Source organism: Polypterus senegalus, chromosome 3 (genome assembly GCF_016835505.1).
Source record: "Polypterus senegalus isolate Bchr_013 chromosome 3, ASM1683550v1, whole genome shotgun sequence".
Taxonomy (NCBI): Eukaryota; Metazoa; Chordata; class Cladistia; order Polypteriformes; family Polypteridae; genus Polypterus; species Polypterus senegalus.
The window spans coordinates 79,805,841-79,928,655 of NC_053156.1; the positions used below are offsets into that span (position 1 = coordinate 79,805,841).

Consider the following 122,815-nt stretch of genomic DNA (forward strand, 5'->3'; position numbering starts at 1 on the left):
ATAAAATCATCACATTCAAATTTTAACAGTTCCCACACACCCAAGGACCGTCCTTCCTACATTTACAACACGTGTACTTGTTGCAGTGCACACAACTCTCTGTGCTATGTTTCCTATTACACTGAATGAGCACCTGACACTGTACTTTCTTCCCTGGTGGAAGGTCCCGCATCAGAGAATTTCCAGTTCCTGCATAAATTCACACCTGATCTGACGCTGTTCGTTTTCAAATAATATTGCATTAGTGCGATGATATTTTCACATATATTGTCTCTTTCTTTCAGGTGTGTAATAGAAACCACAGCATATAGAGAAGTGTGTACATTGCTTCTTACAGGAATAGGCGATGGAAAAAGTGCACTTGAATAAAAGTGCACTTTTGTTATACTTTTACACCAACATATGTTCCTGTGTTTGAACGACACGGGCAGATGGGGAGTGTCTGATGATTGCATATAGCGCGGTTACTGCTCTTTACCATTCTTTCCTCTGCATGTCCTGGAGTACAAAAGAAACAGCATACAGCAACATGCGGGGACTGGCAGGAACACTTAATAAAACTGAATAAAAAGAAAATCAAGTGACGGTGAGATATGAAGAAGGCAGCTTCGCCAGCATTTGTGTGTCAGAACCCATTGGGGGTTGTGGGGGGGCGTTAGTATGCATCGTGGTACACTGCAGAACTATAGCACGTCTTTAGTGAAAACAGCCGTGTCAGATGGGGTTGTATGGATTGATTCTGAACATGACTGAGAGAATGAAAAGTGAATTAAAAAAAAGCTAACCTTTACAAGGATCATAAATTGCACCGGCTGTTACAGACTGAAATCAAATGTATACTTTTATTCTAAAATAGTAAGACTAAGAGCAGTTTACTTCTTAAAACGGAGTGGTGCAGGATCAAACTCACGACCTTTTTATTCCAAGGCGAGAACTGATTCTATTGCACCACGGAGGCTGTTATAATAAACAGCTGTCAATGTCGCATGTTAAGGCGGCTTTTTGTTTCTGCAGTTATATTTTTGAATAAAAGTGCAATTGTGTTATATTTGTACCTTTTGTGAAAATGTTTCTTTGTTATTTGGACTTCAGGCTTCATACATTATATAGTTTATGCCTACATTTTGTCATCTACTACTAGAATATAAAAAACGTTTCTGTTTTAACAATGTGTTGACACAGATTACTGTAGAAACAGAACAGACATGAAATGCGTGTGTTCCAAGTAACGATCTATTATTTCCACTCTAAAACTCCACTAAACTCCCAGATACTCAATCAAGGCATGAGCTGAGAGAAGTTCGTGCACGTTCTAAATTGGTGGGGGGATGGAATAGCCGGCTGCTCCTAGCTTCTCTTTATCAGCACATTTAGAGGACAAAGGACGCTGGCGGAGAGGTGTGAAGGGATTTAAGAAGCAATTTAAGGTGGGATGGAATTACGAGTTTCTTCGTAGGCTCTGGTAATTCTAGTGTTAAGGAAGACTGAAATATCTTTATAGTACATGTTTAATTATTCTATTAATCTATCCTTCCAGTGTCACGCCAGCCTCAGCAAATATACAGTGCAAGGCAGGAACCATACGTGAACTTGCTAGCGCTGCGGCACCTGTCCTCACATGTTTAATTATTAACAATACAGATTATTTAAATGAAGTTAAAGTTTTATCTGTATAATATAATCAACATATTTTGCTGCATTTCATCTTAAAAATGATATTGTCATCATATGTAAATACGCGCTTTATAAAGTGGTGCAGGTTGTGCAGTATTATAACTGTAGTGCAAGTTTACAGTGAGGTAATTATACTTATAAGTACAAACAGTTCTACAAGGAGCAATTGATTGAGTACATTTATAGTTCTTGGGATGAAACTGTTTCTGAACCACGAGGTCCATACAGGAAAGACTTTGAAACGTTTTGCCGTGGCTGAGGAACCGTGGGCTTGATGCTGTATACTGATAATTCTCTTTCCGATCAGCTGCTGCTGTGATTCCCCACTCAGATACAGCCATATAAATACTCTGAGTGGTGCAGTGAGAGTAATATGAAAAAAGATGATCCGCTGTGGTAACCCTTAAAGGGAGCAGCTGAAAGAAGAAAAAGAAGAAGGTGCAGTGAGAGCAACAACGCTAAAGCAGTTATGGTATTTGGAATACTATGGCTATTCCCTGGACCATTATATTGTTACAAGTTAATTACAATCAGATGCATTACACTAATCAACAATATGTGGTTAGTTTCAGTGCATTTATAAAGCCGTCAGGAAAATAAAGAGTAACCACACAGGAATAGTAGCACTGCTTTGACACTGGGTGCCGCCAGTCTGCAAAACTGAGCGGAGAATTTGCGTACAACAGGGTATGAGGTACTGTGGAAAAGTGCGTGGCTTTATGCCAAGTGTAGGTTTAATACATCACGATTTGAACGTGGAAACATTCTTACGCAACTTTTCTGTGTGTACGCACCGTTTAAGCAGGTGTAATTGAAAAGACAGCAGGACAAAGCGAGGTCAGAAAGCAGAAAAAATCTTGCTGCATTCGCAACATTCAATACACAAAATGTAGATTTACACAATAATGGAATATACGCTATGAAAATCTGTGGACCCGCAACAGTTACAGCAACGACAAAAGTAAAAGTGAAAATAATGCATACGTAACAATTCCCAAGAAACTAACAATCTCTTTAAATTGTATATTGCCTGCCTAAGATAAAGTCATCCCTGATGGAGGATAGCAAGAATCGTGGGAAAGAGGGGTCCTTTCATCAGATTAGCGCTATTTCAGATGTGGAATGGCAAAATGGGGGAGGCAGCTTGATGAATGAGGTCTCCGACTTAAAACAAATCCAAATCATATTATGTGATATCATCTAATGTGAAATTCTACTCTGTACTTCTAGAATTTGTATTTTTATACTGTATTAAGGATTTATTCTCTTCTATGTATTGTACTGTATTGTATTGACCCCCTTCTTTTTGACACCTACTGCACACCCAACCTACCTGGAAAGGGGTCTCTCTTTGAACTGCCTTTCCCAAGGTTTCTTTGATTTTTTCCCTATAAGGGTTTTTTTGGGAGTTTTTTCTGGTCTTCTTAGAGGGTCAAGGCTGGGGGGCTGTCAGGAGGCAGGGCCTGTTAAAGCCCATTGCAGCACTTCTTGTGTGATTTTGGGCTATACAAAAAATAAATTGTATTGTATATCCGGTAAACCAAACACAGGGATGGGCGAGCGAAGCGAGCTGAGGGCAGAGCCCTAGTATAGAAATATATTTCTTTACAGTAAAATTTTCTTTCTTTATTTCATTACAAATGTAGCAAAAAAAATGATTTTAATGACTTAGGTTATATAAACAGAGTCACAGAATACAGTTTACATGTGTACTGTATGTTAACACTATTGTCACTAATATATATAGTATAGTAATAAGGTAATATATTCAGTTGTTATGATGTATTGCTGCATGTTATACAAGAGAATCAATAGACAGTTACATAGTGTCCAGTGTTAAATAGCCACAAATTTATAAAACATATTGCACATCATTATTGTTATAGAAAGTTGCCTTATCTCATTAGAATATAACATAAAAATTAAGATCTGAAAAGAATAATTTAAAGTTTAAAATTTGAAAAAATATATGACAACAATATATTGTTATATATAGTATATAATACATTTATTGTGGGTAAAGAGACACCAGGCGGCACGGTGGAGCAGTGGGTAGTGCTGCTGCCTTGCAGTAAGGAGACCTGGATTCACTTCTCAGGTCCTCCCTGTGTGGAGTTTGCATGTTCTCCCTGTGTCTGTGTTGGTTTCCTCCCACAGTCCAAAGACATGCGGGTTAGGTGCATTGGCGATTTTAAATTGTCCTTGGTGTGTGTGTGTGTGTGTATGCACCCTGCTTGGGATATGTTTCCTGCCTTGTGCCCTGTGTTGGCTGGGATTGGCTCCAGCAGACCCCCGTGACCATGTAGTGGGTTGGATGATGGATGGATAAAGAGACACCGACAAATACCTGTACTTATATGGTGCTCTGAAAACAAAACTGAATAAAGAACCTGTTCCAAAAGGTCCGCAAATTGTCCATCCTCTCTCAGAGTTTCAAAAACGTTCATCCAAACATGGCTTGGCTTTTCGATGTAAGCCACCATCTCTGAATACGATTGCTGGTACTGGGACCAAATGTCACACTCTGTTCTAACTGTCTAGCACAGAGAAACTGTTGAATATTTGCAATATAAATATTCTCTGTTCCTAGGTCTGTTCTTACTGTTTTTGGACAGCCCTCATATTCAACTACTGCCTTTAAAAGGTACCCTGGTATAAGTTTTGGATTATTGTTTTGTAAGCTTCAAGTTATTTGAAAAACCATCAATACAGCCATTTATTCCAAATCCACTTGGCTTCAGTTTATCATACTCATGAATGTGCCATACATAACTTGGACCTCTACTATTATATAGTGACATGCAGAGCCAATTTCTTGCTCTCAGGTCTATGCCTTCACCATCTAGGATTTGTAAGATAACACACACTGTCTTTCTGTCTGTAATAATTTCATTTATCCAACATTTCTATAGTCATGGGACTGCCCTAATGTTTGAAGCTGTTGTTGAAAGAATATTACATCTATCAGCCTCATCAGTTTTGTTCTTTTTCTAATTACTTTATCTCTACCCTAAACGAGACTGTTCAATATCATACCCTTGGTTTATTGTTATTGGTATTACTGCATTAAGACTTGTTATGCTTATTTTGGACACATCTTTAACACCATCACCCGGGTTTATTATCTGGGTGTATCATCTTAATGCACTAAAATTGCTGAAGACTATTTATATATTTTAAGTGCAAAATTCTTTTTTCTTTTTTTTTTTTTAAAGACTATATTGGTAACAGATATCTCTATCTTTTAACCCTAAAGCGCCGCTGCATTGGGGCTTGTTTTGCTTTGGACGTGCTCTGTCTCTGGGTATGTAAGAGGATTGGGACTGTGTGAAGTGGATTTTAGCCTCACTTGGGGAGGCAAAAAAGGAGGGTGGGGGGTTAAGGGGGGGAGAGAAAGAGAGCAGGCTTGATCTATACCTAATCTATCCTATTAATCTTAATAATTATAACTACCAACGTAATAATAAGCTGCATGGCAACAACTCTAGGGGAAATAGGAAATTAAGGCCGAAGCTGTCTCACTTCCAGTTAAGACTATAAAATGACATCAAAAACTCAGAATCAGTGTCTCCATGATGGGACAGTTAACTTCGTAAGCTGGAATGTTAAAGGCCTGAATCACGAATTAAAGAGAAAGAAAGTACTCTCTCACCTAACAGGTCTAAATGCTAAAATAGTATTTTTACAGGAGACCCACTTACTAAGCAAGGATCAGTTCCGCTGCAAAAGACTGGACTGGCCAAATGTTCCATTCTAGTTTTACAAAGAAAACTAGAGGGGTGGGAATTCTCATACATAGAACAGTACCATTTGTAGCATCAGATGTAGTATTGGATCCTGAAGGGAGATATGTAATGGTCATGGGAGACTTATCTAACTGTAAAATGATTTTGATAAATGTTTATGCACCTAATGTTGATGATAAGGAATTTATACAAAATTTATTTGCATCCATTCCCAATCTGAACACTCATAAAGTTATAATGGCTGGGGACTTTAATTGTGTTCTAAATCCACTTTTAGATAGGACTTCCTCCACAGGGGAACGCATCTAACACCACAAAGATAATTATAAAGTTTATAACTGATCACAACTTATCAGACCCTGGAGGTTTTAAACCCAAATTCAAGAACATATTCTTTCTACTCACCAGTACATCATTGCTACTCAAGGATTGATTACTTCTTTATAGACAATAACTTCTTGCCTATGATTAAATCTTGTAAATACGATGCTATTGTTATTTCTGACCATGCACCTATGATCTTGGAGCTAAAATTACTAAGCCCCATACACTCACCCCAGAGATGGCTCAACCCGCTTCTATTAGCTGACGAGAATTGTACTGAATTTATATCCAAACAAATCAAATTCTTTCTAGAGACAAATACATCCCCGAGATCTCTGCAGGAATACTCTGGGAAACTCTTAAGGCCTTCTTAAGAGGTCAGATTATCTCATATCTTTCCCACAGAAATAAATCCGAAGCCAAGAAAGTAGCAAAAATTACTAAAATAGATGAAGAACACGCCAGACTACCAAGCGAGACTCTACATAGGAGGAGGCAGGCTCTACATTCAGAATTAAACCTCTTGACAACTAAAGAAACTGAACAACTAATCTACAAATCCAGACATCATTATTATGAACATGGAGAGAAAGCTAATAAGCTTTTAGCTCAACAAATTCACAAGCAAGAAGTGCAACGCAATCTCGTAATCACCAACACGAACGGAGATAAAATCATCGAACACAAAAATATAATGCACACTTTCAGAGACTACTATAAATCCCTATATACTACTGAGTTTAAAGAAGACAATACACAATCTAATGCATTTCTGGATACATTACAGATACCACAAATAGACGCTTTTAGTGTGGAGGAACTTGATAAACCTCTGGCTTATCAGAATTACTAGATGCTATAAAGTCACTCCAAGGTGGAAAGCAGCAGGCCCTGATGGCTACCCTGCAGAATTTTACAAGAAATTCTCCGCTCAGCTAGCTCCCTCCTATTAGCAACATTTACAGAAGCCAGAGATAACCAATCTCTTCCACAAACCTTTCGCCAAGCACTAATCACTGTCTTTCCAAAACAAAATAAGGACTTATTACAATGTGCATCATACAGACCAATTTCACTTCTGAATAACGACGTTAAAATACTCTCTAAAATCATAGCCAGAAGGATGGAGAAAGTGCTCCCCTTGGTAATATCACAAGACCAAACTGGATTTATTAGGGGCCGCACTTATCTTCAAATCTTCGATGCCTGTTTAATGTAATATACTCACCAACTAAATCAAACACCCCAGAAATATTATTATCATTGGATGCAGAAAAGCATTCGACATGATTGAATGGAAATACCTTTTACTACATTGAGAAGTTTGGGTTTGGCCCAAACATTTGTGCATGGATTAAATTACTTTATACTAACCCAGAAGCTTCAGTTTGCATCAAAACCATTTGCTCAGACTACTTAAAACTAGAACGTGGCACTAGACAAGGATGCCCCTTGACCTTACAAAGACAAAAGGAAGAAGGCGGCATGGCTCTACCTAGCTTCCAGTTTTATTACTGGGCGGCAAATATACAGGCGATAAGAACCTGGACACAAATAGAACAACATACACAGACTTGGTCCGCAATAGAAGTAAAATCCTGCAGTACTTCTTTGTATTCCTTGCTCTGTGCTCCAATAAACACACGCTATCGGCAATATACTAATAACCCAATTGTGCTCCACTCACTTAGAATCTGGAACCAATGTAGAAAGCATTTTAAGACAGAGAAGCTTCTATCTGTGGCACCTCTGCAAGAGAACCACCTCTTTCAACCTTCACAAACATATGCAGTTTTAATATCTGGAAAAATTTGGAATTAACTTGCTTAGAGATCTTTATATAGACAACGTCTTTGCTTCCTATGAACAATTACATTCCAAATTTAACATTCCAGCTACACATTTCTTTCATTATCTTCAAATCAGGAACTTTGTTAAACAGAACCTTCCAGATTTTCCTCATCTTCCACCCTCATCCATGCTGGAAAAAATATTGCTCAATCTCAAGGACTTAGACTCTATACCTACAATATATAAAATCATTTTACAATCCCTCCCTTTCAAAGATCCAAGAGGACACTGGGAAAAAGATCTCTCAATTAATATATCAGAAAAGGAGTGGAAAGTAGCAATGCAGAGAATTCACTCGAGCTCCATATGCAAAAAGCATACAATTATACAACTTAAAATTATATATCGAGCACATCTGTCTCGACTAAAACTCTCCAAAATGTTTCCAGGGCATGATCCAACCTGCGAACGTTGCAACCAAGACCCAGCCTCACTGGGTCACATGTTCTGGGCCTGCACCAAATTAACATTATTCTGGACAAAAAATTTTATTACCTTTCAGATAGACTTGGACTCACAATCCCTCCTAACCCATTAACAGCTGTGTTTGGGGTTCTTCCAGAGGGCTTAAAGTGGAGAAAGACAAACTAATTGTGATTGCATTCACTACACTTTTGGCACGCAGAACATATTCTGATAAACTGGAAGAACCCAAACTCTCCTCTTTAAGTCAGTGGAAACCGATGTGTTATATTATTTGAAATTGGAAAAATCAAATACTCAGTTAGAGGATCCGTACAGACTTTTTTCAAAACATGGCAGGATCTAATCAGTAATATTTTAAAATAAGTTAATGAAGCATAGAGAATTTATTAATTTAGGTATGTTTAAAAGCTGTAAAATTTTATGCCGTTTGGCTTGCTCTCTCTCTCAAGGGTGGGATCGATCTGTTCTTGACTCTATTTTTCTTTTTGTAAAAACTTGATTGCTTTGTATGGAGTGCAATAAAATTAATTAAAAAAAATATATATTTTCACGGTAAGAACACTGTAGAATTTTATGGCTCTGCTTTTAATGAAGATTTATTTAATGACTTATTTATTTTAGGACATGCACTGTTTTGCATATTTGTGAATTTGCACTTTACTTTTGGTTAAAGACAATAAATATTACACTTTTGTACTCAAAAAAAAAAAAAAAAGTTTTGTTCTTGCATCTCTAAAGCTTATTTTTGCTTTAAATTCTCTCAAAACTATGTTGACTTATACTGTGCATACACCATGTAGATCACTAATAATTTTCTAAATCTCTGTGTTTTAAATCCAAGCCTGAAATATTCTTCAACTTCTCTGGATGTAATATCTGAGCAACTTGCTTTAAGATCATACCACAACTGGTATTCATCAGGACACCTGGAATACAACATATTCAATAATCATATATACTGTACGCACATAACTAAAGTTTATTTTATATTTACTTATACGCATGGAGGAAAAATATTGATTTGCAATATGATGCTCAAAATAGGATTCCCATTAATGGGTTGGTAAAATTAGATTTTTGTCTGGAGTTGAGACATTTGCAGCAAGCTAGTGAGTGTGTCCTTGAGATGGGCTGATACTCCACCCAAGGCTGATTACTGCCTTGTGTTCTGTATTTCCTGGATGACAAAAATGACAAAATTTCTAAGTTAAAATAATTTAATTGAAACACAATCAAAACCCTAAAGTCAACACCCTTTTTGATAAATGGTTCTTTCTAATTTTCCTCTTCCATCCAGGGGCGTTTCTAGGATTTATATCAGGATCTTTGTACCCTCTGAATTTCACATATGTTCTTAGACATACAGTATATAAAATTGAAGAGCGGTTCCACATTGGGGCAGAATGTCACAAGCATTTGTACACTGAGATAAAATTAATCAAGGATCAAATCAAATATGATTCATAAAAAGATTAGGGTCTTGGTCCAATAGATCAGACCTTGGCCTCTTTGGCCATCAGACCTTACTTTTATTCTTTATTAATCAGTATTGTATAATTTTATTTTTATATTATTTTCTTCTGTAAAGCACTTTGAGCTACATCATTTGCATGAAAACATGCTATATACAGTCATATGAAAATGTTTGGGAACCCCTTTTAGTTCATTGGATTTTTGTTTATTATTGGCTGAGCTTTCAAAGTAGCAACTTCCTTTTAATATATGACATGCCTTATGCAAACACTAGTTTTTCAGCAGTGACATTAAGTTTATTGGATTAACAGAAAATATGCAATATGCATCATAACAAAATTAGACAGGTGCATAAATTTGGGCACCCCAACAGAGATATTTCATCAATACTTAGTTGAGCCTCCTTTTGCAAATTTAACAGCCTCTAGACGCCTACTGTAGCCTTTGATGAGTGTCTGGATTCTGGATGGAGGTATTTTTGACCATTCTTCCATACAAAATCTCTCCGGTTCAGTTAAATTTGATGGCTGCCGAGCATGGACAGCCTGCTTCAAATCATCCCATAGATTTTCGATGATGTTCAAGTCAGAGGACTGTGACAGCCATTCCAGAACATTGTACTCCCTCTGCATGAATGCTTTTGTAGATTTCAAACTGTGTTTTGGGTCATTGTCTTGTTGGAATATCCAACCCCTTCATAACTTCAACTTTGTGACTTGATGCTTAAACAATATCTTGAAGAATTTGTTGATCTTGGGTTGAATTCAACCGACCCTAGACTTTAACAAAGGCCCCAGTCCCTGAACTAGCCACACAGCCCCACAGCATGATGGAACCTCCACCAAATGTGACAGTAGGTAGCAGGTGTTTTTCTTGGAATGCGGTGTTCTTCCTCCGCCATGCAAAGGAGCTTTTTGTTATGACCAGATAACTCAATTTTTGTCTCATCAATCCAAAGCACTTTGTTCCAAAATGAATCTGGCTGTCTAAATGAACATTTGCATACAACAAGCGACTCTGTTTGTGGTATGAGTGCAGAAAAGGCTTCTTTCTCATCACCCTACCATACAGATGTTCTTTTTGCAAATTGCGCTGAATTGTAGAACGATGTACAGATACACCATCTGCAGAATGATGTTATTGCAGGTCTTTGGAGGTGATCTATGGGTTGTCTGTAACCGTCCTCACAATCCTGCGCATATGCCGCTCCTGTATTTTTCTTGGACTGCCAGACCTGGGTTTAACTGAAACTATGCCTGTGACCTTCCATTTCCTGATTACATTCCTTACAGTTGAAACTGACAGTGTAAACCTCTGAGATAGCTTTTTGTAGCTTTCCCCTAAACCATGATACGGAACAATCTTTGTGTTCAGATCTTTTGAGAATTGCTTTGAGGACCCCATGCTGTCACTCTTCAGAAGAGAGTCAAAGTGAAGCACAACTTGCAATTGATCACCTTAAATACCTTTTCTCATCATTGGACACACCTGTCTATGAAGTTCAAGTCTTAACGAGCTAATCCAACCACTTTGGTGTTGCAAGTAACCAGTATTGAGCAGTTACATGCATTCAAATCAGCAAAATTACAAGGGTACCCAAATTTTTGTACAGCCAGTTTTTCACATTTGATTTAATTTCATAAAACTAAATACTGCTTCACTAAAAATCTTTGTTCAGAAAACACCCCAGTACTCAGATGTTCCTAGGAAATGAAACACATACCACTGTTATCTTTTTTGTTGAAAGTAGAGTCAATTTTTATGCAGGGTGAGAGGGGTTCCCAAACTTTTTCATATGACTATAAATAAATGTTGTTGTAAAACAAGTAGTGGATATATGAGCAATATACTTTACTCCATCTGGCATGTTTTTAGAATAGGACAGGAAATCTTAGTACTTGGAAAACCAAACACAGACTTTGGGAGAAGGTGCATGCTCCACTTAGACAGTTTAAAGATTGCACCCAGGTCTCTTGAGTTGTGACAAGTGAATATTAACCACATTACTAATATACAGTAAAATTTAAATCTCCTTTGTTTGAAATAACAGCATTAAACAGCTGAATATTGTACTGTTTTTCTGAAATTAACTGTTGACATTTGCGTTTTACTTACATATGATCAGACAGGCAGTATTGAAGTTTTGCTATTAAAAGCATAATATAGTTTTAAAATTTATATAATTGTTTGTCATCCATTTCAGATATAATGTATTGCATATTTGTGGTGAACATCTGCAAGATTTGCATACCTTTTCATCTTGTGGAAGGCACAATCCAGAGATTACTAAAAGAAAGGAAACACATCAATACTCTGAAAGTTCTCCTGAGTGTAATTAGTCTTCAGCAACCTCTGATAATGTTTTAATAATTCAGTATTTTCACCAGAACCACACATCTGATATATTGCACATTACGGCATTCGTACTGTACACTAAAGTACAAACTATGGCAAGTTGGTTTGTCTAGAAGAAATAACTATTCTTCTTTGAGAGATGTGAGATGTGCTATTTTGCATGAGCTACAAAATACCTTCTGACCCCTTAAGCTCCTGTGATATTCTCCTCCTCGACTGCCTGCTTTTGCTCTTCTATGAGGTTAATTTTACTGTTCTTTGTGTACTCTCCTAACTCTGTACTTTTATTCCTTACTTACAGTAAAAGATCTCACTGCTTGTATTACTTCGTATTAATTAACCGTTATGACTGACACATTTCAAGTAATGTGGTTTATTTTTAGCTCATCTTTAATAAGAGTGGACTTTATTTAAAGTTGCACATTTTTCAATGAGAAATACTAAGAATATTATAACTGAATAAAAATACTAAGTTTGGAAAACAGAATCTTGTTTTTTCCATACCCTGATTAACACTGTTAGTGTGAGTTTTACTTTTATCTTATTAAATTGGAAATTATGATTTGTATAATCGAGCTGTTTTAGTTTTATAGAAGTATGTACAAATTTGTACTTGCTTGCTCTATCAATAGGCAAATCCACATTTGGAAATACTTCTTCAATAGACTCTATTTCATTATCTTCAATAAAAATTGGCATATAAACATTTAAAAAGTTATAATTTTATAAAAAAGTAACTTTTAACAACATAATTAAAAATTATCTGCTGTACCCATAGTAGGTTTCTGGTTCTGTATATTTTGGGTCTGAGGGTGAACTCACTTTTTCTCTTGAATGTAAGCCAGCCAGATGTAAAAGTACAATATGTTGTAATTCTGATAATAAAAACATTTATAAAATATACAGAATAATTAAAATTTACTTTTTAAAATCGTGAAGAGGATATTCTGCTAGTAGAACATGTTTATCAAACAGCTTCTGCATTGCTTGCTTGGAATTTATAAGATGTAGGATTTACACGTCCGTACACTTAAGTAATTTCTTTATTCTTAGTTTTTAATTAAAGCTTAACTGTTATTTTTTTAAATTACATCCACTGAATAATTGACAAGTATATCATCCCTGTCCAAAATTAACTAAAATTGAATGAAAATGGCAGACAAATATATTATTAAATAATGAACAATGTACTTTAAACATTTTAGTCTGCAGAATTTAATTTTGTTCTTTGCAAAACAAAAAGTTAATACTAATTTAAAGCGCAATTCATTAAGCAAACAAGATTATCTCACCTCAGTTACTCCATATATAGTACATTGCAGTGCTGTAAATGTAAAAGAAAACACATCTGTTACATTATAATAAAATAATACATCCATTTTCTAGCCTGCTGAATCTGAACACAGGGTCACAGGGGTCTGGTGGAGCCAATCCCAGGGTACAAGGCAAGAACCAATCCTGGGCAGGGTACCAACCCACCGCAGGACACACACAAACAGGCCAATTTAGAATCACCAATCCACCTAACCGGCATGTCTTTGGACTGTGGGAGGAAACTGGAGCACCTGGAGGAAACCCACACAGACACGGGGAGAACATGCAAACTCTACGCAGGGAGGACCTGGGAAGTGAACCCAGGTCTCCTAACTGCGAGGCAGCAGCGCCACCATGCCACCCCTAAAATAATACAACATACAGTAATTTTGATTTTAATGAACATAAAATTTAGAAATTTAAACAAGTTGATATACTATACATTGTGAATATACTGTATGTTTGTATAGATTATGCACATGAAGTATATTATGAAAATACACCCATCTACATTACAAACTGCGTTAAACAGTGTCAAGATAGGTGTACTGTACATGAGTGTGCAATTCAAAGGCTTGTGCATTCCTATTCTCAGAATTTCTGGGAAAAGCAAAGGCTCCTTGCAACTCTGTACTGGAAAATTCAGGTTACAAAACGGACAAACAGATGGATTATATAGATAGTACTGAAACACACCTTTTTTCAGAGAATTGAAAAGCATTTTGTATATACTTTTCTTCACTCCTTTTCTACAGGAAATGGATGCACTTTCATGATGAGTTTTTTTGCAAATGGCTTATTTATTTTAAAGTACTTGTGTGGCTGATACCTTTATCCAAGGTGACTTAAAACACAGTTGGTCATTTTTCTTTTGACTTTCCAATTGGAGCAGGTCAAGTGAATTACTTATGGTCACATAGTGTCAGTGGTGGGATTTGAACCCACAACCACAGTACTTGAAGTCCAAAGCCTTAACCATTAAACCATATTATGTAATATTATTACATATATTATATTTATTATATACTATTTATTCCATATTGAATATATAACTGAAATATATGTATATATTGTTTCAGCCAAAGTGACTCAAGGTGTTTACTGACTCATCATTTTCTAGGGAGTTAGATACAGTATGTACACTTTAGATACTCATCTTTTTATGCAGTTTTTGCAAGCTCAAATGAAAGCATTATCCATTTCAGAAATTTAAATTACAGCACTTACCACCATTAAAATATTGTTCTAAACAAAGGAATGAAGTTGTATGTTGAAAACACTTCCCTATGTCTTCATTGTAGCCATTTGCCAAAAATGGCTTTTAAGTTCCTGGAATGGTAACACAACTTGTGCACCATCAGGATATAAAAGAACATAAGCCACTTCCTTCTGATCTTTCATTTTATCCTCAGCAGCCATCACTGCTTCACTTGCAGAGCGTATTATATCAAGAGTGACTGGGAGTGGGAGATTTTAGATCCCTAGGACCAAAAGTCATCAGACCAATATTAATCAATAAACAGAGAAATCCAGGTATCTGGTTAGAAAACATAACAACGGTCTATAACAAAATCTGATTTAATATCATTAGTGCAAATACTGATATCATAAATTATTTACATTTTTACAAATAAGTGAAAATTTGTCCTGAAGTAATCTTGTTTTTTCGTATTCTGTCTCATGTTCTTTTTGTGTGTGGAAAACTTCTTTTCTTTTGTCTTTGCTGTTGTGAACTTAAAAAACTACATAATGTTGGTTGATTACTGCAGCTTAACAACTTACATTATTATTTATTCAGTAACATGCCACACAAACAATAAATAAGAAAAAAACATTCACTTTAAAAATTTCACACTGAAATGTTTATTTGGTGTTGAGAGTTTCATCATTAAGAAACTTTCATTTTAATATTGCCATCAACTAGATGACTTTTCTTTAATGAGCAGAATGTCACTTAATTCCAAACTTCTTTGACCTTTTACAAAGTTTTAAAATTGCGTAACCTGTCACTGTTCACACGGTGGCAATACTTTAACAGCTATACTGTAAACACATGACATGTAAATTTCTTTGACTATATATCATCACCAAACAAGCAATCGTAACTTACAGTTTTACAACAAGACTGAATCAGAAGTTGACAAGCAATATTTGATATAGTGAGCCAGTTAATTAAATAAGCAGTAAATTGCTTGTTTTGTGTCAGTGTGAGTATTACTGCAGTTTAGAGATCATTAGAATCAGTTGTTACAAAAAACAATTTAGTGATTATTAGCAGACCGATGTCGCAATGCAGATACATCAAGCCTGGTTTATATTTGATGTATTTGTGTTGGGAGTGAGGGCCTCACAGTGACCATTGTGTCAGATTTGGTGGTGTTTTTAATATAAGCTGCGCATGGAAACTTTGTGGATACAGGGCTGTGTATTCAAAATGGTGAATTTCAAGGAGAGGATGGTTACATGGGTGCCAGAATGATGAATGAAGGGCTGAACATGATACAAGAGGTCATCAAAATGCAAGGAAGACATGCAAAAACATTTGCTGCTCATCATATAGGTCCCCCACTCACAAGAATATTATGCTCTGAATTCCTTCACTAATGGGTCTGACACTCACTCTTCTCCTTTTTTTCCTCGTAAGGTCAATAATGATCAACTTGCACAGCTCTTTTTCTCAAGGAGTCTCAAATCCTCTGCTGTGACATTGTTAGCGTTGTGACATTGATCAAACACTGCCACTTACAGTCTTTCAACACTGATCAAATGGGCTGCAACAAGTATAAATGAGTTTTGGTCACTCACCAAGTGTGCGCTTTGCATTGAGGTCTGTGTCCAGGCTCCAAGTGATAAGTATCAACTATTATTAAACAAACTCCTGAGGCAAGAGCAGAAAAGAATAATGAGAGCTCTGTAAGGGATACTTTAAAAGGTGAAAGAGCGAGAAGAGTGTGATGCAGATGGGAGGAGAGGTCTGGATCTGCTGATCAACTATTATGTTGTGTTGAAGGCATGAAGATGGCTGGTGAGGTTTAAGGAATGGTCTGGGGGAAGCAAGTAATGGTGGAGCTGTGTGCGAAGCTCAGAAAAGTTACTGCTGTATACAGGGGTTTGGGGCAATGGTGGCTGTGGTAGTTGTTGGGAACTGACCAGAAGTCTCAAGAGGGGCTGAACTGAGTGTGTATTTCTGGGTCAATGTCCATGCTTCTGGGGACATGAAGGGTTTCCTATGTTTTACTTTAACACACTGATTTTAATTGTGATTTTTTTTTAGTTTGTCTATTGTGATTTTATGAAGCACTGTGGGCTGTTTAATTCTTTGCTGTGGCTTATAAACACTTTGCACTTTGTTCCACCTTTAAATTCTAGTCTGTTGCCTAACTTGCTGCCGCTCTATCTTCAGTCTACAAACTACTAGATACCCCATCAATGGGCAATGTCATGGGCTACTGGCATGGGGCATCGCACAGTTGACAAGAGTTGGAGTTTTTAGCTATTTAAAGTGAGGCCTATTCTAGGCATGTTCAGGAGGCCTGGTCTGGCTTCTGGAGCATTTAGGAATCCTCACACCCTTATTTACCTGACTGCAAATCATGACAGTTATGAGTATGGCTTGTGTGACTCATATAACTCTGTGCTAGGACAATAGGGCATGACAGACGTATGCAGTTATTTATACTAACTGATATAAACTCCACAGATTGTGACTGCCAGACTAATCAGAAACCATCCTATATTATACAGAACAAATAGCTGCAGATAACCTTGCCTGTTAAAATTCATCAACATTATATTCTGATTTTCACAGTTGTGCTCTTTTCAGTGGCAAAGTTGGATAAAATGGAAGAATCTCTACAAACATATGGCCAACAGATTTTATATTTCTCTGCAATTTGTGTATTGTGGGAATTGTTTTTTACAAAGTCTATTTTCTAGGTTATTTACTCTGATGTATTCATTAAAGGTGTAGACATTGAATTTACTCAAGAGAAAAATGTACATGGGAAGGCAGTAGGAGTTGCTTTTGCTTTGTTTATTCCTTCATATATAGTCTTCATACAGGAGCAAAGCTCAGTGAGGAATGAATAGATAAACTCCAGTAGGAATTTAAAAGAATGGGATTAACCGAGGCAATACATATCCTTTGCACTGTGCCTCCAAATATAACATGTTCCAAAAAGTTCAAATCAGTTACAGCCAACGTAATACTGTACATGGCTTTTATGACTGGAATTCTTCTGGCAACGTGTGGAAATTTACTGGTGATTATAGCCATCTCACATTTCAAGCAACTTCACACACCAACAAACATTCTTACGCTCTCTTTAGCAGCTACTGACTTTATTATTGGAATTTTCATCATGCCACTTAGAACAGTAAAAACAATGGACACATGCTGGTATTTTGGAGACTTTATCTGCATGGCTGAAATTTTAGGCTTTTCTACACTGACTACTATTTCTGTTTTTCATCTTATTTTTCTAGCCATGGATCGATATTTTGTTGTTTGTTATCCTCTGCTGTATTCTACAAAATTCCCAATCAAGCGAGCTTTGGTATGTGTAGCAATATGCTGGTTATGTCCTCCTTTTTACATTGCTCTGTTTATGTATTTCTATTTTGGTTATATATATAGTAGTGGAGACTTTTGCAATGCATCTTGTCAGGTTCTTACCACATACCTGCTGGTAATAGTTGACTTCCTTCTTACTTTCCTTCTTCCATGCTGTTCAATGTTGGGTTTATATTGCAAAATCTTAATTGTTGCAATACAACATGCCAGGGCTATTCAAGCTATGAAGAGTAAAGTAAATTTTTCTCGAAAAAGCCAGGTCCGAAGATCTGATAAAGGCCAAAATAAAGCTACAATTACTATATCCATCGTAATACTTATTTTCATTGTGTGCCTTTTACCTTTTTACATGTGCCAGTTGTTATATGATGTTGTGGGTTATAACATTATAGTTCAAGTTATGGAATTCATAGCATTATTCAACTTTTCATTTAATCCTGTTATCTATGGATTGTTTTATCCTTGGTTTCGCAAAGCATTCATACTTATTGTAACTTGTAAAATATTCAAAAAAAGTTCATCTTTAATGAATGTCTGTTCAGTACATCATTAATTTTCTGATTTGGGAATGTTTTATTAATATTCATGGAATCTTAAGAAATAAGAAACCTTGTAAGTTAGACTGTAAAAGCAAAATAAACTTTTTCAAGCTCACAAAATAAGTAAAATTAGCCATAAAGTATAGACTAAATTAACATATTTTTGCAATGTCTCAAAAATAATGATTCTGTGGTAGTTATGACACAAATGAAAGGTGAAATGTTTAAAATCTCTTTTTGAGATTTCCTCATTACAAACCTGTGAATGTCAGCAAAAATAAAAATACAGAAAATGCTACTAACTATAATAAGATTTCTTAAGTTTCCAAAATCCAGCTACAGTTTTGCATTTAATTTATATTGCAATGCATTTTTTTCTTTTTACCATATATACTTTTGTTTGCTCTTTAAACAATTTTTGTGTGCCCTTTTTAAAGGGCTATTAAAATAAAGACTGATTGGCTAAATTAAAAAGTAGAACAGGTAAAATAATTTGTTCACCTTGTTCTTGTAAATCTGTAAGGGCACATGCTAAATGTTCTGCGTTCTAAAAGTTTGATATTTCACATTAGGTTTGGTTTCTCCATCTCTCATATGCATTTATTTACATGTAACAAGTAGGCACATCAATTTAAATGCATTCTCTCCAAATGTTTTGTTAACAGACAAATATATAAGCCTCATTCTTGTCGGGTTTTTAATAGTTAATATTTTGAATTGCATTAGCAAATTACACTTCTTCTGTTGTTTGCAACAGTTTTGTTTGGATCACATGAGCCACTGTCTTATTACATTAAGCATTTCCTTCCTACTACTTTTTTCCTCTCATTTTTATTTAGATTTGCAGTGCTAACACTTCCTAAGTCACAGTAAAAGACTCTTGCTTTGCTTGTGCAACAACCAGGCACTCCTAGGCTAGTTAAAATGCCCTCAGTATATTTAGAGTCAGTGCCTAGGTTTTCACCCAGTGGGCTGTGCCTACTACACCTCTGTCACCCACAGAACGAGCCCAACCCTATGCAAGAACATCATTTCAGATATTTGCACCTGCAAACTCTTTTTGTTTTGAAAGGTTACATTACACTGTAACAATTCTGCTCTGTATTTGCATGAAAAGTGGTAAAGACAACTATTAGTATTAAGACATGTTGATATAAGGGAAATGCAAGGATATAATATTTTGGTATTTCTTATAAGGGTGCCTGCGGTGGGTTGGCACCCTGCCCAGGATTGGTTCCTGCCTTGTGCCCTGTGTTGGCTGGGATTGGCTCCAGCAGGCCCCCGTGACCCTGTATTCGGATTCAGCGGGTTAGAAAATGGATGGATGGATAAGGGTGCTGTCATTTTTTTCTCAAGAAGTGCTATTCAATTCAATTCAACTTTATTGTCCCAACAGGGGAATTTGTTTTATCAGCAGGTTTTACAGAAAGACCAAACATAAAAATAAAAATACATAATAACCAACACAGCCATCAATTAGAAACTTAGTGAAAAAGAAGTAATGCATATAGCAGTGAACATGATACATATTGTATAATCATAGTTTATAGATACTACAAATAAAAAGTAAACCAACATTGAGACATGACAAATAACTGCTCATTGCATGGTTTAAGCGCCATTCATTCATTTGACATTGCTTATCCAAGACTGGGTGGCAGGGGCAACAGTATTGGCAGTGAAGCCCATATGTCCCTTTCCCCAGCCACACTTGCCAACTCATGCTGTGGGATTCCAAAGTAATCTTGGGTTATCTGGGAGATATAATCCTCCCAGTGAGGCCAGGATCTTCCCAGTTGATCATGCCTGTAAAATCTTTACAGGGAGCTATCTGGGAGACATCAGTATAAGATGCTCTAAACACCTCAAATGGCTCCTCTCTATGTGAAGGGTCAGCGACTGTACTCAGAGCCTCACCAGGATGTCTGTGCTTCACACCCCTTCACTAAAGGAGACCCCAGCCACCCTGTGGAAAAAGCTAATTTTAACTGCTTATTCCTGTGATCACGTCCTTTTGGTCTTTACCCAACTCATGACCATATGTGAGGGTAGGGACCGACTGTGCAAATCGAGAGTTTTGCCTTCTAGCTTGGCTCCTCCTTCACTACTACAGATCGGTGTAGCAAATGCGTGACTGCACTTACCGCCCCGATACATCTGCCAGTCTCGCCATCCCTTTCCCCTCACTTGTGAACACTTGCGATATTTATACTCCTCCATTTGAGGCAGTAACACACCTTCCACTTGGAGAGGACAATTCACTCCAAAGGACCATGCCCTCTGATTTGGAGGTGCTGATCCTCATCCTTGCCATTTCACACTTGGCTGTAAACCACCCCAATGCTTGCTGGAGTTCACAGCCTGATGAAGCTGGGACAATGTTGTCTGCAAAAAGCAGTGATCCAGTTCTAAGCACAGCCCTCACTCCCACACTCACATGGAATAGTGCTGATGTTTTTACAGTTATGCAGATACAGCTCTTACTGCAATTATACAGGGACCAAACAGCTCTAGAACTTTGTACTGACTCAGCACCCCCCACAGCATCCCTGAAGGAACATGGTTATATGCCTTCTCTAAATCCTAAAAACACATATAGACCTATTGGGCATACTCCCATACACCCTCCAGGATCCTCATGAGGGTAAAGATCTGATCCACTCTTCCATGGCCGGGATGGAATTCACATTGCTCCTTCTGGATCTGAGGTTCCATGACTGGGCGGAACCTCCTTTCCTATACCCTGGCATAAGCCTTACCTGGGAAGCTGGGAAAATTGATCCCCTGATAGTTGGAACACACCCACTGGTCTCCCTTTTTTACAACGGGACCACCACCCCAGTTGGCAACTCCAGAGGCAGGGCTCCCGATGAAGATGGAACATTGAAAAAATGTGTCAGCCATGACAGCGCAACAATGTCCATAGACTTCAGTATTTTTGGTTGGATCTTATCCATCCCTAGGGCCTTGCCACTGCAGAGTTGCATAACTACCTCAATGACCTCCCTGAGGGAAACTGGCATTGATACTCCATCAGGTCCTTACTCTGCCTACTCCACAGAGATCGTGCCTGTCAAATTCAGGAGCTCTTCAGATCGTTTCTTCCACTTTCAGACTGCATGCTCAGTCTGGGTCAGCAATTCTCCACCCTTGCTGACAACAGCATGGGTAAAGCTCTGCCTTCCCCTTCCAAGCCACCTGATGGTTTGCCAGAATCTCTTTGAGCTCAATTGATAGTCACTTTCCATGGTCTCTCTGAATTTTTCCAACACCCAGGTTTTTTCTTCCCTGACCACCATGGCTGCAGTCCTTTTAGCCTGTCTGCATCTCTCTGCTATTGATTGGGAGCCTCCTGTGCTAACTATGCACTGAAGGCCTCTTTCTTCAACCTGATGGCATCCTTGGTTGCAACTTTGAGAAGCACCTATGGCCTTTCAGGCCCCAGCTCTTAGAAGCTTCTTCCACAATGGAGTCTTTGAATAAGATCTATTCAAACTCTGTGTCCCCATCTTTCCCGGGTGGTAAAGGCTGTTTTGGAGATAGGAGTTGAAAGTCTTCTAAATAGGATCCACCCCCAGATGTTCCCAGTCCACCCTCACTACTTGCTTGAACTTTCCATGTCTGTCTTGATGTACCCCAACCTCCCAACTACCACCCGATCCAACTCACAGTCAGGTAATGATCAGTTGACAGCTCTGCCTCTCTCTTCAACTGAGTTATGACCGCTATAGCCTTAAATCTGATGCTATGATCATGAAATAGATCATGGATCTTTGGCCTAAGGTTCTCTGGTACCAAGTACACTTATGAGCCATCTTATGCTCAGACATGGTGTTTGTTATTGATAAACAATAGCTAGGACAGAAATCCAATAATAAAATGCCATACATGTTTAGATCAGAAAGGATTCTTCTCCTAATCACACCTCCCCAGAAGTATCCATTGTTACCCATGTGCGCTTTGAGGTCACCCAGAAAAAATTATGCAGTCCAAAGCTGTAACCCTTCTCCAGAAGACCTGGGACTCTAAGTTGCCATTTGGGGAATAGGTACACACGACAGTTCTCTCACTCTCCAGGGCCCACGTAGGGGATCAATAAGAGGCCTATGAATGTTTATTAAAATTGAACTTATACTGGTATTTAGAAGATTGATAGGAGTGGTGATAAAAAGTATTTACAATAAATAAGATTTTTTTTTCCTCAGAACTCTGCCCCTCAAATGATGATGTTGTGGGTGAGTCCTGTTTGAGAGTAAACCTGTGCTTTCTGTGATACATGTTTATTAAACAGGTCTGCCAGATAGGACTGTTGAGACCTTTTTATTTTACTGCTCCAATTTATAATTTGATTTATGTTGTTTTTGTTGTTGATGTTAGGGTTTCTAAACCAAATTAACAGAAGATAAGTAAAGACAGACTCAATACAGGATTTATAAAACAATGATATAATAGTGGAATTCACACTTCCTTAGACAGCAGGGGCACAGTCTGTCCCCTTTTTTGCAGATACCTTCTGTATTTTCATTTAAACATAGTTTTAAGGCTAGGATTGGTTCCCCAAATATTTAAAGCCATCAACAATCTTCATTGCTTGGTTTTAGTTAAGTTGTAGAATAGACTCATTCCACCAGTTAACAAAATCATCAACCACTGGAATACAGCTAGTTTCATTCAATTAAGTAGATTTACAATCCCAAACTCATCATTTAATATTAACCTATTTTCATATTTACTATGACAGCCATTCGTGTAGGGAATGTACAAAAGAGGTGAAAAAGCACAGCCATGATTGGACCCTGTGGATGAGGACTGCGCATCAGACAGACGTCTATTGACGTTCATTCTCTGAGTCCTGTCTGTTAAAAAGTCAATCAGCTCCCCTAAAAATTGAAGTCCACATTAAAATCGTTTAATCGTTTTTCTACAAAAAGATGGAGATGGATGGGGTTAAAAGCTGATAAGAAGTACAAGCAGAAGCACTGTGTGAGTCTGATGTTCTCCCAGTGTTTATACAAGCAAATTGATAATGAGGGTCTGAAATGGATTTAATACAGCTTAACCTTTCCATTGTCAGCTTTCTCTTTAAATGTTTTCAAATTATTTCATACCATAGTTGCCACTGGTGTGGAGTTATTTATGATTTTTTTTTGAGCTACTAGAATTACTGTGACTGAGGGAGTTGCAAGCTTGTTAACAGGACCCCCTTAGTTCTCTCCCCATTGACACCCATACACACAAATTCCAAAGATAACAGCTCCAATAACAGCTCTTATGCTCCTGAATTGTCAATTTTCTGGTAGGATATCATGTGTGGGCAAAGCATGGTGGTGATATATGGTGGACAATCATATGTGATATGTGGTGGAAATGTGAACTCACTGCCAAATAAAATTGACAAACTGGTTGTGCTGGTGAAAAATGTCAGGACCTACAGAGAATGCAATTTGTTATGTTTTTGTGAAACGTGGCTAACAACTAGCATCCCAGATGCTAACATGGAGCTACCTGGGTTTAGCACAGTTAGAGCGGACAGAGATGCAAATACCTATGGGAAGCGGAAAGGAGGATGACTCACCCTCTATTTGAACACAAGGTGGTGCAACCCTGGACATGTAAACGTCAAAATCTCCACTTGCTGCAGGGACATTGAACTGTTGGCCGTAACTCTGCGTCCCTACTACTTGGCCAGAGAGTTTGGACACGTCATTGTTGTAACTGTTTACATCCCCCCACGGCCGATTGTGGAGATAGTGCGTAACATCATTTACTCCGATGTTGCTAAACTACAAACACAGCACCCCATGTCGCTTGTGCTAATCTCTGGAGACTTTAACCATGTGATGCTGGACAAAACATTACCTGCCTTCTCCTAGTATGTGGATTGTAACACCCAGGGAAATAGGACTATTGACCTACTATATGCAAACATTAAAGACGCATGCAGCGCCACCCTGCCGCCCGCGCTTGGGAAAGCAGATCCCTGGTTCTGCTTCAGCCTCACTACAAACCAAGAGTGAGGGAGCTACCTACAACCACACGCTAATTCATGAAGTGGTCCACTGAGGCAGAGCAGGCTCTGAGAGACTGCTTTGGAACTACGGACTGGGATATCCTGCAGGGGTCACATAATGAGAACACTAAGGAGGTTGTAAACTGCACTACTAACTACATCAACTTCTGTATGGACATTGTAGTTCCAGTAAGAACAGTACACTGCTATGCTAACAACAAGCCATGGATTACAAGCAACATCAAGGGACTTTTGAACCAGAATAAAAAGGGCTTTTAAAGGTGGTGATCAGCATGAGTTCAAGCACGTGCAGAAGGAAGTCCGAGTCTGGCTCAGGGCGGCGAAGGAGCAGTACAGGGGAATGCTATAGCAGAAGTTTCAAAATAACAGCATGAAGTAAGTGTGGAATGGGATGAAGATCATCACTGGCTGCAGCTCGAAACGGGGTGCCACCATTGAGAGAGACATGGAGAGAGCAAACCAAATGAACAATTTCTTTAACAGGTTTGACCACCCTAATCCACTCTCACCTCAGACAACTGCATCCTCCACCCATCCTTCTGCTGATACCAGCATAGGAGAGAGTTTCTCCTCACAATTACAGCAGCCCAGGTAAGCAGAGAGCTGAGGAGACTTCGTCCCAGCAAAGCAGTAGGTCCGGATGGAGTATCACCATGACTGCTGAAGGCCTGTGCGTTGGGGCTGGGGAGTCCTCTACAGCGCATCTTCAACCTGTGCCTGGAACCGGGGAGGGTCCTGAGGCTTTGGAAAACATCTTGCATCAACCCAGTCCCAAAGGTATCACGTCCTAGTGAGCTGAATGACTTCAGGCCTGTCGTCCTGACGTCACATGTGATGAAGACCATGGAGCTGCGGCTGCTTCACCACCTGAGGCCACAGATTCACTGCGCCCTTGACCTTCTGCAGTTTGCATACCAGGAGAAGGTGGCAGCGGAGGATGCCATCATCTATATGCTACACCGATCCCACTCCCACATGGACAGAGGCAGTGGTGCAGTAAGAATTATGTTTCTGGACTTCTCTAGTGCCTTCAACACCATCCAACCTCTGCTCCTTAGGGACAAGCTGACAGAGATGGGAGTAGATTCATACCTGGTGGCATTGATCATGGACTATCTTACAGACAAACCTCAGTATGTGCATCTCGGGAACTGCAGGTCTGACATTGTGGTCAGCAGCACAGGAGCACCGCAGGGGACTGTGCTTTCTCCAGTCCTGTTCAGCCTATATACATCGGACTTCCAATACAACTCGGAGTCCTGCCATTCACTGATGACACTGCTATTGTGGGCTGCATCAGGACTCAAACCACTTACAACTGAACACCAGCAAAACCAACAACAACATTTATTTATATAGCACATTTTCATACAAAAAGTAGCTCAAAGTGCTTTACATAGTGAAGAATAGAAAAATAAAAGAGACACTAAGAAAACAAAATAAGTCAACATTAATTAACGTAGAATAAGAGTAAGGTCCAATGGCCAGGGTGGACAGAAAAAACAAAAAACTCCAGAGAAAAAAATAAAATCTGCAGGGATTCCAGACCATTAGATTGCCCAGTCCCCTCTGGGCATTCTACCTAACATAAATGAAACAGTCCTCTTTGTATTTAGGGTTCTCACGGAAGGACTTGATGATGGTGGTCACATTGACTTCTGGCTTTTAATCCATCCATCATTGTTGGAGCATCATGATGCTTTGAGTAGGTGGTGGTGCAGGCCACCACCACAAAGAAACCGGAAAAAAAAACAGAAGAGAGAGTAGGGGTCAGTACGGATTGTAGAGCCACCATGAATAGTTATTATGATGAATTGAACATACAGAGTATCAGGATTAAGTTAAAGTGAAGTTATGAAAAGGCCATGTTAAAGTAATGTGTTTTCAGCAGTGTTTTAAAGTGCTCTACTGTATTATCCTGGCGAATTCCTATTGGCAGGTGTCACACACGTGCGCATGGGAGGCAGCTAAAGGGCTTGAGTGAAGGCAGTTCGGAGGCATGCCGGGGTGTGGCAGAGTGCACTGACTCTTTTTCTCCCTTGCCTGTAGACCATCCCCGGGGGATTTCACCTGGATCTCCTGACATCACTTCCGGGACTGAGCCAATGGAAGTCGGCCACACCAGCTCCAGTCCCTCTGATGTCACCTCCGGCTACGAACCAATGGTGGAAGACCAAGTGCCAGATCCATATGACCTCACTTCCTGTCTCCCCCTTTAAAACCTGCCCCTTTTCCTTTGTTTCCTCAGTCTTGTACTGGACTCCGTTGAATGCACTTCAGTGCTGATTATTTTGTGAAAACGACCTTTTGCAGCCAGGACACTATATTATACGGGTGGCTGCCCCAACTCTTTATCTGTCCATGTCTCGTTCTTGTGACACAGGATATTCCATATTTTAGGTGCATAGCAGCAGAAGGCCGACCTCACCACTTCTTTTAAATTTTGTTCTTGGAATTCTAAGGAGATACTCATTTGAGGATCTGAGGTTACGATTTGGAATATAAGGTGTCAAACATTCCGATATATAAGATGGGGCGAGATTATTTAAGGCTTTATAAACCCTAAGCAGAATTTTAAAGTCAATCCTGAATGACACAGGTAACCAGTGTAGTGACATCAAAACTCGAGAAATGTGCTTGGATTTTCTTTTCCTATTTAGGATTCTAGCAGCTGCATTCTGCACTAGTTGCAAACAATTTATGTCTTTTTTGGGTAGTCCTGAGAGGAGTGCGTTACAGTAATCTAGTCGACTGAAAACAAATGCGTGAACTAATTTCTCAGCATCTTTCAGTGATATAAGAGGTCTAACTTTAGCTATGTTTCTTAAGTAAAAAAATGCTGTCCTAGTGATCTAATTAATATGTGATTTAAAATTCAGATTACATTCAACAATTACCCCTAAGCTTTTTACCTCCGTCATGACTTTTAATTCTAATGTATCCAGTTTATTTCTAATAGCCTCATTGTATCCATTATTGCCAATCACTAAGATTTCAGTTTTCTCTTTATTTAACTTGAGAAAATTACTATTCATCCATTCTGAGATACAAGTCAGACATTGTGTTAGTGAATCAATTGAATCGGGGTCATCAGGTGCTATTGATAAGTACAGCTGTGTGTCATCAGCATAGCTGTGGTAGCTCACGTTGTGCCCTGAGATAATCTGACCTAACGGAAGCATGTAGATTGAGAATAACAGCGGACCCAGGATAGAGCCTTGTGGAACACCATATCGGATATCATGTGTCTTTGAGTTGTAATTCCCACAACTAACAAAGAATTTTCTCCCTGTCAGGTAGGATTCAAACCAATTTAAGACACTGCCAGAGAGGCCCACCCATTGACTAAGGCGATTTCTAAGAATGTTGTGATCAATGGTGTCAAATGCAGCACTCAGATCTAAGAGGATGAGAACAGATAAATTGCCTCTTTCTGCATTCACCCGTAAATCATTTACTACTTTAACGAGTGCAGTTTCTGTGCTGTGATTTGTTCTAAAACCCGACTGAAATTTATCAAGAATAGCAGGTTTATTGAGGTGGTCATTTAGCTGCATAATGACTGCCTTCTCCAGAACTTTACTTAAGAAAGGCAGGTTAGAGATGGGTCTAAAATTTTCAAGAGCCGAGGGTCGAGATTATGTTTCTTAAGAAGGGTTTTAACTACAGCAGTCTTAAGACAGTCTGGGAAGACCCCCGTATCTAATGACGAATTTACTATGTCAAGAACATTATCAATTAGCACGCCTGATACTTCTTTGAAATAATTTGTTGGTATTGGGTCAAGGATGCAGGTGGAGGGTTTTAATTGAAATACTATTTTTTGTAAATCAGGTAAATCTATCCTAGTGAAAGAGTTTAATTTGTTTATAACATAATACTGGGGTTTAGGAGGATCCTTAGTGTTGGAGGGATATACTATGTTATTTCTAATATCATTAATTTTTTGGTTAAAAAATACAGCAATAGCCTCACAGGTTTTACTGGAAGTACTTAGGAGGCATTCCTTTGAGTTACCTGGGTTTAGAAGAGGATCAATTGTCGAGAATAAGACTGGGATTACTAGCATTGTTATTTATAATCTTGGAGAAATAGCAGCGTCTCTCAAGACGGACAGTGTTATTGTATTCTGTTATTTTGACTTTTAATATTTCGTGGTGGATAGTAAGTTTAGTCTTCCTCCATTGACGCTCAGCTCTACGGCATGTTCTCTTTAAATCAGACACTCTTTGGGTCTTCCATGGTATAATAATGCTAGAAGATTTTTTAACTGTCTTTTCAGGTGCAACTATGTCAACAGCAGTTCTCACTTTAGTATTAAATCTTTCCATCTTGCTATTTACATTATCCTCGCTATTATAGCACTATAAATGGACTGATTGCTTAGAATGTTTGTAAGTTTTAAAGGAGCTGGTGGTGGATTTTAGGAGGCCCAGGCCCCTCATGGACCCCGTGATCATCAGAGGAGACTGTGTGCAGAGATTGCAGACCTATAAATACCTGGGAGTGCAGCTGGATGATAAATTGGACTGGACTGCCAATACTGATGCTCTGTGCAAGAGAGGACAGAGCCGACTATACTTCCTTAGAAGGCTGGTGTCCTTCAACATCTGCAATAAGATGCTGCAGACAGTTGTGGCGTGCACCCTCTTCTACGTGGTGGTGTGCTGGGGAGGCAGCATAAAGAAGAGGGTTGCTTTACGCCTGGACAAACTGGTGAGGAAGGCAGGTGCTATTGTAGGCACGGAGCTGGACAGTTTGACATCTGTGGCGGAGCGACGGGCCCTGAGTAGGCTCCTGTCAATCATGGAGAATCCACTGCATCCACTGAACAGTATCATCTGCAGACAGAGGAGCAGCTTCAGCGACAGACTGCTGTCACTGTCCTGCTCCACTGACAGACTGAGGAGATCATTCCTCCCCCACACTATGCGACTGTTCAGTTCCACTCGGGGTCACAGAATACTTTAATTTATACAAATTTCTTAAAACTGCTTTTATAAAAACAAAATTTTCAAAAGAGGTTTTCCAGAACATTTCTTATTGTAAGATTGTATCAGTGTATAGATGAGACATTAGCTGGTTAGTAACATTTATGGAAGAGTTCTTTTTAATGGAAAAGTAAAATTTATTCATATTTCTGAAGGTTTAATTTTCCAAATCTTTCCCTTTTTCAAATTTGTCCCAATTTTATGACTTCTTTTGTGAAATCAAACTGATCATTTTAAGATTGTTTTCAGAATTCTGTAGTTTTCAGTCACTTTTGGTGTCTCAGTGATCCAAGGTTGCTGTTGCTTGTGTCATTGTGGTAATGCAAAATTTGTCATTAATTTGGTTAGACTGTAAGACTGTGCAGAAGTTAATTGTAAGTGGAGGAGACATCACATTTGCTACAGTATTATTCAAATATTTGTTATATGTGCTTTAGTTACATTTTTACTTTTTTACTAATAGATATTACTTTGGTTAAAAAAAAAAAAAAACAATAAATTTTCTGCCTCATTTTCAGAAAAAAGGCATTATGTTTCAGCATCCCCGCTATGCACATCTCTCAGATTATGCACTTTTGTTATAAATCATTTCATGTCAGTGAGGACTCATGTGATCTCTGGGAGATTTGGCGGCCTAGTCCTTGCAGTCTACCCTCAACTGCTATTTTATCCTTAAATGCCATGCATAATCTACATATGAACAGGAGTACCTTTAGTAGAAATTCTACAGATTACATTGAAGACATCCCATTACTGAAGAAGCATGGTTGTTCCCATTGTAATGTCACTGAAGAAAGCCAGTGAGGCTTCCAAGATGGCAGATTGTCAAGACAAGTCACCGGAATTGCTTCGCTAGCTATTTATTAAACAATCTTCACTTTGAATACCTCTTTTAAGGAATTTACTGTAGAGATATGAGAGGAACCTAACACATTTAAATTTGAAATACGTAAATGGCCTTTGTCACCATGTCACAGCCTTACAAGACGGGCAGTGGCAGGAAGCCAAAGAATTTGCTGCTATGAAAAACTGCAAGCCATATTGACTGACAAGCTGACTGACCTCGAGGATTGTAACCGAAGATGCAATATACATCCTATTAGTTTACTGGAGGGAGTCAAAGACCCTGAGTCTGTTGGATTTATTACCTCCAAGTTACAAGTGTGGTTTCCAATCCTTCAAGAACAAGGGACAGAAGTTATCTGGGCACACTGTGTTTACTCAGATCCAAATCAACATCACACTTGCATACCTTCATTTTCCACCTTCTTTGGTGTACTGATCACCAAGAAATAGTTAAGGCTTTTTGGTGACCTCCGCCTTTGAAGTACTACAGATTAAGAATTTATTTCCTCCCATATTTCAGATGGATTACAGTGGAAAGTGGAAAGCATTATGTCTTGCTGTGTGTTGAAAGCCAAAGAGACCAGTCCTCCAATCTTTTACTCTGTATCCATCATCACTAAAGTTCAGCTCCAGTTCCTCTTTCCAGATCTATCAGGATGTGAATGATGCTCTTGGTGTAATCGATCTCTTTACTACTTCAGGTGAGCTTCCTGCTTCACGCCGTGCCACCAAGTAATCACTTTGGTATCTGGAAAGGTTATTGTTCAGAATATTTTACATTTTAAAGAATGTACATCAGTTTATTAATTGTATTGTATTTGCTGGTACTGCACATTAATATGTTTTTATTATTTCTTAATGTATTTTCATGAAATTTCATGATTGAATTTGTGGTATTGGTATTTCATTCTATCTTGCAGCTTGAGACTGTTCTCAGTGATTGTGGCTGTCTGGCTCACAAATGATCATGAGTTTGAACAGAAGATGGAGACCTCTCCCCATCTGGTTTTTGCAGCCTTGAATGTCTGGCATTATTGTACTTCAATTCCCTTTTATTTTACTTCACTGATGTTTGGGGAGGAGGATAGGTGGTGGGGTGGGAAATTTGACAGGGTGTTACATTTCATTTTGGAATTTCATTGTATATTAGGTGCTTCATCTGTTATAACTGATGTTAAGCATTACATTTCATGTATCCTTAATGCTCTCTCTGTCTTGACTATGGCTAATCTTACTATTACTTCCTGGAACGTTCCCATATCATTGGTCATTTTGTCTTGATGTGTTACATCACTTACATACTGATGTCGCCATTTTACAGGAAACTAATTTTAATGTGCCTGATGTGACAAGACTTTCTAATAGACAGTATTATGTGGCAGAGAGTTCTTGTGCTGCATCAAAAACATGTGGTTATGCAATTTTACTAAGCCGCAATTTACCAATTAAGGCTATTGCTTTGGTGGGTTGATGATAAAAGGTTGCTTTGCATATACTGTTGTGATGGATGGCCAGCAGCTCAACCCGGCCGGGATGGTAGATGGAGGCTTTTGTGCTTAAAAGTGAACTGGCAGCTTTGGAACAATCATGCTCTCTAGTGTACAACTCTAAATTTGGATCAAAAATCTCATCTCATTTATTAAAAGTGAATTGAATTTCTTATTAAAGAATCAAGCTGAATTTCATCTGCATCAAACTTTATTCATCATCAACACATCCTGGACATTATCTGTCCTTATTTTTATGCAGATCGTGATCATTTGCTACAATTCCTTCCATTAAGACAACTAGAGGAAATATTACACATTTTCCTAAAGAAATTAGCTCAGAATTCTGGTCCTAATACTATAAATTATTTTCCTCGGATAATATCTCAACCCATGAAGAAATTAAGTATTTTTTATCTAGCCTTTATCTCTACCATATCAGAATATGAGGATGTCCCAGTTTCTCTTCTCTTCTCTTCTCTATCTGCCTTGAATAAGGGCAAAATACCTGGTATCAGTGGGTTGCCAACAGGATTACTTTTAGCTTTTTGGGATCAGTTATATGAAACTTTACTTCAAATTCTTCAGTCTCCCATTATTTATTTTCAGCTCCATCCTTGCTTCAAGCTCAAATTCAAGTCATTTATTATCATTGTATAATACAATGAAATTATTTTTGTGACAACCCCAGTTAATAATAAATGACAAAACAGATGATGTTTATGTACTGTATCTAAATCTGTCTGATAGAAAATAAGCTATCCAATTCGTGTGTTCAAAGAAGTCCTGGAGTTGGGAGATGGCACCCTTAGACCATACTTTAGCAGTCCTGCTGGTTGGTTTAGTACTGTTAACAAGGGCTTTGTGTGCAGGAATAAGAAACAAAGAAAGATGGCCATACTGTCCAAGGTGGGGTCATGGTATAACCTTGCAGGTATGTTTTATGTTTGTATAAACATGATCTAAGGTGTCTTCCCCTCTAGTTTTGCAATTTACATGATTTACTGATGACATCATGTAATCGCTCTGGTGCTGACTTAACATTAGCCTGAGATGGTATGTATACTGCCATAATGATAACAATTACATGTTCCATAGCAAAGTAAAATGATTGGCATCTTAGCATTAAATGTTCTATGTCCAGAGCACATAACTTGTTGATTATAAGTGTATATTAGTGTAGAAGGCATCAATAATATAAACACTGAGTCCCTCTCCTGTTTTCTTACTGGAGTCAGCCATTCTGTTGTTGCAGTAAAGTGTGTGGCCTGCTAGTTCAGTTCCAATGTCTGATATGCCAGGATTTAGCAATGTCTCTGAAAAAATCAGAAGGCAGCAGTCATTTGCAGTTTTATGTGTAGCAATATGTAGTTGGAGATCGTCCATTTTGTTGCAAGAAGAGCACTAGGGAAAGGGGTTTTGTTTGGAGCAGCTTTTAACCTAGCTAGTGTACCTACTTGTTTATCCCTCTTCTGTTTCCTCTCACTGCACAGTCTACATCGTCTCCCTCCAGGGGTAGGAGTCAATGTTAGTCTCGGTGATCTAAGAATTTCCTGTGGTATTGCTTCCAAGTTATAATAAATGATCTGTGCAGTTTGAACCGATCTGTAAAAGTTTCTGGCAACTGTAGTAAATGTTCACACTCATTTGTAAGACCATGGTAGTCTGTATTTAAAAACATTTTTGACAAAAAGCATCTATTTTGGAAAGCATGAAGCTCACTCCTGCGTCTGTGTGCACTGCCGCCCACTCAACTTGAATTTGCCAGTATTTACTACATAAACAGAACAAGGATCCTAAGTTATGTCAGAATTTTAGACCTCTCTCCCTTATGAATACAGATTTTAAATGATTAGCTAAAATTTTAGCTATTTGCATTGAAAAGGTTATTCATAAGTTCTCTTTAAACCAGAGACTCCCCTCATGCCATCTTTTAATATGCAGATAATATCCTTTTATTCTTGATTGATCCTTCAGCAGACATTACTAATGTCTTACATTTGTTTAATAATTTTGGTAAGATTGCTGCATATAAGTTCAATTGGAATAAATCAGCATTAGAAGATTAGAGCATTAGAACAATCTAGATGAGAACAGGTCATTCAGCCCAACAAAGCTCGCCAGTCCGATCCACTCAAGTTCAGTTTTGAAAGTCTCTAAAGTCTTATTGCTGTCTATCACACTATTTGGTAGCTTATTCCAAGTGTCTTTGACTCTCTGTGTAAAGAGATTTAATTACTAATTATGACAAACTCCTAATAGTTGGCGACTTTAATTTTCATATAGATAATCAGTGTGATCTAAAAGTAAAAGAATTTATGAACCTCCTGGATTCTTTTGATTTGAGACAACTCATAAATCAGCCTACACATAAAGCAGGTCATACATTAGACTTAGTGATTACTAAAGGACTGAAAGTTGATATAAAACAGATCATTGATATTGGTCTATCAGACCATTTTCTTCTACTTTTTAATATAGAAATAATGATAAAAAACACTCATGAGAAGCATATTGTTAAAAAACGCTTCTTTGATTCGGCAGCAGCTTTAAAACTTACAAACATTTTAAGCAATCAGTCCGTTTATAGTGCCAGCTATAATAGCGAGGACAATGTAAATAGTAAGGTGGAAAGATTTAATTCTAAAGTGAGAGCTGCTGTTGACATAGTTGCACCTGAAAAGACAGTGAAAAAATCTTCTAGCATTGGTATACCATGGAAGACCCAAAGAGTGTCTGATTTAAAGAGAACATGCCGTAGAGCTGAGCGTCAATGGAGGAAGAGTAAACTTACTATCCACCACGAAATATTAAAAGTCAAAATAACAGAATACAATAACACTGTCCGTCTTGAGAGACGCTGCTATTTCTCTAATATTATAAATAACAATGCTAGTAATCCTAGAGTCTTATTTTCAACAATTGATCACCTACTAAACCCAGGTAGCTCAAAGGAATGCCTCCTAAGTGCTTCCAGTGAAACCTGTGAGGCTGTCGCTGTATTCTTCAATCAAAAATTAATGATATTAGAAATAACATAGTATATCTCCCCAACACTAAGGATCCCCTAAACCCCAACATCCTGTTATAAACAAATTAAACTCTTTCACTAGGATAGATTTACCTGATTTACAAAAATAATATCTCAATTAAAACCCTCCACCTGCGTCCTTGACCCGATACCAACAAGGTTTTTCAAAGAAGTATCAGGCGTGCTAATTGATAATGTTCTTGACATAGTAAATTGTCACTAGATACTGGGGTCTTCCCAGACTGTCTTAAGACTGCTGTAGTTAAACCCCTACTTAAGAAACATAATCTTGACCCCTCGCTCTTGAAAATTTTAGACCCATCTCTAACTTGCCCTTCTTAAGTAAAGTTCTAGAGAAGGCAGTCATTATGCAGTTAAATGACCACCTAAATAAACATGCTATTCTTGATAAATTTCAGTCAGGTTTTAGAACAAATCACAGCACAGAAACTGCACTCGTTAAAGTAGTAAATGACTTGCGGGTAAATGCAGACAGAGGCCATTTATCTGTTCTCATCCTCTTAGATCTGAGTGCTGCATTTGACACCATTGATCACAACATTCTTAGAAATCGCCTTAGTCAATGGGTGGGCCTCTCTGGCAGTGTCTTAAATTGGTTTGAATCCTACCTGACAGGGAGAAAATATTTTGTTAGTTGTGGGAATTACAACTCGAAGACACATGATATCCAATATGGTGTTCCACAAGGCTCTATCCTGGGTCCGCTGTTATTCTCAATCTACATGCTTCCGTTAGGTCAGATTATCTCAGGGCACAACGTGAGCTACCACAGCTATGCTGATGACACACAGCTGTACTTATCAATAGCACCTGATGACCCGATTCTATTGATTCACTAACACAATGTCTGACTAGTATCTCAGAATGGATGAATAGTAATTTTCTCAAGTTAAATAAAGAAAACTGAAATTTTAGTGATCAGCAATAATGGATACAATGGGGCTATTAGAAATAAACTGGATACATTAGGATTAAAAGTCAAGACGGAGGTAAAAAGCTTAGGGGTGATTGTTGACTGTAATCTGAATTTTAAATCACATATTAATCAGATCATTAGGACAGCATTTTTTCACTTAAGAAACATAAGTAAAGTTAGACCTCTTTATCACTGAAAGATGCTGAGAAATTAGTTCACGCGTTTGTTTTCAGTCGACTAGATTACTGTAACGCACTCCTCTCAGGACTACCCAAAAAGATATAAATCGTTTGCAACTAGTGCAGAATGCAGCTGCTAGAATCCTAACTAGGAAAAGAAAATCAGAACACATTACTCCAGTTTTGATGTCACTACACTGGTTACCTGTGTCATTCAGAATTGACTTTAAAATTCTGCTTATGGTTTATAAAGCCTTAAATAATCTCGCCCCATCTTATATATCGGAATGTCTGACACCTTATATTCCAAATCGTAACCTCAGATCCTCAAATGAGTGTCTCCTTAGAATTCCAAGAACAAAACTTAAAAGAAGTGGTGAGGCGGCCTTCTGCTGTTATGCACCTAAAATCTGGAATAGCCTGCCAATAGGAATTCGCCAGGCTGATACAGTAGAGCACTTTAAAACACTGCTGAAAACACATTACTTTAACATGGCCTTTTATAACTTCATTTTAATCGTAATTTAACTTAATCCTGATACTCTGTATGTTCAATTCATCATAACAACTATTCATGGTGGCTCTAAAATCGGTACTGACCCCTACTCTCTTTTCTGTTTCTTTTTCCGGTTTCTTTGTGGTGGTGGCCTGCGCCACCTCCACCTACTCAAAGCTTCATGATGCTCCAACAATGATGGACGGATTAAAAGGAAGAAGTCTACGTGACCATCATCATCATCAAGCCCTTCCGTGAGAACCCTAAATCCAAAGAGGACTGTTTCATTTATGTTAGGTAGAATGCCCAGAGGGGACTGGGCGGTATCATGGTCTGGAATCCCTACAGATTTTATTTTTCTCCAGCCGTCTGGAGTTTTTGTTTTTCTGTCCCCTGGCCATTGAACCTTACTCTTATTCGATGTTAATGTTGATTTATTTTTTATAATTATGTCTTTCATTTTTCTATTCTTTAATATGTAAAGCACTTTGAGCTACTGTTTGTATGAAAATGTGCTATATAAATAAATGTTGTTGTTGTTGTAAAGAAATCTTCCTAATGTATTATTGGAATGTTTTGAAATAAAAAGAGAAGCTTAGGAAGGATATATTTATCTTAACACTGCAAGTCTTGCTTCATTTTTTCCATACAGACAGCAAAACTTTGTTGATAAAGAGCTTTATGTGTACTTGTGATGTTTACCCGTAGGTATTTAAACTGATCTGCGATGATAAAAGGGAAAGGTGACCAATCTAATATTGTATGCTTGAAAATTCACTGGGAAGAGCACACTTCAAATTGATTCTGAGAACAGAAATCTTTTGAAATTCTATTAGTGCTTTTAGGACTAGAGGCACAGTATTTTGTGGATCTAAAAAAATACAGTATCATATCTTCTGCATATAGGGAAACTTTCTGTTCCAGTCCTTCTCTGATAATTCCCTTTATCTCATAAACATTTCGACAGTGAACTGCCAGTGGCTCAATGGCAATTGGAAAAAGCAGTAGTGACAAGGTGCATCCTTGTCTGGTACCACGTTCTAGTTTAAAGTATTCTGAATCAATGGTGTTAATACAAACTGAACCTTCTGGATTGGTATACAGTAGTTTAAGCAATGCACAAATGTCTGGGCCAAACCCAGATTTCTCCAATGTAGTGAAAAGGTAGTTCCATTCGACCATATCAAATGCTTTTTCTGCATCCAACGATAATATCTCCAGGGTGTTTGACTTTGTGGGTGAATATGTTACATTAAACAGGTGTCGAAGATTGGAAGCTAAGTGTCTGCCTTTAATAAATCCAGTTTGGTGTTGTGATATTACCGAAGGCAGCAGTTTCTCCATCCTTCTAGCTAGGACTTTGGAAAGTATCTTATCATTATTCAGAAGTGAAATTGGTCTATATGATGCACATTGTAATAAGTCCTTATTTTGTTTAGGAAAGATGGTAATTAATGCTTGGCGAAAAGTTTGAGGTAAAATTTTATTGTCTGTAGGTTCTGTAAATGTTGCTATTTGAAGGGGAGCTAGCTGAGTTGAATATTTTTTATAAAATCCAGCAGGGTAGCTATCAGGGCCTGCTGCTTTCCCACTCTGAAATAAGTTTATAGCATCTACTATTTCTATAGTGCCAGAGGTTTATCCAATTCCTCTGCATTAAGAGTATCTATTTGTGGTATCTGTAATGCATCCAGAAATACATTAGATTGTGTCTTGTCTTCTGTAAACTGAGTAGAATATAAGGATTTATAGTAGTCTCTAAATGTGTGCATTATATTTTTATGGTCAATGATTTTGTCTCTCTGTTGGTGATTGCTGGGATTGCAATTGATTATTCATTTATTTATTTTTTAAAATCTCTGTGCCAGTTCTAGGTAGTGCAGCTCTCTTTTACCTTTTTGTTGGCCTCAGTGAACTCATGCCTTTTTCTTAATTTTCTTACATTTGTCTTGTTTTTCTGTTATTTTATTCTTTAAGTGCACTTCTCAAACGTGAAATGTTTTACATTTCATTACTATGTACTTTCATCTAGCCCAAAAACTGAATTCTGGGTGGTAGCTCCCCTGCAAGTCGCCTTTGCCACAATTGCTCCCAATGGTGTCATAACTCTAGACAATATTACTTACTGACTAGTATGTCCCTTGCTTCAGTACCTGCAGCTTCTTCATTAAAGCACCCCATCACAGATGTTTTTGGCAAATTATTTAAACATGATGCCAGCAACACTTAAGGTCTAACTACAGTCAAGACGTTACTCTGCACTATTCATAACCACCAGCAATCTCCATTGTGTCCCAGTTAATCTCTACAATAGTGTAAGCCCCCTTTCAGGCAGACTAGAGGTCTCACATATAGTTTTATATAGCTCTAATTTACATTATTTTTCTGTAATATTCCTATAAAAAACCCTAATCTCTAAACCCAATGTATTGCAATGCAATATAACACATCTGTGAAATCTGCAATAACACAAAATAAATTTTCAGATCACACTTTCCAACCATTCCTGAGATACCTACACATCCGGCCCAACCCACAGGTTATAGTGAAATGTGAAAATTTACTGGTTTTGTCACCAACTGTTAGGAAAATTTTTCTGTAAATAAGGAATAGTCTTGAGTCATCGTTACAAACAGAATTCAAGATGGACATCATTTTATTACACTAGTTGGTAGAGCCTCTGTGTCCTCTTATTCAGTGCAACACATCTAAAATTAACAGAACAATGTCTTATTTAAATTCATATACATAACATTTAAATGTGTTTTAATTTTTGCCGATCAGCATAGTTTCCAATGACAACTCTATGCCATTTAAATACCATTTAAAGATCCCCAAATAGTTCATCAATAAAAGTCAGGGGTACATATGTGATTCATAGAATAAGAATACCTATATTATATTATAATTATAATAATATAATAATTATATAAAATATAATTATATATTATAATTATCAGAAAACAAAATATAAAATTAAAATGCTATATGATCTCATTTATATTTCTAAATTTGTTGGTATAAATGATCTCAGAATATCCTAGTTATACAAGCATACCGTTTCAAGCAGTTTTTTTCCCTTACAGATTTACAGGACACCCCATCACTCCAGCCTTGTAGTGCCACAACTAGGTGACCTCATCCGTGATAAATCATGGACTATCCTGAGTGTAGACCGCAGTCCACAAAAACTACAATGTCACTCGCAGCACAATCACTCAAGGATATCATTCTATCATTTTAAAGGCATTTGTTGCATGTACAAACTAGTATGTATGTTACATTTTCCATTCCAACAAATGATGCATACAGCTGATAATTTTAAATAGAAAAAGTGGAAGGAAATAAAAAGGCTGATCAAGCACTACTACTGTTGGAGCCCACTGACTGTCTCAAGGAGGGAATTAGCTGATGGTGTGACCACTGCAGTCTCAAAATCACACCCGGTAATTTATTAACATTATTTATTCCTGCTCTCATTTTGCTACATTAATGAGGAGAGTTCATGAGAATGTTTAATCTGCTTAAATTAGTTCAGCATTCCCTTTATCGTTCTTTTTATTATGTTCAGTTTTTTTCTACTTTGATTTGTTAGGTTTAAGTTTTACTGTCAGTTTGTCTGTTGTTTTATTAGCACTTAGTGTAGAATTCTCAAATGCAGTGCTAACATTTGTGATCTGCCATCTATTTGGAATGAAAAATGCAATGAATTTCACTGTGCATTATAGAAATACATTCCAATATATGGTGCGTTAGAAACATTAGCACTAAATATGCTCAACAGAGTGTAATTGTCAGACAAACAGAAATCTCCTTATAATATATTATATACAGTAGTTGGCTGCAGCCAGCCTTCCCTTTTGAGTGGGAAATATTGGGTAGTATTAAAGGAGTTGCACCAATATATGACCAACTGAATTTACTCCAAATTTTGCACATATAATCAGTCGGAATGAAGAATGCTGATTTTAGGTATATCTTTTGTTATGTGTTTTGTTGTGTGTTGTTTGTTATCAAGTCTATTTTCTGAGGTAATTTACTCTGATGTATTCATTAAAGGTGTAAAAACTGAATTCACCCAAGAGAAAAACTGACATGAGAAGACAGTAGGAGTTACTTATACCTTGTTTGTTCCTTCTTATATTCTTCATATAGAACCAAAACTCAGGCATAAATGAGTACATAAACAACTCCAGTAGGAATGGGATTGATCGAGGCAACAAATATTCTCTGTGCTGCGCCTCCCAATTTAACATGTTCCAAAAAATTCAAATCAGTTACAGCCAACATAATACTGTACATGGCTTTTATGACTGGAATCCTTCTGGCAACGTGTGGAAATTTCATGGTGATTATAGCCATCTCGCATTTCAAGCAGCTTCACACACCAACAAATGTTCTTACGCTCTCTTTAGCAGCTACTGACTTTCTTATTGGATTGTTCGTCATGCCAGTTAGAGCAGTAAAAACAATGGACACATGTTGGTATTTTGGAGACTTCATCTGCATGGCTGAAACTGTATGTTTTCCTACTCTGACTACGATTTCTGTCTTGCATCTGATCTTTCTATCCATGGATCGATATTTTGCTGTTTGTTATCCTCTGCTGTATTCTACAAGATTTCCAATCAAAAGCGCTTTAGTATTTGTAGCAATATGCTGGTTATGTCCTCCTTTTTACACTGCTCTATTCACATATTTCTTATTTAATTTTGTGTTTAGTGGTGGTAGATTTTGTAATGCATCTTGCAAAGGTATTACCACATACATGCTGGTAACTGTTGACTTCCTTGTTACTTTCTTGCTTCCATGCTGTTCAATGTTGGGTTTATATTATAAAATCTTAATTGTTGCAATGCAGCATGCCAAAGCTATTCGAGGTGTGAAGAGTAAAGTTGATTTTTCAGGGAAAAACCACATCAACAGATCTAAGAAAGGCCAAAATAAAGCCACAATTACTGTATCTATAGTAATACTTACATTTATTGTTTGCTGTTTACCTTTTTACTTGTGCCAGTTCTTGTATGCTGTTCTGCATTACAGTGTTATAGTTCAAGTTTTTGAATTCATTGAATTATTCAATTTTTCATCTAATCCTATTATTTATGGATTGTTTTATCCCTGGTTTCGTAAAGCATTAAGACTTATTGTAACTTGCAAAGTATTCCAAAAAAGTTCATCCTTAATGAATGTCTACTCAGGAAATCATTGACTATCTTTTATTTTGGAGTGTTTTATGAACACTTTTTTAATATCAAACATTGTAAGTAAGATTGTAATGTCAAAGTGAACTTTCCGTCATTTGCAAAATAAATAAAATTAGCCATTAAGTGTAAACTATTTCAGAGTATTTTTAAAAGGTCTCAAAATACTAATTCTGTGGTGATTGTGAAACAAAAGAAAAGTGAAATATTTAAACTCTTTTGAATTTTCTCCATTTCATTTCTGCTGAAATCCACAGGTTGGTTTGTAAAAGATAGAAAATAATGCAAATCAAAATAATATATCTTAAATTCTGCAATGCATTTCCAATCCAGAGATCTGAAATAATACTTTTTCTTGTGACTTTCAATTGTACTTTTGTTTGCTTTTGAAAGCATTTTTTGAGAGTGCTATAAAACAAAGAAAGATTGACTAAAAGAAAAATGGAGAAATAAAATAATTTGTTTGCTTAGTTATTCCTGCAGCTTTACACAATATTTTAGGTAATTGGACGTACTTAATGTTTTGATATTGATTTCCTATTTTGAATTAATAATGTTAAAATACAGTATATATATATAAATAAACTGCTCAAAAAAATTAAAGGAACACTTTGAAAACACATCAGATCTCAATGGGAAAAAGAAATCCTCCTGGATATCTATACTGATATAGACTGGGTAATGTGTTAGGAACGAAAGGATGCCACATCGTTTGATGGAAATGAAAATGATCAACCTACAGAGCCCTGAATTCAAAGACGCCCCAAAAATCAGAGTGAAAAAATTATGTGGCAGGCTAGTCCATTTTGCCAAAATTTAATTGCAGCAATTCAAAATTGTACGCAGCACTTTGTATGGCCCCTGTGTTCTTGTATACATGCCTGACAACATCGGTGCATGCTTCTAATGAGATGACAGATGGTGTTGTGGAGGATCTTCTCCCAGATCTGGACCAGGGCATCACTGAGCTCCTGGACAGTCTGAGGTGCAACCTGGTGGCATTGGATGGACCAAAACATAATGTCCCAGAGGTGTTCTATTGGATTTAGGTCAGGAAAGTGTGGTGGCCAGTCAATGGTATCAATTCCTTCATCCTCCAGGAACTGCCTGCATACTCTCACCACATGAGGCCAGGAATTGTCGTGCACCAGGAGCCACTGTACCAGCATAGGGTCTGAAAATGGGTCCTTTCACTTCGGTCACGTGCTCAGGGTGAACCTGCTCTCATCTGTAAAAAGCACAGGGCACCAGTGGTGCATCTGCCAATTCTGGTATTCTATGGCGAATGCCAATCGAGCTGCATGCTGCTGGGCAGTGAGCTTAGGGTCCATTAGAGGACATGGGGCCCTTGGGTCACCCTCATGAAGTCTTTCTGGTTGTTTGGTCAGAGACATTCACACCAGTGGCCTGCTGGAGGTCATTTTGTAGGGCTCTGGCAGTGCTCATCCTGTTCCTCCTTGCCCAAAGGAGCAGATACTGGTCCTGCTGATGGGTTATGGACCTTCTATGGCCCTCTCCAGCTCTCCTAGAGTAACTGCTTGTCTCCTAGAATCTCCTCCATGCCCTTGAGACTGTGCAGGGAGACACAGCAAACCTTCTGGCAATGACACGTATTGATGTGCCATCCTGATGAAGTTGGACTACCTGTGCAACCTCTGTAGGGTCCAGGTATCGCCTCATGCTACCAGTAGTGACACTGACTGAAGCCAAATGCAAAACTAGTGAAGAAACAGTCAGAAAAGATGAGGAGGGAAAAATATCAGTGGCCTCCACCTGTTAAACCATTCCTGTTTTGGGGGTCATCTTATTGTTGCCCCTCTAGTGCATCTGTTGTTAATTTCATTAACACCACAGCAGCTGAAACTGATTAACAACCCCCTCTGCTTCTTAACTGATCAGATTAATATCCCATGAGTTTCATTGACTTTATGCTATACTCTGATTAAAAAGTGTTCCTTTAATTCTTTTGAGCAGTATATATATATTTGATGTATTTCAGGCATGTGATTCCTAAATCTTTTGTATGCTTTGGTTTACATCTGATAATAAGCCACAAAAATAGAAATAACTTCTGTCTAGATATCTGTGTTAAAAGACAATTAATCTTTATACTTGCCAGATTTGTAATATTTAAAATTTAGCACTGCCTGTGCAAATTACATTTCTGCTGTTTGGTATTGTTTTACTTGGATCAAATTGATCACTCCTTTTAAGGGTTGTACCTATAATAGATTGATTTGGTCAAGTAAGAATTCTCTAACACAACAGCAGTATCAATAAAAAACAGAATGAGATGATTTTTAAATCATGTAAATCTTATATTTAATTGAAAATAGTAAAAAAAAAACATATTAAATGTTAAAACTGGCCCATTTTATTGTTTTTTGAAAAACATATGTACATTGTCGATTTTATACCAGCATCAAATTCAAAGTGTTCTTCTGTGTGTCCGCCCGGCTGCTGCGTCTCTAGCATTCCAAAAGATTGCTCATCACAAACATTTTCGGTAATAAAATGCATTGCCTTTGTCATTTCAATAGATGCTGCATCACAAACATTAAAACTGCTTTTCCTAATGCAATACCAAATGGCATATAACAGAGACATATGCTTTGTATGGTACACTACAAACATAAATACTGAGTGTTTTCACCCATCTTAAGCTGCTAGTATAGCTATTTTTTTTATAAAACAATAAATATTTTTCTCAATATTTCAGAAATCTCTAAATTTACGTTGATAAGCTAATTGTATATTTCTAAAAGTCATTACTTACATTGTCTGATTACTTTAAGCTAAGGCAACACTTAATTAATTGAGGTAAATATACATTATTATTATCTCAGCAGTACTGGGTGTAAGACAGGAAGCACAGGTATGCTGTTCTTTGCACGGCTTAATCAAAAAGTCAAGCAGAAAAGAGTCTGCTGTATGCAATACAGCAGCAAACATATTAATAAAGTGTCAGTTTAATTTTAATCCAGGTATTTGCCATAGACATTTTTAAAAAGTGGGATTGAGGATGCAGCAGCCAGAGTTTGTATGATGAATCATCAAGGTCAAGGATGCAAAAAGGAGATGGATGTTATTTACATCAACAAGGACATATTTATAAAATGAGAAAATTATCACTGGCTCTATGCTTGTTTTGGATTCATGATGGTTGATGGACAGTTAAATGTCATCAGAGCATTGTGTCAAATGAGAACTCCAGAAGTGTACTTGGCATGTAAACTTGGATAATTAAAAAACCTGGTTATGTATGTGCTGCTCTATTTTATGAATAATGGATTGCACCTATATTGTCTTGAATTTGTGGTTTCTTATGTCCATAGTTTGTTGCATATCACAGATTACTCAGAATGATTTGGTTCCCTAGATAACTGCAGTACATTTAGCAGAAAAAAAGATTGAGATATATGTTGACAAACCAAGCAATGCTTACACTGTATATTTTGATAGATGAGTCATGTTGTGAGGAATTATAGAGGTCTATTCAGACTGATAAATTCAATAACAAAATGATTCCATGTAGAGATTTTCAAAAGACTGGACACTGTTTTACACAGCCATGTGATTCCAGAGTTATTGGAGTGTATAGCATCAGACCAAAACATGCACAAATGAAGATATTGAGGAGAATTTTTTAAATCCAGGTCTTTGCTGATAGATATGAATAAAAAACAATCAAGAGATGCTCTATTTTTCATATATCTGCATACATTATTAAAAAGTATTGTTTTACATTTTATCTTAGCATAATACATCAATTGGAAGTAATACATGATTTGGAAGTTAACAAGTAATTGGAAGTGCAACAGGTTTTCGTGTATGAAAAAAAATATCAGTGTGAATCTATTTTGTTTACCTTGAATGCGCACAAAAACAAACAATTTTGCTGTAGGTTTTCTGTCGACTCGCCTAGAACTGAAAACCAAGGTACAGTGATGGACACCTTCATTTTTGTTTGATCTGCATGGGTTCATTAGAAAATACTCCCACCACCACACAGTATGTAAACATTTATTCATTTCAAATAGTTCAGAAAATTTGGTTTAATGGCTAACTGAATTGTGGCTAAATTTATTGAGAAAATTCAGTTCAAGTGATTCCTCAATGGATTGTAGAAACTACATGGGTAAGCAACACCAAACATTTTTAAATTCAAATTTTGACTGAACATCTTCTACATTAAGAAAGATGCATTTTATTTTTTGTTAATTTATGTGATTATACGTATATAGTACATAGCAAATAAGATGGTGTCAAAGAACAAGCATTTTATGAATTAAATGACAAATGGAAATTTGTAAATGGAATAGTTTGAAATGATTGTACAGTATTTCAGAGTTTCTACTCTTCATTTATCTCTGTATCTCTTGCTGCTCATTTACTTTTGCCTGTGTTGTTTGATATTTTCAGGGCAGAGAATCATACTGGCCACTCAAAAATGGCAGACAAATGGCAGAATATTGTGAAATCCCAAACCCAAAATGTGGAAACGCCTTTATTAAGGATTTATAAAGAAACTGGTAAGTCAGAATTTAAGCTGCCAGGTCTGAGACAGAGAAAAGTGGTGAAGCCTACATGTTTTTATACTGATTTTGAAGACTTCGGCTATGGTAAGCCATAAGAAAGATTCGCATATCTTTCCTCTTTTAAGGTGTAATTGCAATAAGTAATTTATTTTAAGATTAGAATGAACTAGTAAATGACCAACTAAATCTTGGCTTGGTGAGTTCTAGCATTTGGACCTCATTTCCCTCCTACGTTTTACCCAGGTGGAGATGGAGTTGATTTATAACTGTTATTACTGCTTTTGCAATTTTTTTCCTTTGACTATTTATTTTATGAAAACCTATTATTTCTATTGCTCATTATTACTATTTCAGTCTAAAAAAAACCCAGTGACTTGCATTTGAAAAATTGCCTAAATAAAAATTAATTAATATTGTCACAGTTGAGGTATGTCTGACAGTCCTTTTTTTGCATTCAAAGAAAATAATGACATAGGAATAAAGGAAAAGTATACTATTTTAATAAAAGTTGCCTTGCTTGCAAAGAATGAAAAGACAGATCTTGATAGTAAAAAAACTTCTGGAAAAGAAAATAAGAAAATGAAGAAACCGAAGTAATTTTACTACATCTACCAGAATGTACGAGTATCTCATGTTTGTCTCGTTTCCAGAACCTCTGCAGCTTTTGTGTTCTCATGGGGCTCAAGCAATGAGTGTGACTCATGGACACATATGCATGTGAAGAATTCCACAGTTCAAGTGTCTTTGTCTTTTTAAACATTTTAGTAAAAATTCAAAGCAAAACAGTTTACACAAAATTGATAATACAAAGAAAAAGTTCTTATATAAGACATTTCTGTTCTTGTATATTTTGACTCTCTTTGAGTTTCTCTTAAAAGTTCTCTATATAACATAGAAGACAAATCAAACAGTTATGTTTCTACTTAACTAAAACTGACTGAAATTCTGTTACTGGAGTTGAGATAAAGCTGAGCACTAATGAAGTTCCATTACAGGTTAGCTTTAGGGATTAAGCAGAATCATTCATTATCTACTGTATGTACTTACGAGAAACTTGCATTCTAAACAAATCAAGCAAACATTAACATTAAACACTCTAAGAGTGGCTCTTATGGTAGGTTTTGACTAAAAGTTGATGTTTGGTGTGCTGTGATTGTGAATTATTAAGACATACATGTCTTGTTTTGCTGACAGGTCCCTCATGGAAGACAAAAGAAGCAAGAAGAAATTGTTAGCTTCAAAAAATTGATTGTACAGGGCAACCAATCCACTTTCAACTCTGCATTTAAAGCAATACTTTGTTTTACTGCATTGGTTAAGAGGTATTTTAATTTTTACTTCAATATACATATTTTACTTTCTTTACAAGCACCTCTTCTAAAGGACTACAAATGAATGAATGTAAGATCAGTTTGGAAATAAACATTCTTCTAAGTATATAAATGACACTTGATTTCCTACTTATAAAAACAGTTGGAGGGAAATGTTGGGTGCAGTCTGAATATAAAATTCTACAAAATTTCTTTTGTTTGTTTGACAGACTTCCAGATGACGGTCCTATGCAGCTTCAAAGAATAAATGAAAACCTGGAAAAACCACAAAGACAGATTTCTGGTATTAGGGCATACATACTGTAGAGGAAGATGAGCCTAATGTTCTCATAAAACCTTTGAGCAGTTTCCCTTTCCACATCCCTTAATGAAATTACTGAGCTTTTTGAGGTTTTGCCATTATTATTATAAGCGCACAGCAGAAATAAAAATCCCATATATCGAGGGTGTTTCAGTATAAACACAAACTGGTCTTCAGTAATTTTTTTTTTTGCTTAATGGCTATAGCTATGAGAATTCATGTTTGTTTTTTTTTAAATAACTAACTCCTTTTAATTGCCTAAGATTCCAGCACCTCTGCTGGCACAGACCTGGGAGAAATAAAGAGAAAATTATGAGAAAGCTACTCATAAAATACTTAATGGCATCCTACAGTAAAAAAATGGAAAATCAAAATTTAAGGAATACTTTATTATTGAAGTTCTATTAAGTAAGCAATTTTTGGACATATAAAAGTGAAATACCATTGTTATATGACAATTTGTTATAAACAATAGATATCTTTTGTATATTTGTGGTTTAAGTAACCTCTTTTGCTTTCTCTTGTCAGTGTTATCACTCTAAGTTAAATAAAATGCATTTTCTCCTACATGTGACAAAAAAAACACACAAAATGACAGATGCAGAAACTGAAAACAAAATAGTCGAAACCTTAAATGGCCACACACAGAGAACCAAAATTGCATAAAGTATATATTTTTTGCTGCCATAAATAAGTTGCAGAATATTTCAACACAATTTAAAAGCGCTGTTAATATTACATTGAGGTTTTTATTTTGATATAAGGGAAGAAACCCAGGCCAGATACTCAAGTGGTTGTGGATGAATATGAATAAAAGATGAATACATATTAAGCTGCATAAAAATAAAGGCATTTATGTGTTTAGAATTTCAAAATGTCTGGTCTTTAATTAAAAAAATATATAATTCAGGATTCTCTAGCTCTTCCACATCAAGCACAGATTCACAGGATTGATGTGTTCATCCCAACAGTACTAGGAGCAAAGTCCCCAAACCTGTACATAGCATGTTCCTTAAAGGTACCAAAGTGGTAATTTAAAAATGAATTGCAGGTTTTTCTGGAAATGGTGAAAAAAACTTTCCAGTCTGACATCATAATAACTTTGCTGAGTAATGTTACAGTAACCTAGATGCAACATTCAGAGAACATTAACAATGACATTAAATTGTTTGCTGGGTTATCCTCTGAGTTGCAAGGAGCTTTGCATAGTGTTAGACACAATTAAAATTTATTGTAGCGTGCAGCCATGGCCCTTGCCAAGCCGGGACACCTCCATGGTGGAAGGACCGGGGGAGCAAGCGTGGCCAGAGTGTTACCTTCCTAGATGGCAGCCCCCCTGGGCTGCAGCGGTGCCTTGAACTCCTGTAGGGCTTCATGGGAGTTGGAGTTTGTTGCAGCCCTGTTAGGATCCGCAGGTGTAACCAGGAGGTGCTGTAGCAGGAGCTGCTGAGCCATTATGGGCAATCCTTCCACCACACACAGTAGTGCGGCAGGAAATGAGTCATCAGATGGTGTATCGCCACGACTGCTGAAGGCATGTGCGTTGGAACTGGGAAGTCCTCTACAGCGCATCTTCAACCTGAGCCTGGAACAGGGGAGAATTCCAAGGCTTTGGAAAATATCTTGTATCACTCCTGTCCCAAAGGTATCACGTCCTACTGAGCTGAATGACTTCCGGCCTGTTGCTCTGACATCACATCTGATGAAGACCATGGAGCGGCTGCTGCTTCACCACCTGAGGTTACAGGTCTGCCACGCCCTCGACCCTCTGCAGTTCGCATACCAGGAGAAGGTGGGAGCGGAGGATGCCATCATCTATATGCTACACCGATCCCTCTCCCACCTGGACAGAGGCAGTGGTGCTGTAAGAATTATGTTTTTGGACTTCTCTAGCACCTTCAACACCATCCAACCTCTGCTCCTTAGAGACAAGCTGACTGAGATGGGAGTAGACTCACACTTGGTGGCATGGATTGTGGACTATCTTACAGACAGACCTCAATATGTGCGTCTTGGTAACTGCAGGTCTGACATTGTGTGCAGCAATACAGGGCGCCGCAGGGACTGTACTTTCTCCGGTCCTGTTTAATCTATATACATCAGACTTCCAATATGACTCGGAGTCCTGCCACGTGCAAAAGTTCGCTGATGACACTGCTATTGGGGGCCGCATCAGGTGTGGGCAGGAGGAGGAGTACAGAAAGTTAAGCAAAGACTTTGTTAAATGGTGCGACTCAAACCACTTGCACTTTAACACCAACAAGACCAAGGAGCTGGTGGTGGATTTTAGGAGGCCTAGGCCCCTCATGGACCCTGTGATCATCAGAGGTGACTGTGTGCAGACCTTTAAATATCTGGGAGTGCAGCTGGATGACAAATTGGACTGGACTGCCAATTCTGATGCTCTATGTAAGAAAGGTCAGAGCAGACTATACTTTCTGAGAAGGTTGGCATCCTTCAACATCTGCAGTAAGATGCTGCAGATGTTCTACCAGACGGTTGTGGCGAGTGCCCTCTTCTATGCGGTGGTGTGCTGGGGTGGCAGCATAAAGATGAAAGACGCCTCACGCCTGGACAAACTTGTTAAGAAGGCAGGCTCTATTGTAGGAGTAAAGTTGGACAGTTTAACATCTGTGGCAGAGTGACAGGCATTAAGAAAACTCCTGTCAATCATGAATAATCCACTGCATCCACTTAACAGTGTCATCTCCGGGCAGAGGAGTAGCTTCAGTGACAGACTTTTGTCACCGTCCTGTTCCACTGACAGACTGAGGAGATCGTTCCTTCCCCACACTATGCGACTCTTCAATTCCACCCGGGGGAGTAAATGCTAACAATAATTTTATTTTTATTTTTTTCATTTTTTCATTTTTATTACTATTTAATTTAATAGTGTTTCTTTGTATCAGTATACTGCTGCTGGATTATGTGAATTTCCCCTTGGGATGAATAAAGTTTCTATCTATCTATCTATCTATCTATCTATCTATCTATCTATCTATCTATCTATCTATCTATCTATCTATCTATCTATCAAGCACTTGAAGCACTTCCGGGTGGGCTATAAAAGGAGCCAGCAGCCACTATTTGTGAGCCAGAGTCGGGAGGATGGAGACAAAGCTTGCCAAGGAGGAGTGGAGGAGAAAGAGGGAAGCAGAGAAGTATTATGTATTGTGGTGTTGGTGCTTTGGGGACTGTGTTGCGCCTGTTGGAAACGGGGAAAACTTGCCCACAGGTGAAGAAAAATAAAATCAGACTTTTGTGTTGTATTAATGTGCCTTCTGCATCTGTCTGTGTCGGGCTGAGTGGCTGCTACACCCTCTATCTTTGTTACACTATCATCAAAATAAAAATACCTAAAAAGAATCACTGCAATTTTGTTACTACTACTGAAGTCAGCATTATATCTGATGACACATTCCAGTGCCTCTGCACAAAATCTTCATCCTTGGCCACCAATGTCAATTTGATGAAAGGGATGGCTTTATTAGATTATCAGCAGTCGAAAACAATAATTTTTGGTTTTGTGCATTGTCTACAGAGTTATGATCATCTTTTGTCTCATAATTCAGTGTTACATTTTGCTAAAGGAATCCAAGGAACATTATACTTTCCTCTAAGCATGCTTTTTCTTCATTTAAACTCAGCACTTCCTTTTCTGATTACAAACAGCTTCCATTGTCCATGGCAAAAATACTATTTGACAATTTCTTTTATTGTCCTTTTGGAGCAACAGTATACGCACACTATCCTTAGCCTAATATTAAAATTGTGAATCTTGTTTATTACATTTTTAACAATATCAACAGGAGTACTGACTTTTAGCTAATTTTGAATAATATTTGGAAATCTAGATGCAGAAATGGAACTAAACTAGTATTTCTGAAAAATTCATTATCTTTATATTTGGTCATCAATATCCTTATGTTAATGACAACAAAATAATGTACCAAGACACTTGTCCCTAATCTGCGTTACATCAATATTAGGTCTAATAAAATGACTATATCTAATGCATAACCATATGCAAGTAGTTCAAAAATGTCCTTGTTTTTCAATTATAATCATGTTTGAAAATTAAATTCTCCAGCTATTATAATCCTATTATAGTAATTAGATGAGACAATAAATCAAAAAAATTACAACCATACAAGACATAATTCTGTGAACAATAGACAGTCAAGTAAAATGACTTGTTAGTTAATGTTCAGATATTAAATGCTGCCACTTTTATCGCCTTGGAGAAGAAGATATGCAGAAAGTATTTTATACAAAATAAAATGGTAATTAAATTCTTTACATCTACGGCTAGCTGGTTTTATTGTTTTAGCTATTCTGTAAATAAGTATTGGAGGCTTTATGTATAATACATTTCATGTCAAGTTTGTTGCACTTTCTACTGTTCTAATGTGTCTTGTAGTATATATATCCACATATAATGGTATAGCTATCAAAAACTTACTGTATTAATGTTGTCTGAATGAATCTTTAAGCTTTGTTGGCTGGAATGTCGGCCATCTGTTCATGGAGATGGCACAGTTGTTCACAAACTCAATGCTGTGGTTCACACACCAGGGGCATCTATACATATAAAAGGCAAAGCCCTCACTGATTCATCACTATTTCTCCCACTTTCCATATAGGTAGGAAGCTGAAATTTTGCATGCTCATTCCTTGCAGTGTACTTACAAAAGTTAGGTATGTTTCATGTCCTATTGCAACACCCTCGGGGAGAATAGGGTGTACCCCCAAACTGTATATATAAATAGGGGAAACCCGTCCTCACTATTTCTGCTACTTCCAATATACGTAGAAAGCCCAAATTTCCCATACTTATCCATTACACTGTACTTATAAACATTAAGTATCCATGCTCATCCTTTACACAGTACTTACAAACGCTAAGAATGTTTCATTTTGCTCCGTGCCCCATAAAGAACTTTTGAAAATAACGTCTTCTTTTTGGCGGTTCTTACCATTATGTTGTAAGGAAATTTCGGAACTGACCTCTCCTTTTGGTGGTTGCATTGCTTATTTCTATTAACACAGGATTTATTTCACGGCAGAGACGCAAAAGGGCCATCCCCGGCCCCCCTTCCTTTATCTGCACAGCCGCTGTCCACGCACCTACCACGTGGTTGGCTCCCTGCCTATATACGCCAACGACATCCCGCGCTCATGTGCCTCCTCACTCGCTTCCTTACTTTCCTGAGCTGTGCTCACTGCTCCCTTCTTCTTTAGTCCTCAGCTTCAAGCCTGTTATTGTTCGCCTTGCTTCACATTTTCCTGCTGGTGACTCCTGCCTTTTCATTTAGTTTCTTCACACTCTTAATCCTCCGGGCATGCCTCCGCATACTCTACTTTTAAGGTCACCGCACCAATTATGTTACTACGAAACTAACAACCACCAAAACTTTGTAACGGCACCGGGCTTCAGATCAAATCTCTGCATGAAAACCTCACTGAGGCAACTGTCTTCACCGGAATGGGCTCTGGGGAGACTATATTTATTCCTTGCATCCCTCTCATACCCTCTCACTTCCCATTCCAATTCAAACACCTCCAATTTCCAGTAAGGGTCTACTTCGCTATGACAATAAATGAGTCACAGGGCCAGACTCTAAAAAAGGTCGGCATTGACTTGACACAAGATTGCTTCTCACATGGCCAACTGTACATTGCATGCTCAAGAGTAAGCTCAGCAGACAGCTTGGTCATTTTATAGCCCGAGGGCAGAACTGCAGACGTTGTTTACAATGAGATCCTTACATCTTAAAAATGTGCATTTCTCATACACAACATTTACAATCATAAATTAAACTCTTTACAATTTGCAAATTCACTCTCAATACTAAAATAAGCCTACGAAAATCACATGACATTCATGTTACGTGATTTTTAAAATGTCTCCTTTTCTTTTTCAAAACTTCTTTAACACACTACTTCTCTGCTGTGAAGCGTGGGTATTTTGTTAGTCATTTATAAGCTTGTGTATGCTCGAAAGCAGGCTTGAAATTTACAGTATGTATGCGACTTCTCTTCAAACATCAGGATTTATAAAAAAATAAAAGATGCAAAAGCTTCTGTATATTTAAGGCAACACTGACTCATGTCTACCCAACATTACACAGAAATTGGGAAATGATGACACCCTTGATAAAGTAGGGCAATGCCGCCAAACCGGCTAAAAGATGACTTGCACACATAATAATTCATATCACTGAGCCATTATTCTAATGTGCATTGACATGATAAATGCATCACATCTCAAAAATGATGAATATGATGCATAGACTGTATCTTAGATCCATATAAAGTGGCTCAATGCTATGTATTTTCACTGAAGAACTTTTTTTGGTTGTCACTTCCCAGATAACTGGTCAGCATGTCAGGAATATCTCAGCCAAGCTTTACCTCATCATACCTAACTGTGCTGGAAGCCATTAATTGACTGCCAAGGTACTACATCCAGTTTTCATATGGTATGGCTGTATATACAAAAAGAAAATATATATATATTTTTGCTAACATAAAAAGTCAATCTGCAACAGTGTCTGGTTCTTCTAATGTAATTGCGGCACTTTACTGCATTCATATTGTAATAAGGGCAATAGTGAGAATGAAGCTGTTTTTGTAAACCAGAAGCAGTTATAATCCAGTAATGTCCAAGTCATGATAGGTGTAAAAGACATTGTGTCTCAGTGGCCTGGGTTAATCCTTGATTGATTTATTCTTAGCCAAAGTAGCTTTGACAAACATAATGGTACTATATGTGGCAGTTACTTTGTTGGTAAGCTAACTGGCTGAACCTTCAGTTGTTCATATGACCTGTACTATTCATTTAACAGCAACAACATCATTACATGTGCCAGGAGATAGTGGCTACCCACTCGACGATGATGTCTTACACCTTTCACGTATTCCAAGAGTACAGCAGAGAGGTGCTAAAGTGGCATGCATGATCTTTCACTCTCAGTTGCAGAGTACTGTTGAAGGGAGTTGGTGGGGTCTTGATATGTCAGCAGAGAGCTGCTCAATCAATCAATGCAGGATCTTGATTGTATATGTGTGAGGTTGATTAGCATGCTCCATGCATGGATGTTACAGGGAAGCATTTTCGGCATATTCATGTATGCATATTTCCAAGGTAAATTTATAAATAAGAATTTCATTTTTTTTGTTTGTTTTTGGTGTGTGCATATTTTATGCTTCATTCTACACAAAGGTCTATAAATGAAGCCCCAGGGCTTCAGTCATTTATTCTGGGCATAGGGTGTGATCCCAAGACAATAATCAATGCAGCTTAAGTCCTCTGTTTTAATAGTTCTCAGAAACAAGAAAAAGTCTTTTTGAGTATATTGGGTTAGTGATGGCAAATGTTGTTTACTCCAATGTAAAACATCAAATGTCTAAAGCTCCTCTGTTGGCTAAACAGAGATGCAACTTTCTTTGCTATGTCCAGGGCATGTGTACCTGGAAAGCAAAAGACATACATTCTGTTGACAAAAGACAATGCAATATTCAGTCTAACATGTTTGGTATGCTTTTTTTCTGAGAAGTCTGTATTTATTGATTGTCATCAGTTCAGTTTGAGGAGAAGGGGGAGGCCAGTCTGTTTTTTTAGAAAGCATGCATCATTTTTTTAACCCAAGGAATTCAAATCTGATGTTAGTTTTTATCAAGAAGGTGTTCCATAAAGGTTTTAAATATTTTTGTGTTTTGTCACAATGTCATGTTTGTTTGCTTATGGGTGCCGCCATTTTCTGAAGCTCAATGTAGATTAGACTCACTATTCTGCTATATTTGGAAACCTGGGCATCTTCCAAAACCTGGCTAAGCTCAAAAGATATCTTCAGTGGAAAAATGTTTAACGACACCATTGGTTATATTGTAGTCTGTGATGTGCGCTACAAAAAAGTCATCTCAGGGTTTACTTAAAAGGTTGTTGGAATCCATTAATTCATCAAAAGGTGCAACCATGGAATTTATAGAAGATTTTTCTTCTGAATTTGCTTTACTACTGTTTTTGTAGTTCTTTACTGATTTTTAAAGTATTACCATTTTATACCTCCTAAGAAATTACCTTCTGCAAAAGAACTGGATGCTTTTTTTTCTGAAACACATTGTCTGTCTTCACGGGTTCCCTTCTTCCATTATTTCCAAGCGTGGTCCTCAGCTTGTCTCTTATTTTTAAATGTTCTTTTATATGCATTTGGGATGTACATTTAAATTGACAACAAAAAATTCCTACAATTATTATGATGTTAGAAAGAAGCATTGCCTTCAACAGTACTAACCACTCCATTCTGTTATATAGGCTTGAAAATTACCTTGGGCTTTCAGGAACCATCCTTCCATGGTTTAATTCATATTTATCAAATTTATTTCAGTATGTAAAGAGATGTGATGAAAGTTTTCTGTCATTCCATTCTGAAGGTTGATATGATGTACCTCAGGGCCCAATATTTTATGTGTAACTTCTACGAGATATTGTTAGAAAATATAACATCTACTTTATCTCATCTACAGATAGTTTTCTTTCAGGCCAAATTACATTTTTCATATAGTATTCTTAATTCATTTACATCAACTAGTTAAATGACTGGATGGATAATACCCACTTGGCTTTGAATAAAGAAACAAATGAAATGCTGGGGATAATACTGACAGCCACAAACTTCAGTGGGTGTAACATTAGTTTTACAGAATCAGCACAAAGCTTAGGCATGATTGTATGTTTTAGAACACATATCAAAACACTGTTTTTACAACTTAAGAAAATAGAAAACAAGTATCAAAGAATGCAATAATCTCCCCTGCTTACATAAGAGATACCCCCTCAGTCTTTGCTACTTTAGTTTAGTGATATTATAGCTGCTGATTAGCTGTTCGCATCGGACCTCTGTTTATCAGTCATCTTCGTTTACTGACTATTTGCACAAAAATATGTGTGAAAATAATTAGAAACTGTTAGTGACCCAATTCTGTTTCACATCTTGGTTGGTATCCTGCTGCTGAACTTGATGCCATTGTTTAATTACCAAACCGCTAATTAATCATCTTATTAGGTGTAATAGCCATGTCCAGCCCAAGCTTTCGTTAAATTTTACAAACCCCGGGAGATAAAGGGAGGACAAGTTGGCCTAGGACACCAGATTTTTGACATTTGCCTGATTTTGTTTGTTATAAGTGACAGAAACCATCCAGGGGTTTATTTTCTCTGAGAATGTTTTGGACTTCAGTTTTTGTTTTCTGTTCTACTATGTCAACAGGCCATATCTGAATTATAATATTAATAGACTTAGTGAATGTGAAATTACTCTGTTTTTTCGTTGTGTATATTTGTCAATTTATATTTTTATGTGTGTAATATGTACCATACAAAAATAAATTGACCTGCAGATGCGTATCCATCTTTCTCTACTTTAACATTCAATTTCTCCTTTGTTGCCCCTAACTCCTGACAATCTCATCAGAATGCAGAATGCAAAATATTTTTGTCTTCTTCTGTCTCCTCTCAATGACCACCTAGACTCTACTTGGTCTCTATAACTCTTCTCTGACCTATGGGACCCTTCTCATACATTCTCACACTTTGGATCACTTTAGAAGTCATAGTGCTCCTAAATCAATGGTGCCAAATTGTGGCATTCTTCAAGAATGGTCACTGTCATTTATAAGCAACCAGACCCACTCTGCCTATCAATGAGCAATCTGCTGACTCTTGCAATACAGAGTCAACCACAGGGGTTAATGGAAGGCTGGGAAAGATGGGCAGCTTTCTTTTTGAAAAAATTCTAACTTGGAAAGAAATGTGTTTGAGGTGTAATTAGACACTGAGATGTCTGAGACTCCAGATGCCTTGTGTCTTCCATGATTACATACAGTAATGGGTAAGAATTGCCAGAATAGATGGTTATTGTGCACAGGAACAATTGACAAAGACATCTCAGGCTTAAAATGACTTACACCTTTATACCACATTTTAAGTGAATAATGTATCATTGGATTATTAGTTAATTGGTGAGGATTAGTGGTGACAAGTGCATAATGGAAGCAGGTATAAGAACATATGTACAGTATGTGTTGTGTAATACAATGGTGTGCAAAACTGCAAGTTAAAGAAAACGGGAGAGTTTTGCTATTTTAGTGAATGTTCATATCAACAGGTGCACAAGTGGTAGTATTTCACAAAACTTCAGAAAGTGAGTAAAAATTATTACTAGGAAAAAAGATAAATATCTTTCTCTGATACCTTTAGACACCATGCACGCTTTATAAAATATAGATGTTTAAACGGGGTGGCATGGTGGCGCAGTGGAAGTGCTGCTGCCTCGCAGTTAGGAAACCTGGGTTTGCTTCCCGTGTCCTCCCGGCGTGGAGTTTGCATGTTCTCCCGTGTCTGTGTGGGTTTCCTCCAGGTACTCTGGTTTCCTTCCACACTCCAAATACATGCAGGTTAGGTGCATTGGCGGTTCTAAATTGTCCCTAGTGTGTGCTTGGTGTGGGTGTTGGTGTGTGTGTGTGTGTGCCCTGTGGTGGGCTGGCACCCTGCCCGGGGTTTGTTTCCTGCCTTGTGACCAGTGTTGGCTGGGATTGGCTCCAACAGACCCCCGTGACCCTGTAGTTAGGATATAGAGGGTTGGATAATGGATGGATGGATGGAAGTACTCATGTTTTTATAAAGCCTGTGATATTTATTTTTTTCTCTTTTTGTAATTAAACTACTGATTATGTGGTTGTGGTCATGACTTTGCCCTGCTTGTAGATTTGCAGCTTGTCATTCTGCTGAAGCTGCTGGCATAGTCTGTTTCATCGGCTGGAAGACCTTAAACTGAGCTATTCGAAAATGAACTATTATAGAACCATTCGCGGTTCAGGTGACGACCACCACAACTAAACCCTCAAACATCAGGACTAATGCTAAAATATGGCTGTGCTCAAACCTTTTCTTTCAAGAAGTGTGCAATCTTAAATATTTCTCATTTTTAAAATACTTTGCACCTTACCCTGGAAAATTATTATTATTGTAATCGTACACACACACACGCACATGCACGCACACACACACAAAGTTATGAATTACCGAATGCTGCCCTATAATCGTGGTGTTCATAAGACAATTATTTACCTTATAACGTAGAAGTACATTAATAGTGGTGTCAAATATTGAAAATATTAAAACGTGCGCTTCAGTTTAAAGGTTTAGTAAGTACTGTCGATAGTAGCAGAAATGTTTTACCTTCCGACTGAGGTCCATAGGAGGCTAGATCCCTGGTAAAGGATTAAAAAAAAAAAAATAACGCACTGTCTTCGAAATAGTCTAAAACGATACCTCACATGTTTATGTTTGGAATGTGTCATTTGTAACCTTTTTGGGGTGGCTATTAGAGGTCTAGAAGCACTGGTAAAGAATTACATATGAGAAACATAAATAAGCATAGCACATCGAAATAGCATAAAACGACGCTCCATATGCCTAAATTACTGATACCCATTTTTTTCGAAGTTTTCTGAAAAGTAATTTTGATCCCTCATATCCCATTAGGGGATCTTTATTTAATGAAGACAACGATCCGTTTAGTGTTATCACACTTTCATGCACAAAGTATGGCCAAAAAAAAAAAATATGGGTGGTTTTCAAGTCTACATGTCCAAAAATGAGTGGCAACTTCCAAAAAGCTCAGCGTCTTGCACAGATATCAAGACAGTTCAAACGGTTATGCATTGTGGCGTTTTCTCGTACCGGTGAGTCAGGAGGCGCAGTTACGAAAAACTGAGGTGATTTCAAAATATTCAGAAGTAATTCGTATAAACACAAAAACACTTCCCATATTAGTGATGCACATTCAATTTTAGTGTAGATGTCAATAAAACGTATTGCAGAATCGCAGCCCCGATCAAGCTTACTATCCGCTGATGTGTGCGCTGCCTTCTAGAGGTCTAGTGCGGCTGCGCCGGAAGGCCGGTCGCTTGTGAATGTGCCGGATGGAGCTGTCTTTTCTCCTTAGTACTGCTCAGTTCGACTGGGAGCTCTGCGAAACTGATTGATCGAATTCGGAATTTGTACGGCAGAAGGATGAAAGTTTTTGTTTATCCGTAACGGAGGAGCCGTTATTGGAAAAGAAAAATCCACCGAAATGAAGATACTGAAAATAAGAGGCTCGACGGTGTTTTGAAATAAAAACACGTAATCACTATGGCATCGCCACTCGTCGGTCAACTGCACCTGCTCGTTTTTGCGTTGATCTGGACCGGGCGTAGTATTCTGGCCAAATCGCCACGTATTTCAGATCTGAGATCGCAGATTTCAGGTGTGGAAGAGCTTCTTGAGGAATTCCGCAAACAATTGCAGCAAGAGCAAGAGGAGAAAACGGTACAGCTGCATGGGGATGTATGCATAGACAGTTTCAGCGCCATGCAGGACTACATCATCCGGGCGAAGGATTCTATTGAGGCCGGGGCCACGTTCCTCACCGCACCAGCTGACATTAACACTTGGAAGGAGTGCTTGCATGCCTGCTGCGCGGACCCTCACTGCACGGTAGCCGTAGTGGAGCTCAGACGGGAGGTTTCACAGAGTAGTGGCCTTAGCTGTTTTTTGTTCAACTGCACTTACAGAAACAGAAATGTGTGTAGGTTCTCCTCGCACCCAGGTTACAACAGTTATGCATTGGCTTTTAATGGCACCTTGTATTCCAGCGGCAGCGGGACAAGTGCGGATGGGCCTGAACCGTCGACTTCTAAGAAGGAGGCCCATGTGCTCATCCAACAAGGTGGCGATAGGAATTTAGCAGGTATTTGTCTGTATGTCTGTCTGCATATGATATATAAAGTTGACTTTTCCTTTTTTATTATTGTGAGGAATCATTTTACGGGCTAACTGAAAAGTTGATGTGACATTTAGATTTACATTTTAAATCCAAATACCACTTAATCTACCTGGTCTAATAGCAAGGTTTGGATCGGGTTGAATATGTTTAGAAAATTAGGCAGACTAAAAATATGAAAAGATACATTAAGTATCTGCATACACGAGAGCACAGATAATATCTTTATTAGATTAATATCAGAGGTGGAGTGGAACGATGACATTGTTGTTGGTGCAGTTTTCTCACAGATACACGAGTCTCATTTTGATTTCAGACCTAGTCACTATCTGCATGGAGTCTACACATTGTCACATTGTCTCTGTGGGTTTTTCCTCAGATGCTGCATGTTCTCCCCGTGTCTGCGTGGGTTTGCCCTGGGCGCCCGGTTTTCTCCCACAGTCCAAAGACATGCAGGTTAGGTGGATTGGCGATTCTAAATTGGCCCTAGTGTGTGCTTGGTGTTTGTGTGTGTCCTGCGGTGGGTTGGCACCCTGTCTGGGATTGGTTCCTGCCTTGTGGCCCTGTGTTGGCTCCAGCAGACCTCCGTGACCCTGTGTTTGGATTCAGCAGGTTGGAAAATGGATGGATGGATGCTGTAATTTCTCTCTGATGTAGCAGTGACATAATGTTGGGATGATGAGCGTGTGAGCATTGATGTCCCTGTACCTTACAGTGAACTTTTTCCCCTGTCAAGTGTTGGTTAGTACATAATGGCTGGATTGGGTACTTAGCTGTATAAAAAGCTATTCGGTGGCAGTCACACACAGCTAAAATTATTTAGTGGTAATGAAAATGTACAATCACCAAAACTGTACTGAACATAGCAAGATAACATTTTATACAAGTATCAAGTAATGCTTGAATAAAAAATGCTTAGATTATTCATGTAAAATATTTAATATATCATATCTAGCAGTAATTCAGTTGCACTCAGTTTATTATTCACATGTAGCACTCTTCACCACTTACAGTCTCAGAGCCCCAAATATTAATATACATAAGCATTTGTGCACATATGTGGTGAATAAGCAATAATACAGGAGTAAGTTATGTGTTCTGTTGAATTAACTCATCTGACTGCCCTCTCTTTTCTAGACACTCTGCCGTTTAATACACAACATAACAGAATCCCCACTACACTAAGATGGATTAAATGGGTTTGACAATGTTACGTTACATATTAAAGTAATACATTTTACAAGTAATATATTAAAATGTGAATGTTTGAGACTGTTGATCCATAATGTTCCCAATCACTATTATATGTTTATAATGATATCGGTATTATATATTGCCTTGCAGTAAGGAAACAGAGGTTTTAGTGTTCCCTCTGCATCCGTGTAGCTTTCTTCTGGGTGATACAATTTCTTTCCAAAGTTCAAAGACATGCAGGTTAGATGAAATGGCGTTGCAGTTTTGTCCCAAGTGTGTTAGTGTGTTCTCCCTGTAATGGACTGGCTCCCTTTTCCAGGGATTGTTCCTGCCTTGCACCTAGGGAGATGGATGAATGAACGGATAGATATAAAACTGTACTGTATATCCCTTAATGTCCGTGACAAGGTGCAGTATCATTCAGTTAAATTATTATCGGTTGGAAGAATGAACTTAAATAAGTATTATAATCATATGCATTTTTCTCTTTAACAAAACAGGAAACAGTCATAAAAACCTTGACTGAAATAAACACTACTTCCCAGACATAAACCAGAAGGGAGCTTCTCCAAATCAGTTATCAGTTTTATTACTGAGCTGCAGATTTTCAGACTGTGTAACCCTGGAATGACCCAAAAAACAGTGAATCCATATCAGTATTGATCATTTGAAGGAGTCAATTTTACTGTACCAAAATTATTTCTGTAGTTATAATTATTTTGAGTCTTAAGTAAATAAAGTCGATGAATGTCTGGATCTTAATAAACATCTCCCAGCTAGCCTGCCGCTTTTTCCAGTCCTTGCTAAATTCCAGATCTTCTTTACTATTCAAAATGGCCCCCTCTTCTGGCAAGCCCTTGTCACTGCTTTGCTTTTAACTCCAGCCTTGTCTGACTGAGGAACTGGATATTCTTAAGAAAATAATCATAAGAATACATCCGGTACCACATTAGCCCGCCATGAAGCACTTCAGGGTTTGCATGTTTTCTGAAGAGAGTGCTGCAAGAACTGCAGGTGCCAAGCGTGTCTATGGATATTTTATCAAATGTAGCAGACAATAGCTGCTACTCACTAGTGTCCTGTAATTTACTATTTTTAAAAAGTATTTATTTATCTGAAAACATTTTATTTTGCTTTTTTATCGTGGTAAGGCTATCCCAACTAAAATATGCACTGGTCTTTTGTATTTGACATCCACATGCTCTCCTTGACACAGGAAATAACCAACAAGTCATAATATTAGATAAATTTAGCCTCAAGTGGCAAATATCACATAACAGATTTTATTTTGTTATTAACTTAATGTAAAGAAAGACAAAATGTGCATGTAACAGTGTATGGGTAGTGGTGCAGTGGCTACCGCAGCTGCCTCATGTATATATTGTTTTTTGTTTGAATCTCATGACTGATTATTTCCCATGTGGAGCTTCTCCTTTTCTATATCGATGTGAATTTTCCTCCAGGTACACTTTATTTCCAATGTGCATGACCATGTGTGTCACTGGTTAGTTAACAGAACATTCTCAGACCCACATAATCAAACTCAGGGTTGCATGAGGCCAGAGCCTAACCCAGTAATATTGGACATAAGGCAGGAATTAGTCTTAGATGGACTGTTTAGTATATTTATGGACCTGCTTGTTCAAATTCATACACACGCACTTACGCTCATATGAAGACAACTTAGAATTGACCACTAGTAAACATTTTTTGGCTTTTGAATAATCTGCTAATTAAAACTGTCCATGTTACCATACACTGCTTTTATACAAACTCTGTCTTGCCAGAAGTTGCACCTTCAGCCCCATGGTTGGTATACTTGTAGCTCATGAGGCTGTCCTTCCTTGCTCCATCCCATAGTTTCTCCTAGGCACACATGTATGTATATATATATATTAGAAAGCCTACTACAAATTCAGATTTCAGGCATCATTGTTTTTCATTGTTAGAGTAGTATTTTGTTATTATCATTGTTAAAATTTTTTTTGTCAGCTGCAAATTAATATGTAGAAAAACAGAAGGTTTCTTTAAATATCCCTTTTTTAAAATAAAGTAATATGTAGAAAGTTGTATTAGTGTGTGTTGTTTGTTTAAATTTGTAATTTATGTGAATTATCTTATGTAGGTGATTTGTTACCATGCAAATGACTTGTACATGCAACATTTCATTAGTGTAAATTCACCATGGTCTGACTATTTTTAAATTTATGCAATTTTCCAATTTACTTAACGTCAAGCACCTATCTGTTCCTTTTTTGGCATGGTGTTAATACAACCCTTGTAAGATATGATTTAAATAAGTTGTAGTAAGGTGGATGCTTGATAATAATTTTGAAAATGACTGCTTCACTCTTTAAACTGTGTTAGGTGAAAGAAACATATTTAAGCATTTGGTGAATTTGAATTTGAAATGATTTTTAAACAACAATGCGATTGGAAATTTAAAATGTACATTTATTGAACCCACTTAATTATCTTTGCAATGTGGGACAACAACTGGCATGACCAGAAAAACAAAAAAAACAAACAAACACACGGTTACTGAGTAAACATTCAAATTCCAATGAAAAACCAATTACCAGGATAGAATTCTGTTTTACTCTCCTGTAACTGTTAGGCAGCAGTGCTAATGACAAATGCCTTATGCTAACTGATATTTTAAATGCGACACATGAAAAAAGTGCAGAGGCAAGTAAAGTAATTTATATAATTGTTATTACAGGTAGGACATGGATCATGTTCCATAACAATTTTTAATAACACATATAACTTTTTGATTCATTTTGCTCAGAAAAGGATGCTCCACCTCAAAGCAATGCTGGGGATGATGTGGTAGTTCAGCTACCAACGGATTGGGTGATTTTAGACGGACGAGAAAGCACAGATGACCATGGAATAGCACGTTATGAATGGACTTTACTGCAAGGGGACCGTTTTGTAACTATGAAGGTAATGTATCCTTACACCTAAAAATACTTAATTATTTTTTGGTCTAAAATGCAACCAATATGTGTTATATAAAGAGAAAGACTTTGGCAGATTAGAACAGATTTTTTTTTTTTAAATCTTTTTAATTTTTTTTTTTTAATTATAGTTCCATTATTATTTAATCTCTTGAGGGGTTAGCATACTAAACTTGAATTTTATTTCCATTTCTTTTGGGCTGCATTATCACATAAAACTGCTGCAAAAAGTATCTGATGTGCATATTCCATCATCATTAGGTATCTAGCTCAGTAAAGAATAGCCAATCGAACTTAAAATAATTTCTGTTGATGTACAGGATGGTACACGTAATAAGGATTCGGGTGGAGGTTTAGCTAAGTTGCATCTCCTCCAGGGATACGCCATAAACTGGAAGGTGTAAAAGTGTAAGTGATTTTGTGCATATAGGAGACAGACAATGGAACTTGCCCGAAGCCTCATGATTGGAAGAGTGGCAAGGCCTTGTTCCCCCCAGCTGGTCAATATGTGTCAATGGTGGTACCTTTGTCTTTCTTTGAAATTAGATATTTATGGTTTTTGTGAACTTGAGGGTTAAAATTTGATATCTATGGGCCATAGTTTGATTTGGAACTGTAAGTGCTCATTAGGTGAACAGGAGTTTGAAGCGTATGTTGGTACCTTCATCATGTCCTACTGACCTGTTGCCAACATCATTAATGTTAACATCTTTGAGTTTTATAGGTCAGTGCCTTTTGAATATCATAAACTGCTCCTTGAGATCTGGTGTGGTTCCATCGTATTTTAAACATGCTGTAATTCAACCGTTGTTGAAAAAATCTAATTCTGACCCCTCTGTTTTGAGTAATTACAGGCCAATTTCAAAACTGCCTTTTATTGCCAAAGCTTTGGAAAAGGTGGTTGAACAGCAACTTTGTGCCTTCTTAGAAAAGCAGGGGTTCTTTGATTCTTTTCAATCTGGTTTTCGGAGGCAACATTCTACAAAAACAGCTCTTCTAAAAGTTTTTAATGATCTTTTAATTGCTGCTGATGCAGGGAGGTGCTCTGTGCTTGTATTGTTAGATCTTAACGCAGCTTTTCATACAGTGGACCATCGGATCTTAATTAATAGATTAGAGCTGTTAGGTGTCTCTGGCTCTGCTTTGGACTGCTTCTCCTCTTTTTGTCAAATAGGAGTTTCTCAGTCGGTATGGCTGGCTTTTCATCTGACTCTGCTCCTTTGACATGTGGAGTGCCACAGGGATCGGTTCTTGGACCTGTACTCTTCTCTTTATATATTCTTCCCCTATCACAGATTCTTAACTCTTTCAAGGACATCTCGTATCATCTATATGTAGATGATATACAGCTTTATTTTTCATTTAAGCCTAACCAAATTAATACTTTGGTCACTTTGGTTGATTGTCTGTCTCAGGTTAACGACTGGCTCAGTAGTAATTACCTGCAGTTGAATTCAGGAAAAACTGAGGTACTAATTGTTGCTCCTCCCGTTCTTCATTCTGAGATCGGTTTAAAATTATCTTCTGTCTCTCCTGTTATTAAGTCAAGTCTACGTAACCTTGGGGTTATTTTTGACCAGTCGCTGACACTTGATGAATATGTAAGGTTAGTCATCCGGTCATGTTTCTTTCATTTAAGAAATCTTTCAAAGCTAAGAAATGTTTCAAAATCAGAATTGGAGATGCTTGTTCATTCTGTTATTTCCTCACGGCTTGATTACTGTAATGCTTTCTTTACAGGTTTGAGCAAGTCCTCTCTCTCACGCTTTCAGTTAGTTCTAAATACAGCTGCCAGGCTCCTAACTCGCGCTAGCCGGAATGATCATATCACTCCCATTCTGTACACACTGCACTGGCTCCCAGTGTTTTATAGAATTAATTTTAAAGTCTTGGTACTTACTTTCAGAGCTTTGCATGGACAAGCTCCTGAGTACCTAACCAGCCTGCTCCAATGCCATACAGCTTGCCGGACTCTAAGATCTGGGCAACAGGGTCTTCTCGTTGTCCCACGCACTCAGCTAAAAACCCGTGGGGATCGTGCCTTTCAGTCTGTGGCACCAAGACTATGAAAGAGCCTGCCTTGTGGTCTGCGTGGAGTTGAGTCTGTTGATTCTTTTAAAAAACAATTAAAAACATTTCTTTTAAGCAAGCTTTTAATCAGTGCTGAATAGTTTGTTTGTTTATTGTTTTTATTGGTTTTATTTATGTTTTTGTTCAACTGTTTGTATTTATTCTGTATTTGCTGTTCAGCGCTCTGTGACCTTTTGTCTGCGAAGGGCGCTATATAAATTAACTACTGCTACTACTACCTGTGCAGGTATAGTTACAGATTGGCTGAAACACAAAAGCAGCTGGTTATGCTACAAGAAGTAGGTGATAAAAAAAAAATTGGTCTCTCAAAAATCTGTTTTTGGGTTACTGTATTACAATTTAAAGAAATACCTAAATAATCTAGATAAAATGTCACTTAACAAAGCTGGTTAAGTTTGCAAATGACAAGGTTTTGATGATATCATGCTCTTGACATGGATGGTTGTGTTCAGATGGAGCTCCTGAAAGTTTATAAAAATTTCTTATCATATTATTTATAGTTTATCAAAATATAGTTTAAGCTTGATATATCCACAAAAATAAAGAGTCCTTTTAATGTGAATGTATTGCTGAGTATTTCAGAGAGATTTTTCCATAGATAGATAAGAGAGATAGATAAATAAACTTCAAGAGTAAAGCAACCCTAGTGGTATAAGGTAACATATATAATCTTCACCAAACTGAAATTTGCATCAGTGCCTCTGATATCCTTGAATCTCAATCAGCATCAGCAAAAATGATCTTGCAGTGCTGCAAAGTTTGTATTCTTCAAGGCATCTCTGACAGTAGTATCATACATTATGAACTGTAGCCAAACTGTATCCAATGCTTTGCTAATAAATGCAGTGCCAGTTGAAAAAGAACACCTTTATGCTAAATTGCTTCAGTTTTACTGCAGTTCTCTTGTGATCGAAAAGAAGGAAATTAACTTTATTTATTTTGAAAGGTAAAGCAGAAAGAATCTTCTAGCAGGCTATTTGTTTATTTTATTATTATTTGTCCCCAAATGTGTGTATGTTGTGCATATTATTTTGTATGTTCAGTTTTAACTTTTCCAGCCAAAAGCCTATTACAACATTGATTACTATTAGATATACTACAATGTGGGCTACCTCAGTTTAATTAAAATGTCCTCAGGCCTTCGTCACCCACCCCAGTAATGAATAAGTAGCCATAATTAACAGCAGCACTATTCAAGCCCATAGCGAGTGGATTACAGTTGCACATAGATCTAGGCTTCTAGCAATGAGGGGAGCAATTTCCACCCAGAACAGACATTCAGCACTCAGCAACCCATGTGTGCTTGGAATTGTCAATTTCATAGTTCAGCTGAGTTTCCCAAAAACGATTAATCTTTACAATTAACAAGCAACTTTAAAATGCTTGTACTTATAATATGATTTTGGTTTTTTTCTTAAAACCCCTCTTAAGCATCCAGTGTACAAGCAAGCATAAAGTACTACTTTGTAAACCCAAAGTTGACTACAAACAAAGTATAACAAGTTAATTGTGAAGCATTTAGTTTGCTGTAATATCCTTATATGTTTTCATTATTGGTCCTTCAGTGAAATGAAAATAATAAACTTGTGAAAATTCATATGACGTAAATACATATTGTTTCTAAGAAGAACTCAAAAGAAATTACAATTTTCTAAAGAAGAACCTGATTTTTTAGGTGACAGCAGGGTGCCACTCTTTATTAAACCATACAGGAGCCTTTCCAACAGTGGGATAATACAATTAAAACAATAAGTCTGCACATCACAACCTTTTTTTACATCCTTTAAGACACACAGACCTCACCTGAACAGCCTAGTGAGATCTTGTAAATGCATTGTGTATAGATTTAATTTACAAAAATTGTTTTTGTTAACGTAGTCATTAAATGAAGTGAATACATTTAATAATGCATTCAAAATACCCACTCCTCTTTGAGCAGTGTACAGGGTGCTTATTTATCAAATATATTGGGAGTAACTCCAGTATCATGCAATGCAAAAAAGCTGCATTACTACAGTGCATCTGGAAAGTATTCACAGCGCTTAACTTTTTCCACATTTTGTTATGTTACAGCCTTATTCCAAAATGGATTAAATTCATTTTTTTCCTCAGAATTCTACACACAACACCCCATAATGACAACATGAAAAAGTTTACTTGAGGTTTTGCAAATTTATTAAAAATAAAAAACTGAGAAATCACATGTACATAAGTATTCACAGCCTTTGCTCAATACTTTGTTGATGCACCTTTGGCAGCAATTACAGCCTCAAGTCTTTTTGAATATGATGCCACAAGCTTGGTACACCTATCCTTGGCCAGGTTCGCCCATTCCTTTCTGCAGCACCTCTCAAGCTCCATCAAGTTGGATGGGAAGCGTCGGTGCACAGCCATTTTAAGATCTCTCCAGAGATGTTCAATCGGATTCAAGTCGGGGCTCTGGCAGGCCCACTCAAGGACATTCACAGAGTTGTCCAGAAGCCACTCCTTTGATATCTTGGCTGTGTGCTTATGGTCGTTGTCCTGCTGAAAGATGAACCGTCGCCCCAGTCTGAGGCCTTTATCTTGACAAGTCTTCCAGGTCCTGCAGCTGAAAAACATCCCCACAGCATGACACTGCCTCCACCATGCTACATTGTAGGGATGGTATTGGCCTGGTGATGAGCGGTGCCTGGTTTCCTCCAAACTTGACGCCTGGCATTCACACTAAAAAGTTCAATCTTTGTCTCATCAGACCAGAGAATTTTGTTTCTCATGGTCTGAGAGTCCTTCAGGTGCCTTTTGGCAAACTCCAGGCTGGCTGCCATGTGCCTTTTACTAAGGAGTGGCTTCCATCTGGCCACTCTACCACACAGGCCTGATTGGCGGATTGCTGCACAGATGGTTGTCCTTCTGGAAGGTTCTCCTCTCTCCACAGAGGACCTCTGGAGCTCTGACAGAGTGACCATCAGGTTCTTGGTCACCTCCCTGACTAAGGCCCTTCTCTCCTGATTGCTCAGTTTAGATGGCGGGCCAGCTCTTGGAAGAGTCCTGGTAGTTTTGAACTTCTTCCACTTACAGGTGATGGAGGCCACTGTGCTCATTGGGGCCTTCAAAGCAGCAGACATTTTTCTGTAACCTTCCCCAGATTTGTGCCTCGAGACAATCCTGTTTTGGAGGTCTACAGACAATTCCTTTGACTTCTTGCTTGGTTTGTGCTCTGACATGAACTGTCAACTGTGGGACCCTATATAGACAGGTGTGTGCCTTTCCAAATCATGTCCAATCAACTGAATTTACCACAGGTGGACTCCAGTTAAGCTGCAGAAACATCTCAAGGATGATCAGGGGGAAACAGGATGCACCTGAGCTCAATTTTGAGCTTCATGGCCAAGACTGTGAATACTTATGTACATGTGCTTTCTCAGTTTTTTTATTTTTAATAGATTTTCAAAAACCTCAAGTAAACTTTTTTCACGTTGTCATTATGGGGTGTTGTGTGTAGAATTCTGAGGAAAATAATTAATTTAATCCATTTTGGAATAAGGCTGTAACATAACAAAATGTGGAAAAGTGATGCGCTGTGAATACTTTCTGGATGCACTGTATGTACATACAAAGACAGAATAAGTGCATTTTCCACATACAGTATATGCCTATATCTTGCATTCCACTGTGTTGTAGTTTTGTTGAAGCACTGTGTCGTATTGTTCTTTATTTACTCCCTGAGGGTTAGTTATAGGTATCAACAAGTATGCATGAAGGGTGATACATGCTAACACCCAGTAGCTATTCACTAAGACTCTTATAAATTCTTGCTTTTTGACACACTGTTGATTTGGCTTAGATGAAAATATCATATTCACTTCTAGGCTGCTCTGTCAAAATGTCTATAGATAGTCCTTAATGACTATAAAATCACTTGTACATTTAATACAGAGATCCTTTTTTGTTAGGTGTAACAAGACCCCAGGAGGCTGTGTTTGTGGATGGGTATCAGTTCCATCTCACTGATTAAATTTAAGTAATGTGCGATTTAATTAAAATAATGAGTAAGTGTTGGGTTAATGAAGTAACGTTTGGAGACACAGAGCAGAATTCAGTGGACATTCTTCTTAGTAGGCTACCTTTCTTTCAGCCATACTATCTCTATCCAAATGTATCAATCCCCAGCTTTGGTCCTTCCTTCTCTTTTTTCTAGCATCACCACATAACCAATCGCAACATAGAAAATGGAAAACATGTTGCAAGTGTAGAACATTTAACCCTTTAAAACGTTTAGAGAACATAGCAATATCAAACTTATACATTTGTAAATATTACCAGTACAAATATTTAAATGCACTTAAAAGTTTACCTGTAAAATGTAATACTATAAATGCATCTCATCATGAAAATGAAATAATCTCAAGTGTAACTCTTAGTATTCTAACTGTTCAGAGGGCTGTTATAACATGACAGTAGTATATTTTCTGTGACAATGTTGCCTGAGGCTACTTTTGGCACAAATGGAAACCTGTTGAACAAGCACTTAGCAGATAACGAATGGGTGTGGAGCATGCAGATTATGAAGGATTTAATGTGCTTCATTATTTACAATGGGTTTTGAAAAGCACTCTTAAATTAACAATTGATCTTAACATGGAGTTTATAGTGTTCTTAACATTACAAAGCTTTAGAAAAACACTGCCCAGAATGTTAAAATTCTTAAATGTTAAAACCCAGCAGCTCAAGTTAAATGCTTTCAAAATACCTGTATTTCTGACATTCATTCTGAATTTAATGACTTGCCAATAGTGAGGTCAGTACCTTGATGCTGTATTTCAGCAATAATGGTATCTATTTTCACAAAAGTTAATAATAAGTTAATAAAACTGTCTATTTGACCACTTAAAGCAGTGTTTTTTATTGTAACTCATAGACTGTTTATTATCTACATTTAACTTTGTTTTGATTAATACCCATAGTCTCTATGTAGAGCATCTCAAAAAATTGTTGTACAGTACAATTAAAATTTAGTTGCAAATAAACGTTTCCAACATCATGCAGAGATTATAATTCAATCATAATATAAAATCAGATCTTCTTGTAGGGTTGTAGGGAAACCTGTTTAAACAAAATTCTCCAAATTAATCCTCCGATTAAAAACAAACAAACACTAAAAACATAATCATTTGTTAGGAAATAAATGATATGTTGAGCCTAAAGTCTGACATGTCTTTTCTCAATGAAACATTTTATCATACTGAGACCCTTCCTTTAGTTAAGTCTTCTCCTGATGTTTTCGCCTATTTCCATGTGTTTCACATTAGATGTTGAGGAGATAGACCAGGAATTTATTTGAATGATGTTCTTTGAATATCAATGTAAAATCTACATTATATTGCATCTTTTGAGGTCTTAATGTTAAACATTAAAACATAAGCACAATTAAAGGCTAAATTTACTGAATTAATCGACATTTATTAGAATAAACTTTAAATAAATCTGAAGTAACACACTGTTGCTATTATTCTGTGTAAAATTAGATGTGAAAGTACCATTAATTACATTGTCGGATCTTCTGACAGTCTTTTAATTTCTCAGCAAATAATTGCTGTATATTATTTGTCTGCTTTCTGTATTATGTTTTGATTATTTGGAGAATGGAGTAGACATTCCCATTTGTCCAAGTGGGGGCATGTGAGTAAATTCTGCTGCCTTGACAATTATGCTAAATCTTTGTAGGATATATATAGAATTTATTAGAGGTTTGTGAAAACGCATTCTGTTTTCTTTGTTTTATATTTTTGTTGCTGCCTAAATCTTTGTTGATTCAACAAGCTATGTCAATTTTCATGCTAGTTTAGTCACAACAATTGCATAAGTCACGAAAATAGTATTAGCAGATTAGTAGTGTTTAGAAATGATGGATAGATGATTGTTCCTGTGAGTTAAGATTCTTTGAGGATACTCTGCATTTTAGGAAGAATGGACAATATGGGGGAGACAGTGTTCATTCCATATTTTCATTTTCTATACAAATACATATTATATATACATATATACATGCATCTGCATAAATGTTTTATATGAAAATATTAATATATATTTACTTACAAATGTATTTATTTACCTGGGAAAAATTGCAGATGAAATAGAAATAAAATAATAAAAATGTAATTATGTTTATAAGAATTATGAATGCCTTTTTTTTGTCTGGCACCTACTGACTCACCAGTACTAAAAAACCTCCACATAATATATGCCATTCAACTTTTGATGTCAAATTATGCAGGATGTTGAGCTTTTTTGGGGGTTCCTCCCTATTTTTGGCCCTCTAGACCTGAAAATTATTCATTTTTAAGCCATTTTCGGACCATATTTTCTGCAGGAAAGAACACTCAATAGGTTGCTTAAGCAAAAATAATCACAAGGATTTGAAGTTGCGCAACACTTGGGGATCACCCCCTAAAGGGATATGAGAGATCAAAGTTGCAACTTTTCACAAAAATGGGGATTGGTAATATAGACATGGAGAGTGTCATTTATGCTATTTTGAGATTGCTAATCATAAATATAATATTTTTGACAGCTGATTCTTTATTTCCAGAAGGTTAAAAATGACAACTTTCAAACATAAACATGTTAAACTATTTCAAGGTCAGTGATTACAATAATGATGTTATTTTTGATTTTTGATTCCTTACTAGTGATCTACTCCTCAATAGACCTCAATCAGAGGGTGAAAAATAGCACAATTTTAATTATAATTGAGAATATTTAGATTTTGAACATTTAAATTGAAGCTCACATTTTGATATTCCAAGTATTTGACACCGCTTTATTATGTACTTCTACCTCATAAAGTATATCATTGCATTTCTTATGAACACCCTGAATTATAATGGCTTACGTTAATTCAGACTTTTTAAAAATAAAGAAAGCTGTAGAACTTTTCTAACAAAGCATTTTTCTTGTGTGTTTTATGCACCTTTCACATTGTTTTGCAACACTTTGGGAGACAAATGGTAGTTAATCCAAAATAATAAGTATAATAAGTAATAATTGCAGACTTCTCAGACCTGGACTGGATGTTCTGAGCCTAATTCTGTGTGCTAGGGTACCTCTGATTGGCAGACATATAACACCTACATGGCTCTTCTGAAAGAATGTTTTCCAAATGTTTGTGCATGCAAACACACACACACAGGTTCACCTCCTAAACGGATGTGAGAGATCAAAGTTGCACCTTTTTGCAAGAATTCGAAAACTTCAAACTTTGAAAAAATGTATGTGTGTATGTATCTGTAAATATACATATGTGTATAAATAAATATATGTGTGTATGTAAAATGTATGTATGTGTGTACCTACATTTGTATGTGTTGGCGTATTTATTGAATCGTATTTGAATTTTTAATGCCTATAATTGTGTGAAAATGTTCATTTTTATTTTCTGGGGGAAAAAAAAAATGTATGGGACCAACCACATGCGTTACCTCATAGGTAACCACCTATACAATCAGATCGGGACTCACAACACGGATGCTATGAATGCAATTACTCCGATCTACAGGCTGTCAAATAAACGAACTACACACTGTGGCGCACCGTAAAGGGACATCATCGCTGACATCCAAGGTTCGCTCCCCGCAAGGGGAGCAGTAGAGTGTGTATGACCTGATGAGCCCAAATAAGAGCGAAACACGTGTCGCATAGTGTTTGCATTATTTGACAATAAACTATGTAACATATATACTGTATATATATATATATATATATATATATATATATATATATATATATATATATATATATATATATATATATATTTTTTTTTAGCTGCTGTCTGACATTCCTAAAGTAATTTTTACTAGTGTCTGTTGCTCTGTGGGCACACTGTAAACAAAGTAAAATTTAGCCACAGATATGTAACAGGTTTTTTTTTCCTTGGCCATTTTACAGCATGCAACAAACATTATTTATGATGTGTCTTTACAAATAGTCACAGCTGATAAAATTTAAAAACATCTTGTGATGTTTAGGTTACCTTATGGAAATGTAAATAAATAAGATAAAGAAATTTGTCAAACGTTTAAATAATTTAATCTCCTCTCTCCCTGTCTATGAACAGGCAGTCAGTGTAAAAAAAAAAAAAAGTGTTGCCCAGGATGTTTTCAGGAAGTGACTGCAGTACTGTTTGGAACACATACTTCAGTCAGCAAAAGAAACAGCAGAAAAGAAATGCAGTATTGAAGTTTTGATTCCTGGAACTTCAAAAGTGAAAATTGAAGAAGCATGTGTTTTTTATTTCTAAAGTAATATAATAAACATTTATTTTGTATTTTAAGTACAGTGTCCACAGTTACTGCAGAATAAAACCAAAGTGCAATGGATATAGTCTTCTAGCTAACAGATGCTATATGTTTATTTAAGATAAACCAGGTACCTATTATTGTTAACCTCAGTACACATGCATTGAAATGTTTGCACAATAAAAGACTGAAGGGCTTTTAGATAAGCAGCTCTCAAATTTCAAACTGGAAACAGAACAAAGGCCTGATTTGTCTGCATGGCTGCCCAATCCCCTGCTACAGAATGATCATATCATTAGGCAAAACAGGTGTCTTGCAGAGTTATGCATATTACATATAGTCATTTTTCTTGTATTTTTTTTGTCTTCTTTTCTTAAAGACTTAAACACACACACACAGACAGAAAGAAGATAATGGAAGGGTTACATATAAATCCATTTACACAATGCATGTTATTCAGAACATCAGTCTCAGGGGGTACTTTACCACTTGAGCTTTCCTTATTCTGTGCTATTACATTATTGGATCATTTTTACTGCTCAGATCTCAGAATCCCAGAAACCTACAGTATATGCAGTAGTTCCCATCCAGAGCTTAGTTTTAAAGCCACTTTGTATTGTCAGGTAAAGTCAGTTTTAAATATAAAGCACATTTAAAACAACAGAAATTGACCAAAGTGCTTTACAGCTTCCATAAATGCACCAATACATACATAGATACAGTAAATTAATACATCAAAACAAGCCATTCTTGGAGGCCAGAAGTTACCAAATCATATTTATTTGGTGTTGCAAGTTAAAACTGCACCAGTAACTGCCCAAATAAATACAGTACCATTTTACTATGTTATGTACTGTATAACGAACAAAGCAACAACCTTTAACCTTATATTTATAGGCTCTTTGGTAAGAAAAAGTGACTCTTGGAATCACCTGATTTTTTACATTAATCTTTATCTAGACTTTTTCCAGCTTGGACAGTAAATATTTAAATGATGTGTTCAGTTTTGACAAGAAGAACTACACTTGCTTGTTTGTTGCTTATTTACCCCTTACATATTAGGGGTTTTTGACATTATTGTGCCTAAATTGCATACCCAAAAGTAAACGGGTATTACTCTGTTTATGTAATAAAGGAGCTGCAAATGGCTGAGGTGTAGCGAGTACAATGCTCCAAATTTTTTTAAAGAAAATATTTGTATGATAAAAAACCTTTGTTTATGTCAATATCAACTAAATAAAACACAAAAAATGTTATGAAATAAAAAAACTGGATATTACAGTACATAACCAAGACACTTTATGTTGCACAAACCTAGAATCAGTTTTCTCTTGTGCCCTAATCTGTGAGCTATCATTTTGTACTGTTGTACTGTTTGGCACAAGGTGCCCCGAAACATTGTGTCTCTTTTCAGAAAATGTTACTAATGAAAGACAATAAGAAAACTTATTTATTTCAAAGAAGACAAATTTTGGGAATGTAGAAATACCATCATTAATTTTGATTCAGTTGTGAGTTTTTCGCAAACATACACAAACAACAGTTGCATATGTGGCTATGCTGATTGTGTTTGTTTTTTGAAAATCAGACCAGATATTTATATTTACAGTGATTCCTCCTCGATCGCGGGGGTTGCATTCCAGAACTCCCCGTGAAAGGTGAAAATCTGCGACGTAAAAACCATACGTTTATATTGCTATTTTTTATATTGTCACGTGTGGGTCACAGATTTGCACAGAAACACAGGAGGTTGTAGAGACAGGGACTTTAAAACACTGTAAACAAACATTTGTCCCTTTTTCAAAAGCTTAAACTGTGCTCCATGACAAGACAGAGATGACAGTTCTTACAATTAAAAGAATGCAAACATATCTTCCTCTTTAAAGGAGTGTGTGCCAGGAATGTCAGAGAGAGAGACAGAGAGAGAAAAGCAAACAATCAAAAATCAATAGGGCTGTTCGGGCTTTTAAGTATGCGAAGCACCGCCCGACAAAGCAGTCGCAATAAAGGAAGCAATGTGAAGGTAGTCTTTCAGCATTTTTTAGAGGAGCGTCCGTATCCTCTAGGCCAGTGTGCAGACAGCCCCTTTACTCACACCCCCTCCGTCAGCAGCAGAGAATGTCAGAGAAAGAGAGAGACAGAGAGAGAAAAGCAAACAATCAAAAATCAATAGGTGCTGTTAGAGCTTTTAAGTGTGCAAAGCACCACGCAGGAAGCATATCGTATATCATTGAGGAGTTTTATTTAATAAATAATACGTGCTCTGATTGGATAGCTTCTCAGCCATCTGCCAATAGCATCCTTTGTATGAGATCAACTGGGCAAACCAACTGAGGAAGCATGTACCATAAATTAAAAGACCCATTGTCCACAGAAATCTGCGAACAAGCGAAAAATCTGTGATACAGTGCATCCGGAAAGTATTCACAGCGCATTACTTTTTCCACATTTTGTTATGTTACAGCCTTATTCCAAAATGGATTAAATTAATTTTTTTCCCCAGAATTCTACACACAACACACATTAATGACAACGTGAAAAAAGTTTACTTGAGGTTTTTGCAAATTTATTAAAAATAAAAAATTGAGAAAGCACATGTACAGAAGTATTCACAGCCTTTGCCATGAAGCTCAGAATTGAGCTCAGGTGCATCCTGTTTCCCCTGATCATCCTTGAGATGTTTCTGCAGCTTAATTGGAGTCCACCTGTGGTAAATTCAGTTGATTGGACATGATTTGGAAAGTGTAGTGATTAACTGGATGGCTGTCATCAGAGATGATGGATTCTGTTCTCCTCAGTCATCTGGTTGAGCAGATGGTATGAAGGTATGGAATGTCACCCAATAATATCAGAAGTTTATTTGGTGTCATCATTTGATTTAACAAATACTCATTTTACTTCCTACAGGCTCCTCAACCAGGTATATTGAAGCTGACTGACTTAAAGGAAGGGATTTACCACTTCCAGCTAACCGTTACAGACACAGAGAACCAGAAGAGCCTGGATAATGTAACTGTTACTGTTCTGCCCCAAGAACGCAGAGTCACAGGTATAATTTAGTAATTTTTAAGCTTAATAAACTTGCCTGTATACTTAGTAGTAGTACACCTCACAGTACAACCTGTACAATAAAATATATCATATCATAGAACTAGGACATGTCAACATGCAGCAGAAGTTTTTGTAAAAAACTGAGATATGTGTTAGACTACTTGTTCTTTTACAACAGAAATTCTGTTTTTTGGATAATCCAAAAGACTATATGAGAGTACAATCAGATGGTCAGTGCTGTTCTGATTCCTATTACCTCATTTATTTTTCATTTTCTATATTGACTTTTTTCTATATTGAATTTTTTCACGTTTTTACATTTTTTACAACTTGCTTTAGAGTCAAGTTGGCTTTTATATTGGTGGTAATTATATAGGTTGACACTTGGAACGTTCTATGTTGTATGTCGACATGTGCTAGTTCCATAATATATGTTTGATTGTGCAAGTTGTTCTCTGCCATTTGCTGCATAGGTTAGTAATGCATATTTAATGTGACATATTTGTAACATTCAATGCAGCAAAGCTCCAATGCTCAGGACTAAAAAAAATCACATCCTTTTACTCAGTTTAAGATAATGCAAATACAGTCTTAACTCAGTAATATATTTATTTAGATGTTGTGGTTAATTATAGAAAAATTGTAGAATTATAGAAATATGAGTACCCCTCCTGTTTTTTGTGGTTCTCAGTGGCTAAATGCACTATAAAAGATTGAGTTAACCAGTGGCCACTTTGTATGTTCCCAAGATTAACATTTCCTATGTCTGATTTCTCTCCTTTTTTCACTTCTGTAGGAAATAATGCTTTGGTAAAGGTTAGGTGGTACAGTTTGATCCCTTGTAGTGTCCCCAGCATTTTCCTTTGCATATGCTTGATGTTGGCAAATGCAGTGCATTTTCTGCCATCATTCTGGAGTGTAATTTTGTGCATTTTGAAAAAAATCTTGAAAATCGGTACATATACAGTATTTAATTAGTACAAAAGGTTAAATATCGAGTTAAAGTAAACAAGAACAAAGAAAAAAGTGGTTTCAAGGTATTTTCTACATTATTTCTAGGAATGTGGCTCTTTATGGTGGAGATGAAAGTTGCTATGAAACAGGTTTATATTCTTATAGGGTCATTATAGTTACATGTACAGAGTACAGTGAAATTCTTACATGCACATAATGATCAACATGTAACATGTTGGTGTTCTCTGGCAACAGGATAATTGGGTAACCATGAGCACACTATTCAACTGGAATGAATGAGTGTTATATTTAACGTTTTTATTATTTACTATTATTTGAGCATTTGATTAACTAAGGATTGTGCAGTAGCACAGTAGCTAATGTTGTTGCCTTATAGTTCTAAGAGCCTTGGTTGGATTAATTAAATTAAGTCTCATCATACAGTTTGTATTTTTTTCTTCTCTTTGAGTTTTAATAAGCAGAGTTATCTTCTTTCTTGTTCCTTCAGTTGCACTTTAAATGATGCTTTTTGGTTCATATGGCATCTCTGTTACAAGCTAAGTATTTGTATATATGTTGTGTTTGCTTGTGGTCAAGCGAGGTGTGGCACAAAATCCATAATAAATATTGGGGTGCCAACCAGGTCTGCCCATTTAATAATAGTTCCATTTGAAACAGAAACAGTGCTCGATGATGCAAAAACAAACAAAACAAATGGCTGCAATGCCTCTGCTAATCAGTCAGGTTGGAAGTAGAGCTCCAACCTGTGCTGAGTATACATCCAAATGAGATGCCACCTTCTGAGAGCACCTTGAATCTATGATCCTCTGACAAGAAGGGACAGAGTCAGTTGCCCTCATTGCATGTCTTCTTTGAGTTGTGGGAAATGTTAGTGACAGTGTCCCATCTCTCATCCTGGGCTGGTATTGCTTACCTAGGACGAGCCTGAAAGTGACCCTCTGATGCACATATGTGACAATGTAAAAATAATCATTATATCATTCAAATTACAAAAATAAGGTGTGAACTAATAAACAGATAATAAACCCATTTCTGATTTCAGTCTTAGTAAGTCACTGGCAATTAGTGGCTTTGAACCCTGAGATTACTTTCAGGATAATCCTTATTATGTTTAGGATCAGGAATGAAAGTCCTGTGGCCTTCATTCCAGGGCACTCTATGCTGCTCCCAGATATCAGGTACTGCCTGCCCTCCAAAACATGAAACAAGGACCTACATGTTCTACCAGGGGCCCTATTGTGCCATGCAATGTTTTGGGAGGGCGCTTCTGGTGTTCTGCTTATGTTCTACGACCTCTCGATTATTTCAGTGCCCTATCACTAATCACTTCTGGGCCAGTTTATGCACATGACATATATGGTCCACTGATGGCCTCTTACACGCATTGGCAGTAAAGAGGCAATCCAGTTAGCAGCATTACCCTGCATGTACTCTGTTATGTCTCTGACCTTTGCCACTTGTGCCCCTCACAAGCAGATTAACCTGTGACATCAACATGGTCAAGGTGCCTCTGAATCAGGAAACCCATGCTTTTCGAGTTTTAAGATATTTCGTAGTTTTTATTTAGTTATTGATTTTATATTTTCAGCAATTAGCTTCTAGGTTTTGTTACATTTTGTTAATGTTGTAGTACTTACCAGAAATGTCCTTTGTGACACAGTTTTGCAGGTACAAAACACAGTTTTGTTTATAGTTGTCATATCATTCATGATGCACTTTTCAGCTTAATATATACAGTTTTACTGTTTGTGACATGGCTCAGTTATTTCCAATAATGTGATAGTATTGACAAAAAAAGCAAAAATCAAAAAACAAATGTGCTGTGATATCATTTGTTAGTTTAACATGCAACAAGTTTAATGAAATGATTTTTTAATTTTAAATACACTTTTTTTATTTTTGAGATTCCCTATGTGAACAGTAAGATCACTGCACACATATACTATTATTTTATGCTTATTTTTGCCTTTTCCTGATGCTGACTATAGGTCACCTACCCAATTTGAATCATTGAAAGTCTATTTTTTTTTCTTAATTTGATTATTTTTTGAAATACTGTTGAAGTCACTAGTTGAATTGAATTTAACTGTGCTAATAACAACAATTGCAGAAATAGAGATGAAAATATTTCCACATACTGTGCATTTCCACCGACATATCGTTTAAATTAATACTGAACACCTGTTCTTAACATCTCAGATCATTCACCTAATAATGATGATACATTTTATTTATATTGCACTTTTCCAATACTAAAAATGCTTCACAAATATTAAAAGGAATGCAATAGGAATTAAAGCAATTAAAGACAACATTAATAACACTGGATATAATCTAACATCTCACATTAAACACCAGAGAATAGATAAGTATGCTTATTCTGTCACTGCAACAGTGCTGTGAGCAATTAAACAAGTAAGCAATATCTGTTTAAAATAAGATTAAAATTGCTGAAATTCCTACCTTCTTAAGTATATAAAGCATTCCTTAGCATTTTTTCCTGTCTAAATACTGACTGAATGTGAAGCATGAGGGTGACTCTAATTTTGTGACCACTTACTGTAAATGTGGCATGTTTTAATTTAACTTTAAAGTTGGTGAAAGCTATCAGTCACTGAGAATATGCGGGACATCCATCACTGATAGCCAATGAAATCCACAGCACAAGTTCAGTGAGGAATGAGAAGGATTTGTTATTTCACTCTCAGTTCAAGAAAGGAAAGTTGACTGAAATCTGAAATGGTTGTTGAAATCCACTGATTCCAATACCAGAAGTGAGGGTTACTTGCACATGAATCAACTCTCTTCTCTAAACTAATATTATGACTGCATGCTTTAAAATAATATCTAATAAATATCTGCAATTGTATGTACATTATGCAAGACTGGTGTGGTGAAAATCAAAATTACCAAAACTAGTTTTATTTTTGTTTTTACTTTTACTTTCCCATTTACGCTTCTCTAGGATTTGCTCCTACATAATGATAATATAAATTAATTGCATTTATATAGCGCTATTCTCGCTACTCATAATGCTTTACATAGAAAGAGGGGAACCACTTCAATTGTCACCAATGTGTAGCAACCACCTGGACGATGTGATGGCAGCCATTATTGCACCAATATACTCACCACACATTAGCTATTAGATGGTGAAGGGATGAGAAAGAGAGATAGTTAGAATGGAATAAGCCAGAATGGAAAAGGCCAGGACATTGGGATAAACCCTACTCCTTTCAAAAGATACCCACAGAGAGTCAGAACTTTGGTTTTATGTCTCATCTGAAGGATGGTGCCTTATTTATTGCCCATTGTCCCTTGTCACTGCACTGGGGGATTGGAATCTGCACATAGACCAAATGGTAAGCGCCTCCTGCTGGCCTATCCAACACCTCTGCCAGCAGTAAATCAACCTTTTCTTAAATGGTCTCCCATCATACTTAGCTTCAGGTAGATTTCCTGTTCTGAAGCGCAGGTTGTATGGCTGCTAACAATCATTTACATTCCATGTATGAATGTGTTAATTTGATCAGTAACTTTAAACTGGTCTCTTATATGTGAGTGCGGGTCTGTGAGTAATTGTGCAGCCTTAATTGTTCAAGTCTTGCACTAGCTAACTTTCTTCTACCATGCATTGGACAAGTAAGTCCAGAAAATGAATGATGAATAATAAGAGCCTGCACATAAGTGAATTATTATGTATAACCCCATTTCCAAAAAAGTTGGAATGCTATCTAACATGTTAGTACACATTTTGCACTGCATCTCTTCTTGGAAACAGGGCTGTAAACTGTCTCTGTAAAATTTTGTAATGATGAGTTTGTAATTTCTGCCATTTACTTGAAGTCACATACTTTTTTTGTGGTTATATTGAACTGCTGTATTTTTATTAGCTTGTACAGGTCTTTGTTCACGTTACAAGTTCATGTGTGATGATGGCTGCTGTATTGATATCACATTTGCCTGTGATGGAACAGTCCAATGTGCTGACAGTTCAGATGAGGCTTTCTGTCAAAATTGTGAGTTGATTTTTTTTTGTTTGTTTTATTGCTTGGCTTACCTAATTAATGAAACACCATTTGCTATCAGGACATAAGACATCACTGTACTGGATATTTTAAAAGTGATTGTTAATGATTTTTGAATAGTATTATTGCTCCTTTATTTTTCTCAACAAAAAAAACAAACATCAGGAAAAATATTTGTCACAGATTTTTGGTCTCTGAGCAACCTGATTAACAGATGTAGATTTCTCCACAAGTAACCTGGCTGTCTGGCTGTGTAGGCCTTAACCCTTAAGGATTTTGTAGTCTGTGCAAGTCTTTTGCACTCTGTTAGCCTTTGCATGTGTTAGCTTCCCACACACTGTCAGCAGCCACAGATAGACAACATTGGAAGTCTGCACAAAGACCATTTTCCTAAGGCAAATGCTCGGGTAATAACATTAACCCTTCTCTTGATTGAAATAATCTGTCACAAGATTTCAAAAATCGGTCGGGAATGGATGTTGTTTACTTACATGAAATACTAAGCTTATTTATAAAACAAAGAAAATTAAAGCGTTTAGCTTTGTTTTTGGTCAGTTTCCCGAAAGGTGATAAACAAACTTAGGATTTAATAACATATGCTGTCCAGTCATATGTAGTTTTACATACAAAGGAAGAAAAAGTAACGCACTGTTTGTAATGCATTACAGTTTATAGGACAGTAAGTAACTATATAACATATTTAGTTAGTTTTTTGTAAGTAATGAGTAATGTAAACTAAGTTACTTTTAAAAGTAAAGTTCCCCACACTGTTTGAAAGACATAGGCTATATGTTTGTTTTCAAATTAACAGTAGCCAATAAGGAACATTTAACTCTTTTCTACACAGTTTAATGACATTGCAGCATTTTGCCAAAGGGGAACTCCATAAGTGGACTCACACATGTAAATGGGAGTTTTTAAGGCACCAGATTTCTGACTTAATTTGGTTCCTCACCTTATTCTGGTTTTGTGTGCGCACTTAAACACACTCTATGTATTGGTATGAAACAATATATCACGGTTGATCTTGAACAGAGTGTATTGACAAATTTATTGTAAAAGGAACTTAAATTAACAGTCTGAAGATACTATGTACTTCAAACTAGTACAAATAGGGTTGTGTAAAAAACAATGGAGGTGCAGACCATAAGACATATCTGACACTCTGTCAGGTGAAAGTAAATTTGTAATTAGGCAGAAGATGATTGCTGTTTTCATGGTGCAGACAGTCCCCGGGTTACATACGAGATAAGGACTGTAGGTTTTAATTTGTATGTAAGTCAGAACAGGTACATTATTTTAATAAATGCTATTGTTGACCAACTGTAACCAAGTGCTCTGCCAGTGAATGATGGAGTTTCACCTCTCTCTGACCTTTTTATTATTTCAATTTTATTTTCATTGGTGATGGATTTTCTCTTCTTTACTGTATCACCAGCACTTGCATCAGATTTGTGTTTCAGAGACATTGTTGAAGGGTGAAGACAAAAGGTTAAGATGAGCTCTTCTGCACAGCACTGTACATGTTATCATAGCAGGAAGGCACCCCTCGTCAGTACGTCTGGTGTACTGATGAGAGACAACTTTCTGCTATGTACGTAACAGTACAAGCAGGCTTGCTATTGAGAATGAATGGGGGCAGCGAGGGGCAGTTCACCACCCACCCACCAACCACACAGTCACCTCCACTTGTATACAGTATGCTGCCTGCAGTGTCAGCCCACCAAGAACGAACAGGGTGCGGCCAAAGATGGGTAGTGAATCGTCCACCACCACCCCCTTTCAACAGGCAGTCACCTGAGGCACACTACTACAGCCACAACCCGGTCACCACTTGCAGAATCACCAGCTGCCCACCGAAAACGAACGGGGCAGCCATTCAAGGGACACTGCAAGGCTGTGTGGTGGGCGGGCAGTAACCACCCCCCCTCTGCCCCATCAAGCCTCTGTTCTAAATATGAGTGCTTGCGGTGCACCGAGTCGCCAACTAAGAATGAATGGGGTGCTGTCCCCATTGCCCCATTAATCAACAGGAGTCGCCCGAGGGACACTACACTGCGCAAGCAGCAAAACCATCCCCCTCCAGCCACCGCTTGCAGTGTCACCAGGCTGGAGATGACTGAGCGGCAGTTACTGAGGAGCCTGCGTCGCATCCCCCAGACAGATGAAGGAGCAGCTGCAGCTCCCTTCATAAGTCGTATGTCGGATGTCTGTAACTCAGGAACTACCTGTATTTGTTTTTCTAAAAAAACAAAATACATTAATGGAAAACAGCAAGATTCCATTGACTTGAGAAATAAAGAAAACAAAAAAAAAACACAAACTAAAAGAAAAAATCAGCTTATCTTTATTTTACGGTATATTTTGCTCTAGCTATGGAGTGTCACTGTTTTATTCATTTTACTAACTTTTTGTGTCTAGTGGCCATTTACTACCTGTTGAAAAATACAAGGTCTTCTCACCTGCTTTTAGTTGCACCTATCTCAAAATGCATATATGTTGGGAATAGAACAATGTTAAAAGTTGAATAATTTCTCATTTTATTTTATTATAACTTTTACTTGCAGTACTTTAATGTTTTCCTCTTTAGTATGTATTCAGAAAAGCTAACCTGCTCTCACTTTACATTACAGGTATGACCTTTTAGTATAAATCAATTATGGTACAAAGGCAATATATAGCCATATTGCGCAGAGTTAAAACTAGATTTTCTGTTTTCCAACATTTAGTTGCATGTTGTTACTGAGGTTTATAGTGTATTTCTGTTCAACCCTAATGGCTGAAGTAACTGTGCTTTGGTTTTTTAATCAGAGGCTAGTTCACTTGTTACTATGTGTTTCTTCAGTGATGATCATATATTGCATTACTTGGGCTGATGGGTTGAGTCAGGGGCCGAAGCCATCGGTGCTACTCGAACTTAAGAGATTTATATAAGATTAGTTTAAAAGATGAAATTTACTTTTTTGTCAAAAAACTCTGCTATATAAATTGATTGGATTTTTTGAAAACATAAAAATTATTTTGAAAACCATATTGGTTGAGAATAAACCATAAATATCCTGTGTTCCAATCCAATTAAATTGGGCAATTTTCTGAGTCTGTATGCAGAAGTGGTAAAAAAAAAACCTTTTTTACCACCATATCGAGCACATCTGTCTTGCCTAAAACTCTCCAAAATGTTTCCAGGGCAAGATCCAACCTGCGAACGCTGCAATCAAGTCCCAGCCTCACTGGGTCACATGTTTTGGTCCTGCACCAAATTAAAATCATTCTGGACCAAAATTTTTAAGTGCCTTTCAGACAGCCTTGGTCTCACAATTCCTCCTAACCCATTAACTGCTGTGTTTGGGGTTCTTTCAGATGGGTTTAAAGCGGAGAAAGACAAACAAACTGTGATTGCATTCACTACACTTTTGGCACGCAGACTGATTTTTCTAAACTGGAAGAATCCTAACTCACCTCTTTTAAGTCAGTGGGAAACCGATGTTTTATAAAAGAAATTAGAAAATTGGAAAAAATCAAATACTCAGTTAGAGGATCTGTACAGATTTTTTTCAAAACATGGCAGGATCTAATCAGTAATATTTTAGAATAAGCTCTTAAAGTACAGAGGAAGCAATTATTTCTGCATTTCTTCTTCTTCTCCATTCATCTCTATTGGCTTATCAAACTCATCAATTTAGGTATGTTTACAAGCCTTAAGTTTTACTCCGTTGGCCTTGCTCTCTCTCATGGGTGGGGGTCGACTTGTTCTTAATCCTACTTTTTGTAAAAATTGATTGATTTGTATGGAATGATTGCAATAAAATTAATAAAATTAAAAAAAAACACTTTTTGACAGATTTTGACAGTTGATTGCTGCCATTTTTTAAAATATTCTCTTTAGTCCCTTGCTTGTGCTTTGTGTACATTTTAGATGTTTTCCTCCATTCTTTCTGTGCTATATTGTTCCTAGAAAACTACAAGTTGTATTCCAGTTAATATATTATAATCCACTAAGTTTAAGGTTGACTGAAGTAAACTTTTCTAGGATTCAGTTTTCATTTGTACCCAACATGTGTATTTACACAGTCACATAGTTCTTATAAAAGTAAACCAGTGTGTTTAGAGGTACTAAAGGTAAAAAAGTCTTATTAAAATGTGTTTTAATATCAGCTTGTTTTACTTTTGTTTCCTTTCTCTTTAGTTGATGGTGGTCGCAAGGCTGTAACACATGCTTCTGGAAGTGTTTCTAAAGTAAAAACCATTAGCCAGTCACAGGGTGATGATACTACATTGGAGGCTGGCAATAAGAACTCAGACATGGAAAGATTGACAACATTCAGTCATCCATATGATAGCAGAGAAAGTGAATCATCAGTAACCGAGAGAAAGACTGAGCAGGATCACCATGTAGGACTTGCAGGTATTTATTTACATAGCAGAACCAGATGTTGGACTAGACTTTAGTATCTGTCAATCCATCCATCCATTCCCAAGCCTGCTTTATACAGTTTAAGGTCAAGGGTGCCGAGTCTGTATGTCCCTAGATGGAACACTTTCATATATAGGGCCAGTATACAGCTGCAGCTTATTGTAACACATCTTTGGTGTGGGGCAAGAAGACCAGAGTAGCCGGAGAAATCTTTGTCACAGACATGGCATGTGACTGGGCCACGATTCAAATACAGCAGCAGCACTAACATCTATAGCACTCTGCTACCATTTATGTAATTTGCATACTAGCAGATTGCTTCTCTGAGAGTTTCTGTATTAAGATATTATATTTAAAAGCAAGGGCATTTTGGTGGGCTTTTGGGGAGATATTTTAATTTCCTTTCTTTTTTTTATTCATCCTGTACAATGGAGTTTTAGAAAAAGAAGGGGTCTGCTACTTAGGCGACATGTGGAGTGCAGACAGAGGTGCAGGCACATAAGGGGGATAGTCAGGATGAGAAATGCATGGAAGAAATTTAGGAAGAAGTTCCTCATTCATAACAGCAGTGTGAGGAGTCGTATGATATGTGGGAGAGAAACATGCCCGATGAAACCGAAACAAGAGACAGAGTTGGAAAGAATAGAGATAAAAATGATCAGATGTAGTATCACAGAATGAATGGAAATTGAATGCCAAGTTGAGGGAAGACGTGATCTAGAGGTGATAAGTACTGTATGATGTGGATAATATTTAGGTGGTTTGGGCATGTGAAGATTAAGGCAGAAAATGAATGGGCGAAGAGGTGTAAGAGGATAAAGCCAAGAGGGAGGCCAACAGTGCTTAGAGGTGGTGTCAGATGATATTAAAAGAATGGTTTCACCCCAAAGGATGCCTAGGACTGGGGAAAGTGGAGGAAGAAGATGGGTTGCAAGTGACAACCTGGGTACACTTGGAAAATAGCTGTTATTCTAGTTATGATGCATAACAGGAATTCTGCTAGTGTGGATGGTTTTGACAGAATTGCATATGGCATATTTAAGGTTTATGAGTGCTTAATTGCCAGCTCTTTTTTCATTAGTGTTAAGCACAAATTGGTGAATAATTTATGATTAAAGACCATTGATATTTGTTGTTAATGGGGAAAATTGTTCTTTTATTAATAGTAAATTTCACACATTCCTCATAGTAGGTCCATGCAGATTCAAAGGAAGCAGGGAGATAGAATATTTCTACAGTATCTGTATATATGTTGACATCTCTTTGAAAAGTAATTTGTCACCAAGTCAAACTTAAATGATATGTTAATTTTTGACTGTATAATACATATCTATCCTTAATATACAGTACTTGTTCCAATTTATGGTCATGCCTGTGGTTACCCGATTTAATTTAAGTGTTACTAGGCACAAACCAGGACAGGATACTAGTCCAAAACAGAATGAAAATACAGTTAATCTAAAATAAATATATTAAATACTTGGCACACATTTCATTTTTTAATTTACTTTCTATGATCAGTTAATTTAATTAGTTTCTTAATCATATATTAATCATGCAATCATCATATTATTAATATTATTAATACATTTAATCACTTAGCATGAATATTTTGTATAGGAAAAAGTAGACTGAAACAGGAAAGAAGGCATAAAAAGCTTCAAGTACACAGAAGGATGAAGCACTGCCAATGGCAATGATAATGTTAAATATCCCATTTCTTGGTAATGTGAAGCCAGTCTGTCACAGAGCACACAGTACACTGCCTGTTTAGTATCAGTACTCAATGTAACAAAGAAGTTTTGGGATGTAGAAAGTCACTGATTTACTAAAAAAAAATTCCACATGAACACAAGACACAGAGGAAATGCACAGACTTCACTCAGTGAATGAACCAGCAATCAAAGTTAAGTTCCGAGTGCTCTCAGGCAGTTGCAGTAACTAATCACTATGTCGCTTTTTCCCAGTTTTCAACTTAGAGTATTTTTCTGTCCAGAATGTCTTCACTGTACTGGATGCACATAACAAATTACTTGTTTTTTGTTGTGCCAGTCAGCTGAATTTTTGTTTAGAAAATGTTACATGACATGAAGTACGCATCCTGAAAAATAATAACATTTCATCCATCCATCCATCCATCCATCCATTTTCCAACCCGTTGAATCCGAACACAGGGTCACGGGGGTCTGCTGGAGCCAATCCCAGCCAACACAAGGCGCAAGGCAGGAACCAATCCCGGGCAGGGTGCTAACCCACCACAGTAACATTTCATCAGTTGGTAATTTAACTAATTTTAATTTTAAGAAAGAAATTAATTATTGAATGTTATTCATATTTCATGAAGTATTAGTATTGTCAGTACTTACTAAGTGCTTGTATTGTCTTTTTTACTTACTATCTTGACTTTCTTGTATTATAGTGCAGTTTTAAATAACAATTTGTTTTTAGCCTGTCAGAATGTTAGGGGACACATGGAGCACAGATACTAGCAAGATCACACACAATAGGGAACAGTCTGCTTTGTAAGACATAGTGCAAACTTACGAAAGTGCCACTGCTGTGGAAAACATCCGGGTTGTTCCTGTTCCAAAGAAGATAGGCACCTCTTTGCCTAATGATTTCAGACCAGTAGCACTTACATCTCACATCATGAAGACCTCTGAGAGACTGGTCCTGGGCTATATGAGTCCTCTTGTGATTAACCACCTGTTTGCTTATCACTACACTACAGTTTTCTTATCAGACAAAGATTTGAGCGGAGGATGCAATTATCTGTCTGCTGCACAAGGCTTATTCTCACCTGCAGAAGGCTGGCAGTACTGTGAGGATTATGTTTTTCAAATTCTCCAGTGCCTTCAACAGCATCCAATCATATTTGTTAAGGGTTAAACTCAGAGATATGCAAGTGGGTGAGCCCATGGTATACTGGATAATGGACAATCTTTCAGGTAGACTGAAGTGTGTGAGACTCAAGAACTGTGTTTCTGATATGGATCACCACAAGAAAAACAGTCCTGTCTCCTTTTCTCTTCATTCTGTACACCTCAGACTCTAAATGTAATAGCAGGTAATGTCAGTTCTTTGATGATTCTGCACTTATGAGTGTAGGAGTCAGGTGGAAAAGTTTGTTACTTATTGCAAAGAGAATTGTCTGCATTTTAACATCAACAAAACCAAGGAACTGGTTATTGACTTTTGCCACACCAAAGAACCTCTATGACCGGTGACTATTCAAGGAGTGGATGTAAAGGTGGTCCATTCCTACAACTACTTAAGGGTCGACATTAATCACAGGATCGACTGTTCTCGGAACGCAGATTAACTATATAGGAAGGGGCAGAGCAGGCTGTTTTTCCTTAGCAGACTGCAGTCTGCATTCCTTTAATGTGGAATGTGATTTCCTTCATATCTTCTGTAACTCTGTGGTAGCAAGTGTGATTTTCTATCGCCAACAAATTATTCAGAAGAAGAAATGCTACTGGGGCTCCTTGATACCAACAGCAATACAATTGTATAATGCCTTATTGTGACTGTCTGTGACAGCTTTCTTTCTTTTTAATTTTTTGCTTTATAGTCATTCTAGTGTATGTTCAGACCTGTGTGTCTGTGTTTATATTTGTTTATTTATTTATTTCCCCTTGGGGACAAATAAAGTTCCAAATAACAAAGACCATCATTACATAATAGACTCTGGTATAACAAAAAGGAAAATATATGGGAACTGTCACCCACTGTGCAATAGCAAAACAAAAAAGTGTGGAAACTAAATAACTAAAAATTGATAAACAGAAATAGACATGTAGGAAGGAACACTTTACATAGCCCTACCTGTTATGTAATTGCTGATGGTTAATACAGATGAAACAGACGTAATGTGCAGAGACCAAAATCGCTCTTTAAAATAGGTTATGTGAAGGATTAAAACAGCCAAGAAGAGGAAACATTAATGGAACATGGGTCAAATCGTGATGAGAAAGTTGTTGAGAAAGTTGTTGAGAAAGTAAGGAAGCCATCCTCCCCAGAAAAGACAGAGCAGTACCCAATAAAGACAATCCCACCAGGGTATCCGGGCATTTTTTGATCAATATTATGAATTTGCAAATGTTGGAAATTTACTAAGAAATGACAGACAGTACAATCAACAATTTATATTTATAGTGTCACCTCTGCAACATCACCAGTGCAACATTCAGGGTCACATGATGCTTTCAGATAACCTCATGTAAATAAAGACAATCAAAAAGTTTACAAAATTTGAACTTTGTCAAACTAAATTAAAATGAAAAATAAACCTCAGAAATGAAATAGTCATGTTTCATATTACACAAGAAAATACATGTAAGAGTGTTTAATATTTCTGCATTTTTCTGTTAGGTCTGTTTTTTTTGTTAACTTGTAGCCCTACTTAACTACCTTCCTTCTGTTTGCACTATCTTTACTTGTGACGCAATCTGTTTTGTATAAGAAGCCCAGTCAGTAAGTTTATGGCGTCTTGGCATGAGGTTGACAAACACATTTTTGTTAGCAAACGTTAGATCAGGTAATCTGAATTATGCATTTTTGCACTTTAACCTTTAACAGGTTCTGAAATTCAAAAGAAATAAAAGAATAAGTATCCTGAGTTAGCATGGTAAGATTAAAAAAATACATAATACTGAAAGTGTGCCAGTATGTGGAAGTTTGCAGTGCTACTAAAAATATATGTGCCATAATCTTGAGATACCTTCCCTCTTAAAAAAAAGTTGGCTAAAAACCACACACACATAACAGATATGCTTCAGCTACCAACAGTGAGATACAATTGATGAGTATGCAAGATACAACTGATGAGAAGAACAAAAGAATAAAAAAATCAGCCATTACTACACTTAAGTGTTCTCACATCTTCGTACCATGTCCATACTCACTGTATTTTATACATGTAATGTCGAAGCTTAATGGTAAACACGTGGTATTTCTGGTTAGCATTTTCTTCTTATCCAAAAGAAAATGAACTCAGCTACAGTACCAGCAGAATTAAAACAAATGCAACCATTTTAAGGATTGAAAATTAATATTGCTTCATTAAATTTTAGTTGAGTAACAGCAACTATAACTTATAGTAGAACTTCTTAACACTATAATTACCAGAGCCTACGAGAAAACTCATAGATCCTGCCCACCTTAAATCCGTTCGCACCTCTCCGTCAGCATCTTTTGTCTTGTAAATGTACCAATAAAGACAAGCAGCAAGCAGCCTGGTATCCCATCCACCACCACCACAGAACGTGCACAATGTTCTCCCAGCGCATGCCTTGTTTGATTATCTGGGAGTGAAGTGCTGGAGTTTTAGAGTGGAAATAATAGATCATTTGGAACACATGCATTTCATGTTTGTTTCGTTTCTACAATAATCTGTGTAAACACATTGTTAAAACAGAAACTTTTTCATATTTTAGTAGTAAATGATAAAATGTTGGCATAAACTATATAATGTGTGAAGCCTGAAGTCCAAAGATCAAATAAACACTTTCATAAAAGGTTCAAGGACGATACAACAGCTTCCGTAATCAAGAGTCCATGGTTCGATCCCGACTACCTCCTATATTTGCTGTTTTCAAGAGTGAGCTGCTCTTATTGTTAATATAATACAGTACACACATACATTTGATTTGCGTCTGTAGCAGATGGTGTACATTTATAGGAATTGTAAAAGTTACCATTTTTTTTCACTTTTATTCTCTCAGTCACGATCACGCTACATACTTCCGTCCCTCACTCAGGGATCTGACGCTGTTAGTTTTTATTTGAAACTGGGAGTAACTGTACAGTACATGTGAGTGGTGATTTGAAGAAGTGGAACTGGACATTCTCTGATCTGGAGGGATAAAAGCTTACACACAAATGCTGGTGAATCTGCCTTCTTCATATCTCACCATCACTAGATTTTTTAAAAATTTTATTATTATTATTACATGCTTTTATTTAACATGCTCTGTATGTCTAGTAGGACTTGAAATTTTGCATGCATATGTATCCCCGAAGACAATACATGAATCAATAATCAGTTTCACTAATTGATCAATTAATCCATGTTAATTAAGAAATGAAATTTTCATGTGAAGACTATTTCAAGATTTCACCAATAGATGGTGCTAGTAACGGATAGAAATATTAAGGTAAGTATTAAAATATTGATTACAAATTTGTATTAAAACAAACCCAAGACTAAAAAGTTGAAAATAATATATATATAAAAAATACCTTTTAAAAATGACGCTTATATTAAGTTAAAAAGTGTACTAAAAATTAAAATAAGTCTCTCATACATTACTCGTAAAATAAAAGCATGGGTGCTTTTCATCAATCAACATTCAAAAAACCCTTCTTAAAATCTTTTTTTTTTTTTTAACCTTGCTCTGTATGTCTAGTACGAATCATACATTGCAAATCTGAAGCCCTTCCTTTTGTATAATCGACTTGAAATTCTGTATGCATACATATTTCGGATGGCAATACATATTTCAATTATAATATCTGATAGTTTATAGAAAATGTGGAGGCGCTGTTCATGCAGGTATGGATATTCTAATAAGACATGTAAAACATCTGAAAGGTACTGACAAGGACTTTTTTGTGGATTGTCATTTGCCTTTAATTAGTTGGACACTCTACGATACATAGCTTGCTAAAATTACCAGTTCAGAAGGATGGACAAATAGTTAACTTGCCACTTCTGACTAGTAACTATCTGAGATTAATGCGACACCAATAGAAGGACATTCAATTCCTCTTCATAGACGAAATCTCAATAGTCCCATACAAGATCCTATGTATGATAGACTCGCGCTTAAAGCAACTGAAGAATAACAATGAGATCTTTGGTGGTATAAATGTACTACTCTTCAGAGACCTGATGCAGCTTCCGCCAGTTCGAGGATGTCAAGTCTTCAATCAACCATCAAGATTACAACCTGCCATACATACAGTACATCCGGAAAGTATTCACAGCGCATCACTTTTTCCACATTTTGTTATGTTACAGCCTTATTCCAAAATGGATTAAATTCATTTTTTTCCTCAGAATTCTACACACAACACCCCATGATGACAACGTGAAAAAAGTTTACTTGAGGTTTTTGCAAATTTATTAAAAATAAAAAAACTGAGAAATCACATGTACATAAGTATTCACAGCCTTTGCTCAATACTTTGTCGATGTACCTTTGGCAGCAATTACAGCCTCAAGTCTTTTTGAATATGATGCCACAAGCTTGGCACACCTATCCTTGGCCACTTTCGCCCATTCCTCTTTGCAGCACACCTCAAGCTCCATCAGGTTGGATGGGAAGCGTCGGTACCCAGCCATTTTAAGATCTCTCCAGAGATGTTCAATCGGATTTAAGTCTGGGCTCTGGCTGGGCCACTGAAGGACATTCACAGAGTTGTCCTGAAGCCACTCCTTTGATATCTTGGCTGTGTGCTTATGGTCGTTGTCCTGCTGAAAGATGAACCATCGCCCCAGTCTGAGGTCAAGAGCGCTCTGGAGCAGGTTTTCATCCAGGATGTCTCTGTACATTGCTGCAGTCATCTTTCCCTTTATCCTGACTAGTCTCCCAGTTCCTGCCACTGAAAAACATCCTCACAGCATGATGCTGCCACCACCATGCTTCACTGTAGGGATGGTATTGGCCTGGTGATGAGCGGTGCATGGTTTCCTCCAAAAGTGATGCCTGGCATTCACACCAAAGAGTTCAATCTTTGTCTCATCAGACCAGAGAATTTTGTTTCTCATGGTCTGAAAGTCCTTCAGGTGCCTTTAGACAAACTCCATGCGGGCTGCCATGTGCCTTTTACTAAGGAGTGGCTTCCGTCTGGCCACTCTACCATACAGGCCTGATTGGTGGATTGCTGCAGAGATGGTTGTCCTTCTGGAAGGTTCTCCTTTCTCCACAGAGGACCTCTGGAGCTCTGACAGAGTGACCATTGGGTTCTTGGTCACCTCCCTGGCTAAGGCCCTTCTCCTCCCTCTCAGTTTAGATGGCCAACCAGCTCTATGAAGAGTCCTGGTGGTTTCGAACTTCTTCCACTTAACGGATGATGTCATTGGGACCTTCAAAGCAGCAGAAATTTTTTTGTAACCTTCCCCAGATTTGTGCCTCAAGGCAATCCTGTCTTGGAGGTCTACAGACAATTCCTTTGACTTCATGCTTGGTTTGTGCTCTGACATGAACTGTCAACTGTGGGACCTTATATAGACAGGTGTGTGCCTTTCCAAATCATGTCCAATCAACTGAATTTACCACAGGTGGACTCCAATGAAGCTGCAGAAATATCTTAAGGATGATTAGGGGAAACAGGATGCACCTGAGCTCAATTTGGAGCTTCATGGCAAAGGCTGTGAATACTTCTGTACATGTGCTTTCTCAATTTTTTTATTTTTAATAAATTTGCAAAAACCTTAAGTAAACTTTTTTCACGTTGTCATTATGGGGTGTAGTGTGTAGAATTCTGAGGAAAAAAATGAATTTAATCCATTTTGGAATAAGGCTGTAACATAACAAAATGTGGGAAAAGTGATGCGCTGTGAATACTTTCTGGATGCACTGTATATGGAGACTCTTCACACTGGTGGTATTGAAACAAAATATGAGACAACAAGGTGACACCACCTTCGCTGACATCCTCAATGCTGTAAGAATTGGAGAACTTCACGGAGAACACCTACTATAGCTTCACAAAAGAGTGAGCACTAAAGCTATAGGCGAGTTTACAATAGACAGGGCTCTACGGATGTATCCAATGAACAAACACATACAGGAACACAACGAGGCAGTATTGCAGCACTTCAGGAAACAGCGTACGGAAATATTTAAGATCAAGGCCCAAGATCATTAGGTAGGTGTGGCCAGAAACATCAACAACATCAACATAGAAAATGTCATCCCAACTGATATCAATAAAACAGCAGGACTGCCAAAGGAATTGGAAATATTCGTCGGACCAGAAAGAAAACAAATTGACATAGTGCTTTCGGATCACACTCTTTTTGTAAAAAAATAAAAGGATTAATAAAACAATGCATTTTCAAATACCTAAACTCTTTTAAATTTTATAGCTGATGTATATAGAAAAATATATTAATAATAGTAATTTGTTAAATAATTGATTAAACATTTTTCCAAGACTAAAAAGTGTTAAATAAAAAATAAATAATTTTTTTTTTAAATGCTTTTATTTAACATGTACTAAAAAGGAGAAAATAGTTTTTTTCCAGGGACGTCAGAAAATTGATTTTTTCATATGCAAACTGTATTGTACGTGTGAGAATATATTATTGTGACTGAAAATAAAAACATGGGGCGCTCATAATATACAGTATTTCGTATCTATAATATATACATTATTTTATAAAGGAAATAAAATTTCACTCAAATTTAAAACTATGATAAGAGTGATTTAATTACAAAACATTTCAAATTAGTATAGTCTAATAGAGTAGATAAGATTTAATAGTATTTAATGTTATCGATCACTCTTTCTATGGAAATTTTAACTAAAAGTCAATTAACTAAAAAAAAACTGCTCAGAATTGTTTAAATTACAGGTGAAATATATTATGAGCGCCCCATGCTTTTATTTTTAGTCACAATAATATATTCACACACGTACAATACAGTTTGTATATGAAAAAATCAAGTTGCTGACGTTCCTGGAAAAAAAACAAATTCTCCTTTTTAGTACATGTTGAATAAAAGCATGTCTTATTTTAAAAAAAAATATATATTTCTTTTTTTTATTCGGTATTATTTAGTGTTCCTGCTCACACTGAATTAGTATGCACCTTATGGTCTATGATGTTAAAAGAAAAAAAAAAAACAGACATAGGTATATATGATATTTGGAATTATTCATTTTTTGACCTGTATAGTACATTTCAGAAAACATTGTGGCACGGATGCAACATTATTCATATTATTCATATTCAATCGCATAACATCTTGCAGTTGTAATCAGTGACCGAGTGTTTCACGTGTTTTTTTTGTTTTTTTTTTCTTTCCCGATCTTGCCAGTGCCTACGTTGCTGTATGGTGGTGTTTCTTTTGTACTCCAGGACATGCAGAGGAAGGAATAGTGCAGAGAGGTCAGTTCAGCGCTATATGCAATCATCAGATTCAAATGTTAACAGTTCACACATACGCAAGGACCATCCTTCCTATATTTACGACATGTGTACCTGTTGCAATGTGCACACTTCTCTCTATGCTATGGTTTCTATTGTGATTGAGAGAATAAAACTGAAGAAAGCTAACTTTTACAAGTACAATAAGTTTATACCCAATGTCCCATATATTTGTCTCTTTCTTTTTTTCTCTGTGCTGCGTTGACATTGTGCACCAGAAGGCGTGAGTTTATTCAGTGCAAGCAGGAACATGCAGGTGGCCAGTTGCTGTGTGCTACAACATGCTGGCGGCGATCAACGCACATGTACTGTGCAAGGCATGCATGGGGGCCACTGAGAAAAGAAAAGTGTTCATGGCTCACCTTGCAGAGGAACTTCGTCATCCCATCATACTAGAAAAGGCGATGGAAAAAGAAAAGGAGGATGAAACATCGACAAGCTTCTGTTCCAATACAGCCTCTTACCCCAGGAAAGTAAACTGAGTCAGTGTCAGGTGCCCTTTCAATGTAATAGAAACGACAGAATAGAGAGGTGTGGCATTGCAACAGGTACACATGTCGTAAATGTAGGAAGGATGGTCCTTGCATGTATGTGAACTGTTAACTATTTGAATCTGATGATTGCATATAGGTCTGAACTGGCATCTCTGTACTATTCTACCCTCTGCATGTCCTAGAGTACAAAAGAAACACCACCACACAGCGACATGGACACTGGCAAGATCGGAAAAGAAAAAAAAAACATGAAACACTTGGTCACTGATTACAACCGCAAGATTAGGATCATTTAGTCCAAAATTGGAAACATTCTCATATGACTTAGATTTTCCTGCATTTTCCTTTATACCAAAAATATGAGCCTTTGTCTCCAGCAGGGGACACTTGCTCCTGGGGTTGTGTTTTTATTGAATGCAGGACATACTCAAGCCTTATATCCATCCCTTTAGTAACTATGGCAGAAGTAATCAGACAAGAGAAATATGGTAAAAAAAAGAAATATATACATTTATCTTCATTTAACACTAGAATTCCCAAAGCCTAAGAAAATTTTCATTCTCCCTTAAAAGCTGACTTCCCCCAAACAGACGCAAGGAATATCTTATGTCCTTATCAGATAGTCGCCTTTATTTTGCAAATGTGTGCACATACCCATCTCCCATTTAGCCAGCCGTTTGCCCCTTTTATACTTTTTATACTTTTATACTCTGTGTTAATCACTACCAGCCTGAAACCTCTCCCTTGCAGCTCAAGTCTGCATTGAAGATTTTATATAGCAAAGGCTTGTAAGGAATTATACATATATTATAAATATATTATATTAATATATTTTTTTGAAAGATTATACTTCTCATGTGTGTTCCGTGTCTACAACGATCTGTGTAAATGTAATGTTTTTTAGGCACAAAGCAAACGTATGAGTGTAAGGCAGAGTTGAGGTTTAAGGGAGAGGATTCGGGCTGGTGTTGATAAACAGAGAGTGTAAGTGTCGGAAGAGGCGAAACCCTATCTGAAAAGGGGATTGGGCGAGTACCACTAATTGACACATTTGCAAAACAAAGGTGGCTATCGGCAGGTAGTTGCTGCATTGATAAGGACATACAATTTTCCTTGCGTGTGTTGGGAAAAATAGGGTAATCAAGGGAAACAAAATTTGGTGGGCATTCTAGTGTTAAAATGTAGCTCCCACTCCCACATACAATGTAGTATAATGTTTTGTTCATAATTATCCAGGTCGAAGAGAACAGGGCAGTCATCATCCAATTCTTCAGTGGGGAATGCTGATGAATGTCCAGTCTGGCAGAGTGTTGGCAGCATTGGGTGGCTTCTAGTTTCGGGATAGTTTCTCCCGCTGTATTATACTTGAGTTTTTTATGAACCTTGCCAGATATGGGCAACTGCAACCTGATGTTTGCTTTTCTCAGACTAACACAGGACCTTTTGCATCTGTTCTAATAACTCATAGTTTTTACAGACCATGAGCCAGGCCATATATTGATCAGGACACATCAGTACTTCTACATAGCCTGCCTGTGTCATGTTTTCATGTGTTTCTGTTCCTCTCCCAGGCAGTTTGTCTATGTTAGCTAATTTGCATGGTTTCAGCTTTATGGCCTCATAACAATGTATTTGGTGTAAACTTCACAGATCACATTGGCACACTTCAAACCTATACCGACACCCATCTTTTATCCTTTCATTTTCTTATTCCATTCAGTTTAATACAGGATCGTGAGGAGCCTTTTAACTACAGTATATGGATAGATAGATAGATAGATAGATAGATAGATACTTTAGTATGTTTAGAACATTCATACTTTCATAATAATGTAAATAATCTAACTTTACATAAGTATACATACATACAGTCTCTTTTGAATATGGGAATCAGTTAAGTTATGAATCAGGAAGCATTAAATTATGGTAAAATCATTTATGATAATTGTCTTTGTGTGAAGAAGTGATTTGCACATTAATCTTTCAAGAAAAGTGGGAGTACTTGTTTCCTAACAGTTATCAGCTGTATACAGTATATAGTACTTTAGTATAATAGTATATGTACAATGTCACAAATTTAATGGGCATGGGTGCAAATTATTGGGTTATCAGCCCAGTGAAACCACATTTAATAAGGTTGCCACTAAAAAAGAAATAAAAAAGAGGCGTAAGTGCACTGTTCTAACATATTCTGAGGCTTTAAGAATATCATCTGATGGGTTACTCTGTCTTCTCTTGTAATCGAGGGAACAATGATGACCTCCATTTGGCAGACTGCCTGTATATAGAGGACCGAGTCCAGATGGGGCAAAGCTAGGAACATGTGTCAGGGCAGGGCTAGGCATCGTCTCCAGGGTAACACTTGGAATTGTGAAGGCGAAAGGAGATTTTGTTAGCATGACCACCCCATCTAGCCGCAGAGTGGGATTGTCAGTTTTACATTAGCCTTTCAGGTGATCTCAGTGTGCACATGTGTGACAATTAATATATATTAAACCAGTATATATTACCCTATATCTGTTTCTTTATTCAGCATTTTTTTACTGAGTTGATAAGTATGTTTAGGTCGTCCATATCAATCAGCTACTACTTATGTTCTATGATCTAGCTTACCATTGCTTGGTGTGCGTTACTCACATTGCATCTTGCATGTCTCAACGTAGGTATTCGTGTGAAGAGAGATCTGTACAAGCAAATCCATAATATATGTGCATGCACTAAACTGAACTTGGAATTTATTTAGCATTAAGTCAACTTGGCTACTGCTAGCAAAGGCTTAGTATTATAGTACAGTATATTGGTATTGTATCCTGTGGTCAGCCTTAAAAAAGACCTAGTTTATTATAAAACTAATGGTGCCATTGGATGATGCTGTTGGTGAAGAGTATGAACGCAAAAAGCTGAAGTATTTCGATACAGCAGTTAAAATAAAACAAAAGGGTTGGGACATACAGGTGCAGGGGTTTTGTGGCCATGTCAACCACATGCCTACTGAAAGAGATGGGGTGTCAGAGAACAGACCCTCCGACAGACCATCAATTCATTGGAAGATGCTGCTGAGGAACTGGAGAAACGTGCAGGGACTGGCTGTGGCTGAACAGAAAGGAACAAAGCTTGGTGACAAGATGACCATCAGCTAACAGGAGGGATAAAGTCGTATTGGGGTGCACTTGAAATGCCATTTATTACTGTTGAGCCCTCTGAAAGTGTTTTGGTCCTATCAATGAAACACCAAGGAGGGGGGGAGCCCACCTGATGACTCCAGTGTAGTACTTACTCTTTCACCCTACTCATGAATGATTGCTGGTTACAATGGGATTGTAAGACCAACTCCTATGAGCTTAACATAACTAAGAATAATGCAAAGTGAAAAATAGCCTGCCAGAATTCAGCACTGAAAAAGCTTTGTTATCTGTATTGCGCTGCAGTTGTTTGCCAAGTTTATCTTTTAAATACAGTGTTATACCTGAGGTGTTACCATTTAAAATAATGAAATTCTCTCATTAAACATTCTTTCTCCCTTCAGTCACTGTAGCTCTGTCTAATTAAGAATATAACATAAGCTTTGCTGTCACATGCAGAGATTGTTTATTATTTATTATAAAAAAAGAAAACACATAGTTGAGGAATTCCTAGAAAAGTCACAGAACACTATTAATACAGTGTCACAGTTTTGACTGTATTCAGAATGATGTGTTTGCTCAGAATTTAACTTTGTAGCACCACAGAGTGTCATTTTACAGTTCAAGTGTCATGGGTTCTGTTATAATACCTGGATGCTGTCTGCTGAATGTCTGCCCCCTGTTATTTTTCTGAGCAGTTCTATTCCAGTTTCAACTTGGGAGTGCCAGCAACATACCCACTTGCAGTTTCATGTTAGGACCAAACCAAATATCACTAAATCACATCATGTGACTTTCACGGGAGGCTAATCTTCGATCGTATATACTTCCATCTCGCAGAGCTGCCACTGCTCACTGTTTCACATGGGGACTCTGCCCTGTTTCCCCAATCATTTGGAGATAAATGTATAGAAACATTTTGCATTTTAAAATCAGTCACTGTGTTTATTGTGGAGGGCTTAAGAGGTTTTACTTATTTCTTTATCATGAGAAATTTACTTGCACGTAAAATAAGCAAAAATTTATCTGTATTTTTTTTCCTCTTTCAGAAAATAGATATTGATAGGCAATTTGTGAATAAATGACTAGTTTTGAGGAATTATTTAAAGTGAATCATGTGAATGCATTTGCAGGCATGAGCAATTCATTGAGTTCAGCACAACACAACAAATGCATGATGTCATCTTTATGTTTTGTCTTGCAAGTACAGTATGTTTAAAGTGCATGTGCAAATTCTGCCCATCTAATTAGTGATTCACCTGATTCTCTGAGCATGTTTATATGTTCATTATTATATTTTTGTGCAGTTAATTTTGGAGTAGTTTTTATGTATAAACAGAATTTTAAATACGAATGTGTTTTGTATAACTTTGTGCATTCAAAAATTAACCTACAGAAACACACAACTGACACACAACATCAAAAATGTCAAATTCTAATTTCAGTCAATTGTTTGTCGCTTTTAACTTTACATTGTTCATATGAATCCTAACTCATACTTCATTATATAGCTCAGTGACTGCTCCAGGCATTGATATTTCTAACTAAATCATTACCTATAAACAAGCTGCTTGATTCTCACTTGATTATTGAACTGGATCAGTATTCGCAAACAAACTGCATGATACTCTCATTCACTGTTTATTTTGCATTCAAACCGAATCATTACGTATGAAGGAGTTATATGATTCTCATTCACTTGATTAGCAAAAATGTGAAGGGGGTGTTTACTTTGATTCAATATTCTTCACATTTCACTCCACATATTCTTTGCCATACAAGGTTATGCTTAAAATGGGTAATTTAATTAGTTACTATTCAGTTCCTTGTTTAAGCAGCATGTATAAAACGTGTTAACACAAGCTTCTTTTAGTTGTAGTTTTCATCAGGGCTTCATATGAAACAGCAAGACCTTTTCTTCTACCAGCAATCTTAACAAAGATTTTTTTCAACAGATCTCTGCATGGCTCTTCCTGATACTGGTCCTTGCAAAGGTATCTTTTCTCGGTGGTATTTTGATGCTTCTTCTGGAAAATGCCAGCATTTCATCTATGGGGGCTGCAAAGGCAATCAAAACAATTTTCTACAAGAAATTGACTGCATCAGCAGATGTGTAAAAGAGCAAGGTATACAATTAAAATTTTAAGGAGCACATAATTCTATTTTTTACTGCTTTTATTTATTTATTTTTTTTTTACTGTTCATATATATATATGTAATATATATATATATATATATATATATATATATATATATATATATATATATATTGTGGCAGTAGGGGGCGCTAGTGCTCCCTTGAACCCTCAGATACCACGCTAGACACTGGATAAAAGTCGCAGACTTTTTATTACCTAATAATACTGTGCACAAAGCACCCTCCACACTACTCATAAATCACACAACAACACAATGAAAACACTCTCCTCCTCGCTCAGACACTTCGCCCCCTCTACCTCCCAGCTCAGCTCAGTGTCTGGACTGAGCCATAGTCCTTTTATAGCCCCTGACCCGGAGGTATTCCTGTCCCATCAGTCCACAGTTCCTTATTCCTTCCGGGTCAGGGCAATCAGTCCTTTACTTCATCCCGGGAGCACGTCGTTCCTTCCCGTCATGTGACCGTGACGTACTCCTGGGTCATAAGGCATAAAAGAGCCCATAAGCCCCCCCACAGCAACTCCTGGTGGCCCCCAAGGTATCCAGCAGGGCTGTGTATAAATACTACAAAGTCCATAAGGCCCTGCTGGACCGCGGGGCACGATTCTGGGGGTGAGGACCGGCATGAGAAGCCGGCAGTCCTCCACAATATATATATATATATATATATATATATCTTCTTTTTTTTTTTGCTCTTTATTATTCCTGATGTACTTCACCTCCTCCTTGACTGCTTTCTTACAACTAAAATACTGAAAGAATCTCTTTGGGTCATCTTTTGCGTTATCTGCTATATTTCAATCTATGATTGTCCTCAGTACAGTTTTTTTAAATTTCCTACTAATTTCAAATTTAAGGTATGTACCTGTCCTGCATTACAAGTAAAACATTTTAGACCTGTTATACTACTCCTCAACTATCACCACACTTAAAAGCTTATCCACCTTAGACTTTGCTGCATTTCTTCAAAATTTGCCCTACTAAAGTTGAACTTTTTTAGTCACTGCATCAACACTCTTCCAAGACACTGAGAACTGTATTATATTATGATCAGTTGACCCTAGTAGTTCAATCACCTCTACACCCTCAATTCCATCCTGATTATTAAAAAATACTAAATCGAGACAGGCTTCACCACGTTGGTGCTTTAACATACTGTGTTAAAAACTTGTTGCTGATTACTTCTAAAAACTCTTGTGCTCTGCTATTTGCAAGGTTATCCCAGTTAATATTTGTGTAGTTTCAGTCCCCCATGACTATATTATCCCCATGTGAACTTGCCTTTTTAATATTACTAAAAAGATGTGTGTTGAAACTACTGTATGTATTGGATGGCCTATTAACACACTCCTAAAATAAAGCCCTTTTCCCTAATGCTTTCCATGTTAAATTGAAGAAGACTTGCGTTTAAATTCTTTTTGACGTAAACTGCAACCCTGCCTCCTTTTCTGTTCTGTATTTCCTTCCTAAAAAGGTCTGTCTCTCTATGGTATATTCATCCACATCTATTTTATTTAGACAGGTTTCTGTTACTGCTATAATATTATAATTATGCTCCCGGTATATACAACTCCAACTTGCTTGTTTTATTTTTGATACATCTTGCGTTAAGGCAAGCAATTTTTAATGTGTTACTAATTTTTCTTTTGCATTTAAATGTTGGATTAGAATTTACATTACTATGCATTTTTATTTTTACACTGTTGTTTGTTCCTTTATGTATACTTCTAAACCTGGCCTGTCCTAAACTCCCTTCTCCCCATAGTTTAAACAATGTTCGACTAACCTATTTGTTCCAAAAGTAGTCTGAATGCCCTATAAATCTTTACTCTTCTACCCTACACCAAGATTTGAGTACCTTGAGGTGTTAAGATTTCTAATCTCCTCAGTCTTAACTTGGATTGGTGCGTGTCACAGGCCAACTTCGGAGAAGACTACCTTGTCAGTTCTGCTCCTCAGCCTGGCACCTAGCTCTTTAAATTAATCAATCAATCAATTAATTAATTAATGACTATAAAGGGTGCAAAATTATGATGGTGGGTAAACTTCTGAAACTAAATAAGTAATGGTTAATAGAAATAGATTGTACTTCATTTGTCACGAGGAAATATAAATGCACTGAATTTGTATAACAAATTAATACTTAAAGTTTCACATTAATTCCTAAAATGAGTTAATATAAGCTTACAGAGGCAGGAGATTTTAATTGTGTATTAAACACTGTACATAATGTACATAAACACTGATAGCAATATTGGAAACAACCACAATAATTTGCCTTTCATAACATCTTGGACAAATGGAGGCTTCCCAATCATACCCCTTTTTCCCATGAGCATATCATAGTTATTAGAAACTTCTGCCTACTTTCACATCTTAAAAATATAATATATTTTTGTTATCTGTGACCATATTCCAGAATTCATAGCATAATGCCTCACTAATACGACTCACTACTGGTGACTAGACCTTTTAATACTAGTGGATGAAGATTTTGCTAAATTCATTTAATCTTGGACTGATAATTTCATAGAGATGAAAATACCTCCAGGGATGTCTATGGGAATACTGTGGCAAACACTAAAAGCATATTTCAACTTTTTTTAAATTTTTGCACAAAAATAAAATTCAAAGTATTAAGACTGATCGAAACATGCTAAATATCCCAATGATATACTTTACAAAAAAAAAAAAACTCATTACATGCAGAATTTAATATCTTGCTACAGACTTTAATCTCTTGGCCATGAGAGAAGTAAAACAACTAACTTTTAAGTCACACCATTCTTGTTATGAGCATGGAGAACATGCTAGTAAGATTTTAGCTGAGAAAATAAACTAATCACATAATGAAGGACTGCTATATGTCTGTATCTACATCCAAATTTAATGAAGGTCAGGCTTGTGACAATTTCATGATAATACAGAATTATGCAGGTCAATACACTTCCATATCATAGAGGAGCTGGGGCTAAGAGGAGCCCAGATGCTGTGAATTCTTTACAAAGCAGAAAAGAGGCAGATGGCTGTCCAGTCAAATTTAATAGAAAAATGTCTTTTAAATTAGCTCAATTAATACTAGCTAGAAATGACAATTTACTATGTATCAATTTCCTTTAAAAAATATTTTCAAAGAAGAATAAAGACTTTTTAAAATATGCGTCATATAGATCAATCTCACTATAGAATAAAGTGTTACATTCCTCCCAAAAGTAGACTCTATCAACTAATTTCAGGGTGTGCACCCCTTGGCAATGTCGGGCAATAATGTGAAAAGGTCCTCTCATTTAGAACCTCTAATAGGGAATAGAATTCTGCAATTTACATACATTTTTGGAAAAGCTATGTAATTCAATTCAAGATGGTATGTAGCACTTCTCTATCTTGACTGAAATTAACTAAAATCTGTTCCGGACAGGATTTTAACCGCAATTGATTTTACCAAGTACTTGCATCTGTAGTTAATGTTTTAGAAATGCTGCACACTGGAACTATTTTGGGAAACAATGCTTATACTTAAACATGATGTGCTTATCTGTTAGATAGTGTTGAATTTACTGTTATACCTGATCTTCTAATTACATTATTTGGAGTAAGATGAGTTTAGATTATAAAACACACACTCTGTTGTGATATACTACATTACATTGGTTGCATGTTGTCTTATCCTATTCAGCTGGAAGAATTCTAACCTATCCAACATCACTCAGTGGGAAAATGATGTCTTGTATTATGTAAAACCTGACAAAAAAAATCATCCAGCCCACTATATCCTAACTACAGGGTCACAGGGGTCCGCTGGAGCCAATCCCAGCCAACAAAGGGCACAAGGCAGGAAACAAACCCCGGACACGGTGCCAGCCCACCGCAGGGCTTGCACACACACACTAGGGACAATTTAGAATCGCCAATGCACCTAACCTGCATGTCTTTGGACTGCGGGAGGAAACCGGAGCACCTGGAGGAAACCCACACAGACACGGGAAGAACATTATGCAAACTTTATGCAGGGAGGACTCAGGAAGTGAACCCGGGTCTCCTAACTGCGAGGCAGCAGCGCTACACACGGTGCCACCGTGCCGCCCCCGTGCCACCCAGATTTTCCTAAAAGGAGAAATTCAAAACATTTTGAGAATTTAGCAAGAAGTTAATACTGTTCTAAAAGAAAGCCTGTCTGGCCTTTTCATATTGTTTCAGTTAGTGTTTAAGTAAACTGTACATGAAGACCCATAAGATAACTGGACTGGGTAAGGCTAGAGATGGTCTGGGTTCTGGGTTCTGGTCTGGCCATCTGTATAAACTGAGTTGAAATATGTCAGAGCCAAGTAGCCAACTCATATGCTGCATTTGTGGCCAACAGAAAGACATTTTTCTGTTTTGGTGGAGCATTGTGTTAGTACCCTGAGGCCTCTGCCACTGATTCTACAGCAGTTCTGACTCAATCCAGTTGAATTTTTTGGTATAATAAATACTGTCTGGAGTGAAGTGAGTAAGGGGTCTGTGGCAGAAAAAAGTTTATTTTATTTTTTTTTTTCAATAAAAACAGTGCAGCTCAGGCTTTATGTATGTGCATGGTCATGCAGCCCAAGGGTATTTAACTGGGAGATTGGGCCAGTCGTACTTGCACATGAATGCACAATTGGTTCCTATTTCCTCACTGACTCATATACACCTATAGGAGTATAAAGGGAGGCTGAGTAGAGATCAGGAAGAATGAAAAGGAGCAGAGACAACAGAATCAGTGGAAAGTCAGAGATGAGAGAAAGTGGCGAAGCAGTTTGGGAAACCCAGTGGCAGAGCTGCATGAGAGCTGCTCCTTTGGTGAACCAGATCACTCCTGCTGCAATGTCAAGCGGCAAACTAACTGAAGGGATCCTAGGGATCCTGCAGAGACTGAGGTGAAACATTGAGACATCATCGGCTCAGTTATGGAGACTGGGATTTGAGTCGAGGAGGGGCTCCTATGAATCCAGAGGATGCAAAAGTGCAGACAAGACGGAGTCAGGCACTATGCGTCCCGGCAGATGCTAAAGGGATGTTGACTGGGCCAGGAGTTGAGTGGACTGTTTTTACCAAGGTCCCGGCCCTACAGAGTATATTTGAAGGTGGGTGAGCAGAGCAAAACTAGAATGTATGAGAGAACACTGGACAAGAGATTTTAAAAGTGATTCTGGTGGTCTTATTTTATCCTTGGTTTTATGGAGTATTTATTGCCAATATTTATTGCTGATTTTAACTTCTTCACTTGACACTTTTTATCCTCGATTTTTTATTTAGAACTTTTTGCACTCTGATTGTGTGAAACTAAAAAACACAGACAATTATGCGCAAATTTTTGCTGTTGTTTGTCCATATTTTCCCTAGTCCAACTCAGTCTATGATTATCAATTACTAGCTGCAGGAACCTGGGCATCACACATTTAAAAATACAGTGAAGGTAAAGTAAAGCACAGTAAAACTGTAAACTGCAGTGAGTAACACAAAAACACCAAGAAAAGTGTGTGTAAAGATATATATATATATATATACAGTAATCCCTCCTCGATCGCGGGGGTTGCGTTCCAGACCCCCCCGCGATAGGTGAAAATCCGCGAAGTAGAAACCATATGTTTGTATAGTTATTTTTATATATTTTAAGCCCTTATAAACTCTCCCACACTGTTAACATTATTAGAGCCCTCTAGACATGAAATAACACCCTTTAGTCAAAAGTTTAAACTGTGCTCCATGACAAGACAGAGATGACAGTTCTTTCTCACAATTAAAAGAATGCAAATAGATCTTCTCTTCAGGAGCAGAGAATTTCAGAGAGAGAGAGAGAGCTCGCAAAGAAAAGCAAACAATCAAAAAATCAATACTTGTGCTTTTAAGTTTGCCACGGCATTTTTTAGAGGAGTGTCAGTATCTTCTAAGCAAACAGCCTCTGTGCAAACAGCCCCTCTGCTCACATCTCCTCCGTCAGGCGCAGAGAACGTCAGAGAGAGAGAGATTAAAGCAAACAATCAAAAAATCAATACGTGTGCTTTTGTGCTTTTAAATATGCCGAAAGCACCGCGATAAAGCGGCATTTCTTAGAGGTGCGTCCGTATCTACTAGGCAAACAGCTTCTGTGCAAACAGCACCTCTTCTCACAGCCCCTCCGTCAGGCGCAGAGAATGTCAGAGAAAAGCAAACAATCAAGCTCCGCGCGGGACGCATATCTTATAGCAATGAGGAGTTTTAGTTAATATGTAATACATGCTCTGATTGGGTAGCTTCTAAGCCATCCGCCAATAGCGTCCCTTGTATGAAATCAACTGGGCAATCAAACTGAGGAAGCGTGTAGCATAAATTAAAAGACCCATTGTCTGCAGAAATCCGCGAACCAGCAAAAAATCTGTGATATATATTTAGATGTGCTTACATTTAAAATCCGCGATAGAGTGAAGCCGCGAAAGTCGAAGCGCTATATAGCGAGGGATTACTGCATATATATATATATATATATACTGTAGATATATATGTGTTTGTAAAGTATACCACAAGATAACCCATTGTAGTATTGTACTTTTGTAATGTTTTTAGAGGAATTAAACTGGACTTCTTTTGTTTCTGAAACGCCATGATTTTATACATTTAGCAAGTGTTACACAGCTTAGATCATATTTTTGTGTTTTAGCATTAACTGAGGATTTGGTCATGGTTGGGTACACACTGTAAATGATTTTGCATTGGAACAAAATGAATGTGTCTTTATAAGCAAAAGAACTTACATATAAGTACATAGATTTGCAGCTCTCACATGCTCACAATAGTAATGCTTTAGTCTTTAAGATGGAATGAGGTGATTGGTGCTCTTGCTGTTAAAGTGCTAGTTTTAGCCCAGGATTCAGCAGGAAACAGAAGCAGTGATTTGTATGGACCGTGGTTCTTTAATCTACAAAAACCATTATTTATTTTTTTTGTTAAATAATATTTGGGTATATACTATCATTAATTTTATTTTTATGCTACCATGAGCAAATTGTCAAATGTGAAACCATCAATAAGTATGCAAAGACGAATATGGCAATGTAAAATAGGAAAGCAAGAACTGTAGCATTATGTGAGTCATTAGTAAATTAAATGTCTAAAACAAAATATTCTTGGGAAGAAGTGACATACAAGTTGTACTAAATGAACAGTCTTTACAGAGTTCACCTCTGCCAGCTGTTGTTTGTCTGCGTCCCATAATTTTGATAAGGTCCAGATACCTAGTGGATTAAGGGATGCACATTATACAATAAAAGTACAGACAGCCCAAGTGATACCCCTTCCTTAGATAAATGATAAACTAGATTAAAAAATGCAATGAATAATAGTGAACTTCATGCACTGAACCATTAGACTTTGAATTTGTAGTAAGAAAATAAAAGTGTTCAGCTTTGATGTAAATTCCGAGTGCCAGGATATTTCTCATACTTGCTAAGAGATCAGTATATAATAAATTGTAATTGTTACTAACTTGCCTAATCAAGTACAAATACACAAAGTAAACATTATCTCTCTGTTTGTAAAAAAAAATCTTGGAAGGCTTGGAAGGAAATGATATGTGATCTTCTTGGAAGACAATTTGATGTCCCGCGAGACAAGGCATTAAGATAAAAGGACAGCTGCTGTACAGGCTTTTAAGTTATCGATGCACAGCGCGATAAGCAGAACACGCAGCTCGGCAGCAGCAGGTGAAAGACAGCAGCTGATCAGACCACATCTCCTCAGCGTGTGTTCAGCCCCCACCCACCCACCTCCTTGACAACGCGAGTGGCAGAGACACAAAGTGGCTTGAGCATAGTGCACCCTTAGGGGGGGTGGGTGAGCAAAGCCCCCTAGTTTATTGATAAATTAAGCAGTTTAAATTATAGTGTGTATTACATTTGAAATACAAATCAGAAAACAATGTCAATTGAAATAAAGTTGAAGAGCTCAGTAGATAAGTACCATCATTTTCATCATGCATGTATGTATATACTTTTAAAAATGATTAAACTTGAAATTATTCTGCTTTCAGGGGAAGCCTCACTGAAGAATATCACTGGTACTACTTCTGTTAGCAGAACAGAATTTGGTAAGACTGGATTAATGAGAAATCCAAAATTCACAGATATGTATTTACTATTTAGTTACTATATAGTATTTATCTGCATAGTGTACTCTTAAAATGTTAGTTTGGAACTGGAATTTATCCTCAGTACTGCTGCTGGTAGAAAATAATAAGACTGAAAACTCAGTCAATAGTTTATCATAACTTTGTATGTCATCCAACAAATGCTTGCCAGTTGTAAGGGAGCTAAAAAACATTAAGTAATACTGAATTACTGCAAGAAAAAACACATTAAAGGAAGGTTTGCTTAGATTAAAGTTTTAAATATTCAAGATCTGTTGAGTCCGTTAAGGAAAGCAAAAAAATATTTAAGGTCATTTTATAATAATTTTAATAAGGTTTTTTTTAAAAAAAATGTAGGCTTAACCCCTCTGTCCTGTAGTGCTTGATTTCATCTCAGTCACATGGCAATGCCGAGTACAGTATATGAAAGCCACAAGGAACTGAGTAGGGAATGCCCACTCAGTAAATTTGGGATATGATCGCCATAGTTTACTATGAAATAAGGTATTGAAGAGGTGTGATTTTATTCGAGAGCTGAATATTTTGAATCAGAGGAGCTATACTTATTTAATATTTCAAATGAGAGAACACCATTAAGTCCATGAAGCTAGCTATGCCAGTAGTTTCTTTAGTACTGCAGTCTCCATGGTCAGTCAGTGTTCTCTAAATTTCAAACCACCTCTTTCATGTTTACCTTAAAATGTTTGGTTTATTGCTGTTACATTTAATGTTCAAATGATTTCATATATTGTACTTTCTTTTGTATGTCACTGTAAAGCCCAATTCCTAGTAAGTAGGTTGCTGGACGGTAACAAAGTTTCACTAATTCATTAAATACATTAACAACTTTAGAAAGAAAGAAATGAGGAATTTGAATGGTGTGCGCCGTGAAGCTCTCAAGTGGTCAGAGGTTTAACTAACCCGTGTTCACTGCAGGCTTACAGAAGGTGAGAGGCTTTCACAGATAGCACAGGTTTATAAAAGATTATTTACTTCGTCTTGCTCAGTTGTTTCTTTATTAGCTGATCTAGCAAAATGTTTTCTTGAAATGCGACAGGATGTCTGCAGGCACAAACTCTTCTCACTTGTACTTTCTGGCTTACAGTATCTCTGTATTAAAGCCAAGACCAGATGGTTCCAAAAACAGTTTTTACTAACTTGTGCATTCTGATTATCTGCCTGTCATCCTTTAACACAAGGCTGGCAAATAAGGTTTTATAAATCAGATTTTTTTGGCATATGCAAATTTCCATGCTTAAGTCCATGCAAAGTTTTATAAAAGAGACTAGCAACATCCATTGTGTAAATGCCTGCAGCACACAGGGCTGAAACTGAGCCTCACAGGGTGGCGTGCTATCACTAAAGTGCTCGTTTGCTTTGGTGTTTAAGAAAGGCACATCACCCAGCTACTCTCAGTCCTGTCTCTGCATGAAATGAGAGATGTGTTCTTCCAGCAAACAGCATCTGCAGATGTTTGCCTATGCAAGTCAGTGTTCTCTGTTCATCCACCCCAATGAGCAGCACCCTCACAGAATCTCTCCCTGATTGAATATGTATGCGGACTAGAATAGACAAAGTGTCCAGCCACCAGCAAGGAACTTTAAGAAGATGGTTTCAGAAGTTTCAGGCTGACAGTCCACAGTAGCACATTGAATGAATAAAAACTTGGAGGACTCTCCTATCTGAATATCAGTCCCATGGTACCACACCTACAAGATGTTTGTATTTCACTTTCCATTAGTACGTACTTTGTCATTATTTCAGTGATGTCATTAGGCCATCGTTTTGTGTGTTCTGTCACAGTGATGCTGCCTCATTGCTAGGCATGTGAAAGATGTGCTAGTTGAACATCAGAGAGACCATAAAATATAAGATGGCGAAATTGTTAGCAACTTAGGTAAGACTTGAGTCCTACAAAATTGAATTTCATTTATCTTTGGTTTAGAATGGAGGTTTGGTTTTAAGATTTTTGGTTAGCATTTGAATGTTGGTAGAGATCTTTGCATCGACGTCCTCGCTAAACCCTTAAAATAAAGATTTTAATCGTCACCATTCTTAAAATGAATTTTAGTCCTCCTCTGTAATAATTGCATCTTTGTTATTTTGGGCTATTGATTTTTTTTTCTAATATTTCCCTTTCCAACAGTTAATTCTCCAGATGAAGAAAATGTTAATGAGAAAAATAAAGCTTCTTTATCAAAGGCTGAGCAGAAAATAGCTGATAAACCATTGCCTGAGTCAGGTAAGAGTCGAGAGCTTTTGTAAACTCTGCTCATTAACTGGCTGTAAAAGTTAAAGAATTACTGCATACTGATGTAGAACTGAAGTTTGAATAAGATGTAAATGAGACAGCATCCTCCTTGTAGGTCTCCATACCTGGTGTGATATCAAGGACACAAAATAGGAGTGTTTATTTATAGTACAGTTAGCAAGGTAGGAACGATCATAGGGAGAAAACAATGTATAAAAGAAAATAATTGACTGGGGAAGTTTAGAGTGCCTAGTTTATCACAGGATTCTTAGACTTTATGTACCTGCTGGGGTGTTTTACCCCCTTGCCCACCTTTCTAGTACAACGCAGGCACTCACCCTCATCAATTTTCATCTCCATTGATTACGGCCATCTCAACCTCTCCAAGGCTCGAGACTCTCCCTCTCTGGACTGCGAATGGAGATGTAATCATCCCAGCTTTCTTAGTTATGGCTTCCAAAGTGACGGGTATTCAGTGAGGTCTAGTAGCCCTTTGCTGGGCCTCAACGGCCCCTCATACTCTGTCCTTGGGTAGGTCAGGCACAACTACCAGTCCCCTGCACAATTATTGGCATCCCTTATAAATATGAGTAAAAAAAATTATAAGAAAATTCATCTTTAGCTGAACTACATTAATCTTACACAGAAAAAATGGAGAAATCCAAGCTTGAATTCCTTGTCAAGAAACAATTATTTTTAACAAAACCACACAATTATTGGCACCCCTGCGTTTAATACTTTGTACAACTTACTTTTTCCATTAAAACGGCACAAAGTCTTCTCCTGTTAACATCTTACAAGGTTGGAGAATACAGAGCAGGGAATCTGAGACCAGTATCTACCCAGATTATCCAGGGTCCTAGGTCTCCTCTCTTATGCTCTCTCCTCTTCCATTCACCCTACAGGTTTTCAAAGGGGTTTAGGTCTAAGAACTGACCATGGCCATGGCAGCAGCTTAATTTTGTGTCCCTGTAACTGTTTTTGTGTCGATTTGGACATGTATTTTGGATCTTTGTCCTGTTGGAAGATTCAACGACAACCCCATTTTAGTTTCATGGCAGAAACAGCCAGATTTAAATTTAAAATCTCCTGCTATTTCATAAAGTCCATGATAACATATACCCTAACAAGGTACCCAGGGCCTTTGGAGGAATGACAACCCCACCAACATCACAAAATGTCCAAGCTTGACAGGGAGGTTCAGGTTCTTGTCAATATAGCAATCCTTCTTTTTGTGCTAAACCCACCTCAAGTGTTTGTTGCCAAAAAGCTCAATTGTTGGTTCATCTGACCATTGAATACGGTTCCAGTAGCGTTTGGCAAACTCCAGGTGCTTAAGTTTGTGGTGGAATGACAGGAAAGATTTTTTTTCAGGCATGCCTTCCAAATAATCTTTTGGCATGGAGGTGATGTCTGATGATAGTTTTGAAAGACTTGGCTAACCCAAAATGTTGCAGAACACTTATCTTTGCAGATTTTTCTTTAACCTTTTTTTACCATACTTCTCACTGTGCGTGGGGGCAAAATAAACTTGTGTCCTCTTCTGGGCAAGTTGGTATCAGCTGCAGTTGTGCTGAACTGTTTAATTATTGCCCTTGACTGTAGATAAGGGAACTTTCAGGCAAGCAGGATTTTTTTTTTGTAGACATCCCCTGACTCATGAAGGTCAACACACTTTTGTGTTATTTGATTTGTGTGTTGTTTCTTACCTTTCCCATGTTGATGAATGAATAAGGGGGATTTGGCATCTGTGTCCCCTCATATTTTTACCTCAGAGGCACAGATTACTGCTTGAAAGTTTCTACACACTGTGCTCAACTTAAAAAAAGGTAGTTATATATTGAGAAAATGATTCAGATACACTTAGTTCATAAGAATTTCTAAGGGTATCTATAATCGTGGCACATGAGGTTTTGTTAAAAATAATTATTTCTTGATGAAGGACTATTATTTATCAGAATAAACTTCAATCAAATATTTCTCTCATTTTTGTAGTGCAAGAGTAAGGTTATTTCTCGAAACATGATTTTTATTATACCCCTTTTTACTGATCTTTCCTAGAGGTGCCAGTAATGACAGAGAAGACTGAACATCTACACACTGGCTGTCACGTACTTCTGGCATCTGTTTGTGTGTGACAGCCCATATGATCTAACTGCCTTTGGTGCAAAGTAAAATCTGAAAGTGCTTTTCACCATTCACTCAAACTGCTAGTCTCCTCTAGCATTCAATGGAAATCCCTTCTTTACACATGTTGTTCAACTGTGAGATTATAGTTGGAAAATTCCAAGTTTCCTTGCCATTTCAAGATTCTCACTTTACTTTCCCTGCTACTTTGGCTCCTTATACTGTATATTTTGGACATTTCTGATTGTTTAGTTATTTTGTGATTCAAGTTCTACAGCATTGATTACACAGACCCTGCATGACACAAACTGTCAAGCTCGGCATCATCAAAGGTCATCATCCACTTCATAACTTTCTGCTTCTGGCTCATTTGAGACCTGAAGAGTAACACTCTGTGCAGCAGAGGTCAACATATGGGGGTAGAAGCTTACATCAATACATCACAGCAATACACCGTTACATCATTTATGCAGAGTGGAAGATATTTTTGATAAATGCACTACATTATTTAAACAGTTATGGACCTTGCCACTCCACGCTGTGTCTGCCACATGGCTCGCATTTTCTAGTGCATATTTACATAAACAGGCAACAGCAGATGGTTAGGCAGTTTTTTTTTTATTTTTTGCAAAAATACTGTACTGTTCCTATTTTTTAATATAATTCCTTGCACTAAGAGTATACTTTGAACATTGTTTAGTTTAAATCTGCAGTTTTTATGAGTTCATGTAATGTTATTCACAACACATTTGTGCAAGTCCATTGACTCATTTACTTGTTTGCTTAATCTTGTGTGAGGATAGATCATAGGGAGTTGGAGCCCATCCAGGCAACATCATATACAGAGGAGCACCATCTGCTCACTTCTGCACAAACCAGCAACCACTCATGCAGCTTCTTAAGCAGGAAGTTGGACACTGCCTATCTATTGTAGTAATCTTGATTTTATTCTTTTTAGAGGTTTGGTATGTATGTATGTATGTATGTATGTGTTAGGTGGGGGAACAAATACAATCAATTTTACATGATGACCACTGGACATCAGCAAATGAAGGCCAAGCGGAAAAGGGTCCAAAAATCTGAGTCCTCTAGGCAGGAGTTAAAACATCAATTTTCCTAATTTAGGAAACTACTTCTAATCTCACCAATTTTTAAGAGAGTTTCTGAGCTGTTCTGGCTCTCTACGAGATTCTAGCAGATGACAGAGACGGGCATGTGCATCCTGGCAAAGGCAAAATGTTTTGGAAACGTTGGACAACAATGAACTCATTAAAATATACCGATTTGACAGAGTTGGGAATACCATCCCTAGCAACTCTTGTACATTACGTGTTCACTTTATCAATGCAGGAAACCATGTACTGTTTGCCAAAATGAAAGTGTTGGTAACATTATATGTAAAATGCAGCTTTTCAATAGTGCCGATTTCTGTATTTCACAGCCAACTATTTCTCAAATGTTGCACCAAACTTTGAACGCCCTTACAACACTGTGAGTTAATATGCCACTCCAGATGAAGCAACGTTAAAGCAAGCTGAAGTTCTGCACATTAAATCACAAGTGTTGATGAGCATGCATCTGTGAATCACAAGCAGTATCATAGTATGAACACGCAGGTGGTCACTGAAGTAAATTTTAATGCCCAGAAGGTGTGCAGGGCTGGATGGGTGATTGAAAGTGAAATTTTGCACAGGTAAGCTGAGCATTGCAGTCCATGAACCCCTGTAACATTTTAAAACCTGAGAAGGTTCAGGTAGGCAGGCAAAGACTCTTGAGGCATTGTATAAATAGAGCTTTGCAGAAGATATGGGGGATCATTGAGACAGGGACGGCCCAGCACAGAACACTGCATTGGGAGTTATAGCCATGACTTGTTTCAGTAACTGTTATGTAACAAGGTGTTTCTCATAGCCATACCAGAGGGTAGGAGATTTTTCTGAAAGGACAGCTGTGGATCATTTGTTGTTAAATAGCGTGGCCTTTATCAGCCTTTATTCGGTGTGTGTGTTTCGGTCTTCACATCTCCATTCACGTCAGGTCAGGGAGCACCCACCACACGACAGAACAGCTCAGGATCCTGGTTGGCAACCCCCCAGGCAGACACGCGGTCCAGTCCCTCCCTCTATCTGCGGCAGCCAGATGTTACATGGGCGTCCCCAGCTTGGCCTGGTCCAGCTACTCGGGTCCTGTGAGCTGGATCACCCTCTGGAAGCTGCGCAACATGGCAGTAGTTCTGTAAATGATGCTCCCTCACAATGCAGGTAATGTGCCACATTCGGTCTCATTATAGTATTATGATACTGTTAAAGTGGCAACAATGAGATGCAGCTAAGCACAGTATCCTAATTATGTTTCCTTTCTTCTATTATTATCTTCTTATTATTTTTAGAATTGAAGCCGTAATGTTACAAAGTGTCATTATAATTTTCAAGGATACTACAAAATGTAGTCATCTGTACCATTTTGCAGCACAAGTTGCTGTAAAATTGTGACATCATTCATTCTCAAATGCAAAGTCATACTCCTATCAGGTAGTAAAAGTAGGATGCTTTATATATATATATATATATATACACACACACACACACACTCACCTAAAGGATTATTAGGAACACCTGTACAATTTCTCATTAATGCAATTATCTAATCAACCAATCACATGGCAGTTGCTTCAATGCATTTAGGGGTGTGGTCCTGGTCAAGACAATCTCCTGAACTCCAAACTGAATGTCAGAATGGGAAAGAAAGGTGATTTAAGCTATTTTGAGTGTGGCATGGTTGTTGGTGCCAGACGGGCCGGTCTGAGTATTTCACAATCTGCTCAGTTACTGGGAATTTCACGCACAACCATTTCTAGGGTTTACAAAGAATGGTGTGAAAAGGGAAAAACATCCAGTATGCGGCAGTCCTGTGTGCGAAAATGCCTTGTTGATGCTAGAGGTCAGAGGAGAATGGGCCGACTGATTCAAGCTGATAGAAGAGCAACTTTGACTGAAATAACCACTCGTTACAACCGAGGTATGCAGCAAAGCATTTATGAAGCCACAACACGCACAACCTTGAGGTGGATGGGCTACAACAGCAGAAGACCCCACCGGGTACCACTCATCTCCACTACAAATAGGAAAAAGAGGCTACAATTTGCACAAGCTCACCAAAATTGGACAGTTGAAGACTGGAAAAATGATGCCTGGTCTGATGAGTCTCAATTTCTGTTGAGACATTCAAATGGTAGAGTCAGAATTTGGCGTAAACAGAATGAGAACATGGATCCATCATGCCTTGTTACCACTGTGCAGGCTGGTGGTGGTGGTGTAATGGTGTGGTGGACGTTTTCTTGGCACACTTTAGGCCCCTTAGTGCCAATTGGGCATTGTTTAAATGCCACGGGCTACCTGAGCATTGTTTCTGACCATATCCATCCCTTCATGACCACGATGTACCCATCCTCTGATGGCTACTTCCAGCAGGATAATGCACCATGTCACAAAGCTCGAATCATTTCAAATTGGTTTCTTGAACATGACAATGAGTTCACTGTACTAAAATGGCCCCCACAGTCACCAGATCTCAACCCAATACAGCATCTTTGGGATGTGGTGGAACGGGAGCTTCGTGCCCTGGATGTGCATCCCACAAATCTCCATCAACTACAAGATGCTATCCTATCAATATGGGCCAACATTTCTAAAGAATGCTTTCAGCACCTTGTTCAATCAATGCCACGTAGAATTAAGGCAGTTCTGAAGGCGAAATGGTGTTCCTAATAATCCTTTAGGTGAGTGTATACACACACACACACACACACACACACTTCTCATGTCCTACAGTGAAGTAGGACAAATTCTTATCATAGTCCTGATTTTTAGTGCGACTTCTAGGAGCAATTCTTAGATGCCTCATAAAATCGGGCTCTGCCCTACTTTCTATTTTCTGTTGGGAATTAAACAGCCATATAAAGGATATGACTTTATAATGACAGGCAGTGCTGCTGCAAATCCTTGTTCTTTGTAAGTGTTTGGGTAAAATCAGGCTCAGCTTTTGAAGATAACTTCCTTTTTACAGTTACAAGGTTGTAAGGAGGTACAGCCTACTAAAGAGTACAGCCTTCAATGGATACCAGTCTATGGCAGGATGCACTTGTGGGATGTTTTAAATTCACAGTTGCCAGTTGACCAAACACAATGGTTGATTGGTTGTGGGAGGACAATGGAGTACTCAGACAACAGGTGGTAAACCTCACATGGTGTTTGGCATAAGAAATATGTACATTAGTCTGTCTGTAAAACAGTCTAGCACTAGGAGAAATAAATAAAAAAAATAGACATGAGGATTCCGCCGTTTAGCCTTGACACACCTGGTTAACATTAAAGAGCCACAATATTGTTTTTTCGGTTTTATTGTTTCCATATTGAAGTAATCTTTGTTCCAAACCCTCAAACTCCATCTGACTTCTGATAACCACATATATTTCATCTTTTGTGCATCATTTTGCAATCAGGGATTGCACTTATTAGAACACATTTTGTGTATAGTTGGCCTACAACAGAAAGAGTGTAATATATAGCTGTCTATTGTTCCCATCAATATTCACATTTATTAACTGTCAGCATTCTTTTCAACATTTTCCTAGGTGCAGTTTTACCATTGGCTCTTGGCCTAGCAATTACAGCCCTTCTTCTGCTAATGGCAGGCTGTCGCTTACGCCTTGTGAGGCAAAAGCTGAAGAAAGCCCGTCCCATTACATCCGAGGAGTCGGACTACCTCATCAATGGCATGTACTTGTAGCTCATATTGCAGTGAGGCTTACCATCACCTCTGCTGAGGCACTAACTAAAGGATAATTTTCTGTTTTAAATGAAAATGACAATTAAAAGAAAAGATTTTGTCTTCTCTGTTTATAATTCATTTAAAATGAAGAAAACAAAAATTCAGCTTAAACTCCTGAAAATACATTATAAACCATGATATATGATATTGAAAATGAATTAAAAATGTCCACCTTAGAAGCCTGCAAAACCAGTACCAGGAAACAAGATGTATTTTCTTAGAAAGTTTTCACAAAGTTACTATAACCCAGATTGATGGCATTGCTGAAAAAACATCTAATACAAAGCAAATATTAAATATGAGAAGATAAACAAAGCCCAAGATCATATGGCAAATATGCATTCTTTAGCCTTGTGACTCCATCTTTGAAAATCTGGGTTTATATCACCGAACCTTATATGCTTAAACATTTTTATCTCCTTTGGTGAAAACAAATCCTAAAGGGTCCCCTGCTGTGCTGGTATAATCCTGTTACATTTTTTATGTTATCTTGAGACGCCGAATGGATGTAAGACTCAAATGGTGATCCTGAGCTGCCATATTTTACTTTTACCTTAATAAACATATCAATGTGATACCTCATTAATGTTTCTGGTGGTTTATTTTTCTGCCATGTGCACTTCTGCAAAACATTCAAGTATGCTATTGTTGTTAAAGTAACACAATGAATATCCTAAAAATGCAGCATTGCATATTTTAGTGTAAGATCTGAAAGGATATAATTTTATGAAGAGCTAAGTGTGAATTGTTAAATAAAAAAAAAAAAAAAAACAGCATTTATCGAATGTCTGATCAAAGAAAGTTAGGTCACAGAAAAAGGCTTGAGGGAACAGTCATCAAGAAGCTGAATTTATTTTCAGGATCCAACACATCCCAGTGTTTGTGGAATAAGCAACCAAGAGGCTGAATTGTGGTGATCCTGTTACAAAGCATATTTTCAATTTAACAGAATATTTTGAAAAACGTGCAATTTTTGTGAATGGTCATCCTGAAATGACTGCCTAACATCAGACCAAATCAACAGGGCAAACTGTTCAGTAGAGGCAACTTTCATAATATTCTACAACATGCAAGTGATCAAGAACATATCGCTGGATAATTTTTACTGACTAAGAGTTCCATGTTTACCAAAATAAATCCTCTTATGCTTTTTCACAAACTGTTGGACAAGGGCATCAATCAGTTCTTGTGCTGTATTAGCTACTGGATTTTCTTTCTGAAAGGAAATATGTGGTGACACTGAACTATGTGATCTCAAAGACCCTCTCATCTGAGAACTGGTACCCCACCTGGTTGTATTTTATCAACACTTTATTCTTTGTATGTGTATAACTGCATTTCACATATGGATTGTGTAAGACACCACTAAGATGGCATGCAGAAATGAGGTAAGTAGTGTATAAACAATCAGAAATTAGATGTTAGGAAAACAAAAGATGTGATATTAGACCTTGAACAGGACAAGCAATCACCTTGTATATTTCAATGGCCAGATAGACAATTTCAGGTTCTTGGGCACTGCAATTTCCTATACTCTAACATGGGAGGTCAACATATTGTAGTCAATTCTTTATGATGCAATCAGAGAAATTTGAAGTGTCACCAAAACAAACAACCGTTTTCTACAGGCCTGCACAATTAGGTATGTAGGGCCCTATGGAAATACTGACGGAATCACGGAATTAACGCTTAAAAACAGATATAAAAACTGAAATGTACAGAATTTAGAGACTGAAGGGGTGACTGTTACAAAACTTCCCAATAAATTAAACAAATGAATAATCTGTAGTTCTACCATTCAAATACAATTTTCTAGTTTGTTGATTTTGAAGCAAATGCAATACTTTGTAGAAATCCAGTCGTGCCTCTAATTGTTTGTGCACGTGTTTCCTGTATTTTCTCGTTAAAGGCACGTGAATTAGCTAGCACGAGACAGAAATATTGAAGTGAGCAGTATCAGATACCCTAACTACGTCAAAAAAAAAACTAAGAAACACAAGCTTAACTGCAAAATTGATGCCACAACAATATCCCAGCGACTTTTACGAATCTGGACAACTTTTCTGCAAGTTTTGCCAGCA

General features: G+C 37.3%; 1 protein-coding gene across 2 annotated transcripts; it reads left to right on the plus strand.

Moving 5' to 3' along the window:
* Positions 1-59,591: 59,591 nt before the first annotated feature.
* On the plus strand, positions 59,592-121,316 carry lrp11 (low density lipoprotein receptor-related protein 11). Of its 2 annotated transcripts, XM_039747502.1 has the most exons (9): positions 59,592-60,444; positions 64,463-64,620; positions 77,909-78,050; positions 82,921-83,046; positions 87,242-87,460; positions 103,203-103,373; positions 111,431-111,487; positions 113,673-113,768; positions 120,538-121,316. In XM_039747502.1, exons 1-9 carry the CDS (start codon positions 59,847-59,849, stop codon positions 120,690-120,692), a joined length of 1,722 nt encoding a protein of 573 aa, XP_039603436.1. In that variant the 5' UTR covers positions 59,592-59,846; the 3' UTR covers positions 120,693-121,316. The 2 variants fall into 2 exon arrangements, with proteins under 2 accessions (XP_039603436.1, XP_039603437.1); XM_039747503.1 differs by lacking the exon at positions 82,921-83,046.
* The last annotated feature ends 1,499 nt before the right edge of the window (positions 121,317-122,815 follow it).

Bases quoted from the DNA above. Each gene is read 5' to 3' on its own strand.
- lrp11 (XM_039747502.1), top strand. From the start codon at position 59,847: ATGGCATCGCCACTCGTCGGTCAACTGCACCTGCTCGTTTTTGCGTTG. The intron at 60,445-64,462 runs GTATTTGTCTGT...CATTTTGCTCAG, and splicing joins TGGCGATAGGAATTTAGCAG to AAAAGGATGCTCCACCTCAA. The intron at 111,488-113,672 runs GTAAGACTGGAT...CCTTTCCAACAG, and splicing joins TGTTAGCAGAACAGAATTTG to TTAATTCTCCAGATGAAGAA.